Source organism: Neofelis nebulosa, chromosome 3 (genome assembly GCF_028018385.1).
Source record: "Neofelis nebulosa isolate mNeoNeb1 chromosome 3, mNeoNeb1.pri, whole genome shotgun sequence".
Classification (NCBI taxonomy): Eukaryota; Metazoa; Chordata; class Mammalia; order Carnivora; family Felidae; genus Neofelis; species Neofelis nebulosa.
In genome coordinates this window covers 41,003,854-41,112,458 of record NC_080784.1, presented here as the reverse complement: position 1 = coordinate 41,112,458, position 108,605 = coordinate 41,003,854, and the positions used below count along the sequence as shown (strand labels likewise).

The following is a 108,605-nucleotide window of genomic DNA, read 5'->3' as shown; positions in this document are numbered from 1 at the left end:
GTTTTGAAATTATATAGTAATGGTCATATAACTGAATATACTAAGTAACACTAAATTGTATAAAATGAAAAATCTTATGGTATGTGAATTCTATCTCAGTAAAGCTGAGGAAAAAGAACCCCACCTCTCTGACAAGGCTATGTATCCTTTATGACTCTTCACTTGATGTAGGTGGTTATTGTGTGGAGTTGTTGGTTTGGTATTACCCTGTTCATGATGCAATTCTTGTTTGGGGGTTTTCTTAGCTTTTGGACTTTGTGTTGGAGCAAACTATCAGTTTAAACAAATTTGTTTTGAAATATTGACAGTAGAGCTAAAATAAACAGCATGGTGTTGGGGAAGGGACACTGTGCTAAGGCAGAAGACCCGAGTTCTAATCCCAGCTCTGCCTCTGATTCATTGTGTGGCTTCAGACCAACTGATTTCTAAAAAGAGAGGGGCATTTGGTTGGCTCAGTTGGTAGGACATGTGGTTCTTCGATCTAAAGGTTGTGAGTTCAAGCTCCCACCCTGGGAGCCATTTCCTCCACTGTGCCTCTCTTAAGTTCTCTCTGATGCCTTGTAATGCCAGTGCCAGATGCCAAACAGGACCTTGCTGTCAGGGTTCAGTCATTAGCTTGTACTCAGATATAATTCAGTACCCAAAGAACTGCAAAATCCTGAGAACAAGTTACATCCTGGCTAAAGCCTAGATGGGGGGAGTTCACTGCCCATTTAGCTTGCTGCCTTGGCCTTCAGCTAAAATCTAATCATAAGAGGAGGTCAAGAAGGTAAGCCATTCTCAAAGCACAGCCAAGGATTCAGTGCTCTTTCCCTGTTCACCTTATTCCAAGTGTTAAAAAAAAAAAATCATCGGGCGCCTGGGTGGTTCAGTCGGTTGAGCGTCCGACTTCGGCTCAGGTCATGATCTCACAGTTTGTGAGTTCGAGCCCCACATCGGGCTCTGTGCTGACAGCTCAGAGTCTGGAGCCTGCTTCAGATTCTGTGTCTCCCTCTCTCTCTGCCCCTTCCCTGCTCATACTCTGTCTCTCTCTCTCAAAAATGAATAAACATTAAAAAAAAAAAAATCATCAGCACTCTATGGTTTCTAATGGGCTTTCTCAGTTATCTCATGTGGTGTTACAAACACCCCAAGCCTCTGGGGGCACCCAGTGATTATTAACGATTCAGCAGAGACAGAATACAGGCTGTTTCCAAAAGGAGACACATGCGTGCAGATAGGAGTGAGGCGGAAAGCTCATCTGCGGTTTTCTGTAGAAAGTTCCTTGTATCCCCCCCTTTATTTATTTTAAAAATAAACTCCCTCAATTTCAGTAATTACTATTCTATGAGTTTTGATCATTTAAGGGTAATTTTAAATGTGAAATTTTGCTTTTCTACCCCCTTTGTAATATTTTGTGAGGACAAACAAAGAAGGAAATAACTTAGATTCTTTGGAGCTCTACAATGTAGTTTGGGATCAAAACTCCAATATCAGCAGGAGTACTGCATCCAAGTTTAATGTTTTTATTTATACCTTAGGCCCTGGTCAGAGTTCTACCTAGAATTAACTCCTCTGGAGAGAAAATTTGGTTCATTCACTCCTAATTCCATGTGATTGATTGTGTAGTATTTCACATGGATAAGGTACAGTACTCATTTTTAACTTCAGAAGGACCTGGTGCCTGTGAAAAACTGCACAGTTCAGCTGACTTTTTGATTATAGCCATCCTAATGAGTGTGATGTGGGCATTTCATTGTGGTTTTTCTTTTGGGTGGGTTTACTTTACTATATTTTTAGATGTGGCTTCTGAAACTTGGAATTTGAATGTCTTCAACCATTAAAATTGTCTCACAAATCCTCATTTCTTATATACCAAGTAGAAATGATAATAACTTTCTTCCAGGATGGTTCATTTCCCCACTTTTTGTAGTAATATATACATAAAATTTAGCGTTTTAACCATTTTTAAATACGTACTTTTGTTGAATCAAGTATATTCACATTGTTGTTCAACCATCACCACCACCCATCTTCAGAACTTTTTCATCTCAACTGGAACTCTATACATTGAGCACTGATTCTGCATTCATCACCCACCTCTCCCTACACCAACATATTGCTGTTATAAACATGAGCGTACAGATAATTGTTTAGAGTCTGCTTTTATTTCTTCCAGGTATATACCCCAAAATGGAATTCTGGATCGTATGGTAGTTCTATACGTTTAATTTTTTTAGGAACTGCCATAGTGTTTTTCATAGAGCTATTCCACTGTACATTCCCACCAGCAATATACACAAGTGTTACAGTTTCTCCACATCTTTGTCAGCACGTTATTTTCTGGGTTTCGTTGTTTTTATTTTTTTTATTTTTTTAATGTTTATTTTTGAGAGAGAGACAGAGCATGAGCAGGGGTGGTGAAGAGAGAGAGACACACACAGAGTCCTCAGCAGGCTCCAGGCTCTGAGCTATCAATAGCGCAGAGCTCAAACTCAAAAACCGCAAGACCATGACCTGAGCCAAAGTTGGACGCTTAACTGACTGAGCCACCCTGGCACCCCTATTGTTTTTAATAGCCATCCTAATGGATATAAAGAGCTATCTCATGGTTTTCATTTGCATTTCCCTAATGATTAGTGATGTTGAACACCTTTTCATGAACTTATTGGCCATTTGTTTATCTTTGGAGAAATGCCTATTCAAGTTCCTAGCCCATCTTAAAATTGGATTGCTTGTGCTTTCAACAATAGCCAAATTATGGAAAGAGCCCAAATGTCCATCAACTGATGACAAAGAAGATGTGGTTTATGTATATAATGGAATACTACTTGGGAATGAGAAAGAATGAAATCCTGCCATTTACATCAATGTGGATGGAACTGGAGGGTATCATGCTAAGTGAAATAAGAGAAAGACAGATATCATATGTTTTCACTCATATGTGGAACTTGAGAAACTTAACAGAAGACCATGGGGGAAGGGAAGGGGAAAAAAAGTTTCAAACAGAGAGGGAGGCAAACCATAAGAGACTCTTAAATACAGAGAACAAAATGAGGGTTGATGAGGGGGATGGGGGAGGGGAAAATGGATGATGGGCATTGAGGAAGGCACTTGTTGAGATGAGCACTGGGTATTGTATGTAAGTGATGAATAACATGCACCAAACCAAGAGCACACTGTATACACTGAATGTTAGCTAACTTGACAATAAATTCTAAAATAAATAAGTAAAATTGGATTGTTTGTTTTTGTTGTTTTTGAGTTGTAGGGGTTCTTTATATATACTGGTTATCAGTCCGTTATCAGACATATGATTTGCAAATATTTTCTCCCATCCAATGGTGGTCATTTCACTGTTGATCATGTCCTTCAATGTACAAAAGTTTTAAATTTTGATGAAGTCCAATTTATCTTTTTGTTGTCTTTGCTCTTGGTGTCATATCTAAGAAATTATTGCTAAATTTAATGTCATGAAGCTATTTCCCTATATTTTCTTCTAAGAATTTTATAGTTTTAGCTCTTACATTTAGGTCGTAGATCCGTTTTGAGTTAACTTTTTTATATAGTGTAAGTTAGGGTCCAACTTCTAGTTTTTTGCATGTAGCTATCCATTTTCCCAACATCATTTGTTGAAAACATTGTTATTTCATGTTGACAATTATTTGATCATATATGTGAATTTATTTCTGGGCTCTCTATTCCATTGCTTGGTCTATATCTCTGTCTTCATGCCAGTACCACACTGTTTTAATTACCATAGCTTTGTAGTTTTGAAATCCAAAAATGCAAGACCTCCAACTTTGTTCTTTTAATTTTTTTCCCCAAGATTACTCTGGCCATTTGGTGTCCCTTATGATTCCATCTAAGTTTTAGACAGCCTTTTCCATTTCTGCAAAAAATGCCATTGGGATTTTGATAGATATTGAATTGAACCTATAGATAGCCTTGCGTAGCATTGACATCTTAATAATACTGCCTTCCAATCCATTAAATAGGGCTCACTGGGGCTTTGATTTGCATTTTCCTGATGATCAAGGATGTTGGGCATTTTTTTCATGTGCTTACTGGCTATTTGTGTATCTTTCATGGAGAAATATCTATTCAGACCCTTTGCCCCATTTGTTTTCTTTGCCTATTTTATTTTTTTTTATTTAAAAAAAAATTTTTTTTTCAACGTTTTTTATTTATTTTTGGGACAGAGAGAGACAGAGCATGAACGGGGAAGGAGCAGAGAGAGAGGGAGACACAGAATCGGAAACAGGCTCCAGGCTCCGAGCCATCAACCCAGAGCCTGACGCGGGGCTCGAACTCACGGACCGCGAGATCGTGACCTGGCTGAAGTCGGACGCTTAACCGACTGCGCCACCCAGGCACCCCTCTTTGCCTATTTTAAATTTAGGTTGTTTTGTGGTGATGGTGGTGGTGGTAGTGGTTGTTGAGTTGTAGTTCATTATATATTTTGTGTACAAGTCCCTTATCAGATATATTATTTGCAAATATTGTCTCACATTTGATGGGTTGTCTTTTTACTTTCTTTTTTTTTTTTTTTTTTTTTTATTTTAACATTTTTTATTTTTATTTTTGGGACAGAGAGAGACAGAGCATGAACGGGGGAGGGGCAGAGAGAGAGGGAGACACAGAATCGGAAACAGGCTCCAGGCTCCGAGCCATCGGCCCAGAGCCTGACGCGGGGCTCGAACTCACGGACCGCGAGATCGTGACCTGGCTGAAGTCGGCGCTTAACCGACTGCGCCACCCAGGCGCCCCTCTTTTTACTTTCTTGAAAGTGTCTTTTGAAGCATAAAAGCTTTCAATTAAAACAAATTATTTTTTATTTTAGAATGGGAGCATGGAGGGGAGGGTCAGAGGGAGAGAGAAAGAGAATCTTAAGTAGGCTTCATGCTCAGTGTGGAGCCCGATGCTGGGCTTGATCCCACAACCTGGGATCATGATCTGAGCCAAAATCAAGAGTTGGATGTTCAACCGCCTGAGCTACCCAGGCACCCCCCCAAAACTTTAAATTTTGATGAAGTCCAATTTATCTATATTTTTCCTTTTGTTGCTCATGCTTTTGGTGACTAAGAATCCATTATCAAATCCAAGTTCATAAAGACTTATCCCTATGTTTTCTTCTAAAAGTTTTATAATTTTTACTCTAATGTTAAGATCCTTGATCAATTTTTGTTTAATTTTTATATATGGTGTAAAGTAAGGGTCCAACTTCATTCTTTTGCATTTCGCTATTTAGTTGTCTCAGTACCATTTTATTGAAGTGTCTATGCTTCTTTATATTCCTTTGACTCCTCCACTCACTGCAGTCTGATCTTTGCTGCTACCCCTGTACAGAAACTGCTGTCACCACATCACTAATGTCCTCGTAGCTAAACTGAGTAGATAATTTTTGGTCCTTTCCTTCTTGAAATACCTCTTGACTTCTGTGATGTCACACCCTCCTAGATTTCTTCCTACCACTCTGGCTTCTTTTTCCTAGTCTCTCACTATCCCAAGTGTTCCTGAATGTTCTGTTGTCAGCCCTACACACATTATTTGGGTGATCTCGTCCTCTTACATGACTTCACTTGCCATCTCTGTACTGATTTTTTCCAAAACTTAACTCTCCTGACCTTTATATCAATTTTATTTGCAAATCATATATTTGATAAGAGAAGTTTAATCCAGTGTATATAAAGAACCCCTATAACTGAACAATAACAATACAGCCATCCAATTTAAAAATGAGACTTGAATAGATAGACATTTCTCCAAAGAAGAGCATCTCAAACTCAACATTTCCCAAATAACTTTATTCCTCCAAATCTGCTTCTTCAATGTTTCTTACATCTATAAATGGCATACAATCCATTTGATTTCCCAAGGCAGAAATCTGGTTTATATACTATCAAATGCAACCATTTTGTACATCTCAGTGAGTTTTGATACATTTCTGTACTCCTGTCACCACTGCTACAGATGAAATACAAAACATTTCTATCTCCTGTAATTTCCTGTGTCCCTTCATGTTCAATCTTTCCCCCACTACTGGCCCCATGAGAGAATTCTGCTTTCTTCCTAGAAAGATTAGAATTTATTTTCCAGAGTTTCATATAAATGGAACCATAAAATATAGTATATTCCTTTTTTTTAAGATTTTATTTTTTTTTAATTAACATTTATTATTTTTGACAGACAGAGCACAAGTGGGGGTGGGAGCAGAGAGAGAGTGGGAGACACAGAATCTGAAGCCTGCTCCAGGCTCGGAGGTGTCCCCTCAGAGCCTGATGCGGAGGCTCCAACTCACGAACTGTGAGATCATGACCTGAGCCGAAGTTGGCCGCTTAACCCACTGAGCCACACAGGCGCCCCAAGATTTTAAGTAATCTCTACACCCAACATGGAGCTTGAACTCAACAACCCCGAGATCAAGAGCTGTATGCTCTACCGACTGAACCAGCCAGGCACTCCAGTATATACCTTCTTGTGTCTGTCTTTTTTCATTAAGTGTAATGTTCTTGAGATCTATTCCTGTTGTATGTATTGATAGCTTATCCCTTTTTATTGGTGAGTAGTATTCCATTGTTTGTATATACCATAATCTGTTCATCCATTCATCTGCTGATGGACATGGGTGTTTTCCAGTTTGGCGATATCATGAATAAAATTGTTGTAACATTCAAGTACAAGTCTTTGTGTAGACTTTGCATATTTATCCATTTGTCTTGGGTAAATACCTAGGAGTGGTCATATGTAAGTATATGTTTCACTTTACAAGAAACTTCTGAGCTGTTTTCCAAAGCAGTTGTACCATTTTACATTTCTATTAGCAATGGATTCTATTAGCAATCTTTTTTTTTTGCCAACCTTTTTATTATTATCAACCCATTTAATTTTAGCTATTCCAGTGGATGTGAGGTAGTATCTCATTGTAGTTTTAATTTTCATTTCCCTGAAGACAAATGATGCTAAGCACATTTTCATATGTTTATTGCCCATTCATATACCCTCTTTGATGGAGAGTTTAAATCTTTTGCCCATTTTTAATTTTTTAAAGCTTATTTATTTATTTTGAGAGAGAGAGAAAGAGCACAAGCCAGGGAGGGGCAGAGAGAAGGAGAGACAGAATCCCAAGCAGGCTCCACACCATCAGTGCAGAGCCCAATGTTGGGCTCACCTATGACAATGAGGTCATGATCTGATCCAAGATCAAGAGTTGAATGCTTAACCAACTGAATCAACCCAGACACCTCTGCCCATTTTTAAATAGTCATTTGCTTATTACTGAATTGGAATTGGAATTAAGAGCCTGTTATCAAATATGTTTTCCAAATCTTTTCTCACAGTCAGTGGCTTTCCTTTTCTTTTTCTTAAGTGTCTTTGTCTTTTTTTTTTGTAGTGTCTTTAATTTTTAAAAAAATGGTTTATGTGGGGTGCCTGGGTGGCTCAGTCGGTTGAGCATCTGACTTCGGCTCAGGTCGTGATCTCACAGTTTGTGAGTTCGAACCCCACGTCAGGCTCTGGTGCTGACAGCTCAGAGCCTAGAGCCTGCTTCAGATTCTGTGTCCCCCCTTTCTTTCCACCCCACCCCTGCTTGTGCTTTGTCTCTCTCTTTCAAAAATGAATAAACATTAAAAAAATTTTTTTAATCAAAAAATGGTTTATGTACTATTTAAGAAGTCTTTTACCCAACACCTAACTGATTTGCCTTTTAACAAACACTATATGGGAGCGGGGTTGGGTGGATAGGAAAGAAAAGTAAATCCTTGCTTAATCCAAGGTCATAAATATTTTCTCCTATTTTTTTTTCCAGAAGTTTTATAGTTTATATATAGTTTTATAGCCTTTATATTAATCTAGTTTTGTGTGTTTGGGTTTGTTGTTGTCGTTTGTTTTGGTATATGGTATGAGGTAGGGGTCAAGGTTCATTTTTTCCCCATGTGAATCATTTAATTGTGGCATCATTTGTTGAAAAGAATATCCTTTCCCCTATTAAGTTCCTTTGGTACCATGGTGAAAACCCAGTTTTATGTGTTTATTTCTAGGCTGTCTATGCTCTTCTTTGATCTGTATTATCCTTATGCCAAAAACAAACACTATCTTGATTACTATAGTTTTATAATAAGTCTTGAAATCAGATTATGTAATTCCTACAAATTTGTATTCAAAATAATTTTGGCTATTCTAGGTCCTTTGGATTTCCCTATAAATTTTGGAATCATTTGTCAATTTCTACACACATGCAAAACAAAAACAAAAAGAAACAACCCTGCTGGAATTTTGATTGTGATTGATCAGTTTGGGGAGAATTGCATCTTAACAGTAAAGATACTTTCATTTATTTATTTTAAAAAGTTTATTATCTGAGAGATTTTTTTTTTCTTGCACATGTTTCCTTCACATGTAAAATGTGAATGCAAATCACAGGCATCTCTTCTGCAAAGGGGCTTTAAGAGCATTTGTTACATTATCTTCCCAATGCTTCAGTAATGGTAGAAACTCTTAATGAGGTGAAGCATTGGACGTAAGTGTGAGCAAGAAATGAACTTTTGTTGAGATAAGTCCAGGGATTTGGGGGCTGTTCATTATAGCCTAACCGAGAAAGGTCTTAGCCTCAGGACAAACTCTGCCTTTAAGGAGTTTACATTTTGGTGCAAGAGAAACAGATAAATCCACATTATAATGTCAGGTAGAAATGAGCACAACACAGAAAACAAAGCAGATACAGTGACATAGAGGGCTAGAGAATGGTTTAGCTTTAATGGGGAAGGCTTCCTTGAAAATAGAACAGTTGAGCTGAGACCTGAAGTGAGGGAAGGAACCACGAGGTGGGTGCCTGGTGGAAGGGTAGACAGGTAGATAGGTAGACAGTCATGCACTAAGACGGGAACTCCAGACTCTCCTGGGCATGGGAGATTAGGACAAAGCTGAAAGAGCAGTCCTCAAGGTGAGAAGAGAGAAGGGCACATCTACCCAATGGCCCCTGTGGGCCATTCTGGTTCTGTGGGAACCAGAAGCAGCTGCTGGACAGTAGACAACTTGTCAGCAAAGGTCTTGCCAGACTGCTTAGACACCACTGTCCCATGACTTGAGATTTTGAACAGTGGGACAAAGAACAAAGAGGGAGTAACTGAACTTTTTCCTGACATTCAGGCAGGCTTGTTTTCTCTGAGAAAAATAATGTCCCTGACCTTTGTTATTCTCCACCTTAAAATTCATCAACAGCTTGCTACCGTCCTTAGGAAGGAAGCCAAACTCAACTCTGTTGTCTAGCTCTGTCACAGAATTCTGCTTCAGTCACACTAGGTTTCTTTTAGTTCCTGCACTGGGCCCTCCTTTCTCAGAGCCTTTGCAAAAGCTGTTCCTTCTGTTAGGAACATTCTTCATCCCCTGTCCTGGCTAACATCCCTCAAACGCAGTTTAAAGGTCAGTCCTCCTAGGAGTCTTCCCAGACTAGTTTAGGTGCTTCTGTCAAATGTTATCTTAGCATCTTGTTCTTCTACCAACATAGCACTCATCATACTGTATTGTAGCTTTAAAACTTGTCAAGTAAGTCAGACATACAGAGAAGTATAAAAAATAATAGAGCACCCATATATGCCTGTCACCTTAGTTAAGCAAGGGAACATTGCCAGCTGAAGCCCATCGTGATAACATTTTGCTCTCTCCCTACTCCCAACCATTACTTGAATTTAGTGTTTATCTTTCCATATGTCTCTATACTTTTATTACTTAGGCAAACAATCTGAAGAACACATAGTACTTTTTTTTTGGCTTTACACTTTACATATAAATTATTACAAAGGTATTTCTGCAACTCGCATTTACTCCTCAGCCTTATTTTTGTGATTCAACCATGTTGATACTTGTAACTCTAGGTCATTTCTACAGCTGTATATATTATACAATTTGCCCTTTTTCTCCTCTGATTGACATTTATTTATTTAAAAAAAAAACTTTGTGCTTTAAATTTATTTTAACGTTTATTCATTCTTGAGAGACAGAGCGCAAGCTCAGGAAGGGGAGAGAAAGAGAGAGACACAATCTGAAGCAGGCACCGGGCTCTGAGCTGTCAGCACAGAGCCCGATGCGGAGCTGGAACTCACAAACTGTGAGATCATGACCTGAGCTGAAGTCGGCCGCTTAACCGACTGAGCCACCCAGGCGCCACCCCCCGCCCCCCGACTGTTAGACATTTAGAGTGTTTACAGATTTTTGCAATTTCAAACCACTCTGCTACAAGCATTATTGTACCTGTCCCCTTATATGAACGACAGTTTCTCCGGACATATTGCTAGGAGGGCAACTGCGGAGTCATAGTACCTGCGAGCCTCTTTGTATCAGAGACTCTTCAAAGTGGTGGTACCACATAGTGGATTCGAAAGCGCATCTCTCTGCACGGTGAACGCCTTGGGGTCTGGGACTCCGCCTGTCTTACTCACCATGGCATTTCCAGAACTGTGAGCAGCGGACACTAACAGCCGTTTGTGTGGTGAATGACTGGACCCAGGAACTGAGCAGAATGTTGCTCAGGGGGGGTGGCCAGAGACTGGGGAGCAATGGCTCGAAGCCTGCAGGAGGTCTCTCCCCCCGCGACAAAGAACACTGCGCGAAGGGTGCGAATGTGGACTCCTTCTCGGTGAGCGCTTCCCCCAGCCCCCGCAGCGACCGGCCCCGCCCCACGCCGGGACAGGCCTCAGGTCCCTCCCGCGCGGGCCGTCCCGCCCCCAGCTCCGGCTTTGCCCCCGCCCCCGCGGGTGACTCAGGCGGTGACGGCAGCCGGGAAGGAGGCGATGACGGGCGCGCGGCCGTGCGCCGCGGAGGAGCGCAGGTCCCGGGAGCGCGGCAGCTGCGGAGGAGCGGCGGCCGAGGCGGCGGCGGGCGGCATGGACGGGGCGCGGGGCGCTGGCCGGGCGCTGGCTGCGCTGCTGCTGGCCGCGTCGGTGCTGAGCGCCGCGCTGCTGGCCCCCGGAGGCTCCCCGGAGCACGGTGCCGAGGCCGCCCCGCCGCGAGGTGAGTGCGCGCCGCGGCTCCGGCCCGGCCGGCTCGGCGGACCCCGCGCCGCTGCGCCCCCTCCCGCCGCCGGTTCCGCGGGGGGCGCGCCGCAGGCGAGCGCTTGGAAAAAGCAAGTCTCCGGAACTAGTTGTTGTTTCCTCTGCGTTGTAGTGAGCGTCCCCGGACCAGGATTCTCGGTGTAACCGTGTTTGGCCGCTGTCGCAGGCACCGCGCGGGGCGGCGTCGCGGGCACAGGGGAGTAGTGCAGTGTGTGTGTGTGTGTGTGTGTGTGTGTGTGTGTGTGTGTGTGTTGGGGGGGCCCACCCGGAGTAGTGCAGTGTGTGTGTGTGTGTGTGTGTGTGTGTGTGTGTGTGTGTGTGTTGGGGGGGCCCACCCGAAAGGGAAAGACGCGGGAGCGCTGCAGGCCGCGGGGAGAGCCGCGGAGCTGACCAGCCCTGCGCTCCCGCACGCACGCCCCGAGGCTGCGGGGCGCCGAGGTCTCCGGGCGATTTTTGTCTAAATAGTAAAATGTCTGTGATTGGGAGACCTGTTACTCCCCAAATGCAAAGCTAAATAAGAGATGCACTGGCCAAGAAGCTGGTGTATCCGGCATTTAGTCCTCATCTAGCCTATGGTTTGCAGGGACTTCTGCGCAAATGAAGTCCGTTCCCCGAAGAGGACGGAGACCTTGGCGGGTGGCCTCCTGCGCGGTGGGATGGCAGGAGCGCGGGCCGCTGCCCTGCCAGGCCGCTGGAATTGCGGGGCAGAGCACGGCAGCCACAGTCCGCAGCCGGATGGCGAAAAGCCTCCCGCCTTGCTGGGATTAAACTCCCGAGTAAATGTCCGACATAGAGTAAAAACTCATAGCGGCGCGGGGAGGGTGTTGACTGCCGGAGCTGGTTGTCCAAACTCGAAGCCAATCTCGAGGGCCCTTAGGCAGATTTTACAGCTACGGGAATGCCAGGGACAGTTGATGTCGCGGTTTGCAGGAGCCCTGCGGTTTTGCTGGGAAGCCGCGGAACCAGGTCTTTGGCCTGGGAGGGGCTGGACGGGGTATTTTGCTGGGGGTGATTTTACTGTGTGGCTGGGAGTAGAAGCATCAGCTCCTCTAGTGTTTTCCTAATTTGCCCGGTCTGGGGGCGGGGTGGGGAGGATGGTGAAAAATAAAGTCCACGGCTTCCCCTAGACCCCCTGAAAGGAGAATCCCAGGGCCCCAGAAGATGATGGTCCCCAGCCCCTCCCCAGGGGATTCAGGGATTGTGGGGAGCAGTCAACTGCAGCAAACACTATTTGGTCAGGGTTTGGGGAAAGGTCTGCCTGTAACCTGCCTGTCTTCCCCGTCATCCCACCCCCTTTTCTGTATCCGAATAGGGGGGTCTTGGTGTCAGTGTGTGTAGTTCAGACTGCCTTTCCTCCCCAATCAGAATCTTGTAGGACAAAGACAGAATGAATTTTGGAAAAGCATTTTAGCTGATTACATTTTGTATTACTGCTTCCCCCATCCCTGACCTCAAGTCTTCGTACTCCCCTTCTTTGATAATGGAGGAAAGGGACCCTTAGAGATTACATAATCAGTCCATTCATAAGTTGTCAGGGAAAGATCCTGTGCATGGCTTTTTCTTTGTGCTTTAGCACCAGTTAATAACCATAATTATTTTAGGAAAAAGGTGGTTTGTAAATAGTAATTCTATGTAGTGAGGGAGAACATATGAATATTCTTTTTTTTTTTTTTTAAGTTTATTTGTTGATTTTGAGAAGGGAGAGGAGCAGAGAGAATCCCAAACAGGCTCTGCACTCTCAAAGCAGAGTTCCATGTAGGGTCCAAAGTCACAAACGGTTAGATTGTGACCTGAGCTAAAGTCAGTCCAACTGACTGAACCACCCAGGGGCCCCACATATTAATATTCTTAGGTGATCCACTCCAGAGCCTTTATGAAGCTGTGTTGAGAGGACAGCTAGGCTTTTAGTGCCACCTGGAGTCCAGGTTTGGGTTGGACAGCTTCCTACTAAGAACTCCATCTTCATATGATTTGAGGACTCAAGTTTACTTTGAAAGAAAAAAATAAATAGAGTATGTCTTTAAAAATTTGCCCCGCAGGGGTGGCTTAGTCGGTTAAGCATCCGGCTTGGGCTCCGTTCATGATCTTGTGGTTTGTGGGTTTGGCCCCTGCATCCTGCTCTGCACTAACAGTGTAGAGCCTGCTTGGGATTCTCTCTCTCCCTCTCTCTCTGCCCCTCCCCCACTCACACTTCTGCTCTCTCTCAAAATAAATAAATAAACTTAAAAAAAAAAAAGAATTCCTCCCCCCCTACCATGTGAGCAGAGAGCTAGAACCATAAATTAAATATTTAGAAACAAAAGTCTGCTATACAAACAGCACAGTTACTTGGGTACCTATTGAAGGATGACTTTATTTGGTGTATGTCCTCACCAAGACATTGTGGACAGGAGAGGAGGAGAGAATTGTTCTTTTGTATACAAAGCTTCTTATGTGTTGTCCTGGTATTTCTAAGGTCAGCAATATCACAAGTTGGCAGCTTTTTCTTGAAACTGAGCATTTAAGTTCAATTTAGATGTCATATTGGATGGTTTGGGTGTTGCATCCTTATGATGACAATTAAGAACAGTCAGAGTCTGAAATTCATATGGAAAATTGAAGCATAAAACAAGAACCTTACTCTACCCCCTAAGGACTCATAGGAAACTGAATAAAAGCATCAGTTACTCCAACTATGAAGGGATGATGATATGTAAAACAATTATAAAGGAAAAGGTCAGTGGATAGTGACTATAAATTTGAAAATGAGAACTATCAAAATTGAACCAGGGAAGCTAAAGAGAAGTATTTGAAAACATGGTATGATGTGTATGTATGACAGGTATGACAGAGGATTTAATATCTGTGCTATGTAAAGAAATGATACAAATCCCAAGAAGAGTGCCAAGATGGAAGGGGTGTTAAATAATAAAAACCCACCTGAGTAAATATAAAGAGCAAATTGTCTTTATTTAATAATTCATGACTGGGAGGGGGGATGGGCTAAATGGGTAAGGGGCATTAAGGAATCTACTCCTGAAATCATTGTTGCACTATGTGATAACTAATTTGAATGTGAATTTAAATAAATGAATGAATAAATAAATAATTCATGGTATCCTGTCTAACAAATAGAAAGGAGCTCCCTCAAGCTGCAGGAAAGGAAAGGTTTATAAAGGCGGAGAGAGAGAGGAAAAAGGAAATCATTAGCAAAGAATGCATGTTAGGCCAGGATGCTCTCCCAGGGGTAATGCAAAGGGACCCTCCGTGGATTGATTACCCTTGGGTGCTGACCAGGAAATTCCAAGTTGCCTGCCTAAAGGTCACTTTTCTGGGAGAGAGTGAAGCTGCAGGTAGTTCAGGTATTAAGTCTTGGTGGGGTGTAGCATAAGTGACTCCATTTTGGGCTTGCTATCTCTTTTCTAACAATTTCCACTGTTTGATCAGACTCTCAGCTTAACTAAGAGATGTGATCAAAGCATAAGGTGCTAATGCCACGCTCAGCTCTGCAGTTCTCGCAGCTTTTTATGAAGTTTTGTTGCTACTTTCGGTGGTATCCATAGGTCATGACTGTTTTTTTGTTTTTGTTTTAATTTCTGTGATATTCATAGGCCACATCTTCAAGGTTTACGATCTTTAAGTTGGTCATTCTCTTCATTTCTTTTCTGATGTTCTTATATTAAGAAGATCATTTTCTTGCTGCTTAGTGGCTGCAAACATGTATTGAGAGCTTTTAAGAGTATATAACGTGCCAGGGAAATTACTAAGATTATTATAAGCAGGGTAATTCCCAATGTCTGGAGTGCATTTCAGAGCCACTTGGGTCCCCAAGACCCAAACCAGTTGAAATCAAAATGAAATAAGTCAGAGAAAGACCCTGTTGAAGGAGTCACCTTTGTAAGCCAAGTCGCTTGCTGAGTGATCTTATGTAATTGAGTTTCAACTTCCCCAAAAGTATTAATTCAGGTGTAGTAGGTGGTTTTGGCCACAGTACAGACAACTCTTTTCTTGGCTAAAATATAACTAAGGGCTATCCTATTATCAAGCACAACTTTGGCCAAAGAGGCTAAGGATCTTTATTGGGCATCTATTGTCTTGGCAATAAATTCTGCACAAACCTTAACCGTTAAGGAGAGGCTTCTGATCATATTCTCGTTTACACTTACTTCTACCCAGGGAAGTATGACCCTGCCAAAGGAAGTGAGTGTGAGTCATGAATGCCTCCTGGTAATTCCTTTCTAACTTGACAGTGTAAATCCAGGGGTGTGGACCATTGAGGTGTCGTAGTTCATTTGTGGTAAGTTCAGTAAGCTAAACTAAGAGTCGTTGCCCAGCTTTGTAGTCATTCATAATGATAACCACAACAGAAGAAGACAAACTCTGTTGGGGCACATATCACTTCCCACTATGGTGGCGCTGTTAATGGGTTCATTCACAGGGATTGTTCGTATGTGCCTGTTCAAGTCAAAGAGTCAACTAGGTTTCCTCCTTAGCCTAAAATATAAAGTTATTCTAAATTCTTAGAGTTACCCACCTTAGCAATGGCCTGGGAGATACAGATGATGGCATTCTTTCCAGGCCAGTGCCAGAGTAAAAGACAGTAAAGGGAAGACGGGAGGGTTTCATGTTTAGTTAAAGTGTGAAGTCTTGATCTGGCATCTTGGGAGGAAGCAGTCTGCTTTGCTGTCAGCTGCTTCTCTTCCTGTTCAATTTGATTTGGAGGTCTCCAGTGCTTGAGAAGGACCACGTGTCAGGCGGAGCCTACTTCCTCAGTGAGATGCGTATCTAAGGTCTAAGCCCCTGCAGTCTGGCTGCCATCTGGGTGGTGAGGAGGACCTGGTATAGTCCCTTCCAAGGAGGCTCAAGGGCAGTCTTTTTTCTTGGTGATTCCAAATCAGAAGGGTGGGGGAAGATTGCAAACATTAGTTTGGAGGGTTGAGCCAAATTATTAAGGAAGCTAGAAGAATTCAGGATCCAGTCCACTTTATAACAGAACCTCAAAGACAATTAACAATTAAACTCTAATGTAGACAAAGGTGTAAACATAATTTCTTCTCTCCACAATTACCCTATTTATTTATTTATTTTTATTTTATTTTATTTTTTATTTTAACTTGCTTTATTTTTTATATATTTTTAAATTTACATCCAAATTAGTTAGCATATGGATGTAAATTTAAATCATTTCAGGAGTAACAATCATTTCAGGAGTAGATTCCTTAGTGCTCCTGTCCCATTTAGCCCATTCCCCCTCCCACAACCCCTCCAGTGACCCTCAGTTTGTTCTCCATATTTATGAGTCTCTTATGTTTCGTCCCCCTCCCTGTTTTTATATTATTTTTGTTTCCCTTCCCTTATGTTCATCTGTTTTGTCTCTTAAAGTCCTCATATGAGTGAAGTCATATGATCTTTGTCTTTCTCTGACTAATTTCGCTTAGCATAATACCCTCCAGTTCCATCCACGTAGTTGCAAATGGCAAGATTTCATTCTTTTTGATTGCTGAGTAATACTCCATTGTATATATATACCACATCTTTATCCATTCATCCATAGATGGACATTTGGGCTCTTTCCATACTTTGGCTATTGTTGACAGTGCTGCTATAAACATGGGGGTGCATGTGTCCCTTCAAAACAGCACACCTGTATCCTGTGGATAAATGCCTAGTAGTGCAATTGCTGGGTCATAGGGTACTTCTATTTTTAGTTTTTTGAGGAACCTCCATACTGTTTTCCAGAGTGGCTGCACCAGCTTGCATTCCCACCAACAATGCAAAAGAGATCCTCTTTCTCTGCATCCTTGCCAACATCTGTTGTTGCCTGAGTTGTTAATGTTAGCCATTCTGACAAGTGTATGGTGGTATCTCATTGTGGTTTTTTATTTGTATTTCCCTGATGATGAGTGATGTTGAGCATTTTTTCATGTGTTGGTTGGCCATCTGGATGTCTTCTTTGGAGAAGTGTCTATTCATGTTTTGCCCATTTCTTCACTGGATTCTTTGTTTTTTGGGTGTTGAGTTTGATAAGTTCTTTATAGATACTGGATACTAACCCTTTATCTGATATGTCATTTGCAAATATCTTCTCCCATTCTGTCAGTTGCCTTTTAGTTTTGCTAATTGTTTCTTTCACTGTGCAGAAGACTTTTATTTTGTTGAGGTCCCAATAGTTCATGTTTGCTTTTGTTTCCCTTGCCTCCAGAGAGACACGTGTTGAGTAAGAAGCTGCTGCGGCCGAGGTCAAAGAGGTTTTTGCCTGCTTTCTCCTCGAGGATTTTGATGGCTTCCTGTCTTACATTGAGGTCTTTCATCCATTTTGAGTTTATTTTTGTGTATGGTGTAAGAAAGTGGTCTAGATTCATTTTTCTGCATGTTGCTGTCCAGTTTTCCCAGCACCACTTGCTGAAGAGACTGTCTTTATTCCATTGGATATTCTTTCCTGCTTTGTCAAAGATTAGTTGGCCATTCGTTTGTGGGTCCATTTCTGGGTGCTCTATTCTGTTCCACTGATCTGAGTGTCTGTTCTTGTGCCAACCCTCATTTTTTATAATAAAACTAATTTGTTTGCATTAAACTTTGCCTGATTATTTTTCTTTTTTTAGTTTTTCAAAATATTTATTTATTTTTGAGAGAGCGAGACAAAGCATGAGCACGGGAGGGGCAGAGAGAGAGGGAGACACAGAATCTGAAGCAGGCTCCAGGTTCTGAGCTGTTAGCACAGAGCCTGATGACAGGGCTTGAACTCACGAACTGTAAGATCATGACCTGAGCCGAAGTCAGATGCTTAACGGACTTGAGCCACCCAGGCACACCACCTGATTATTTTCTTAAGTGCAGCAAGATAATTGACCATATAGGGGCACTTACATGGCTCAGTCAGGTAAGCGTCTGACTCTTGGTTTTGGCTCAGGTCATGATTTTGAGGCTTACGAGTTTGAGCCCACTGTCTGGCTGTGTGCTGACAGTGTAGAGCCTGCTTGGGATTTTCTCTCTCTGCCTTTTCTGCCCCTCTCCTGCTCTCTCTCTCAAATATAAATAAATAAACTTTAAAAAAAAGTTAGATATAGCATTTTTTCTTTTTTAAAAAAAATATTTATTTAAGTAAGCTCTATGCCCAGTGTGGGGCTTGAACTCATGACCCTGAGATCTATTGCATGCTCTACCAACTGAGTCAGCCAGGTGCTCTCCCCTCTTAAAAAAATTTTTTTTTGGACCATATAAGCTCTTTTTAAAAATATTTTTTTAATGTTTATTTTTGAGGTGGGGGGAGGGGCAGTGAGAGGGGGACAGAGGATCCGAGGTGGGCTCTGGGCCTATAGCAGACAGCCTGATGTGGGGCTTGAACTCATGAACCGCGAGATCATTACCTGAACGGAAGTCCAACGCTTAACTGACTTAGCCACCCAGGTGCCCTCATATAAGTTCTTTTTATTACTACTTTGCTGGAACCTTGTAAGCAAGGTGTTAGGGCAACTTTTCCAAGAGGCTTTATTGGCTCTGCAAAGTCAACCTTAGTTCTTTAAAGCTACTTGGTCATATCTAAGTCTATGCATATCTCTTTCAAATATGACATGCTGGTCAAAGCTTTAATTACATGGCCAGTATTTCCAATGGTATCTGGTTATAAGGATCAGACTCTCGTTGAATCTATGTAAATAACTAACTATATTGCCATGAAAAGAATACTCAAGAACTTTCCAATTCTGGAGGAATCAGGTAGGGAGAAAAAGTCAGTGTTTCATCTTTGTTCACAAAGGTATATCTTATCAAATTGTTGATACTTTAAGAGAAAAAAGAAAAAGGTTTCCTAAAATCTGGAAAAGCAAAATGTTAGAAAACCAGTAGCTTTAAACAAGATGTCATAAAAATTAAAATATCCTCCTTGGTGCATTCAGTCCTATGTTATTCTTTTTTGCTTGAATACTGTTTTTCCACTAATTCTGGAAATTCTTACCCAGTTCAGTTGCATGATCTGAAAGTTATTAGAAACCTGTATTTTACAGCACTTGTCAGATTCTTTTCCATGAATTTCTCTGAAAATGAAACACATTTGCAGGAAGCTTTTGTAGAAGCATTTCAGTAAAACAGTAACTCTGTAAATGACAAAAGATTTTAAAATGTCTATTGTTAGAGAGCTGATGAAAGTTCATTACGATGGAATTGACAAGGAAATTCGGTTATTTTTGTGAATACATTTTAAGATAGTAACTAGAATTATCAATGTTAACATTATATCAATACCTATTAGATCTTCAGGAATTTCATACAGTTTTGGAACACTTGTATTAATAACATATGCACACAAATATAATCTAAGAAGACTTAACATCACCTGTTTGACAATACCTCCCATGTAATTTAACATACCAGATAAGCCTATTTAGTTCACATCTTCCCTTTTATAAAGAGAAAACAAATCCTTTGAGATGTTCCAGGGACCATCTGGAAAACCCAAAGTGGGTTCAAGGTCAAAAAGACTTCATTTAGAATTTGATTTTGTGGAAGTTTGTTAAAAATATCAAAAGGTTTAGGGGTGCCTGGGTGGCTCAGTCAGTTAAGCACCCAACTTCAGCTCAGGTCATGATCTAGTGATTCATGAGTTCCAGCCCCGCAATGGGCTCTGTGCTCATACCTTAGAGCCTGGGGCCTGTTTCTGATTCTGTGTACCTCCCCCCCGCCTTCCCCCACTTGCACTCTGTCTCTCAAAAATAAATAAACATTAAAAAATTTTTTTTGTTTAAATATCAAAAGGCTTGGGGACACCTGTGTGGCTCAGTTGGTTAAGCGTCTGACTCTTGATTTCAGCTCAGGTCATGACCTCACCGTTTGTGAATTCAAGCCTTGCATCGGGCTCTGCACTGACAGTGTGGATCCTGCTTGGGATTCTCCTTCTCCCTCTCTCTCTCTCTCTCTCTGCTCCTTCCCAACTCATGCACTTTGTCTCTCTCTCTGTCTCTCTCACTCAAAATAAATAAATAAACTTAAAAAAATATCAGAAGTTTTAGATATGTCATCAACTGATGGAGGAGTTTCTTAGAGCCAGATCAGTAGCTAAGAGGGATGTGCAGTGATGGGGTTGGGGTTGTGTGGTGTTTTCATGGTGCACCTCATTGTGCAGAATTTTTCTTGTGGTTGGTAGGTGATGTAGTGTCAACCTAACTGGTTCTGTGACCAGCTCATCCTAACACAGGTGTCTTTGGGCTAAGTGGTAAGTGTTCTAACAGCTCTTAAATGCTTGACTTGTGCTCACCAATTTTTGTGACTCTTTTGGCCTGCAAGATTCCCATTAGCAATTAATCTTTATGTCATGTACATATTAACAGAAAGCAGTAGTATCTGAGGAACTGAAAGTGGACATCAGCATACCAAAGATCTGGGGACTGGGGAAAGTGTCCAACCACCAGACCTCAAAGAATGGGGACCGCGGACTGATTCTAAACAAATGGAGAACTGCAGCTGTGGCTGAGTCTGAAAACAGAACCAAAACCTGGGGAGTGGAAGTTTCTGCGAAATGGCTAACAGAAGGCCCTGTGTTTTACTAGCAGCAGTCCCCAAGGATCCTCGAGCTGGGGAAAGGGTTGAACCAGCAAACCCCAACAAATAGGGATTACAGGCTGGGGGCTCCCCATGGTGGGGAACTGTGGGCAGTGGTGCGCAGTTACTGCTGTTAACTGTGCACCACTGCCCACAGTTCCCACATAGATCTTGGGCTAGGATTAAGGGCTGGGGTTTTCCACTCAAAAACTCTGGAATTGCAGACTGAAGAGCCAATTAGATTGAGAGCTTGGTGCAGAGAGAGGAGCACAGAACCAAAAGAGAAGTTACCCATGGCTCTTGGACATGGTGAGGAAGAACGTGAGTTCAGAGTGTATGTGGGGTACCACGCTCGTGTTTCTCAGTTTCCTCGAAGCCGTCGAAGTCTCCTTCAGTCCCCACTGCCACGAAATCTGTTAAATAACAGAAATTCAACTGAGTAAATTTCAAGATCATCTAGCAAATAATGTAGAAAGGAACTTCACTGAGCTGCAGAAAAGGAAAGTTTTTAAAGGTGGAGAGGGAGAGGAGAAAGGAAATTATTCATAAAAATGAATTGTTTTAGGCCAGGTCACCTTCCTAAGGGCAACAGAAGTGGTCTATCAGCAGATTACCTCCTGGTGCTGACTGGGAAGTTCCAGATTGCCTGGTTGAAAGTCTCATTTCTGGCAGAAGCTGAAGCTGCAGTTAGGTTAGTTTAGATATGTCTTGGTGGGGTTTAGCATGAGTGACTCCATCTTGGGCCTGCTGTCTCCTTTCTAATGTGGGTTAAGTGGTTAAATAAATGAACATTCCAACAATTCACGTGAAAGGAAAGTACATAAACATTTGGAAAACATTTCAGAGTTGTTAATCGTTATTTCAAAACTATTTTTAAAATAATAAGAAAATTAGATTTTCTATACATCAGGCTAAAAAGTGAGGGAAAAAATTAAAAGGCTAAAAGTCCCTGGCCCAGCTTCGAGGGAACAGATATGTTTACTCTTAGGAGACTGGTAACAGAGGTCAGGTGCTGGTCAGACTGACTGAAGCTTAAGTCCTGGTGGCTGGTGGGTGTCTTTGGGCAAGTTGCTTGACCTCTGCAGGCCTCAGATTCCTCATCCAGAAAATGGAGACCTCAAAAGCTGTTCACAGGGCTGTTGGGGCCTGGCATACATTGAGTGTGTAGTTATTTGTATCACCTGGGAGCCCACGGTCACCACAGTTGTCATTATAAATCACAACTAGAGGATCCTGGGAAGATGGTGGCGTAGGAGGACGCTGGGCTCACTGCGCGTCCTGCTGATCACTTAGATTCCACATACACCTGCCTAAATAACCCAGAAAACCGCCAGAAGACTAGCAGAATGGAGTCTCCGGAGCTAAGTGCAGACAAGAGGCCCACGGAAGAGGGTAGGAAGGGCGGTGAGGCGGTGCGCGCTCGACGGACCGGCGGGAGGGAGCCGGGGCGGAGGGGCGGCCCGCCGGCCAAGCAGAGCCCCCGAGTCTGGCTTGCAAAAGCGGAGGGTCCGGACGGAGTGTGTTCCGACAGCAAGCGGGACTTGACATCTGCAAGGTTATAAGCTAACAGCTATGCTCGGAGATCGGGAGGGCTGGAGGACAATGGGAGGGAGAGTTGTTGAGACCCGGACGACAGAGCTCTTCCTGGCGGGAACAAAGGCACTCGCCAGCGCCATCTCCCTCGCCCATCCCCCAGCCAAAATCCCAAAGGGAACCAGTTCCTGCCAGGGAACTTGCTTGCTCCGCGAAATCACCCTACGCTGTGCTTCTGCGGAGCCAACCCTCCGGTGGGTCTCTCTCCTGGTGCCACAGGGCCCCTCCCGAAGCGGATCTCCGAAGGAAAAGAGAGCTGAGCCTGCCCCTCCTGCCCCTGGGCACCTTGCCGATCCACCCCAGCTAATACGCCGGATCCCCAGCACCACAAGCCTGGCAGTGTGCAAGTAGCCCAGACAGGCCACGCCACCCCACAGTGAATCCCGCCCCTAGGAGAGGGGAAGAAAAGGCACACACCAGTCTGACTGTGACCCCAGCGGTGGGCTGGGGGCAGACATCAGGTCTGAATGCGGCCCCGCCCACCAACACAAGTTATTCAAGACAGCACAGGGGAAGTGCCCCGCAGTCCCGCACCATTCCAGGGACTATCCAAAATGACGAAACGGAAGAATTCCCCTCAGAAAAACGTCCAGGAAATAACAGCTAACGAACTGATCAAAAATGATTTAAACAATATAACAGAAAGTGAATTTAGAATAATAGTTATAAAATTAATCGCTGGGCTTGAAAACAGTATAAAGGACAGCAGAGAATCTCTTGCTACAGAGATCAAGGGACTAAGGAACAGTCAGGAGGAGCTAAAAAATGCTATCAACGAGTTGCAAAATAAAATGGAGACAACCACGGCTCGGATTGAAGAGGCAGAGGAGAGAATAGGTGAACTAGAAGATAAAATTATGGAAAAAGAAGAAGCTGAGAAAAAGAGAGATAAAAAAAATCCAGGAGTGTGAGGGGAAAATTAGAGAACTAAGTGAGGCACTAAAGAGAAATAATCTACGCATAATTGGTATTCCAGAGGAGGAAGAGAGAGGGAAAGGTGCTGAAGGTGTACTTGAAGAAATAATAGCTGAGAACTTCCTGGATCTGGGGAAGGAAAAAGGCATTGAAATCCAAGAGGCACAGAGAGCTCCCTTCAGACGTAACTTGAATTGATCTTCTGCATGACATATCATAGTGAAAGTGGCAAAATACAAGGATAAAGAGAAAATTCTGAAAGCAGCTAGAGATAAATGTGCTCTAACATATAAAGGGAGACCTATAAGACTCGTGACCGATCTCTCTACTGAAACTTGGTAGGCCAGAAAGGAATGGCAGGAGATCTTCAGTGTGATGAACAAAAAAAATATGCAGCTGAGAATCCTTTATCCAGCAAGTCTGTCATTTAGAATAGAAGGAGAGATAAAGGTCTTCCCAAACAAACAAAAACTGAAGGAATTCATCATCACTAAACCAGCCCTACAAGAGATCCTAAGGGGGATCCTGTGAGACAAAGTACCAGAGACATTGCTATAAGCATGAAACATACGGACATCACAATGACTCTAAACCCATATCTTTCTATAATAACACTGAATGTAAATGGACTAAATGCGCCAACCAAAAGACATAGGGTATCAGAATGGATAAAAAAAACAAGACCCATCTATTTTCTGTCTACAAGAGACTCATTTTAGACCTGAGGACACCTTCAGATTGAGAGTGAGGGGATGGAGAACTATTTATCATGCCACTGGAAATTAAAAGAAAGCTGGAGTAGCCATACTCATATCAGACAAACTAGACTTTAAATTAAAGGCTGTAACAAGAGACGAAGAAGAGCATTATATAATAATCACAGGGTCTATCCATCAGGAAGAGCTAACAATTATAAATGTCTATGCGCCGAAAACCAGAGCCCCCAAATATATAAAACAATTACTCAAAAACATAAGCAACCTTATCGATAAGAATGTGGTCATTGCAGGGGATTTTAACACTCCACTTACAGAAATGGATAGATCATCTAGACACATGGTCAATAAAGAAACAAGGGCCGTGAATGATACATTGGATCAGATGGACTTGACAGATATATTTAGAACTCTGCATCCCAAAGCAACAGAATATACTTTCTTCTCGAGTGCACATGGAACATTCTCCAAGATAGATCACATACTGGGTCACAAAACAGCCCTTCATAAATATGCAAGAATTGAGATCATACCATGCATACTTTCGGACCACAATGCTATGAAGCTTGAAATCAACCACAGGAAAAAGTCTGGAAAACCTCCAAAAGCATGGAGGTTAAAGAACACCCTACTAAAGAATGAATGGGTCAACCAGGCAATTAGAGAAGAGATTTAAAAATATAAGGAAACAAATGAAAATGAAAATGCGACAATCCAAACGCTTTGGGATGCAGCGAAGTCAGTCCTGAGAGGAAAATACATTGCAATCCAGGCCTATCTCAAGAAACAAGAAAAATCCCAAATACAAAATCTAACAGCACACCTAAAGGAAATAGAAGCAGAACAGCAAAGACAGCCTAAATCCAGCAGAAGAAGAGAAATAATAAAGATCAGAGCAGAAATAAACAATATAGAATCTAAAAAAACTGTAGAGCAGATCAACGAAACCAAGAGTTGGTTTTTTGAAAAAATAAACAAAATTGATAAACCTCTAGCCAGGCTTCTCAAAAAGAAAAGGGAGATGACCCAAATAAAATAAAATCTCCCTCAGAGATACAAGCAATTATCAGGGAATACTATGGAAAATTTTATGCCAACAAACTGGACAACCTGGAAGAAATGGACAAATTCCTAAACACCCACACACTTCCAAAAATCAATCAGGAGGAAATAGAAAGCTTGAACAGACCCATAACCAGCGAATAAATTGAATCAGTCATCAAAAATCTCCCAACAAATAAGAGTCCAGGACCAGATGGCTTCCCAGGGGAGTTCTACCAGACGTTTAAAGCAGAGATAATACCTATCCTTCTCAAGCTATTCCAAAAAATAGAAAGGGAAGGAAAACTTCCAGACTCATTTTATGAAGCCAGTATTACTTTGATTCCTAAACCAGACAGAGACCCAGTCAAAAAAGAGAACTACAGGCCAATATCCCTGATGAATATGGATGCAAAAATTCTCAATAAGATACTAGCAAATCGAATTCAACAGCATATAAAAAGAATTATTCACCATGATCAAGTGGGATTCACTCCTGGGATGCAGGGCTGGTTCAACATTCGCAAATCAATGTAATACATCACATTAATAAAAGAAAAGATAAGAACCATATGATCCTGTCAATCGATGCAGAAAAGGCCTTTGACAAAATTCAGCAACCTTTCTTAATAAACACCCTCAAGAAAGTCGGGATAGAAGGAACATACTTAAACATCATAAAAGCCATTTATGAAAAGCCCACAGCTAACATCATCCTCAATGGGGAAAAACTGAGAGCTTTTTCCCTGAGATCAGGAACACGACAGGGATGTCCACTCTCACCGCTGTTGTTAAACATAGTGTTGGAAGTTCTAGCATCAGCAATCAGACAACAAAAGGAAATCAAAGGCATCAAAATTGGCAAAGATGAAGTTAAGCTTTCACTTTTTGCAGATGACATGATATTATACATGGAAAATCTGATAGACTCCACCAAAAGTCTGCTAGAACTGATACATGAATTTAGCAAAGTCGCAGGATAGAAAATCAATGTACAGAAATCAGTTGCATTCTTATACACTAACAATGAAGCAACAGAAAGACAAATGAAGAAACTGATCCCATTCACAATTGCACCAAAAAGCATAAAATACCTAGGAATAAATCTAACCAAAGATGTAAAAGATCTGTATGCTGAAAACTATAGAAAGCTTATGAAGGAAATTGAAGAAGATATAAAGAAATGGAAAAACTTCCATACTCATGGATTGGAAGAATAAATATTGTCAAAATGTCAATACTACCCAAAGCTATCTACACATTCAATGCAATCCCAATCAAAATTGCACCAGCATTCTTCTCGAAACTAGAACAAGCAATCCTAAAATTCATATGGAACCACAAAAGGCCCCGAATAGCCAAAGTAATTTTGAAGAAGAAGACCAAAGCAGGAGGCGTCACAATCCCAGACTTTAGCCTCTACTACAAAGCTGTAATTATCAATACAGCATGGTATTGGCACAAAAACAGACACATAGACCAATGGAATAGAATAGAAACCCCAGAACTAGTCCCACAAACGTATGGCCAACTAATCTTTGACAAAGCAGGAAAGAATATCCAATGGAAAAAAGACAGTCTCTTTAACAAATGGTGCTGGGAGAACTGGACAGCAACGTACAGAAGATTGAAACTAGACCACTTTCTCACACCATTCACAAAAATAAACTCAAAATGGATAAAGGACCTGAATATGAGACAGGAAACCATCAAAACACTAGAGGATAAAGCAGGAAAAGACCTCTCTGACCTCAGCCGTAGCAATTTCTTACTTGACACATCCCCAAAGGCAAGGGAATTAAAAGCAAAAATGAACTACTGGGACCTTATGAAGATAAAAAGCTTCTGCACAGCAAAGGAAACAACCAACAAAAGTAAAAGGCAACCAACGGAATGGGAAAAGATATTTGCAAATGACATATCAGACAAAGGGCTAGTATCCAAAATCTATAAAGAGCTCACCAAACTCCACACCCGAAAAACAAATAACCCAGTGAAGAAATGGGCAGAAAACATGAATAGACATTTCTCTAAAGAAGACATCCGGATGGCCAACAGGCACATGAAAAGTTGCTCAATGTCGCTCCTCATCAGGGAAATACAAATCAAAACCACACTCAGATATCACCTCACGCCAGTCAGAGTGGCCAAAATGAAGAAATCAGGAGACTATAGATGCTGGAGAGGATGTGGAGAAACGGGAACCCTCTTGCACTGTTGGTGGGAATGCAAATTGGTGCAGCCACTCTGGAAAGCAGTGTGGAGGTTCCTCAGAAAATTAAAAATAGACCTACCCTATGACCCAGCAATAGCACTGCTAGGAATTTACCCAAGGGATACAGGAGTACTGATGCATAGGGGCACTTGTACCCCAATGTTTATAGCAGCACTCTCAACAATAGCCAAATTATGGAAAGACCTAAATGTGGGGCGCCTGGGTGGCGCAGTCGGTTAAGCGTCCGACTTCAGCCAGGTCACGATCTCGCGGTCCGTGAGTTCGAGCCCCGCGTCAGGCTCTGGGCTGATGGCTCAGAGCCTGGAGCCTGTTTCCGATTCTGTGTCTCCCTCTCTCTCTGCCCCTCCCCCGTTCATGCTCTGTCTCTCTCTGTCCCAAAAATAAATAAAAAACGTTGAAAAAAAAATTTTAAAAAAGAGCCTAAATGTCCATCAACTGATGAATGGATAAAGAAATTGTGGTTTATATACACAATGGAATACTACGTGGCAATGAGAAAGAATGAAATATGGCCTTTTGTAGCAACATGGATGGAACTGGAGAGTGTTATGCTAAGTGAAATAAGCCATACAGAGAAAGACAGATACCATATGTTTTCACTCTTATGTGGATGCTGAGAAACTTAACAGAAACCCATGGGGGAGGGGAAGGAAAAAAAAAAGAGGTTAGAGTGGAAGAGAGCCAAAGCATAAGAGACTCTTAAAAACTGAGAACAAACTGAGGGTTGATGCGGGGTGGAAGGGAGGGGAGGGTAGGTGATGGGTATTGAGGAGGGCACCTTTTGGGATCAGCACTGCGTGTTGTATGGAAACCAATTTGACAATAAACTTCATATATTGAAAAAAAAAATCACAACTAAAATGGAGAGGATTTTGGCAATGCAGAGCAAAAGCTATTTAAAAAGCTGTAAAATTTCGCTCCTGGAAGTTAAGGAATTATGTCAAAAGGAGAACAGGTTAATTTTCAGATGTATGTAGCATCATTTCTTACAACAGGAAAAAAGAGGAAATGGGAAGAAATCGGAAATGAAGTTACATGAAAAAAGAAGAAACAACCAAAAAATATTCATATGTTCGTAACCCTAATGAAGCTCTGTGTTGGTTAGATGTGGCCTGGACATTGTAATTATCATGTGTTGAATACCTGCTTTGTTTCAGATTCTGTGGCAACACATTACATATATTATTAACTTTAGCCTTCCCAGCAGTACTGTGAAGGACATGCTGTTACAAGTGTGGTTTTTATCAAGAAATGTATTTCTTTTTGTATGTATTTGGTTTTCATCTTGCACAGGGGCTTCTAAAACACTTGCAATTTCCTCAGTGGAGAGAGCTGCCAAAGTGTCCCTTGTTATGTTAATTAGGTGACCTTTGGCCTCTACCGAAGGGTGGGACTGGTGACCTGGAGAACCCACCCTGTGATTTGAATGTTGGAACTCTCAGTCCCACAGCCAGCATCTGGGGAAGGGAGAGGGGCTGGAGGTTGAATCAGTCATAAACGACCAATGGTTTAATCAATTGCCTTGGTAATGAAGTCTCCATAGAAACTCAAAGGATGGGGTTCAGAGAGCTTCTGGGTTGGTGAACACTTGGAGATTTGGGGAGAGTGGCAGCCTGGGAGAGGACATGGGAGCTCCACACCCTTTCCCTGTGTCTTGCCTTGTGCATCTCTGCCATCTGGCTGTTCCTCAGTTATACCCTCTTATAATACACCAGTAATCTAGTAGTAAAATGTTTCTCTGAGTTCTGTGAGCTGCTCTAGTAAATTAATGGAACGTGAGAAGGGGGTCTTGGGAACCTCCAATCCATAGCTGGTCGGTCCGAGGCACAGGTGGTACCTTGTGCCGGTGACTGACATCTGAAGGCAGAGTCAGTCTTGTGGGACTGAGCCCCTATCTGTGGCATCTGACACTGTCTCCAGGTACATAGTGTCAGACTTGAGTTGAATTGTAGGACACCCAGCTGGTGTCTGAGAATTGCTTGGTAGTGTGGGAACCTTTACCCAATAATGGAAATTGAGTGTAGAACCTTTGGACTCTTAATTTATTGATGAGGAAGCTGAGAAATGGTGTGATTCAAATTCCAGTTGGTCTAACTTGGAGTCCAGACACTTAACCCACCATGTTACACCCTTGGTCCCAAACACTGCTTCCACTAGAAGACACTCTTCAGAAGGGAAGGACAGAAAAAGTGAGTATAACTTTCTTTAGTGTAGAGGGGGGACAACTTTCAATAGATTATTAAGAGTGATATATTGTGGGTTTTGTATTTACCAAGAGCTAACTAAATAAGGGTACATTAGGGTAAACCTTAAAATGAGGGATTTAGGGGCATCTGGGTGGCTCAGTTAGTTAAGTGTCTGACTCTGACTGTTGATTTCACCTCAGGTCATGATCTCATGGTTCTTGAGCCCATGTTGGGCTCTGTGCTGACAGAGTGGAGCCTGCTTGGGATTCTCTCTCCCCCTCTCTCTGCCCCTCCCCTGCTTGTGTGTGCACACACTCTCTCTAAATAAATATCTTTTAAAAGTAATAAAATGAGGGATTTAGGCTGGCTACAGTGAAAAATTTCCTGAATTAACCATTCACATGAGTTCCTTGGGAGCTCTAAAATAAGCTTTCGTATTACAAAATAAAAGAGGCTAGATTATTATCTTTCTCATTGTGTTATTAAATAGTTTCTCTCTCTCTCTCTCTCTCTCTCTCTCTCTCTTTGGCCTAGAAGCTAGAGGGCAAATTAATTTCTCTTTTGTACCATATAATAGTATAAATGAGGAGGTTGGTCTAAATGAAACATTTTGCTTTCACTTTAACCAATAATAGTTCTCTTTGTTTGCCTACCATATTGGCAGGTGTAAATGTAGAATGTGCATCGTCTTTAGATTGTCCTAAGAGCATCTAGTAAAGTGGTAAGCTCTAAGCTTAGGGACTCTGGAGTGGTGGGACTTCTCCCTTCAGACTGAGGCTCATCTTGTCTTCTGCTGGAAGCCAGAAGGAGATTCAGAAGTCCAAACCAAAGTGATAGAAGGCAGAGCATCTCAAACTTTAAAGGGCATGCAAATCCCCACAGAGCCTTGCTCACCCGGTGTCCTGACTTCTCCCGAGCTGCACTCGTAGGGGGGTGGGATTAACATGATTGAAGAAAGTTTGGACTTTGGAATCACACAAATTGATTGGGTTCACACAGTGATTTTGCAGAACCCTGGCCATGCACAATTATCTAATGCTTGTGAGCCTCCATTTTTTCATGTGCTAAATGGAGAAAATACCCAGATTGTGAGGTTGACATATTGTCAAATGGAAGATATGTGAAACTAGTAAATTCAGGGCCTGCCACACCTTAGCGCATGATGAATGTAAGGTCCTACTTAGTCCAGGTACACACAGGACGTGAATGATGTTAACCAAATTCTGTTTTATAGTAGAGGCACATGTACAAAAGGGCAACTCTTGTGTGTGTGTGTGTGTGTGTGTGTGTGTGTGTGTGAGCGAGCGCACGCACGTGCGCACGTGTTCAGGCATGCATGTGTGTGCAAGCACAGTTATGTGTTCACAGAGTAAGGAATGAGACACCCTAGAACCTTAGAGGGCAGGCATTTGAGAAGCACTCGTGTGAAGTTTACACAGGTGCACTTTGTCTCTTATGTAGTCTTTCAGATGCTTTGTTTTTCTGCTTTTTAAAACTTTTTTTCTAATTCTTAGCAGACTTAGATAAAAAAAGGCATGTAGAGCTGAAGATGGACCAAGCGTTGCTGCTCATCCATAACGAACTACATGGAACAAACCTGACTGTCTACTGGAATTCTGAACGCTGTTATCATGTAGGTATTATGTTCATGTTCACAGTTTTGTTTGCTTTGGGCTGTTTGATATGATCCTCAGTGCTCTCACAGTTGTTTTCTTGTTAACTTCAGTTCTATAGGTAAGGAAACAAACAGACTGTATACCGGAAGATGTATAATCAGGGAGAATGCCTAGCAGTGAACAATGCCAGTCTCTTAACTTTCCCCCCACGCATCTTTTGAAAACTCAGTTCTCAGTGATGAGAAAAAGGGATAGACCATATTTTATTTTACTCCTCTAACACATAACCCTCTTGTTGGACCAGAGAAGAAAGGAGTGGGACACCTGGGTATTCTCCAGGGGCAAAGGTCGTGAGGACAATGGGGAAGCTCAGGTTGAGGCATGGCAGTTATTCCAGGGATCTGCCCTCCTGATGATAAAGGATTCATTTTTATTAAGTTCTTTATTTTAATTCCAGTACAGTTAACGTACAGTATTATATTAGTTTCAAGTGTACAATATAGTGATTTAACAGTTCTGTACATTGCTTGGTGCTTATCAAGACCTGTGTATTCTTTTTAAAAAAAACTTTTTTAATGTTTATTTATTTTTGAGAGAGAGAGAAGAGAGAAGAGAGAAGTTTTGAGAGACTAGCAGGGGAAGGGCAGACAGAGAAAGAGACAGAGAATCTGAAGCAGGCTCTGTGCTGTCAGTTGAAAGCCTGACATGGGGCTCGAACCCGTGAACCGAGAGATCGTGACCTGAGCTGAAGTTGGACACTCAACTGACTGACCCACCCAGGCGCCCCAAGATCAGTGTACTCTTATCCCTTCACCTATTTCACCCATCTCCCACCTACCTCCCCTCTGAAAACCATCAGTTTGTTCTCTGTGGTTAAGAGTCTGTTTCTTGGTTTGTCAATCTCTCCTTTTTTTTTTTTTTTCAATTGTTGATAAAGGATTTATTTTATCTCAAGGTACAATTACTAGACCTTGCTGCTTTTTAAGTACAAGACTGTTCTTACAGGTAAAATAAAATCATCTTCATTTCCAAATTGAGCACTTCAGTGTACCACCTTCAGAGGAGGAATTTTAATGTATAGATTTTCCTCCCATGGATTGCATCCCCCTGTAAATTGAAAATACTTTAAGACAAAAATGCATTGAATACACGTAACTTACTGAACATCATAGTGTAGTCCAGCCTTCCTTACACATGCTCAGAGCACTTACACTAGCCCACAGCTTCTCAGTCACTGACCCCCAGGGTTGCATGGCTGACTGGACTTTACTTTGCTGCTGCTGACTTCCATCATGACAGAGGGTCCTACTGCATAGTGCTAGCCCAGGAAAAGATGAAAATTCAAAATTCCAAGTACAGTTTCTACTGAATGCATATTGCTTTCATACTATGATAAAGTTGAATAACCATAAATCAAACTACAGTAAGTCAGAGACTGTTTAGGGACCTGTTTGCCATAAATAGCTTTTAACAAACAAACAAACAAACAAACAAACAAATCCCCAGTGTGCATACCAGCTGAAGAGGTGATGGATGGTCCCCCCTCTGTTTGATTAAACTCACTGAGAGCTCTACAAAGTCATATGAAGCAAAGAAAATGTATAGTGTTAAAAAAATATATAGCAAAGACAAAGGAAAGCTTTATCAGTCTATGTGAAGGACCTAAAAGAAACTTGAAAAAAATATCAATAATAGCTGAATTTCAAAGCCACAAGAATCATAGATAATTCAGAGAATGAGCAAAATGTCTTCTAAACAGACAATAAAGGCCTAAAATTTACAGAAAAACAATGTGAGGGGGAAAAAAGAGTGCATTGCCAGGGTATTAGCCATAGGACAACTAAAGCATCTTTAGAATAAAAACAGTAGAATAATTGATACAAAACAGTGATGCTGGTGACAGTAAAGAATCAAAAAACAGAATTAGCTACCTGAGACCAGCTCGGGGAAAAAAACTGCTAATTTATTTACAAGAGCGTGGAGATAATTTTGTTTTAGGAAAATGTGTAAAGGGGTGGTAGAGTTTTCATTGAAACACAGTTGTAGAAAATGTCCCATAATTCCAGAGAAGACTTTATAGTCTGGAAATTGGAAAGACACTTTATGAGCCTGTAATGGTTAACCAGAAAATAGAATTGAGACAAAACCTGTTTTAAATTTGGAACGTTAATGATAATTTTTAAATCTTTAAGCAAATATAGGAATACATATTCAAAGGAATGCAAATTTTAATAATTTGTACCATAAGCCAGATAATAAATACCCGGGAATGGTGGGCTTACCAGTTGAAGATATGTCCTCAAGATAAGTTATCTGGCTAAATGAGAATTTCCTTTCCTTAAAGTAGAAACACTTAAGAGACATACACATTAAAAAACACATAAACATTAAAAAAAAGTGTCGACTAGATTTCATAGCTTCAAGACAGCTAAAGATCCCATGTGTCAGCAAGTGATTTGTGTGTGTGTGTGTGCTTTAAAAGAGAACAAAAATGGGAAGAAGGTTAGTATTGTAATGTTAAATATGAGTAATTATTATAGCTGACTTAAAGTAAGGTGTAAATGACAAAAAAAGAAAACAAAAATTGTTTTTTAGCATCATAAACAGTATTCCTCAGTAGATCTGGAGGTGGTGAGAAGGGAGAAGCAGTGAGTGGGAGACAGAAATCCTGGGCTTTCATTGCAGTGAAGGAATCCAAAGTGGTGATCTGTTACTTTTGACTGTTAATTATTTTCAGATGTAAATTAGTATAAGCAAAGCCATTTAGTTTTCTTTTTTTCCCTTAGGTAGATATGTTCTAAGTATGGTAAATATAATAATGTTACTGTATCTTTAAAATATTAAAAAAGAAGAATATACAGGGGCGTCTGAGTGGCTCAGTTGGTTCAGCAACTGACTTCAGCTCAGGTCATAATCTCATGGCTTGTGAGTTCAAGCCCTGAATTGGGCTCTGTGGTGACAGCTCAGAGCCTAGAGCCTGCTTCGGATTTTGTGTCTCCCTCTCTCTCTCTCTGCCCCTCCCCTGCTCACACTCTGTGTCTCTCTCTCTCTCAAAAAATAAATAAACATTAAAAAAAAAAAAAAGGAACAACATCAGAATCACAGGGGTCCCAGAAGATGAAGAGAGAGAAAATGGGGTAGAAGGGTTATGTGAGCAAATCATAGCAGAAAACGTTCCTAACTTGGGGAAAGATACAGGCATCAAAATCCAGGAAGCACAGAGGACTCCCATTAGATTTAACAAAAATCAACCATTGACAAGGCATATCATAGTCAAATTCACAAAATACTCAGGCAAGTAGAGAATCATGAAAGCAGCAAGGGAAAAAAAAGTCCTTAACCTACAAGGAAACACAGAAGCAGACCTATTTGCAGCAGACCGGGTTTGCAGCAGATCTATCTACAGAAAATTGGCAGGCCAGAAAGGAGTGGCAGGATATATTCAATGTGCTGAATTAGAAAAATATGCAAACAAGAATTCTTTATCCAGCAAGGCTGTCATTAAAAATAGAAGGAGAGATTAAAAGTTTCCCAGAGAAACACAAATTAAAGGAGTTTGTCACCACTAAACCAGCCCTGCAAGAAATTTTAAGGGGGACTCTCTGAGGGGAGAAAAGACAAAAAAAAAAAAGACCAAAATCAACAAAGACTAGAAAGGACCAGAGAACACCACCAGAAACTCCCAACTCTACAAGAAACATAATGGCAATAAATTCATATCTTTCAGTAGTCACTTTAAATGTCAGTGGACCAAATGCTCCAATCAAAAGACATAGGGTAATAGAATGGATAAGAAAACAAGATCCATCTATATGCTGTTTACAAGAGACCCACTTTAGACCTAAAGACACCTTCAGATTGAAAGTAAAGGGATGGAGAACCATCTATCATGTTAATGGTCAACAAAAGAAAGCAGGAATAGCCATACTTACATCAGACAATCTAGACTTCAAAATAAAGACTGTAACAAGAGATGTAGAAGGACATTATATCATAATTAAGGGGTCTATCCATCAGGAAGACTTAACAATTGTAAACATTTATGTGCCAAATGTGGAATCACCCAAATATATAAATCAATTAATCACAGACATAAAGAAACTCATTGATAATAATACCATAATAGTAGGGGACTTCAACACCCTACTCACAGCAATGGACAGATCATCTAAACAGAAAATCAACAAGGAAACAATGTCTTTGAATGACACACTGGACCACATGGACTTAACAGATATATTCAGAACATTTCATCCTAAAGCAGCGGAATACACATTCTTCTCCAGTGCACATGGAATGTTTTCCAGAATAGGTAATTACTGGGACGTAAATCATCCCTCAACAAGTACAAAAAATTGAGATCATACTGTGCATATTTTCAGACCACAACGTTATGAAACTTGAAATCAACCACAAGAAAAAATTTGGAAAGGTAACACATACTTGGAGACTAAAGAAAGTCTTACTAAAGAATGGATGGGCTAACCAAGATGTTAAAGAGGAAATTAAAAAGTACTTGGAAGCCAATGGAAATGATAACACCACAGCCTAAAACCTCTGGGATGCAGCAAAGACGGTCATAAGAGGAAAGTATATAGCAATCCAGGCCTTCCTAAAGAAGGAAGATAGGTCTCAGATACATCAACCTAACCTTACACCTTAAAGAGCTGGAAAAAGAACAGCAAATAAAACCCCAAACCAGCAGCAAACAGGAAATAATAAAGATTAGAGCAGAAATCAATGCTATTGAAACCAAAAAAAAAAAAAACAAAAAAAAAACAGTAGAACAGATCAATAAAACCAGAAGCTGGTTCTTTGCAAGAATTAACAAAATTGATAAACCACTAGCCAGTTTGATCAAAAAGAAAAAGGAAAGGACCCAAATACATAAAATCAAGAATGAAAGAAGAGAGATCACAACCAACACAGCAGAAATACAAACAATAATGAGAGAATATTATGAACAATTACACACCAATAAAATGGGCAATCTGGAAGAAATGGACAAATTCCTAGAAACATATAAACTACCAAAACTGAAACAGGAAGAAATAGAAAATTTGAACAGACCCATAGCCAGTAAAGAAATTGAATTAGGAATCAAAAATCTCCCAAAAAACAAGAGTCCAGGGCCAGATGGTTTTCCAGGGGAATTCTACCAAACATTTAAGGAAGAGTTAACACCTATTCTCTTGGAGCTTTTCCAAAAAAATAGAAGTGGAAGGAAAACTTCCAAACTCTTTCTATGAAGCCAGCATTACCTTGATTCCAAAACCAAAGACCCCACTAAAAAGGAGAACTGTAGACCAGTTTCCCTGATGAACATGGATGCAAAAATCCTCAACAAGATATTAGCCAACCAGACCCAACAATACATTAAAAAAATTATTCCCCATGACCAAGTGGGATTTATACCTGGAACGCAGGGCTGGTTCAATATCTGCAAAACAATCAATGTGAATCACATTGATTGATTTTCACATCAATAAAAGAAAGGACAAGAGCCACACGATCCTCTCAATAGATGCAGAAAAAGCATTTGACAAAATACAGCATCCTTTCTTGATAAAAACCCTCAAGAAAGTGGGAATAGAAGGATCATACCTCGAGATCATAAAAGCCATATATGAAAGATCCAATGCTAATATCATCCTCAATGGGGAAAAAAATGAGAGCTTTCCCTCTAAGGTCTGGAACAAGGCAGGGATGTCCACTTTCGCCACTGTTATTCAACATAGGATTGGAAGTCTTAGCCTTAGCAATCAGACAACACAAAGAAATAAAAGGCATCCAGATCAGCGAGGAGGAGGTCAAACTTTCAGTCTTTGCAGATGACATGATACTTTATATGGAAAACCCAAAAGATTCTGCCAAAAAACTGCTAGAACTGATCCATGAATTCAGCAAAGTTGCAGGATATAAAATCAATGCACAGAAATCAATTGCATTCTTATACATCAACAGTGAAGCAACAGAAAGAGAAATCAAGGAATCGATCCCATTTACAGTAGCACCAAAAACCATAAAATACCTAGGAATAAATCTAACCAAAGAGGTGAAAAATCTATACACTGAAAACTATAGAAAGCTTATGAAAGAAATTGAAGACACAAAAAAATGGAAAAAGATTCCATGCTCCTGGATAGGAAGAACAAATATTGTTCAAATGTCAATACTACCCAAAGCACTCTACATATTCAATGCAATAGCTATCAAAATAACACCAGCATTCTTCACAGAGCTAGAACAAACAATCCCAAAATTTGTATGAAACCAGAAAAAACCCCGAATAGCCAAAGCAGTCTTGAAAAAGAAAACCAAATCAGGAGGCATCACAATCCCGGACTTCAAGCTGTGTTTGTTACAAAGCTGTAATCATCAAGACAGTATGGTACTGGCACAAAAACAGACACTCAGGTCAATGGAACAGAATAGAGCACTCAGAAATGGACCCACAAACGAATGGCCAACTAATCTTTGACAAAGCAGGAAAGAATATCCAATGGAATAAAGACAGTCTCTTCAGCAAGTGGTGCTGGGAAAACTGGACAGCAACATGCAGAAGAATGAACCTGGACCACTTTCTTACACCATACACAAAAATGAACTCAAAATGGATGAAAGACCTCAATGTAAGACAGGAAGCCATCAAAATCCTCGAGGAGAAAGCAGGCAAAAACCTCTTTGACCTCAGCTGCAGCAACTTCTTACTCAACACGTGTCTCTCTGGAGGCAAGGGAAACAAAAGCAAAAATGAACTATTGGGACCTCATCAAAATAAAAAGCTTCTGCACACTGAAGGAAATAATCAGCAAAACTAAAAGGCAACTGACAGAATGGGAGAAGCTATTTGCAAATGACATATCAGATAAAGGGTTAATATACAAAATTTATAAAGAACTTATCAAACTCCCCACCCAAAAAACAGAATCCAGTGAAGAAATGGGCAAAAGACATGAATAGACACTTCTCCAAAGAAGACATCCAGATGGCCAACCGACACATGAGAAAACGCTCAACATCACTCATCAGGGAAAGACAAATCAAACCCACAATGAGATACCACCTCACTCCTGTCAAAAGGGTTGACATTATCAACTTAGGCAATGATAGATGTTGGGAAGGATGCAGAGAAAGAGGATCTGTTTTGTACTGCTGGTGGGAATGCAAACTTGTGCAGCCACTCTGGAAAACAGTATGGTGGTTCCTCAAAAAATTAAAAATAGAACTACCTACAACCCAGCAATTGCACTACTAGGTATTTATCCAAGGGATACAGGTATGCTGTTTCAAAGGGGCACATGCAACCCAATGTTTATAGCAGCACTATCAACAATAGCCAAAGTATGGAAAGAGCCCAAATTCCCATCGATGGATTAATGGATAAAGAAGAAGTGGCCATATGTATACAATGGAGTATTACTCAGCAATCAAAAAGAATGAAATCTTGCCATTTGCAACTACCTGGATGGAACTAGTGGTTATTATGCTAAGTAAAATTAGTCAGAGAAAGACAAATATCATATGACTTCACTCATATGAGGACTTTAAGAGACAAAACAGATGAACATAAGGGAAGAGAAGCAAAAATAATATAAAACAGGAAGGGGGACAAAACATAAGAGACTCTTAAATATGGGAACAAACAGAGGGTTACTGGAGGGGGTGTGTGAGGGGGGATGGGCTAAATGGGTAAGGGGCATTAAGAAATAAACTCCTGAGGGGCGCCTGGGTGGCGCAGTCGGTTAAGCGTCCGACTTCAGCCAGGTCACGATCTCGCGGTCCGTGAGTTCGAGCCCCGCGTCAGGCTCTGGGCTGATGGCTCGGAGCCTGGAGCCTGTTTCCGATTCTGTGTCTCCCTCTCTCTCTGCCCCTCCCCCGTTCATGCTCTGTCTCTCTCTGTCCCAAAAATAAATAAAAAACGTTGAAAAAAAAAAAAATTTTAAAAAAGAAATAAACTCCTGAAATCATTGTTGCACACTATATGCTGACTAACTTGGTCGTAAATTAAAAAAATAAATAAAATGGTAAAAAAACATAAAAGAATATTGAATTATTTAATAACTTAAATGTAATCTTAATGCTGTGATGTCATAAATATTTGGTACATGAACAAAAAGAAAGATTTTTAAATCTTGGTAAGGCTAATGAGGAACTAATATATTGTAATTTTTCTTATTTGACTACTGTTTGGGCACATATGAAAAGAACCATTAAAATGATTATTTTTTATCCAATAATGTAATTTTTGGAAATTTATTTTAGGGAAAGAATTTAAAGGAATAAGAATATCATGTGTAGGAATGCCTGGGTGACTCAGTTGGTTAAGTGTCCAACTCTTGATGTCCACCCAGGTCATGATCTCATGGTTCATAAGATGGAGCCCTGAGTCAGGCTTCACGCTGACAATGCAGAGCTTGTTTGGGATTCTCTCTGCCCCTCACCTGCATGTGCATGTGCATGCACACGCTCTCTCTCTCTCAAAATAAATTAATTAAAAAAAAAAAAAGCACAGGGACGCCTGGGTGGCTTAGTCAGTTGAGCATCCGACTTCAGCTGAGGTCATGATCTCACCATTCATGAGTTTGAGCCCCATGTTGGGCTCTGTGCTGACAGCTCAGAGCCTGGAGCCTGCTTCAGATTCTGTGTCTCCTCCTCTCTCTGCCCCTCCCCTGCTCATGCTCTGCCTCTCTCTGTCTCTCAATAATAAATAAATGTTAAAAATTTAAAAAAAAGCACATCATGTACAGATCTTTGGAAGCGATATGTTATATAAATTATGTATAACATAAATTAAAAATGTAATTACATATACTATATGTTTACCTTTTTTTAAAAAATATTTATGTATTTATTTTGGGAGAGAAAGAGCATGAGCGGGGAAGGTATGGGCAGAGAGAGAATCCCAAGCAGCTCCATGTTGTAAGCTCAGAACCCAACATGGGGCTTGATCTCATGAAGCCTGTGAGATCATGACCTGAGCCGAAATCAGGAGTTGGTTGCTTAACTCAATGAGTTACCCAGATGCCCCTATATTTATCTTTCAGAACATAATTTATATAAATTACACATAAGAAGATTAAAAAAGTTTTGAAAGCAGCCTAAATGCATTTTTAGTATGTAATGGACTATAAAGCAATCATTAAAAAATTTAAATATGCAAATTAGGTAGAATGATGGAAATTTACTCATTAAACAATATGTAACACAATGGAATGCAAGGCAATATATGCTCTATTTATTAATTGTGTGAAAAATTTACCCATGAGTAAAGATTGTATGGCAACACATAGTTATATAGCAAATTTTATCTAAATTATTGGAATTTAAAAGGTTTTTTGTAAGTATGAAGGAAAATGGGTGCCTGGGTGGCTTAGTCACTTAAAGCATCCAACTCTTGGTTTCGACTCAGGTCATGACCTCGTGGTTTTGTGGTTTTGTGCCCCACATCGGGCTGACAGCATGGAACCTGGTTGGGATTATCTGTCTCCCTGTCTCTCTGCCCCTCCCCCTCTTGTGCTGTCTCTGTGTCTCTCAAAAATAAATAAACATAAAAAAAATTACAAGTATGAAGGAAAAGTCACCTCAGGATTTCAGATGGGTGGGTGTTCATGTGCTCCAACAGCCACCTGACTTTCAAACACCTCTCACAGTGGCTTGTGTTTCTGTTTTACAGTGCTCATTTCAGGTTCTAGTAAATGTTTCCTGGAGTGGAAAACCTGGGAAGCCTAGCATTGCGGCGGTTGCTGTGAGCACCCAGCATGGATCTATCCTGCAACTTAATGACACTGTGGAAGAGAAGGAAGTTTGTAGGTTCGTATCTGCTTTAATGTGATCTGCTGACACCTGCATTTTCTATTTTTTCATCCCTATTTGCTTTTCAGCTTTTCCTTCCTTCAAAATACAGTATTTTTAAATATCTTTCCTGGTCTGTCACTCTGCCTTGATGACATTACCATAATCCACTCCTTATTTCCTAATCTAACCATTTTTCTTAAATTTACCAAATTTTTGTAGGCTGGAATATAAATTTGGAGAATTTGGAAACTATTCACTCTTGGTAAAGCACGTCCATAATGGAGTCAATGAAATTGCTTGTGACGTAGTTGTCAATAAGAATCCAATTGACAGTAACCTTCGTACGTATATGCTGTTTGTTAATTTTCTTAAATTTGTATTTCAAAGATTTTAGTTTTTGAGTACTGCTTGTGACACTTTGTGTACTTTAAAACCTGAATTATAGGTTATCTGCCTTATTTAGTTATTTATAATGTATTTATTGTATTTATTTATATTTATTGTACAGTTGTATTATAAGTACATTATATTTATTGTATACTTATGATGTATTTATTGTATCGTTAGTGTATGCTAAGAAAATTATGTGATATTTAAGAAAATTATATGACCAACATATTCTCATAGGTGTTATTTAGTTTAATTATGAAGCATAAATAACCAAAAAAAAGTTAATGCAATGGGAACAAACTGGAAATAGGGGAAATGACTGTCAAGTATCTTCCTTGTTTTAGGATATAGGGCACAGTATTCTCTGTATGTGTCTTACATGGACCATCCAGAAGTCCCTTAGATTAAGGAGGGACTGTTCATTCTGTAATAACTCCACTGAAGAAAATCTGTCAGTCTGAGCCCCCATTAGATAATATAATAACCCCCAGGAGCATTAATAAGTACTTGTCTACAGTGAAGCTTTTGAAGACCATAGGGTCAGGTCAAAAGAATGTAAGAGCCCCCCAAAAAGAATGAAAGGACCAACATGGGACAGTTGAAGCATTAAAAAGAATAAGGAATGTCATTGATGGAAACACATTGTATGTACAAAAACCAAAGTTTGTTATGAAAGAAAAAGAACAAAGCTGAGGGCGCCTGGGTGGCTCAGTCGGTTACGTATCCTACTCTTGGTTTCAGCTCAGGTCATGATCTAATCGTTCATGAGATTAAGCCCCAAGTTGGGTGGCTATGTGCTGACAGCATGGAACCTGCTTGGGATTCTCTCTCTCTCTCTCTCTCTCTCTCTCTCTCTCTCTCCCCACCCCCCCTCCCCTACGCACTCTCTCTCTCTCAAAATAAATAAGTAAATTTAAAAACAACAACAACCAAAAAACAAAGCCCCTCCCCTACACAAAAACAATACTTTGGTTGCCTTGGGAGATAACAAGGACCACCTGATGTTAACTGGAGTGACTTAAAATTATCAATTGAAAGGAAGGAACTAAGCATTTATCCTGCCTTTCCCGTTTTTGTTTGTTTGTTTTGTTTTGTTTTTGTTTTATTTTTATTTTAGAGCAGGGGAATGGGGACAGAATTATAAGCAAGCTTCTTGCTCAGCACAGAGCCTGATGCATGGCTCAATCCCACGACCCTGGGATCATGACCCAAGCCAAAATCAAGTCAGATGCTCAACCGACTGAGCCACCAAGGCATCCCATGCCTTTCCTGTTTTAACTGCATTTTAGAATAACTATGTAGTCTGAGATGATGGGGGTAAATTCTTTAGGGAATAATTCCAGCTAATACATGTGACAGAATGGCAGAATATATGGTAATCCTTAATGAAGGAATTGATGCACACAAAAGTCATGAGTGGATGAAACCATCACATGAAAAGGGAGCTTGAGGCTTCCCCCAGCTTACACGTGCATTGGGCACGTGGGCAGTTGCAGCAGGTGCTCCTGATATGGTGCAGTGGGAAAGACACAGCTCCATCTGTGAAGCAATCTTGCCAAAAAAAGTTGAACTTTTTTTTTAGTCAAGACTTTACAGCTAATTTCCCCTTTATAGAACCTTTGGAGGATAGAAGAACAAGTCCAGTGACACCATGAGGAAATATACTGACAGATCTAGAACAGGAGACATACTAATAGACGACTTATTTCAAACAGGTCAATGGCTACTTATGATTAGATGTGACTGAAGAGCCATAACAAGCAAATACAAAATGGGAACCATGTTTGGGTCCTGATCTGAACACAGTAACTACAAAAAACCTTTTTGAGATAACTAGAGAAATTGGAATATGGTTGCAGTGTTAGCCAGAGAATTGTTAATGACGTTGTGATTATATAACAAAGGGTCCATTTTTAAGAAACTTTTAATTTTGAAATAATTTTAGAAACATTGCAAAAAGGAGTTCCCATTTACTTTTCTCCTAGCTTCTCCTAAACTATGTAATCATAGTACAGTTATCCCATATATACGATCGAAACAAGGATGTTAACATCGGTATAGTGCTATTAACTGATGTATAGGCTTTTCAGATTTCTCCAGTTGTCCCTTCTAAGGCTCCCCCCTTTTGGTCCAGGATGTAGTGCAGGATCCCACAGCCCATTTAGTTGTTGGGTCTCTGCAGCCTTTTTTTTCTTTCATGATCTTGACACTTTTGAAGAGGACTGGTCAGTTATTTTGTTATTTGCACTTGCTTGCAAAGTGCAACATGTTTTCTCTTAACTAGGTAGAGGGTGTGCATTTTTGGTAGATTACTACAGAAGCCTTCTCAGTGCGCCCATGTCAGGAGTTGCATGATGCTGACATGTCTTTTATGAGGTCTGTGCTTTAGAGATACGTATGGAAGATGGATGGAGGAGATGACATGATGTCTGGGATTTGCTTAAAAATACTACAGGCAAGGGGTGCTTCTGGGTGGCTCAGTTGGTTAAGTGTCTGGCTCTTGATTTTGGCTCAGGTCATGATCTCACGGTTCGTGGGATCAAGCCCCACATCGGGCTCTGAGCTGACAGTGCGGAGCCTGCTTGGGATTCTCTCTCCCCACCTCTTTGCCCCTCCCCCACTCATGCTCTCTCTCTCAAAATAAATAAATAAATAAAAAGCAGAGGGAGAGTAGCAGTAGATGAAGCAAGAGTGACAGTATGTTGATAATACTAGATAATACTATGCATCTAGGGATGCGTATATGTGGGCGTATTATACAAATCTCTGTTCTTTTGTAGATGTTTTATATTTTTCATAATGAAAATTAGCATTCCCCTAATGACGAGTGTTCTCAATTGTTTATAGGAATATAGGAAAGTTAGCATGAGAATATAGGCTTTTCCCTCACTTGTTTCCATTTTTGTTTGCTTTTTTTGACTTACAGATGAAATGTAGTGACGTGACAGCTTCGATGCTTATGATGCCATTTTGGTGATACCGTGTTTTCTTTGATTTTTCTAGCTGTGTGTGTCGCTTTCCTTATTGGTGTGGCAATCATCATTGCAGTCTCATTTCTCAGGTTTTTACTGAGGTAAGCAGATGTTAGGGGAGGACACAGTTGGGGGGAGTAGAATATAGAAAAAGGATATCCAGGATAGTCTGACTCTTTAAATGACTGTTATTCTTTGATTAAATGAATGCTTATTGTGTCCTCCATGGCCAGTCCAGTCCTGGGTATTAGGGACCACTGTAGACTAAGCGATGGTCCCTGACTTCAGGGAAATGATAACTAGTTTGAATGGATCTTTGCCTTCAATCCTCCCAAATGGCTAAAAAAATAGAAGAAAATGCTTGAGAAGGCATTATTTCCAGAAAGAATCTCGCAGCTTGCTTTTGTAGTGAGTGGGAGAAGCCTGGGCTGATTTCAGGAGGTGGCTGCCCCATTGTGTTCTTCGTCCCCCTCTCTGGCCGCCTCTGGGCCAGCATCCCAACTCCTGCCAGCTGGGCATCTAGCACAGAGATGGAAGATGGGGGGCTGGACCTTTACACCTCAGCAGCATGGACTTGCTTTGCCCTGGTTAGGACGGGCAGGCAGCTTAGCCAGGGGATTCCTTCTCCCCTGTCTGTCTGGTTAACAGTGAGTCGGGTGAGAGTGAATTAGTAGACTGGAAAAATAAAAAAACAAGAAAGTAAAATAGATCCAGGCCTGTGGTGCCTGGGTGGTTCAGTGGGTTTAGAGTCCAACCTTGGTTCAGGTCATGATCTTGCGGTTTGTGAGTTTGAGCCCCACGTCAGGCTCTGTGCTGACAGCTCGGAGCCTGGAGCTACTTTGGGCTCTGTGTCTCTCTCTCTCTCTCTCTGCCCCTTCCCTGCTCACGCTGTGTCTCTCTCTCTCTCAAAAATAAATATTAAAAATAGATCTAGGCCTGGCAGATCACCGTTCAAAGGAAAGTTCTTTCATGTTTTTAAAGAAATAAGATTGATTGGAATGCTCCGTCTGTTAGAATCTCATAAATCACAAGGTGTTATGGGTGAGCCATATCTAAACTAGAAAAAAAAAACCTAGTCCAAGTCTGCCTGCCAGCTTGGGGAAACCCAGCAGCTTTGGGGAGTCTATGGAGTCTGGCCCTCTTCCCTTTGTGCATCCCAGAAATATAAGGGTCTGGAAGGGTAAAAGGACTACTTCTTGCTCAGAAGCATATTTTTCACTTAACTGCTTTTTAGGGGCAGAGTGTAATTTTATCGGAGGGGTTTCATTTCTTTGAATTAAGCCATTGTCTTGTCAATCTTTTGATAAGATAAGATGCAGATACTGTTCCAGTTTATTACAGTGTATTCATTTGGTGCTTTCAATATGAATGGCTCTATGACATCACTTTTTAAGGTAATTGGTCTCTGATCTTGAGCTCTTGCACAGGGAAGAAATCGCACCTCACTCCACTGTGGAATTGAAATTGCATGTGATTCTGCCTCTGCAGCCTTGTAGGCAGAATGCTCTGCTGGCAAGCAAGAGTCCCTCGTCCCTTGCTTATTACTTTCCAGTGTACCCGTGGGAGTCCCAGAATGCTTAGGTTTGTCTGAACCAGAAGAATCTGAGGCAGTAGTAAGAATACAGGGTCTCTCGCCTTTCACTGGGAAGACAAGAAAATACAAGAAAATTAAGGGCGTTTTAAAAATTCTAATTTTTAAATATCTTAAGTTCTCCTTTCGGCCTTCCTTAGATGTCTCTGTTTTAATATTTTTCATGTGGTGGTGATGTTACCAATGCTGAATGAGGTAGAAAGAAGAGTATGTTGTAGGGAAAAAAGAGAAGAAATAAGAATATGTGCATTAAATATATGGTTCATGTTTATAAACTGATCTGAACAAATAAACTGGAGAAAAAAACTTATGAGACAAATTGAACCAGCTGTTTGGTGATACTAGGAATTATTGATAATATTTTAAAATGTAATCATGGAACTGTAGTTCTGTTTTTAAAAAAAGAGTCTTTTATTTATTAGAGATCCATACTAAAATGATAAAATGATACCTGTCTGGGATTCTTTAAAATAATCAATCTAAGGCAGGAAAGGGGGTGGTGGGTGGGAGTGTGGATGAAGGAAGATCGACCACACATAATGATACTGTAAAATGTTTATTTCTTTGACTTGTATAGAATATGAACTTCAAATTAATTTTCTTTGAATATGCTATCCAATCGTTTTGAAAAATTTGCCAAAGGGAATAAATTAACAGACTTTTTTATTTATTTACAGTTTGGATGACTTTCATAATTGGATTTCTAAAGCAATAAATTCACGGGAAACTGATCGCCTGATCAATTCTGTGAGTTATTAGAATGCATCATGTGTGGTCTGGGTGGTTTTCTAGATTTGGAATTTATAATTCTGTGTTTAATAATACTTATTGTCTGGCTTAATTAATGTTATTTATATTGTAGAGGGCCAGGTCATGTGTTCTGTATTCTTTTTTTTTTTTTTTTTTTTTAATTTTTTTTTTTTCAACGTTTATTTTATTTTTTGGGACAGAGAGAGACAGAGCATGAACGGGGGAGGGACAGAGAGAGAGGGAGACACAGAATCGGAAACAGGCTCCAGGCTCTGAGCCATCAGCCCAGAGCCTGACGCGGGGCTCGAACTCACAGACCGTGAGATCGTGACCTGGCTGAAGTCGGACGCTTAACCGACTGCGCCACCCAGGCGCCCCAATGTTCTGTATTCTTAATAAAGAGCAAGCAGCCTTCTCTTCGGCTCTGGTGAAGGGCAGGATCCCCTTCTCTTTTCTAGTGAGTTGGAACTTTGGGCTGCATTGTATGCATGATGTGGAGACATTTTTCCCTCTGCAGGCAGCACTGTTGAGTCAATACAGTTAGGTAGAGGGTGTCAAAAATAAGAGACATCCATATGAAATCTATAAATCAGTGGCCTCCTATGATGGTTAAACATATTGTGTTAAATTCATTATGGGCACACTCCTGTCCATTTATGGACATACTTATTTGTAGCCTTGTACCAGATGCACTCATGGACTGGTTTTTTGTGGTCATTGATCAACATGGCAGCTGCAGGCTCAGCAGACGGCATAAAAACCAAATAACGTGGAAAACTAAACCTCTGGGTGGAATCTTACAAAAGCAGATTAAAGGATTGTTCAGGACGAGTTTTAGCTCTCTATTCTGTTAATTTCTTCCCTAAAAAACAGATTACTGAAATTTACTTGCCAGCATTATGAACCGGCATGTCTTTCTCCCCATTTTTCTGAAGGAGCTGGGGTCTCCAAGCAGGGCAGACTCACTCGGTGGCGATACTGAACCAGGAGGATGGTGTCCACCTGCCTCGCCTCCGCGCCTCCGCTGTGTAGACACATTCAGGGGGTATGTGGGGCTCCCTTGGGACACGGTGGGCACAGGTATTCCAGGATCACATGTTTGCACATAAACACACTTCTAACTTAAGGTGTTTTTACATATCATTTACCTTGTAGGGTAGGCAGGACTTCTTGCTGTAAAAATAAATCAGTGGTCTCTCCCTTCTCAAAAACTGTCACGATAGCAAATATAATAGTTGCAAGAGAGGAGTCGAGGGGTGCAGCCCAGAACGTTTCCACTGGTATGTAGATTCTCCTGAGTTAAGGTCATTCACCTGTGGGCAGGCAGCTGCACATGGGGCCTCTATGACCATCTGCACCCCTGTGTCCCGTGAGCAGCTTGCCAAATGGGAAGCTGTGCCGGTCTGGAAGTGAAGCACCAGCCGTTGCTGGTGTCTGTCCTGGCCCTTCCCCACTGCTAGCAGAACAGCTAGAATATCAGGCCCTTTTGGTAGCAAATCCACAGAGTCATACAACAAGTTGTTTTTCTTTTAGAGTTCAGGTAGAAGAGTGAGGGCCAGGACCCAACTCTGAAAATAAAGCGTAAAACTGTATAGCTTGAGCCATTTGCAATGACCTGGATGGGGCCAGAGAGTATGATGTTAAGTGAAATAAGCCAGTCAGAGAAACACAAATACCATATGATTTCACCCATATGTGGAATTTAAGAAGCAATACTAATGAGCAAAGGGATAAAAAAAGAGAGAGAGTGAGGCAAATGGAGAAACAGACTCTTAACTATAGAGGACAAACTGATGGTTACCTGAGGGGAGGAGGGTGGGGAATGGAAGAAATAGGTGATGGGGATCGAGGAGTGCACTTGTGATGAGCACCAGGTGTTCTATGGAAGTGTTGAATCACTGTATTGTACACCTGAAACTAATATTACACTGTATGATAACTGGAATAAAAGTAAAACCTTAAAAAGAAAAACCTATATAGCTGAAAATAAACATCTAGGTGTCAGGCCTTCCATTTCTGCCCACGGAGGGCTTTTAAACTCCAGTGATAACCTTATAATTCTGTCCCAGCCTCCCCAGATGCTGAGTGCTCCTGGGGTGTATATTTGAAGCCAGGCAATAATGAGAGTAATGAACATTGGTAACAATTTTTGAATTCTTGCCCTGTGCCAGGCACCTCCTTGTCATAATTTATTCAGTCTCTCCACCACCCTATGAGGTATAAACTTTTAATATGCCTGTTGTACTGATGAAGAGTTAGGTAATTTGCCCGAGGTCGCCTGGGGACAGCCAGGCAATAACCTCACTGACACACTAAAGTCTTCATTCTTCAGTATCCTGCAGAATTAGCATCAAACAGTCAAGTATTCAGAGTCTATTTTATCATATTCCTCTTTCTTTTTTTAATTCTCATTTTGCTGCTTTTAGAAATGAGATGTTCTCAGGTAGACTAACATTTATTAAGTGCCTAAAATATGCCAAGCACTGGTTGGGCACCAGGATATACATTATTCTCCTCAGTAGTCCCAGTGGCCCCTGTGGGTGTGTTTCCCCTCTTACAGAGAAGCACACTGAGGTAACTGATAAGAGTCTTGCCCTCGTAAGAGAGGAGGGCCCATGATTTGAGCCCTCAGCTCTAACAACTGTATGCCTTCTATTACAGTTCTTTAACCTGAGACTTCTTTTTTTTTTTTTTTTTAATGTTTATTTATTTTTGAGACAGAGACAGAGCATGAATGGGGGAGGGTCAGAGAGAGGGAGACACAGAATCTGAAACAGGCTCCGGGCTCTGAGCTGTCAGCACAGAGCCCAATGCGGGGCTCGAACTCACGGACCGCAAGATCGTGACCTGAGCCGAAGTCGGCGCTCAACCGACTGAGCCACCCAGGCGCCCCTAACCTGAGACTTCTAAGTGATTAGTGTGAAACTGAGTGATGGGAAATGTTTGCTTTGTTTTCAAGTTACACAGTTTAGCGTCAGTGTAACTTTCTTTTAAGAAATCACATTGGAGGGGCGCCTGGGTGGCTCAGTTGGCTAAGCATCCGACTCTTGGTTTCAGCTCAGGTCATGATCTCAGGGTTCATTAGATCAAACCCCATATTAGGCTCTGTGCTTACAGTATGGAGCTGCTTGGGATTCTCTCTCTCTTCCTCTCTGCCCCTCCCCGACTCATGCTGTCTTTTGTCTCTCTAAAATTAAGAAAAAAAAATCATGTTGGAAATGTTGGCAACAGAAGGGCTTTGTGTTAGGGCCTTAATTACAGTGATTAGAAAGAATGGCTTCCTGCTCTGTAAGTGTCCTCTGTGTTGTGACTGCCCCTTGTGAGTATAAATGTGTCTCTTACAGTTGGGCCATTCCTTGTCATGTGTGCAAGCTCTGAAAGTGTGCCCTTTGCTGCTTTACAGGATAGCTCTCATCCTTATGGTCTTCGTTAATTATGGAGGAGGAAAATATTGGTACTTCAAACACTCAAGTTGGAATGGTAAGATATTTCCTTAGGGTAGCATTGCTTGTGTAGAACCCCTCAAAGAAGCGTGGGTAAGAGAACCTCTCGGCATCCCCTCAGGAGCTCAGAGATGATGCCCCACCAGCCTCCTTTGAGTGCTGAGCTCCTGCCCCCATAGGATGATCTTTGGATGATTCCATTAACTCTTTGTGTTTTGTTCTTGCTTTTGTGTGCTGGCCTTGCAGTGGTTCACTGTGGTAACATGTAGACATCTGAGCTCTGCTGCAGGACCATGGGCCTCTGCAGAAGCTGTTAAGAATTTAGTTGTAGGGGCGCCTGGGTGGTGCAGTCGGTTGAGCGCCGACTTCAGCCAGGTCACGATCTCGCGGTCCGTGAGTTCGAGCCCCGCATCAGGCTCTGGGCTGATGGCTCGGAGCCTGGAGCCTGTTTCCGATTCTGTGTCTCCCTCTCTCTCTGCCCCTCCCCCGTTCATGCTCTGTCTCTCTCTGTCCCAAAAATAAATAAAAAACGTTGAAAAAAAAAATTAAAAAAAAAAAAATTTAGTTGTAAACGATTTTTGTCATATTGTAGATATGTCTTTTTTAAAAAAATATTCTTAAAAAAATTTGTTTTAATGTTTATTTATTTTTGAGAGAGAGAGAGAGAGAGAGAGCACAAGCAGGGGAGGGGCAGAGGGAGAGGAAGACATAGAATCCAAAGCAGGTTCCAGGCTCTGAGCTGTCAGTACAGAGCCTGATGTGGGGCTCGAACTCATGAACTATGAGATCATTACCTGAGCCGAAGTTGGACACTTAACCGACTGAGCCACCCAAGCGCCCAGATATGCTTTTTATTCCAGCCACATGGGAGTTCTGTCTTCTACGACTCATGGTCCTCCTCAGGGGTGCCATTGAACTCAGGTTGGTCCTGAGTGGTGGTTAGTAATGGCTGTGAATCTGGCTTAGTAGTTGGTTTAAGAATGGATTTTGAGTAACACTGCTCGAAGATAACAGACTTGTCTACACACTGCTACTTTGGCTCTCCCATGCCCAGTTATGTTCTTAGGAAATGTCTCAGGCCTAGTGACCAGTTGCAGAGTCTCCAGGGAGTCTCTGTGCGTGTTACTTCCCAGTGTTTTCCTGTGAACTCTTTGCGTGAGTTTACTTTCCATATATATTAGTATATAATGGTGCCAATCTAGATTTAGGATGTATTTACATTCTAGAGTCCTTTTCCTTACTCTTGTTCTTGTGTTATTCTCCAGGACTGACGGTGGCCGACCTCGTATTCCCATGGTGAGTTGCAGTCTCCCACCAGCTCTTCCATAAGTCATCCAGGTTTTTGTTTTTTCAGCAGATGCTGGAGCCTTTCTCTGAGACCAGCCTTGAGTTCTGGGCCACAGGCCTATGTTACTCACAGTTGTCTGCCCTCATGAGGTCCTTCTGTAAATTGTGTTACTGGATAGTTCCTATACTTGGCACAGGGCTTGCATAAGGCCTGCTTATAAAAGATGAGTGATTTCAGAGGGAACATTTTGTTACTGTAGATATGGTATTCGAGATCCTGGAATCTTGTAGGAAATCATAAATTCTGAATATGTAGTTAAATCCCATTCATCCTGAAAATAAATATAAAAATCAGTTCCTGAAAGAAATGTAGTGTATTGGCATCAGGAAATTCTGATAAGGTATGTAACAGGGTAATGATAGTAATAAATTAAAATGTAAAATAATCCTGGAGTGAGTGACCCACTCCATCACTGATCATCTGTGGTTTGTTCACCTTGTTAAGGGACCTTGACTTCCTGTACAATGTGGAATTTGTGTCTTTGCTCGTGACTCTTGGAGCAACTTTGTTCCATCTTTAGGAGGTAGTACTGGCTGTTGGTTTAGGTCTTTGATCCCTTGGGTTCCATCACTAATATGCATTCAGGGTTTTTTGCAGGAGAGCTAAGGTTCTTTTTTTGAGATGGGTTTGGGGAGGAGGAAGTTTTATATGTCTGAAGACTAGGTAATTACTTATGTATATTCTTTACAAGGTTCCCTATAGGAAATGGGTTTCTGTTCCTGTTACTAGACACTTTTATCCAATTAGGTGACCCCAAGAAAGGAAGCTGGGGGAACCAAAGAGCAAACTCTCATCTTCTGTTAACCCCACACCCAGTAATTAGAAAGACTGCTCTTCTGGCTTTTTTTTTTTTAAAGGATTAGTATAGTAAAAAGGAAGGAAAAGAGGTGGGTGGCTCAGACAAAATTAGAAAAAAAAAAAACTTCCTTTTTTTTTTTCCAGGCAAAAGAGTGAATTTAGAAATGATTGAAATGCATTGTTTCTCAAGGACTTTGAGGGTGTGCTAGTGAATATCAGGTTCTGCAGATTGTAGCATCTTCTTCATCATTGTTGTCTTTGACAACTAAAAGGAAGTCTTGTCCTTGGAAACTGCACTCAGCCCTGAAGAATTTTCCTTCTAGGATAGGACTTGAAGGTGCACAAACCTTATAGGCCAACAGGGTTACCTTCTGATTCCTCCTCCAATGTTACTTCAATAATTAGCCACTTTAGAAAATCAGGTGTTGCTTCTTGTATGTAGTAGATTATGAAATAGTGATGACATATAGATAAAAAAGTAAAACCACCCTAGAAATGGCCACCTTTTAATAGCTGTCTTTTTTTTTAGGTTTGTATTTATTATGGGATCTTCGATTTTTCTGTCAATGACTTCCATATTGCAGCGAGGATGTTCAAAACTCAAATTGATGGGGAAAATTGGATGGAGGAGTTTCTTGTTAATCTGTATAGGAATGTTCATTGTGAACCCCAATTACTGCCTTGGTCCATGTAAGTATTTTTTCCCCTGTTTTTGTATATATTTGGGTTGAAATAGGAAAACTATGTATGAGAATTAAAAAGAAATATAATTCCTTCATCTCAGGTTCCTGCAAAAAGAACAGTTATTAGAAAAGTGTAAACATGCTTGTATAACATCGGGTATTATTATTATTATCTTGGGACTTCAGACCTGGGAGGAGCTTCCAAGACTACTCAAATCCTTCTGCTGTCCAAAGGAAGACTCTGAGTCCCAGAGAGATTAAAGTGCTTTCTGTGGATCTTCCAAGTGCAGGGACAGAGTAGAGCCAGATCAGGTCACCTGGTTCTCAGACCCTGCCCTCCTGCCTCTTTGGATTCATCAGCTTTCATAATAAGGCTGTTGTGTGGTAGTTCAACAATCCACCTTGGTTATCACCTGTATGCCTGCTGGGTTGCTGGGAAGGAATATCTTTGTTGTTGTTTAGCAGTGTGAGCGACGCAGGAAGCTTGAGGGAAGGACACACACCCTGTGCCTGGGACCAGCGTCAGAGTCAGGGAAATTGGTGGTTGCTGTACTCAAGGGGCTTGCAGTGTCATTAGTAAAACAGGACACAGTTACCTGGACAAGAGTCATGTGGTCCCTTCAGCTTAGAAGCACATTAGGAGGAGGTAGAGGTCACTTCCATTTGGGGTTATAAGGAAAGGTGTCACATAATAGTTGATTCAGTGGATCTTCAAAAAGTGAACCACTGCTCCCAGGAGGATACATTGTAGGGCTCATCACATGGTCACACTCTTCCAGTGAGTAGTCACGTAGCCTGTAGGACAGGGAGAATCTATTTGTGGCCTGTGCTGGCTCTGCAAGTTGATGGTGGATGTGACAGCTGGTTGAACCCATGCCTGGTGTGACAAAGGGCCAGGGGAGGAACCCCAGGGCCCAGGTAGTCCTTGCTTTGTCCCACACCCAAGGAAGGCACGTATTCTTGTCCCCATGTCCCAGCTGGCCACTTCCAGCTGTGAGGTTGAGCTGAATCCCATATGTATTACTATCTCCAAGAGCTTCAAAGTGTACTTAAGTACAATAGAGTACTTTCCCCCTTAGAAAAAAATAATGTTGTCTTGGGCAGGAAGAGGAATTCTGGCTAACACTTTACTTAACTTGTGCCTTCTATAGTGTCTTGGGATAAGGTGCGAATCCCTGGTGTGCTCCAGCGGCTGGGGGTGACCTACTTTGTGGTTGCCGTGTTAGAGCTCATCTTTGCCAAACCTGTGCCTGAAAGCTGTGCCTCGGTGAGAAAACCTACTTTTAAACATGATGGGGCTGGGGGTGCAGAAATCACTGTATGATTTTCAGAACCTTCTTTAGTGCTGAGCACAGTACTGTATGTCAGTAGACTCAGAGTCAGTAGACTCTGTTAGTCAAATGCATTATTTTTTTCCTTCAATTAGTTATTTTTATTTAGTCTTTACATCAATCGTTTTTCTTTATTATGGGGAAAAAACACATAACATGAGATCTCCCCTCCTAATAAATTTTTAAGTGTCCAGTGATCAGATGCATTTTGATGGCATTAAATAATATCACCATCATCCAGTTTGCTAGTTTAGTCTTTTGGGGCATTACTGCCAATTTTTTAATTCCTTGCAGTATAAGATATATAGAAACTCATGAAACATTTCAGTGTCTGTATACATGCTGTGAAGATTCAACTTGGAGGAAAAATGCCAAGGTAGGGTGGAGGAGAATGACAGTATTGTCTTTGGCTAGTTAGTATTTATTTGTAGGAAGTATGTGAGAGTTTCATTTCTTTCATGATTGCTTTCTTTCTTTTTTTTTTTAATGTTTATTTTTGAGAGAGAGGCAGAAGACAGAGTGCGAGTGGAGGAAGGGCAGACACAGGGAGACCTAGAATCCAAAGCAGGCTCCAGCTCTGAGCTGTCAGCACAGAGCTTGATGTGGGGCTTGAACCTCGAACCGCAAGATCATGACCTGAGCTGAAGTTGGACGCTTAACCAACTGAGCCACCCAGGCGCCCCTTGTGATTGCTTTCTGTCTTAATATAAATTGCTCAGTGAGTTTACCCAGGTGGAGCTCTTTTTTTCCCTGGTAGAGGTAAAAATTTAGGAAGAAGTGTTAAAGTTCTTCCACTTGGGATCCTACTTAATTTATAAAGTTGTGTTTGCTTTCTAGCTCCTTTCTGTATATGTAACTAGCATATTCATCACTGAACCCCACACTCACTTGGCCTTCCCTGTCATGATTGTTCAGTTATATGTCCTTGGAGGGGATTGGATCATTGTTCCTTCACCTGTTCTGCCCACTCTGTTGTTGTATGTGTCCCCTCTGCTATGGCTTTTCTTGAGGTGAAGCGAGAGTAGACATGAACATGGGCTTGGTTAGCCATGTGTGGGACCTAAGGTCTGTGGAGGCTCCTCCACAGCCACCATGATAGAGTAAGGGGTGGGGTGTGACACCAAGAATAGGTGGGCCAGGGGCGCCTGGGTGGCTCCATTGGTTGGGCATCCAACTCTTGGTTTTGGCTCTGGTCATGATCTCATGGGTTTCGTGGGTTTGAGCCCCACATGGGATTCGTGGGATTCTCTCTCCCTCTTTCTCTATCTCTCTGTTCCTCCCCCACTCATGCTGTCTGTCTCTCAAAAATAAATAAACTTAAAAAAAAAAAAAAGGATAGGTGGGCTATACTTCTTTCAACCAGGAAACCAGGACAGCTTCAAAAGTTTAAATTTCATTTTCCTTTTTAAAAATGTATTTTTAATTGCTTTTTTAATGACACCTTTATTGAGATATGTTTCACATACTGTAAAAGTCACAAGTTTGAAATGTGCAATTCAGTGACATGTAGTATATTCACAGAGTTGTGCAGTCATCCCACTATCCAGTTCTAGAACATTTTCGTTATCCCACAAGAAACCCTGTACTCACTACCAGCCACTTGCCGTTTCTCCACAACTCCCCCAGCCCTAGGCAACTCCTCATCTATTTTCTGTTTCTGTAGATTTACCTGTTATGGACATTTCATATAAGTGGAATTTTATAATATGTGCCTTTTTTGTTTGGTGGCTTTCACTTAGCATATTTTTCAAGGTTTATCCATGTTGTGCCATGTTTTAGTTCTTCATTCGTTTTTACTGCTGAATAATACTCCGTTTTATGAATGTCCCACCTTTTGGATACATTCATCAATTGATGGGCATATGACTTATTCCCATTCTTTGCCTAGTATGAGTAAAGATTCCATGTGTATTTGTGTACAAGTTTTTGTGTGAACATCTGTTCTCAATTCTCTTGGGTATAGGAGTGGAATTACCCAGTGCTGTCTTTTTAACTAATGTTTTATTATGGTATTTCATGGAGAGGGGCAGCTAGACCATAGGATACATATGAAATAAACATGCATCTAGTTTTGTATTACTACCATCAAGGCCAGAGAGGAATCACACAGAATTTCCCCAATACATATATGCATCTTTTTTTTTCCTATTGTACTTGCATGTAGTTCATATATGTGTTTTTATGCCCCTCACTCAGGAGAGAAGCTGCTTTTCCCTTCGAGACATCATCTTCAGCTGGCCCCAGTGGCTCTTCATTCTGATGCTGGAAAGCATTTGGCTGGGCTTGACATTCTTCTTGCCTGTTCCTGGATGTCCTACGTAAGTGAGCCCATGTACGTAATCCCTTTTTGCATGTCATTTTCTGCCAGGTCAGAGCTTCTGGGGTGATAGCTTGCAAATTTCCCAAGAGGAATTCTCTTTCACTCTTTTGTTCTTTGAGGCATAGTGCGTGTTGGGAGAGGAGTTGGGTGGATGTCCAGAGGAATGTCTCCGTGAGGCTTTTTCAGGGTCAGTTTGAACGCAGGCTAGCCTCCCACCTTAGCACGCAGGGAGCAGTCAAGTCAAAAAAGCATTGCTGTAAGGTAACATGGCTCCGAGGGGTTGCATTGTGTGAAGCCACTTGTTGGGCTGCAACAATTGCCAGTATATACCCTGAGCCCCTCTGAAGTCTTGTCAGTGAAGTACATGTTCTCTTTTCCAGTGGTTATCTCGGACCTGGTGGCATTGGAGATTTGGGGAAGTATCCAAATTGTACTGGAGGAGCTGCTGGCTACATTGACCGCTTACTTCTGGGCGATGACCACATTTACCAGCATCCTTCTTCGGCCGTGAGTGAGCCTAGCTTGCACTTAGAACTAGACATTTGGGGGGTCTGAAGTGAGGGAAAATGGAAGGGGCTGGCCAACTGGAAACTGTCTGTTTAGCAGACTGTGATGGGAACTAATTTTTAGGTGAACAGTTTGCTGATTTAGGAAATTTAATGTTCATTAAATGTGTGTATTCATTAATTTGGATTTGAAAGTGTGAATGCACTGTGTCAAGCATGCAGCAGCGTGCTTTTTCCTGTAGCTCGGTTGGGCTTCCTGGCAGCCGAATCTGAGTCTGAGATTCGTATACAGGGAACCCATCAGGCCTTTACTTTTGGGATTGACACCTGCTAGGGATCAAAGGGATTAGGAACTTGAAGAAGGGGCAGTTGGACTGCCTCATAGTCATACCGCCTTAATCTCCTGGGGGGGCTGTGCTGGTGCTTTACAGTTGTTCTGGAGTGAGAGATCGGGCCCTTGTTAACCCTGGTTGGATACAGACTGCCCCCAACAAGGGAGTGTGGCTCCTGGAGAGGCAGCTCTCTTCAGTCAGGGACAGATCCAGAAAAGGGACTTGGCTGAGAGCTTTCTGGCCATTAATATTTCTACCAGCTCAGGAAACAAATGCTTTAGTCCTGAGAGAGGTGGGGCAGGGGGATGTCTATGTGATGCACTGTGGCATCCACTACACTGTATATTTCCAAATTTCTTCAATTTCCATAATAATATTTGTTTTATAATAAAAAATGCATATACACACACACATATTTAAATGTTTATTTTGAGAAAGAGAGAGAGAGAGAGAGAGAGAGAGAGAGAGAGAACATGAGCAGGGGAGGGGCAGAGAGAGGGAGAGAGAGAATCCCAAGTAGGTTCCGCACTGTCAGCACAGAGCCTGACACGGGGCTCGAACTCACAAACCATGAGATCACGACCTGAGCCAAAATCAAGAGTCAGATGCTTAACTGAATGAGCCACCCAGGTGCCCTAGTACAGGTATGTTTTTAAATGTTAATTTGCCATAAGAGAAGTTAGGAAAGAACATCTTTTTGATGTTACAGTAGGGTTGACCAGGTTGAATAAGCCTAACAGTTATGAAGGTATTATGCACAGTTTTGGAACTGGGCGGGGAAGCATTGTGTCCCAGGGCACTTGAGGTTCAAGTGGCTGCTCTGGACCACAGCTTGTCCCTGGGCTCTGTGTTCCTTCTGGTGTCACACACCCCACACTTTGTCACCCAGAAGTATTCTGCCTGTAATCCCCACAAATTGGCAGTGAATTTCTGCAGCAAAAACAAAAAACATTGAATTCTGGAGTGTACTCAAGTTTGTATTTAGTCTTTGAGTTGTTTGTGTGCGTTTCATGGTCAGTGGGTTCTGCCTTCTTTTTCTGCTTTGTTAAGGTGCTTTATCACACCGAGGTGGCCTACGATCCAGAGGGAATCTTAGGGACCATCAACTCCATTGTAATGGCATTTTTAGGAGTTCAGGTATTTGTTTATTTTATATAGCTTATGATTATTGATTCATCACTAATTCAAAAACTGTTTCATTAAGTAACTGGAAACATATCTTCTGTGGTATAATACATTCTGTTTATATATGACAAATGGTCAAAACTAGAATTTGCTAAAATTTAGCACATTGAAATAATTCCGTGTAATTCCTATATGCTTCCCCAGATTCTCATTATTTATGTGGCTTATCTTAGCAATAGAAGCACAGCAGTTTGTGGGTAAAAAGGTTTTCCTGCTGGAGTGTACTGGCACTTGGCACATTTCTTTCATGTATACTTTGTATGGTTTCAGGTTATGCATATTTTATGCCAGAGTCAATATAGGTGGTTCTTGGTGTATCTTATGTGCAATTTTGTTAAAATTCTGAACAGCCTAGACTTTTATCCCCTAATGTTCTCCTTATTGATGTTTGAAACTATTGTTTGAGCAGAACTAACTGGAAGAGGAAGAAGCCTGTAAAGCAGCACTAATGGAATGTTCCGTGACAATGAAAATGTTTTTTATGTCCATATGGCTTTTACCTTGAAATGTGGTATACGAGCATGACTGAGGAACTGAATTTTTAATTAAATTAAATTAAGTTTTATTATTAAATTTTTAAAATGTTTACTTACTTTGACAGAGAGAGAGAGAGAGAAAGCATGAGCAGGGGAGGGGCAGAGAGACAGGGAGAGAGGGAGAATCCCAGCAGGCTCTGTGCTGTTAGCTGTCAGCATGGAGCCTGATGCGGGGCTCAAACTCATGAACCATGAGTGAGATTATGACCTGAGCCAAAATCAAGAGTCGGATTCTTAACTGACTGAACCACCCAGACATCCCATGTTTTATTCTTTTTTAAAATGTTTATTTATTTTGAGAGAGAGAGAGAGGAAGGGAGCGAGCACACATGAGTGGGGGAGGAACAGAGAGAGGGAGGGAGAGAGAGAATCCCAAGCAGGCTCCGTGTTACCAGCACAGAGCCTGATGTGGGGCTTGATTCCACGAACTGCGAGATCATGACCTGATGAGCCGAAATCAAGAATACGATGCTCAACCGACGGAGCCACCTAGGCACCCCTAAATTTCATTTAATTTTAAATAATTTAAATTTAATTTCAAATAGGCTCATGAGGCTAGTGGCTCCCATATTGGATGGTGCAGGTCTAAAGCATATACATTTTGGTGATTTCATATTTAGAAACACTGCTTTATACTTCTCTCTGTCGCACTTTATGGTTCACAGTGGGTACTTTTACATACGTTCATTTAATCCCTGCGTTTGCTCTTGAGGTAAGTCTATGCCTGTGGGAGCAGCCTTGGATAGGGTTCAGAGCGCACACCTGGGTCCACACCACCTGGGTCTGAACCGCATTCCACCACTTTCTAGCTGGGTAGCCTCCAGCACATCCATCCTTCTGTGCTCCAGCAGCATCTACCTCATGACGGTGTTGAGAGGATTAAATAAGCTAATTTATGTACAATTCTAAGAACTGGCATATAGAAAACATTCATAAATTTTAGCTTAATTACAGATTATTATGAATATTTTCTTATCCTTTTATGCTTTCAGAAGTTATTTCCTAATTTCAGGGAGTTTTTATGCAAAGTCCAGATTGTACTGTTTCTAAAGTGTTTCTCTGCCTCTAGTTCCACCCTGCCCCCTTCTGTACTGCTGCCAGAATGGGCCATCTGGCAGGCTGTCAGAGCTTGTCCCTTGTTACTAGTTTTTTGGGGGTGGGAGGGGGGTAGGGGAGTGACTTTCCTCAGCTCCCTCTCACCTATGGGAGAAAGCCTGTGCCTCACAGAGAGACCCACAAGCCCACCTGCCTACCATCTTCCCGCCCATCCCAACCCTCTAGCCTTTGACAATTACCTGCAGCTCAGGGACACATGCTCTTTCAGCCATTTGACATGCTTCTGTGCATGCTGTTCCATTCTGCCCAGATGCCCTTCCTGCTCTGCAGTCGTAGCCTCAACCTGTGGCACTTCCTCTCTGGCATTTCCTCCACTCCCGAGTTGTCCCCTGTGCCTTGGTGTCTAGTTGTCTAGGGCAGGGGTGACGTTCCATCCCTCTTGGTAATCCCAGCATCTAGCAGTGTGCTTGGCAGACAAGTGATTAGGACAGTGGATGAACATGAAATACAAATACACCTTAAGCAGGTCTCTTGGTCATCTGTGTTTTCCTCTCCAGGCAGGAAAAATACTCTTGTATTACAAGGACCAGACCAAAGACATACTGATCAGATTCACTGCTTGGTGTTGTTTTCTAGTAAGTAACCTATGTTCCTCATTGAAATTCCTTCCACACGTATATTTCAAAGAAATAAAATGTTTAGCAGCAACAGATAGCAGCTATCACCACATCACAGTAGCTGCGTTCTTCACTAGAGTAATGGAGAGAAACAAATCTTTATACCTAAACTCTCAGGTTAATTTTCTTAGCCTAATGTCTTTATAAATAAGAGTGTTTGCTGTCAACCAGCTGGCCAGGAATGCCTGAGGAAGTGGTGTGGGTTCTGGTGGGGAGCCAGACCAGAAAGACCAGGCAGACAGCACATTTCCAAAGGTCTGCTTCCAGATCTCCAGGTGGCAGAGTTGAAAGTTTGGCTGTTTGTTTTATCCCTCATGTTTCCTCTCTAATTTATCAATTACTTTACCTTCAACTCAGAAGAATGCTTTGGAGATGTTTTTAAGAATATTTTTTTGAGAATATCTTTAGCTATGCATCTTGAAAATATTTTTCCAGTTAAAAGAATAAAATATAAAACACAATTTTCAGCCCTCCTTAAGCAATTAATGTATTTTCCAGTTTTGAAACACAGTGGTTTTTTGGAGATAATATAAAAAACTAACGTTCTCCCTCCCCCCCCCCCCCCCATTTCAGGGGCTTATTTCTATTGCTTTGACGAAAATTTCTGAAAATGAAGGCTTTATTCCAATAAACAAAAATCTGTGGTAGGTACAGAAAACCATGTCATTTTCATGTGGGTTGGTCCTGCTGATACTGGATGCGTTCCTCGGGAGCCTGAAACACCCCGTTCACCTCATAGGTCCATTTCCTATGTCACCACACTGAGCTCCTTTGCCTTCTTCATCCTGCTTATCCTGTACCCTATTGTGGACGTGAAGGGACTGTGGACAGGGACCCCGTTCTTCTACCCAGGTAAGTCACCCAGAGTCGATGATGGCGACCAAGTGGGTCAGCCCAGAGATGCTGAGCACGCCCAGTGCTACGTCCCTGGGCCCCCGGCCTCAGTGGCAGATTTCCAAGATGCAGGCTGAGGGAGAAAGCAGCCGGGGCCACACTGTCCCAGGCCACGTGCAGGACGTCCTTGGCCTGTACTGATGCCGTCCACGCATTTTATCTGTTTATATTGTGGGGGCATAACCAAGCTCCACTTGTTTCTTCAGGAAATGCTGAGTTACGGAGCATCAGAAACCATCCAGGGCATATTAGCCAGCTTCTGATGCTTCAGCAATGGGGCCATGCTTGCCTTCTGAGTGTAAATATACTACCTTACAGATTACGCATAAGAAATATCAAGAGATAAACAGAATGGTTTCCATGCAGTTCTACTTGAAGACTCACTTTAGCCCTTTGATTCTTGTAATAGCTACATTTTTCTAACCCTAGAAAATAGAAGTTCATAATTTTGGCTCTCCTGGCAGATTTAGTATTCACGGGTTACACTGTCATAAATATTTTCTATTTTTGATCGAGCTTACATGTAATAGTATCTAAGATACACATCATGTATTTTTGGCAGTAGCCAATCATGTAGGTGCAAGCTTTTTGGTTTTTTTCACTGAACCCAAGTCAAATTTCCAGAATTAAGTAGATGATCAGATGTGGCTCAGGAAAGCCTTACCTTGTGCATCTCTCCTCCAGGAATGAATTCTATTCTGGTGTACGTTGGCCACGAGGTGTTTGAGAACTACTTCCCCTTCCAGTGGAAGCTGGGGGACAACCAGTCACACAAAGAGCATCTAACTCAGAACATAGTTGCCTCTGCACTTTGGGTGCTCATTGCCTACATTCTCTATAAAAAGAAGGTTTTTTGGAAAATCTGACAGCTCCCACCCAGATGTGTTGCTGGCAGACTCTAGTGGGCCTGGGGGATGTGTTGAAGCAGCCTTTATTAGAGGGAACCATTAATTAAAAATCGATAGGATGTGTGTTTCCAGATGATGGGGAAGAACCCGATGTACTCTGGCTGGTTTACTGTGACACAGCTGTTCATCAGAACCCTGCCTGGATATTTGGGACTTCTGTATTTGCAATGGAGTTGTCTTTTTTTCTCCATCTTCTATGTAAATGTATTTAGAACCTCATTCTGAGGATTTCTCATATAACTTTCTAACAGGGAATTACCGTGGGCATTTTGCATCTGTGACGGATAAAACAACGTAAAGTCTAATTTGTATATTTGTATTGACCTTGTTTTCCTGCAAACGGCCTTTCCACATGCACCCGTGCCAACCAAGAATACCATCATTTCTGTTGCGGCTGACTGTGAGGCTTATCGAATGTGAGGTGTAGTAATGTAGCCTAATATTTTCTGGTTAAGTGCACTTTAATATTTCAAGAGAGAGTAATTTCCTTTTCAGCTCTGCAAGGCATTGCTGGTCCAAAAAAATGCCTTTCTATCAGAAGCCATTCTCTCCTGTTCCCCACTTGAAAAAGAAGTTAAAATATAAATGTGTTATTCCCAGTCACTCTTGCTCCTAGTTCCCTACTTACGTACCTGTTTGTCTGTCTGTCTACCCATCTATCTGTCTTTCTGTGTGTCAGATGGTAGCTGGCACCCAGGGTACAGTCGTGGCAGAGAGAAAACACACTGTCTTGCTTGTGGTGCCAGTTCCACCATCCTTGCCATGTGAGATGCCAGCAAGTCTTGTGGCCTCTCAGGGCCTCGGTTTCCTCATTTGTGAAATGAGGGAGAAAGTGATGACCTCTCTGGTCCCTTCCAGCTCTTAGGCTCAGTGAGGCAGGATACATCGATGTTTTTTCTGAAATCCTTAGGAAAATAATTTTATTATTACAGAAAACTTCAAAATAAGTGATAATGAAAAGGTTAAAAAAACTCTCATTGGAGTAAATCTTTTCAGAATGACCCTCCACAGTGGAGGCAAGCAACTTTCCCGCTTGGAATCCTAACACCGAAGACATGGTTTCTCAGGAGTGAAGACAGGAGAGCACGCAAAGGGAAACAGCACGTTTCATATGATGCATCATCATGCTTCTGACTTTTCTGGGAGAGTTCCGTATAGAAGGAAAGGTGGAACAGGTTGTACTTTGCGTGGTGACCCGGGGCCACCTCCACGGGGCTGTGGCTGTTGCCACTGACAGACGGCTGTCTGGCTGGTGTTCCAGCTTGGACCTCTACCCTGGACCCTCAACTCCACTGTAACGGCCCGCTGGACCCTCCGCCTGGACGCTCGCCAGCACCCATCCTCCCTTCTTCCCGCCTCTCTTCCCACATTCAGACTTTTCATCTGGATTCTCCTAGCTCGTGGATGGGTCTCTTTGTCTCTAGGTATGAAACTCCGTCACATTTCACCCCCCTTTACCTCCTTTATCTCCGTTTTCCATATTTAGCCATTCCCCTCTCTTGTCACTTCCATCCCATCTTCCATCCGAAAAGCCTGCATTCTCACTGTGGCTGCCTTGTTACTCTAATCCGGGCTCTTGTAATCATTTGTTTTTAAACCTCTTTTTATATATTTTGAGAAAGGGAGAGACAGCATGTGAGCGGGGGAGGGGCAGAGAGAGAGGGAGACACAGAATCTGAAGCAGGCTCCAGGCTCTGAGCTGTCAGCACAGAGCCCCATGTGGGGCTCAAACCCATGAACCGCAAGATCATGACCTGAGCTGAAGTTGGACATTTAACCGATTGAGCCACCCAGTTGCCCCTATAATTATTTTTAAACGGGCCTCCTCCTTCAGCCCTTCCCTCTGTAAAGTCGCTATCCATTGCCTCTAAATTAAGCTTTATAAAGCAGAGCTTGAGTAAGATCACCTCTGCAACAGCTTTGCCTGGCATTATGTATAGAACCACCCTCAGGGGAGCCCACACAGCTTCCAGACACATCTTCCAGCCACCTGTCCTATGCTGGGCCCACCCTCCTCCTCCCGCCTCAGCACTTAGCACCTCCCGCTTCTGACTTTGGAGTCTTCTGGTTTATTTTTTTCCCCTTAATTTGCTCCCGTGTACACCTGACCTGTAGACCCCCTACTTCTAAGGCAACTTCTCTAATCTCATATTTTCATCCAAAAGTAGTATTTTCTTCCTCTCATAATACTCTACTGGGATCAATCCCATGGCATTTTATCGCTTTGTGCCTCGTATGATGGTTCCTTGTGTACATGTCTAGTTTCCCGCACTAGACTGTGAGCTTAAGGGCAAGAATTATGCCTTGTTCATCTGCGTATTCCTCCTGGTGCAAACACAGTGCCTCGTACTTAGGCGCTAAATAAACATTTATTAAAGCAAAGCAACGGTGGTGTTTTTTTTGACAGTATTTTAAATGCTGATAAAATGAGTGTGTGTGGTGTGCCCCATGAAAATGTTCATGGAGCTAATGCGTACAGGGACAGATACTGAGGAAAGCTGCCGCTCCCCTTCTCTTGCAGTGAGCCACCACACATGGTCACGGTGTGTCATCATCCCAAATCGCAGCAAGCAGAGCTAGTTGGGCCTCTCCAGATGAGTTATCCAGAAGCATTTCTTGAATGGGGGAGTATTTCAGGCGGTATGGAACCGGAAGGACCAGGTAGTCCTGATTCAGCCTGCTTGCAAGGAAAACTTAACTCACGGAAGGCCTGAGGTGGGCTGGCTCCTGCACACCTCCCGGAGCTCAGCCAGCTCACTTCACTGTGAGGGAAGTCACAGCATGACTCCTAAGATACCTGACGCCTTGCTATTGTCAAGCCAAGGTGGTTTTCCCTCTGGTAAGGCATTAACATTATGACTGAAGGGGGTTCCTGGAGAAATGGTAAACTCTGTATTTGCCTCAGTTATTTGTCAATGGGCTGCAGGTTATGATGAAATTTAATTTTACCTGTCATTTCCTTCTTGCCTTTGTTCCCCACATCACTATGGAGGGGTGATGTTGAGGCTCCAGGAAACTGAGTCGATAGGTTTCTGGAGGTGGCTGTTGATAAAATTGCCTTTTAAATCTTGTAATTTACCAAGCAAGATATTTGTAAATTGGGACTCATGTCCTGTAAGACTGTGATCCCTATCAGTTGGCCATTTGTTTTCTTTCCTCTCCTTTGTCCTGGGGCAGCCAGAAGTGCCTGAGGAGTTATCACACACATCCCACCTGGCAGGGGAGACGGGGCAGTGTGCTAGCCTGCACTTTGTCCTTAGCCCACCCCTTGCTCCCTCATTATCTAATTGTGTATGTCAAAACACTGCCGTTGGCAAAAGATGCCATTATCTTGCTGGCTTTCCTTTGCCTGCAAAGAATTCCATCCAAAGTGCGGGCTGTGAGGACAGCTGGCCTCACTCCCAGCTAGTGGTGAGCACACGGCTTCCCAGTGTCCCATTACCATTTTGGGTTCTGGTGGAATTCTGTCCTATTGGAGCTTTCTGTATAGAAATCAGTTCTGTGGGTTTGTTATGCCCAGAATTCGTGATCCCCAAATACCGCCAGGGAGCCGAGTTTGATGTAAAAGCAAAAGAGCCTTTATTCGAGCTAGCTCGAGCTCAATCCCCTACCTGCACCGACTCAGCAGTGAGATACCAGGGAGAGAGCGCAAGTTTCAAAAGGACAAAGGTTTTATTGGGGCCTAGGGGCAGTTGGTGAGGTAATGGCTATGGCCTCAGCCGATTGGCTGGGGAAGGGTCCGAGTCCTGTTAGGCAGGTGAGGCGGGGGTTACTCAAGGGGAGGAGGTGTGGTCAAGGTGAAGGACACAGAACAAGATGGAGTCGGCCGGCGTAGGCCCGCCCTTTCAGGTTTCCCACCTTTTATGGCTGTTCTTATATTTGCTGTGGTTTGTAGCCATGCCCTTCTACTTCGATACAGGAGGTAGTTTTCCTTCTGATATTTAATTGAACTGCAAAGGTGGTTCAGCTTGTGAACTGGTCCCTCCGTCTAGCCAAATCCGGCCTGCGTCAGCTCTGCGCAGGGACAGTTTGTATCAGTTTAACATATCCCAGGTGATGCCCGTCCCAGGTCAAAGAGAAAGCCAGCTAATGAGCTGAGGGCAGACTAATACTACTGCAGTAGGGGCTGGTGTGAACTGAAATCGTTTCCTGGAAAAAAAGGCTGGAGACTTTAAAGGCTGGGTGTGCGGGAAAGCCACTGAGGGCGTGATGGGGTCGGTGTGACTGTCTGGATTTGAGTTGGTGCTTCTTGTGATGGGAGGTGGTGGTGCCAAGTGCGAAGTGCCCACCTAAGTGAGGCCCTTTTTCTCCTGGATAATTACATTTCAGAGACAGCTCTGGGTGGTAGTTTTACATCTCAAAGGGCAGCGGAAGGATTTATAATTGCCAGCTTTCTAAAAATAACTGCCCTGGGGGGGGGGGTTGTTCAGAGACCTATCTGCTCACCGTATTTTGGCTGGAACATGTTTTGGCTGCAGCTTTCTCAGGCAGGCATTTTAAGGGGGCCTACGTCACCCTGGGTCCATGGACTTATGGACCAGCTGCTAGAAGCTGTCCTGGAGTTGGGTTTGGATGGGTCCTCATGTGCCAGAGGTCTGCAGCCTCCTCCTGGCCCCTGCCTTGTCTGCAAACTTGATCTGAGTTTCCGTTTTACTCTATGGCGTTTCCCCTGCAATTCTTCACACAGGAGGGGCACCACTGAATTATAAAAGATGATTGGTTCTTTTTTATACCTACACATTTGGGTATCAGAAAGTCTTGTTTTCATGTATACTGCCCCCAAACACTGATCTGAGTAAGGATTATAAAACCAAAAGGTAAGAGTGTTTAATTTGAAAGCTGTTTTGGGTCCAACACACTCCTCGATAAAAACAGGATGGTTTATATATTTGTAATCAACATATTAAATTGGCAAAAACTTTTAAAACGAGCTGGGGGAATATTTTCTGAAAGCAGATGTCTATTAAACCACTTTACTGATTTTAATACAGTTGACCTGTAGCAGGATTCTTGCACAGGGAGTCGTGACACAGAGGTTTTTCTTTCCAGGAAGCAACTTTATTCCTGCCAGCACCATTCAGTTGGGTTCCTACCCAAAGAACTGAGTCCCGAACACCACATGGCATAGTTTTTATGTATTTTTTACTTCTTTGTCTCCCATATTTGGTAACACAAAAACATGTAGTCTGATTAAGTGGTCTCATGTTACAAGGTCCTGAGGGATGTGGTCAAGTAATAGAATAGCAAGGTTGTCTTGAGGTGTTTTTTTTTTTTTTCTTCTTTAGGGAGGGGACCCTACCACAGACCCCTGAACAACAAAGGTTTGAAAAGCACGGGTCCATTTATACATGGACTTTTTACAGCACAGTACTGTAAATGTATTTTTTTATGATTTCCTTAACATTTTCTTTAGCCTCTTTTAAGTTTATCTTAGCGAGAGAGAGCGCATGCAAGCAAGGGTGAACAGGGGAAGGGCAGAGAGAGAGGGAAAGAATCCCAAGCAGGCTCCCAGATGCAGGGCTTGAACTCGCGAACCATGAGATTATGACCTGGGCTGAAATCAAGAGTCGGACGCTTAACAGACTGAGCCACCCAGGCGCCCCTCTAGCATACTTTAAGAATATAGTATGTAGTACATATAATATACAAAATACGTGCTAACGGTTTATGTTATCAGTAAGGCTTCTAGTCGACAGTAGGCTATTAGATAAGTTTTGGAGGAGTCAAAAGTTGTATGTGGATTTCGACTGTGCAGTGAGTGGGGGGCATGCCAGCACCCTCAGGGGCCCCCTACATCGATCAAGGGTCAACTGTGTATCTAAAATTTTTAATGCACATAACTGAATAACTTCTTAGCCTTTCATTCTTAGCCCCTAGAAACAATATTTGTCTGATGTTTACCTGACATACTTCAGGACAGCAAAAAAAGGAGATAAACCTGAGAGCTAACACTTGCCGAGCACTTGGGACAGTTGTTCATCCACAGATTTCACAAGAGGTAACACTTCTTCACAGCTGTGAGGGGAGTGCCTGAGGCACAGAGTTAGCCTGTCCCAGAGTGGGGGGTGGGGGGGTTGGGGAAGGGCAGGAAAGGGCTGGGAGTCAGGGGCTAGGTGGAAGGGAGGAGGTGCCTCGCCCCCCCACTGGCTGCTCCTTCACTGGAAGTTTACTCAGGTTCATTTTGGCACAAAAGTTTTCGGTATTAAACCTTCCTGAATGAAAAGGTCTGAAAAGTATTTTCATATGTAATACCTACCAAAGCCTAACTACGGAAAAGAAAACCTTGAGGTCATGAATACTATCCCTTTAAGTAAAGTACGCTCTTGTTCAGAATCTCACAAGAACTGAAATAAATTTTTAAAAGCCCCAAATTTAGAATGACTTTTATTTACAAAACAGGTTCTTTTGTTTTACAAAACTTACAAAAATGACTTAAAAATAGAAATAGCTTCTTAGGCTCTTGGGAACTACTTTTAAGCAACAAGGAGTCAGAACTCAGATGGTTTTCTTCTAAGAGTTGTAACAGCAACATTTATGAATGCTTTATCGCTTCACAAAAAAATCACACGGCTCTGCGCTGCCTTCCTCTGGTGGAAAGGGCTCTGGTCAGGCCAGAGTCTGAAGGAGCAAGATCTTCTCGTTGATGCAGAACCTGTGTAGCACCACCATCAAGTTCTCACCACAGCGGGACACCTGACGCTCCATGGCCAGGCGGAAGTCCTCCTTCACGCCCTTGGTGATGCCCCGAGTGACTGTGTGGTGCCTGAAGGCAGCGACAGGGAAACAGGTGGACACCACAGTTAGTGCCGGCATCACCGGTCAGTGTTTCTGGGGCAGGAGTAAAACCTGACTGAAATCTACGTGTAAGTAAAACATTTAAAAAAGGAAGAAAAGCCCTAACCAAACAACCCCCCCTGCCCATTCCTTCTCAGAAACTTAAAACTAGACAGACATTTCCCCATTCCATTAAAGTCTCTTTTAAACACCCAAACATCCAGTAAAGTGCCACCCGCTTTGCTTCTGAACTCTTGCAGGTCTGATGCTAACACATCCCTGTGCTGACTTGTGCACAGTTCTGTTACTCTGGGCCGCCTGGGCTGCCTGGGTCCAGTCCACGTGGCCACACAGCTCCTGTCCGGACAGGCCAGCCGAGTGCAGAGGCAGCAGCAGGGAGGAGGGAGAGCAGAATGAGCCAGTCACCACACTGAGCTCGGGCCTGGGGCGCTGTGATAAGGCTCAGAGAGGCCAGGGGCTTGTACACAGCCACTGTGGTTCCAAGCGGGTCTCTCTCCCGATGATGCCAGAACAGGACAGCTCCGCTAAGTGCTGAGCCCACCCAGACTCGGGTCTGTGTGAGAAGCAGTGGGAGGAGCTGGAGGTCCCAAGACAAGAGTCTGGCAGTGGTGGGAAGAGAGAAGCAAAACCGCCAAAGAACAGCCAGTGGCCTGCAAAAGCCTACTGGGGACCAGATGCGGTCCACGCGCTCAGGAGGCGTGCACCTTTGTGGAAGGCTCAGTGGGAGCGCACGCAAAGTGTCTAGCTACGCCCGAAAGTTGTGCTGCAGAGAAGGAGCTCACAAAGGAAATCCCACAAAATCCCAGAAAACTTAAGGCACCAAAATGAAGAAAGGAAAAGAAAACTCTAGCAAAACTCAATGGGTTCAGTTAAGAGGAGAGGAGTTTTAACTACCAGGTGAGTAATGTAGTAGGTGTAGACCAATAGAAGGCACCTCCATTCCCCGTGTCTCTACTGCCTCACTTCCCTCAGACACACACTAACAGGGATTTTAACTTAGCTTTTTATATACTGGCCAAAATAAAACTGTTGAAACCACTCTAAAATGTTCCTGATTTTTTAAAACTTGTATTATCATATAAAATAAAATACAACAGAAGTCAAAAAGTTACAATGCAACAGAAGTAAAAACAAAACTAGGCTCTGTCAGGCTAGCAAAGATATTACAGGACACTCTACAATGCCCGGCATTTTAAAGAACTATACAGTAAAACAGCAGCAGTGCCATGGAGAAAACACAGGGTCCTTTGTGGACATTTTCAGTGAAGTTGGCTGGTTCACTCAGTATTAAGGGCACAGTGTCAGTGAGGCTGAGGCCATGAGTCACACTGGGAATAGACATGGACCCATTTCAGCAGCCCTGAGATCCTCTTTTCTGCGTCTCAGACTGCAACCCCAAATGGGAGCCAACCCACTGACCACCCGGAAGTTACTGGTATTTGCAGACAGCAAACTAACAGGCTTTGAAAGCTCAAAGCAAATTCTTCCCTTAACACCAGTAAAAATATAATAAAATGTGTATCCTGCTGATGGCTCAATGGCATTGTTTCTACATATAAAGCAGTGCAACTCAATTATATTTCTATCAGAGTCTCTATTCCTCTGGTAAGTTTGGATGAAGATGAGAATTAGTTAGCTTTTGTAGTTTAAGGGCCGGATAAATCAGCTAATAAAGGCAGCATTCCGAATATTTTCAATTTAGAAAGGGAAGGTCTGAAAATCAGTATCAGTGGCAGGGAAATAGTGTGCTAAGGCCCAGTTAGACCAGAACATCAACACTGGTCACTAAGATGAAAAATCCACAAATAAAAATTTATTTAAAATAAGCTTCAGCATCCTTACATATTTATGAATGAATGCCTTATGTTTTATCAAAAGAGATAACACAGTCTAGTGCCTAACCTAATGTGCACTTTAACACAGTTTTTTAATATAACTTCCATTTTTTTCCAGATCCATAATGATTTTTAAATTGAACACAAAAACACTGGCAACTTATGGAAAAAAATAAGAAATGTTACAATATTACAACCAGATGGTTTGCCAAGGAATGCAGAACAAATTAAAAAAATAAATAAAGCATGAAAAAGAGCACTGAGGCACAGAGAGCTGAAAACCATGGGCAGTACAACATGTGGACAAAACGCACACTATGAGCAGGTGTTTTCCACTTGGTACCTGTCAGCAGTCTGTATGCTGGGCTGAAGCACAGGTAAGAATTCCTGCTGCAGTAACCCCATGGGAGGGCTAGAAGGCCTTTAAAAAACAGCAAACAGCAGCATTCAAACACCCACACCGACTCACCCTGCACTGCAAAAACAACACGCCAGAGAAAATGCACAAGACTGGAACAGACTATGCAGAAACCCTTGAACTTCCAGAGGGCCCCTGGCAACAGTGGTGTCTTGGGAGAGGACGGGAGAAGCTAGCAGCCTTCTCCCTGCACCTGCTGCTGGGGCATGTCCAGAGCATCTTGTTCCGGGGCCCCGAGCTCAGCCCACTCAACATCTGGTGTAAAAGCCACCGAGGAAGAGGATGGCGGGATGCAACTGAACAGCAGTGGGGCTAACACGTGAGAAGACACATTTCAAATCCAGCCTCCTTCACTCTCCACTCTGCTCAGGCCCCCGCCAATCCCATTGATAAACCTGGGGATTGCTGGTAACCATCGTTGCCAGGACTGAAGCCTCCAACTGAAGAGGCACTTCCAAGAGGCCTAGAGGGGCTGGCAACGTGTTTGATAAAGAAAGGTTGAGCCTGAATTTCAAAAAGTATTGAGAAAAGGAATAGATGGGGGCAAAAAAAAGTCTGGGACCCATGGCTTTGCAGAATTTCATAACAAAGATTTAGTGCACAGGACACTGTTTTTCCATTTTCATCTAGTCTAATGCCAACTAAGAGACTGCAAATATCAGCATAGAAATAGTTCTCTATTTTAAAATATGTAACGACAGAATGTCTATGTAATGAATAAAGGGCTTATTCCTTCTGTTGGTCAGGCCCCGGGTGCCCTCAGCATCAGTACTGTCCCCACTTGGCATCTGAGCAGGCCAGGATGGACTCACAACCTTACCCAAGGGGAGGGCTGTATACTGCTCTCAACACCTCTACTACTCAGCTGGAGGCACCCCACAAAGATCTGTGATGGCTTCAGAGAATTTGTTTGGAACCCAAAGGGAAAAGGAATATAGATAGTTTTACTCAAGATTCAAATCCTAGCCCCCATAGACGAGCTCTCTGGCTTTCACAGCATCCTTCTCCTGATGTAGTTTATGGGTAATTTGAAACGCAGGTTTCAAATGAACTTTGAGATTCACACAGCAAAGACTGGGCAAATTCCTACAAGAAATACGGCTAAGTAACAATCCCTATTCCTGCTTCCACGATGATAGAACAGCAGGCTTACCAAGAGGCTTAATGGTCTTCAACAGGGAGTTAGAAGAAATTGAAGTTTATAGTGACCAAGGTGGGGGAGCACAAAATTATCTCTCAAAGCCTAGACACGCATGCTGCGCATCCCTACCTTACTCTAAACAACCCTTTACAATGAGATCATCTGGGCGCTGAAAAGCCCCTGCTTTCATTCCTTGTCCTAGGGGTTTCTGCAGGTAACCAGGTCACTGTTCAGCACCATACAAACTGCCTACAGAAGAAAGGTTCAGTATAATGAAATTTGAGATCCAACTGTTGATTTTTTAACAGCCCGTTCCCTCACATCTCCACAAATGGTTAAGCATTATCTGAAGTGAGAGATCACCTGTAAGTATAACCCTAAGTAAATGGAGTTGATGCTACTAAGGCTGTCTCCAGATTACGGTGATTTGGATGGTGAGTGTTACTGTGAATTAACTAAAAACCTATTAATAATAGATATGTTTTGTATATCCAGCCTCAAAACCTAGGAATCTTTTAAGCCCACAAAAGGGGTTACCTAAGCTCCCATATCAAAAAAGTCATCTTTATTCTCAAACACTGTTAAAAGTATTTTAATGATGCAATTATTTTCCCCATAATTCTTAGTTGTAGTCTTGCAGAAGAGAATGGAGAGAGGAAGAGGAGCATGTCCAGACCGGCTCACCTAAGCATCCTACTGTATAAAGGTCTTGTGTTTTTAAAAAAGAGCATTTTGTTCTGTTTAGATATTTAGAATATTTATTAATAATATTTACAAGATGAAGGACAAAAACCCCATTTAATCTCCTCTCATTCTTTAGAATGGATTCCACAAGACCCTTTTCTCAACAGGAGTAATGTTTGCTATGCCCCAAATTACTGAGGTGATACATATCCAGAATGAGCATCTCATACTTCCCTCTCAACATCTCTAAGGCTCTACAAAGATAGAACAAGATGTGAATTTTTGCTCTCAATAACTGAAAACTTGTTCATGTCACAATTGAGAGAAAAAGGAAAATGTTTTCAGCCTTAGTAACACTCCCTTCTCACTCAGGGCTCAGTCTCTTGCAGTGACTCTGACAATGACTCACAGCCATGCTGAGTATGCAGGACGCAAAGGAGGAAGTATGAAAATAAAACTACACGTGGCATTTACAGCACAGAGGATATATTATCCAAACTACAATGAGTATTGAAGGATAGAAGCAAGATTTATGAGCTATTTAAAAATCATAAATGGTCACTAACTTTATCTAGGGGTGGGAGGGCATGCCTGAGACCAGGCACCCCACCATTATTTCTTGGGGCAGGTGTGTTTTGCGTGGGGGCACTAGACCCAGCTACTGTCCTTTGTGCTATGTAAGCAATTACTGCTTAGAAAGGCTTCAAATAAACACTGAAATCCAAGTATAGTTTCTAAATAAAGTCTGTAGTTTTCCCTAATCCAATACAACTTTAATTACACATGACTCTTCTTAATTAAAAACATTCTATGTCTAACCAGAAATTTATAGGGTTACCCTGTCAATTTTGGAAAGGAAAAGATAATCATGAATGAGACTTCTGTTTAGTGAAAAGGTTTCAAAAGTGACAGAGGTACCCCAATTTGAACAACGTTTTACTGGAAATGTACTTAAGGAAACACCAAGTTTCAGAAGGTACCCAGAATCAACTCTACTCTCAAAAACAGAGACCAGGTTTGGATTCCTTTCTATTACATTTCTGAAAGACACAGGAACTTATAAATACTTCCTACAAGCATACAAAAGGTGAGCACTTAGCACAGAAGAGCAAGACAGCATGCTTACTTGATCAGCATTCCTTGATTGGGTAGTAATTCCAGATGGATTTTCCCACCTTCTTGAGTTCTTAAGTAGGCGAATTCCTCCAGCATATCGATATCTGCAGGCCAGATTCAGGTTAACCACATGTAGAAACAAGGTGCCCTGCTCTCTGAGATGTGGAACAGGCTTGCAGTGACTGCGTAACTTGCCCATGGCCAACCCGCTAACTAGAGTCAGTACTGGAACCCGGGTCTGTCTTGTTGCCAAATTAGTGATTCTTATACCAACCAAACCACCTCATTAAGATAAATTTATTTCTCATACAGATGCTAATAAAGACATTCTGTATGGTCATAACAGCAAAATCTGTTTTTTTTTTTGTTTTTTTTTTTTTAAGTAGGCTTCACGCTCAGCACGGAGCCCCACGTAGGGCTTGAACTCACAATCCTGAGATCAAGACCTGGGCTGAAATCAACAGTGGGACGCTTAACTAACTGAGCCACCCAGGCACCCCAGCAAAATCTTTTGTTTTCTTAGTAAGAAATGAAAGTGGCAGTGGTGTTGTATCCCTGAAAATAGTTAAGAAATCCTGCTCTAGGCGCTTGGACAAAGACAGCACATTCCTTACACCATAGGTGGTCTTTCCCTAGGAAGAGTATGAAATACAACACTTCCTCCCTATTGTCAAAACAACTGCTGGGCTACACGCATGTTTGGTGGGGACTCAGTGGCAGTGTAACAGCTGTGACATGGTGCTCTAACAGCTGACCCCCGGGGGACAGTCAGGGCCCTAAGAGAGGCCCAAGGAGGCCCTCTGCCAATAGATGAAGGCCAATGAACTGTTATATTCTATGGCCTCACAGCCAATCTGGGCCTGTCAGGAACCTGAAGGCTATTAATTTAGGCATCTTGGGTATCTTCCCAGAAGTCGCTGCAAGTGGAAAATGTATTTGGGATACTAATATTCCTGATTCATTGCATCACCTCTGTGAAGCCTTTTATGACTCTCATGAGTGAAGCCTTTTATGACTCTCATGAGACCAACTGCCACAGTCCCATTTTTAATCACCATTCTGTCTTTCTTTCCCCCAGAGAAAACCATTATTTCTACCTAGAATGGTTGATTTTTTTGTACCATGTGTTAATTCTATTAAAAAAAAGTCAGAATTTCTTATGCTTAAATAAGAAAAAGGATACTTGTAACATAATTGAAAAAATTCTCATATTGGAAATTTCCTTGTTGGCAAATCTTATTGACAGCTTTCAAGAAGAGATTCTCTCCCCGTGGCCACTCTTGCTGAAGCAAGACGATCACATGCCCCAGTGCCATGTCGTCCCTGCTGTCTGTGAAAGCTCGCAGCTGCAAGACAAGGATTTGTGCAGACACAGAAGGAAAAGGAAATCATGGGGTGATCTTAAATATGTCAAATATCACTTCCTTAAAAAATGCTGCTATATGGGGCACCTGGGTGGGTCAGTTGGTAGAGTGTCTGACTTTGGCTCAGGTCATGATCTTGTAGTTCGTGGGTTTGAGGCCCGCGCTGGGTTCTGTGCTCAAAGGCTGCAGCCTGCTTTGGATTCTGTGTCTCCCTCTCTCTCTGCCCTCCCCTGCTTGCACTCTGTCTCTCTCTCAAAATAAAGATTAAAAAAAAATGCTGCTGTATGAAAATGTGTGATATCAAGAACAAAACAGAATACCCGCTTGCTATGCAAACATCACAACTGCCTTCTGATGGGGGTGGGTCCTAACCAAAGAAACCTCGGTTCCCTCTGTGCTGTGAACAAGGTCTCTGGCAGCGCACTCCGTGAGCATTGTGATGGGAGCTGGATGTGCATGGTGGGCTGGAAGCTTTGACTTTGGGAAAAGGGCAACAGAAGTTGAGTCGTTCTGTATATCAGAGAGAGGAATTTGGGGATTTCTTTTAAGGGGACGGTTGTGGGCCAGGGTGGGCAAGAAGCCTTGTAGGAGAGGAGGGTGTGAGGAGAACATGGACTGGGGAGAAGAAAGGCACTGAGCAACAAAGAAGGAAGCAGGTGTGTGAACTGGAGAAACGGCAAAAGAACTTTTTGTTCTAAATGAGCAGCGAGGCTTCAAATCACACTTCAAATGGTTTCTGTCTCCCCAGGTGATTCTGACCATGAGTTAAATCCGGGAATTATGGCCCTAAAGCAGAGACCCAATACTGCTGTTCTCCTGCTCACAAGCCTTGGTGAAATGCAGGCCGAGGCTCCACTCCACCTGCAGCCACAGGCCTCGTGTTCTTCTGACAATCTTTAAACTGGCCCAGTGGTCATCTGGTGGTGGTCATCCTAATGCCTGGAATGCTTTTACCCCCCACATCTTTAGGATAATAAACTCACATCCCTCTACGAACCCAATGGCATTTGTATTCTCTTCTTCTAGCCAATACATTCTGACATACGTTAATGCATAAAGCATTTACTGAACATCACTATGGGCAAGGATATTTGCATAACTGTCCCACTATTCTTTGTAAACTGCTCAAGGATGGGGGTCATCTCCTACTCATGAGTGCCTAGTACAGTTCACAACTAGTATTTGTCAATTCCTAGCTCATGTAATCTCCCCACTACACCAGGTCACTCTAGATCATCACAGCAATGTTCCAAATTAAATTTCTTTCATGCCAATCAACTTTCAGCTTACCTTAAAACAAGCTAACATTAAATGCAGGCAGTACGGCATGATGGCCTTACTGGTACAAGGCAGAAGCTTCAGGTCTGAACCTAATAAAAAGTCCACAATATGTTTGTTATTATTGAAGAAAACAGCTTTGAAAAGCAAATGTTTAAGACTTTTTCCAGAAAAAAAAAGATAAGCAACAGTCATATGACTTCAAATATAGTTAAACCATGATTATATGTAGTGATGATGAAATTGGTTTTTTGAAGGGTCTCCGGATTTCACTTATCAATCTTCTTTCCTAACCCTGCTTAAATACTTTTTAAAAACCATTTCAAATGTATAGAAAATTACATAAAGAATATTACAAATACCACTGTGATCAACACTCAGCTCTATAAAATGTTAACATTTTGCTTTAAAGATTTTATATAAAATATCACAAATTCAGTTGAAGCCTCCTGTGTACCTTTTTAGACCATGTCCTCTTCCATCACCCTAATGTAACTATTATCCTGAATGTGATGTTTTTCATTTCTATGCAACAACAAAGAAGAAAGTTTTGCAAGTGTTCAGTTTACTATATAAATGGCATCATATTATATGCATCCTTCTGAAAACGGTTTTTGGTACTAATACCTATAGTTCTAGCTGACAGTTTTTACTCTTTATGTATTATTCTGCTATTTACATATGCCACAAGTCATTTATCCATTCTTTTATGGGGGACACTGAGCTATCCAATTTTTCACTATTACAAACAATGCTGAAATAAACATTCTTATATACATTTTCTTGTGCACTTGTGGAAAAAAAACTTCAGGCAATAATTTTCCAACTTAATCCTTTCCTTTATGGTGTATGCTCTTTATATCCTAAATCCTTCTCTACCCTGAGGACAAAAGTAGCAAGAAATAATGGAGATGTTATGCACACATATTTACACATGTTTATGTATCTAAAACAAAAGGTTCATTGAACAAAGGGTTCAATTTAGCCTTTGTACAGGAGATGCACTCATTTTAATGATACTATTAGACTCTACGTCATTAAAAAAGAAAACATTTGTTTGAAATTCATGACCCAGTGGGTAAGGACCCAAGTTGGAAAGGCACTGATTTAAGAAATTTAACTAGAAGAGGTATACAACTAGGTAATGAGATGTTCAATTGCAACAGCTAAATTGGTCTCCAAAGTGTTGGTGTGAGTTTATATACCTTCCAGAAGCAGACAGGCAATGTGTGTCTTCATATCCTGGTAACCAGGGTTACTACTTTCTAATCCCTGCATTCTGATGTGTGTGAAATGGTAGCTTACTGTTTTAACTTCAGATTAAATATTGCTAATAGGTTAAAAGTTTTCTTTTTTTTTTTTTTAAAGTTGAACCTATGAACCCACAAGATCATGACCCAAGCCAAAATCAAGGGTCGGATGCTTAACTGACTGAGCCACCAAGGGGCTCTGAGCGTTTTTTCAAATAGTTTGTGGCCATTTGGATTTCTGCTTCTGTGAATCTGTTCGTATTCTTTGCCTGTTTTTCTGTGAAGGGTTGGTTGGTTGTTTCTCACTGGTTTGAAGGAGCTGTTTCAAAATTCTGGATGCTCACTTTTTGTTGATTCTGTGTGCTGGACAATTTTCTTACAGTCCATGGCTTAGCCTTTCACTTTGATGACACTATCTTTCATTGGTATTTTAATTTTACTGGGACTAAATTTATGTTGTATGCTTTCTGTAGCCTAAATCCTTCTCCACCTAGAAGGCACAAAGAATCTTTTCTGTATTTTCTTCTAAAAGTTTGGAAGTTTTAGTTTCCATTTTTAAATCTTAAAATTTAAAGAATTTTTGTGTAGTGTGAAGGAGGGATCACATTTCTGTTGTTTTTACATTTGGATCAATTATCCCAGCACCACTGATTAGATAAATTCACTCTTCCTCCACTTAATTGCAATACCACGTGCTTCTCGGTTCTCTATTCCATCAGTCAATCTCTATGCCAATACTACACTATCTTTATTACTATAGCTTTAAAATAAGTCTTGATGTCAGCTAGGTCCAGTCTTACCCACTAGACCTGCTTCTGTTTCACAGAGATACTTAATTTTCAAGGGGTCTGGGCTATTTCTTTCTTTCTTTTTTTTTAAGTCTCCCAAGTACCTTAGAGAGCTTCAATAATGATCAAAACTGTCATGCTTTTGTCTTCTAGGAAATTTTTAGTGTCTTAATAAATCTACCTACTAGTCGCAAAGACCTTTTCTTATAAAAAATGTTATCGTTTTAACTTTTCCATTTAGTCTCAGCCCCATCTCAGCTTTCCTTTCTCCAAAGAATTACTCTGGTGTCTTCACTAAAAATCACCTGACCATATTTGTGTGGGTCTCTCTGGGTTCTCCATTCTTCTGCCCATACTGTTTGGATAACTGTAGCTTTACTTAAAAGTCTTGCTATCAGGGGGAGCCTGGGTGGCTCAGTCAGTTGAGTGGCTGACTTTAGCTCAGGTCATGATCTCACAGCTCATGAATTTGAGCCCCACATTGGGCTCTGTGCTGACAGCTCAGAGCCTGGGGCCTGCTTTGCATTCCGTGTCTCCCTCTCTCTGCCCCTCTCTTGCTCGCACTCTTTCTCTCTCTCAAAAATAAATAAACGTTAAAAAAAAAAAAGTCTTGCTATCAGGTAGGGTAAGTTGCCCAGTTTTGTTAGTCTTTTTCAAAACTGTTTTGGCTATTCTAGGTTGCACTTCTATATAGATTTTAGAATCAAGCTTGTCTGGGGGCACCTAGGTGGCTCAGTCAGTTGAGCATCTAGCTCTTGGTTTTGGCTCAGGTCATGATCTCATGGTTCTTAAGTTCAAGCCCCGTGTCAGGCTCTGTGCTAACAGTGCAGAGCCTACTTGGAATTCTCTCTCTCTCTGCCCCTCCCCTTCTCTCAAAATAAAGAAAAAAAAAAAAAAAAAGTCTGATGGTATTTTAATTGGGATTGCATTGAATCTGTACACACATTTGAGGAGGACCAGAACCCTAAAACATTGGAGTCTTCTGATCTATGAACATGATTTTGCATACTTTTCAATACATTTATCCCTAAGTATTTTATGTTTTTTGATATTATTCTATTTGGAGATTCCTTAGACTTTTCTTTTCTTTCTTTTTTTTTTTTTTTGTTTTAACTTTAGCTATTTTGAGAGAGTGAGAGAGAGAAAGAGAGAGGGAGAGGGAGAGAGAGAGAGAGGGAGAGAGAGAGAGGGAGAGAGAGAGAGAGAGAGAGAGAGAGAGAGAGGGAGAGAGAGAGAGAGATCACACACGTGAGTAGGAGAGTGGCAGAGAGGGAGAGACAGAATCCCAAGCAGGCTCTGCGCTATTAGTGCAGGGCCTGATTCAGGGCTCAGTCTCACCAACTTAAGATCACGACCTGAGCCGAAATCTAGAGTCAGACACTTAACTGACTGAGCCACCCAGGCACCCTCCTTAGGTTTTTCTAACATAGCCACATACGTTGCTGCAAATAAAGGCAGTCATATCTGTGAATGAAGATAACTATTTTTCAACCTTTATACCTTTCCTTTTCTGCCTATTGTACTGGCTAGAATCTCTAGTATGTTTAATTGAAGTGGTAAGAGGAGATAGATACTCTTATTAAATTGTTGCTGATCTTGGGGAAAGCATTTGATATTTTATAGTTAAGTACGATGTTGAGGAACATGTTTCTAGTTTGCTAAGATTTTTTAATAATTATGAATAAATGCAAACATAACTGCATAAATGCATATAGATGCATTTCTATTTGCATCTATTAAGAAAATTATGATTTTTCTCCTTTAATATATTAAAGTGGTAATATTACAGGGACTGATTTTCCTATGTTAAACCACTTTTGCATTCCCAGTATACTTGGATATGTATTACCCTTCTTATATACTGCTGTATTCTATTTGCTAAGACTTTGAGGATTTTAGAATCTATGTTTATGATGGATACTGGCCTTTAATGTTCTCTTCTGGTAATGCTCTTACACGATTTTGCTGTTAGGGTTATGTTGGCCTTAAAAACTGAATTGGGAAGTGTTCTCTTTTACTCTATTTTCTCAAAGAGTATGTGTAAGATTGGTGTTACTTCTTCCTAAGTGCTTGACAGAATTCATCAGTAAAGCCAATTCATCAGTGAAGCCATTCAGATCTGCAGTCTTGTGGGAAGGTTTTTGATAACAAATATAATTTCTTTGATAGATGTAGGAACATTTATATTTTCTATTTGATCTGTGTCAGTTTTGATTAGTTGTGTTTTTCAAGGAATTTTTCCATTTCATTAAGTTGTTGAATTTATTGGCATAAAGTCATTAATAATTTATTCTCCTAGTGTCCTTTTGATTTCAGTAGGATCTGTAGTGACATTCCTGCTATTGGTAATTTGTGCTTTCTTCCTGATCAATCTTGTTAGGAGTTTATCAATTTTATTTTTTTTTCAAAAAACCCAACTTTTAGCTTCATTAATTTCCTCTATTTCATTTTCTATTACATTGATTTCTACCACTAAAATTATTTCCTGTCTTCTATTTTCTTTGGGTTTAACTTGCTTATCTTTTTCTAACTTCTTTTTTTTATTTAAGTTTATTTATTTTTGAGAGAGAGAGAGAGAGAGAGAATGAGAGAGAATGAGAACACAAGTGGGGGAGGGGCAGAGAGAGAGAATCCCAAGCAGGCTCTGTTCTGTCAGTGCAGAACCTGATGCGGGGCTCTAACTCACAAACGGTAAGATTATGACCTGAGCCTAAATCAAGAGTTGGACGCTTAACTGTCTGAGCCACCCAAGCGCCCCTCTTTTTCTAATTTCTAAGTATTACAACTAAATTTATATAGTTTTACAATCAATGTGCTACTTGAGGTGAAGCTCAAAATAGCCTACAAGCGATATGCCAGGAAACACTTCTTAACGAATCATCTGCAAATTTTCCGAGAATTGATAAAGATAGGAAAAGGAATTATCAGATATTCTTCAGAGACAACAAACTCAGGAAGTGAAGAGAATTTTGGAAGAAAGATTTGCAGCTGCTTATGAAATCAGTGCCAAGGACAAGCTTGGCAAGGGATTAACTTTTTATATAGTCTGTCAAACCCTGCAGATCATGTATCATCTCATCAGGAATTGTAAAGAATTTTCCAGCCTTGGGTAAAGCCATTTTTACAAAATAAGAATAAAACTTGTCACTGTACCTTTTCTAAATTTGGGCTTTATTTTTGAGGGTTCTTCCTGTGATTTGCCTCCATCTTGAATGGGGAGTACCATGTAGCACATCAAATCAAGGACTTTTTCACATGTCATCTAAAGAAGATCAGATGAAAAGGTACTAATCTGAAATTTTCTCACCGGAAGTAAATCAACATAACAACTAACACACTTATAGCATACAACAGGGCAACGTGTGTACATGTAGGTCTACGGTGCGGCCTCAAATTTTTAAATTTTTTTTTAAAGTTTTATTTTTATTTCTGAGAGAGAGAAAGAGCACAAGTGGGGCAGGGTCAGAGACAGAGACAGAGACAGAATCTGAAGCAGGCTCCAGGCTCTGAGCTGTCAGCACAGAGCCTGATGCAGAGTTCGAACTCACAAACCACAAGATCATGACCTGAGCTGAAGTCAGACGCTTAACTGACTGAGCAACCCAGGCACCCCTCAAGACTATTTATGGGACCATCACTGTTTTCTCAACAGCAAACGTAGAAAAAGTAAGATTAAATATAGGTACTAGACTTTTGAGGGAATAACTCCTTCTTTGCTGGTAAAACAAAAGAACAAAAATTAAAAATTAGTCAAGTATTACCTAAACTACCTATGTGTTTAACAGCACAGTGGCATCCAAAGGAAGAATATCCCAGTCTTAAAGACATTTACTACCTCAATGAAGAGAAAAGTCAACAAAATGGGACACAGAGTAGTGGATTAAATGGTATGATCTAGAGCATAATTTAAAATGAAGGAGAAATATATACAAGCTAAACTAGCTGGAAACAGTTTATGTAGGAAGGTTACCTTCACCAAGTCTTAAAGGGGGGCAATGATTTGAAATGTGGAAAAGAGAAAAAAGCAGTTTCAGAGGAGAGAAAGATGTGGGGAAGGGCTGGGTATTGTTTAAGTAAAAGGAGGGTGTGGTTTAGGAAATACACAAAACTGGTCAGAAGCTGCACTGGTGCTGAGGGAAGCCTCAAGTGCCACACTGAGCAGGCTGGTCTCCATCCACAGACAGTAAGCCATCACCTACGGTCTACCTGTCCAATTCTAATGTTAACAACTAGATTCCATTTAGGGAGCATATTCTATGTGTCAGGCACAACCTCTCATTATCCTCATTCTACAGATGAGGAAGTGCAGTGTTAAACCCATGCCTCTTAACCTTTTTCATGTCTTGGCACATTCAGAAAATATCTGTAAGGCTGCTCAGAGCTGGCAGTACTAACCTGGAGGCTCCAGCTGCCTTAAGCCACTAACTAAAAGGGTCAGTATCTTGGCACATCCAGAACTCACCCATGGCCACAAGGGTGTGAAGCTCTAGCTTCAAGAGCTCAACAGCTCGGTAGTTAAAAACTTGAACACTGGAATTAGAAAGCTTGGTGAGGTAACTTGGCCCAGGTTACAGAGCTGGCAAGTGGGAAGGCCAGGATGTGTACTCCAGAGACATATGCTACCATCCTTCAATGCCCACCTCCAGCCAATCTTTTTTGTAAATCCCTCCTTGACTACATGGACCCTGGTGAAAACTCCCTTCCCTGAATGCCTACTGTGCATATGTCAGGGGCACACCACTTAATATCTGACTTTTAACTGTCTTATATAAACACTTGCACTTTTCTCTGTAACTCAAATTATATGTCCTGAATGCAGGGATCCCACATTCCCCACACTCTGCTTATATTTTCCACCCCAGCACGTGGCTCAACTCCGGGCACTTTGGAAGTCAATATTTCAAGTAAGTGGAATGATGACAGCAATAGGAAGCAATGACCGTAACTTAGAGATAAAAAAAAATTACAGGCAAAAAACTCAGTTCAGAGCCATTGATTAGGATGGTAGCAAAGGAAATAAAAGGCACTACACCAAAGACATTAGCTTCATACTGGAAGAATCAAAAAGATTAGCTAGAGTGAGAGGCAACCACTTGATTTGAGAGTTTCGCATCTACGGGCCAGAGAACGAGGGAAACTCACATCTGGATGTGATGGGTCTGAGCTGAAGACAGACAGCTGAAGGCAGCTGGGATTCAGGAATAAGTTATAAACCAAAGAGGTAGGCCTAACTGCGATCAGCTTTAATGGAAGTCCTCAAAGAGAATGAATTTGCCTACCTTACTTAAATCTACCCGTTTTATATTCCCTAATACAATGCTGAACAGCAGTGCCTTGTGTAACTGTCTAATTCTGTATAATATATGAATATCTATGTGAGTAAATAATATGTTTTATTTTAAATTCTTAGAAGGAATTTACTAAAACTTACAATTAGGTACCTAATAATTACATAAATGATGGCAGAAAAGTATTTTCAATTTTCAATGCACATACTTTACATACTAATTGTTTCTTCCTACATGATGAATTATAAATTGTGTTTCAAAGTTTAAGTTTAAAAACCTAATTTGGGGTTACTAATCACAAAGTAATCAACTTAACATATAGAGAGATGAGAAGAAATCAGAGTTTGTGTGTTAAGTTGTGGTCCTGAATTTATACAGTACCCATGTTTATATAAAGAATGTGCTTATCACTCAATTCAAACATTTATTAAGTATCAAAGCTGTGCAAACCACTGTGGCAGGTGTTATGAGGGACTTAAATGTAAAGAACAGGGTCCCCACCCTGTGGTAGCAGGGGCTCACAATCATAAAGGAAACAGACCTGGAATACCCCATGAGGTATAATCATCATGTAAAAAGCAAATCTGAGGCTCAGATAAGCTATGGAAATCCTCCCTTTCCCACTTAGTATATGCCTCTTCTGTCCAAGTACAATAGGACTGATTCTGCTCTAAAGGGAATCCAGATAAGAAAGTAAAGAAAAAAAAAATCATCCTCCAATAAAATGGAATCTGAAAAGTACTGAAGTCTATTTCAGGAAAGCTGTAAGTAAACAGAAAACGGAGTAAAACAAAATCATCAAGATTTTCATCAGCAGATTAGTTGATTAAAATCTAGGCAGAAAGACCCTTTTTCAAATAAACATGCGCTGTATTAAAAGCCCACTATAGGAAAAAGAGGAAGCCCCAGGGAAGCTTAGTGAATGAGGGTCCCCGTGCAAGGCACACACTACTCACTCTGTACTCTCCTAGAGCGAAGTGGCAAGTTGCTAGCTGGATGAGTGCTCGCTGATGCTCCAGGGTCCCCTGTCCCGTGATCTGTGGCTGAGGAAGTGATCCCTGGAGAGCTGCTAAATGATGCAGGCTGGCTATTGCTTTTTTATATTGACCCTAAAAAAGACATAACAGCAAGGAGGTGAAAAACACTGCCATTTAAATAAATCTCCAGAGTTAATTAAGCAAGCAGCAAGCAACTCCAAATAAGGTAGCTCTGCTTGATCATCAGAGAAGGAAAGAGGAGACTTAGCAATAATCAAACCAACTTACTTAAAGAAAGATGGGGGGTTCTCAATGGAGGTACTTTACACATACAAAGAGTTTTCTCTCTGGTCTTAATTCCTTTTTTTTTTTTTTATGTTTATTTATTTTGAGAGAGCGAGATAGTGCGTGAGCAGGGGAGGGGCAGAGAGAGGGAGACACAGAATCTGAAGCAGACTCCAGGTTCCGAGCTGCCAGCACAGAGCCCGACGCGGGGCTTGAATTCACAAACCATGAGATCATGACCCGAGCCAAAGTCGGACCCTTAACCAACCGAGCCACCCAGGTGCCTCCCCACCGCCCACTGCTTTCAGTTTATTTAATGATTTTTTAGTACCCTCTACACTCAAAGTGGGGATTGAACTCATGACTCCAAGATCCAGAATCACATGCTCTACTGACTGGGTCAGCCAGGCACCCTTGGTCTTAATTCTTAATACTAAATAAAATAACACCAACTTTTGGATAACGTACATTTTGGATATACCATTTCTTATAAATATTTTACTACTAATACCATCTCTCCTTTACGTAGGATGGAAGCAGCACCCTGTCCATTTCAACAATGGAGGCTGGGAGCTCTGTACCCCCATAGGGAATTTGCTCTCTCCCTTCCAGGCATAAGGAGAGCCAGGCAGAAGGCCTCCATCACAGTGCAGACAAGGAGGGGTGGGAAGTATTCATTTTTTATTGAAAAGTAAAAATCTTACTTTTACAGAGGGGTGTGGCTGGACATCACAAAAGTAACACAGAAGATGCAGCCTTGTCATTTTGGGGTTATTTTGAAATGAAAGACACAACATGTCTTCAGAGCATGACTAGTCCACAGAAGAAACACGCACACCTTGCATGCTACAGTCGGTTCACAGTAATAGTCATTCTACACAAACACAGGAACTTAAATCATACATTACATTACCTGATAGATGATCATATCAGTGAGGAAGATTCTTAACCAAAGCCAAGTATCTGTCTTCCATGCCAAACAAATTCTTGTAAATTCTGAGAATTCAGAAGCAAATTTACCAAAAACATGTTAACAGAGAAGCAGAAAACAAAACAAACCCAGCAAAACAACAGAGAAAAACTACCAAAAAATGGATAGCAACTATAGACTTCGATTTCTAAAACAATGGTCTAGAATTTCGGGTGCCTGAGTGGCTCAGTCAGTTGAGCTTCTGACTTCCCCTCAAGTCATGATCTTACAGCTGGTGAGTTCAAGCTGCTCCTCGGGCTCTGTGCTGACAGCTCAGAGCCTGGAGCCTGCTTCAGATTCTGTGTCCCACTCTCTCTTTGTCCCTCCCCCAATCACGTTCTGTCTCTCTCTCAAAAATAAACAAACAAACAAAAAAACAATGGTCTATAATTTCAATTAGACAGTGAAGTTAGAATATAATACACAAGCAGTATTTTCACTAGGCACCAACAATTATTAAGCACATACAATGTCCCAAGAGCTGTTCAAAATACAGTTCACATATTATCTCATTTATCTTGTAAATAACTTTGCTCACCTCAGAAAAAGGTATTGTTTTATTTTCACCCAGTTAAGATAACAAAGATATAACACTAAGAGTTCTACTCATTTTTAAAAAGTCAATTTACAAATAAAGAAAAATCCCCTCCAAAGGTCAAGGTCACATACATGTCTATAATTCTAGAGGCAACCGAAGAAACCAAGTGATGCTATATTTACTCAGAAAAAATGAAAATGACATGACACATCTGATCATGGGTTCTGTACAGGTATGTGATGCAAGTGGGCCAAGGGATGAAGGTCCACTGGCCAGAAGGAAAGTAAAGAGCCTTGGTTCCAAATTACAGTAAAAATACATTGGTTAGCAAAGTGCTACTGATTTCTAAGTAATGTTGAAATACTTTTTAAAAAACATGTCTATTTGTTTGACACAGAGAAAAAGAGCACATGCACATATTGGGGAGGGACAGGGAGACAGTGAGAGAATTCCAAGCAGACTCCACACTGTCAGTGCAGAGCCCAGTTTGGGGCTTGAACTCAGGAACCATGAGATCATGACCTGGGAATAAATCAAAGAGTCCAGGGCTTAACTGACTGAGAGCCATCCAACTGCTCCTGAAATACTTAATCACTGTAAAACTTCCCCTAGTTTTAGGTCTATTCTCAAAGGAAAACAAGCTTTCTGTAGTGTGAGTTTTTCAGGTAATAGAGTTAATGCAGATAAAAATAGTATTACCTTTTGTATGCTTGGCTACACTACATAAGGAAGATACAAGGCAGTAGGTCAGAAGAACCAAAAGCACAAAACAAACAAACCCAGCAAGAAAAAGAGGCCAGCAATACAAATGTTAAAAGACCTAAAGCTCTCCCTGACACTCCACCCCAACCCTAATTATAATTATACTCAGAGTAGGGGCACCTGGGTGGCTCAGTCAGTTAAGCCTCTGGCTCTTGATTTTGGTTCAGGTCATGATCTCACGGTTCCGGAGTTCGAGCCCCTCACAGGGCTCTACCCTAACTGCACGGAACCTGCTTGGGATTCCTCTCTCTCTCTCTCTCTCTGTGCCCCTCCCCTGCGTGTTCACAGGCTCTCTTTCTCTCTCAAAATAAGTAAACTTTAAAAAAAAACCACTCATAGTAAAAGCTAAGAGGTAAATGGTTATTTGATCAATAACTGATTAGATGTCCTACTCAAAAAGAATCCTATAAAACATGTCAACTACTGTAATCAATTTAGTTAGCCATGTCTTATTTCAAGCAGAATAGTGTTTTTATTAGCACACTAACCTTATATAAAAATTAAACAGCACCAATACAACAGCATGTTCTTACCCTTGTCAAGGAATTCTAGGGAGTAGAGCAACTCCCAGCTCTCCCTGGCCAGCTTAAAGCTTTCTAGCACTTCAATGGAGTTAGCAAGCTCTGCTTTATTGACTACAATGTGACGATTCCTTCCTTTTGCCGAACAGTCTTCATCATCCGAACTCTGTTTAGAGAAGGTGAAGAATAGGACTAACTTACAGTTATGTATGCGTGACCCTTCAACAGCATGGGTTTGAATGACACAGATCCATTTATACACAGATTTTTTTACAGTACAGCAGTGTAAATGTTTTTTCTCCTCATGATTTCCTTAATAACATTTTTTTCTCCAGCTTACTTTATTGTAAGAATACAGTATATAATACATAACACATAACAAATACAGAATAACCAACTACTTATGTTGTTGGTAAGGCTTCTGGTCAATAGTAGGCTGTTAGTAGTTAAGTTTTGGGGGGAGTCAAAAGTTATACACAGATCTGTGACTGTGTAGGGCGCATAGGGCTGGCGCCCCTAACCCCCTTGTTCAAGGGTCAGCTGCACTGGTGTGTTATTATATTTGTTGCCACCAATTCTGATTACCATATGGACTTTATCAAAGGATACTATCCTGAGTATAATTTTTGAATTTAACAATTTAGCTTTAAAAATTAATGTAAATTTTCCATCTTTTCACTCTTACACATTCAATTTTTGCCTTAAAAATTAAGCTTATTTTTTTTTAATTTTTTTTTACATTTTTATTTATTTTTGAGAGACAGAGACAGAGCGCAAGTGGGGGAGGGGCAGAGAGAGAATGAGACACAGAATCCAAAGCAGGCCCCCGGCGCTGAGCTGTCAGCACAGAGCCCGATGCCGGGCTTGAACCCACGAACCGTGAGATCATGACCTGAGCTGAAGTCAGACACCCAACCGACTGAGCCACTCAGGTGCCCCTAAGCTTATGTTTTTCTCATGATAAATTCTAAGCTTATGTTGTTTTCAAGTAAAGCTCCAATAGTTTAAAAACATTATCAGTGTTATAAAAGCCCCAAATCAGACTTTTATATTCAGAGATAAAGCTTAAGTAGCATCTGTTTTATAGTTTACTTTCCCCCCCAATATGTGACATCATTCAATTTGCTTCCAAATAAGTTTGTCATGTCGTGGAATAAAATTAAAGCCCAAATGCCCTAAGAATTGAGAGAAATGAGTTACTTATTTTTTTGTTCCCTAGATATATCTTCTCCTGTGGCCAACCCTCTCTTTGGCTCTGCTCCCCCAATGCAAGGTGTCGGCCAGGAATTACTTATGCTTAACAATAATACTTATCTATTAATGCCTTCTGTATTTTACAAAAGAGTTCTACGTTTCTTGTTCTTCATCCCAAGAAATATTTAGCCAAAGAAAAGAGAGGTCTCAGAGAATTGCTTGTTGTAAGTGTTGTAAGTGTTGTAAGTGCCAGTGAGCATGGTTAGACATTTTGCCAAAAAATAGTAAAGGTAAAACAGCTCCATTTAATTTTATTTTGCTGAGAATTTCTTGACTCTTATTCTATCTAGGTTATTTTGCCAACTTAATGACCCAAATTAAATTCTCCCTGCAAATTTTTACATCACTAAGATCATTTAAAAATATGTACAAATATTTTAGCTAAAAACTCAATTCCTCAAGCTAATCTCAGAAAAAACAAGTCCTTCCCTCCCACCTTTCTCCCCCTCAGACTTAGTATCCTCCTGCCACTCCTGATGCTTGGGGACCCTCCCTACCCACTCTATTTAGCTGCCACATTCTTTTTTTTTTTTTTTTTTTTTTTTTCAACGTTTTTTATTTATTTTTGGGACAGAGAGAGACAGAGCATGAACGGGGGAGGGGCAGAGAGAGAGGGAGACACAGAATTGGAAACAGGCTCCAGGCTCCGAGCCATCAGCCCAGAGCCTGACGCGGGGCTCGAACTCACGGACCGCGAGATCGTGACCTGGCTGAAGTCGGACGCTTAACCGACTGCGCCACCCAGGCGCCCCTAGCTGCCACATTCTTATCCTCCCTCAGTAATGACACATACCCCATCCCTTTCACAATCAAAACCTGCTAGGCATCTTATTTTTTCAGGGTCCAGCTCCTTGCCACATGTTGCCAATCTAATAAGATACACTGATATGAATGGGGTAGCCACTGGTGTTGCAACTTAGAGAAAACATTCCTGCCTCAAAATGAGATTGGGAGTTTATGGAAGGGACCTCAGATGTGGTAGGAATAGTATGGAGTTCTAAACAGTTTCTAGAATTTAGAGAAATTACTTTCGAAATGCAAAGGTAGCCTCTGAAGTTCCGAGGGAATGCTGTAAGCAAGAATCCTGACTACAGGGGTGCCTGGGTGGCGCAGTCGGTTGAGCGTCCGACTTCAGCCAGGTCACGATCTCGCGGTCCGTGAGTTCGAGCCCCGCGTCGGGCTCTGGGCTGATGGCTCGGAGCCTGGAGCCTGTTTCCGATTCTGTGTCTCCCTCTCTCTCTGCCCCTCCCCCGTTCATGCTCTGTCTCTCTCTGTCCCAAAAATAAATAAAAAACGTTGAAAAAAAAAATTAAAAAAAAATAAAATAAAATAAAAAAAAAAAGAATCCTGACTACAGGGAACACACACAAATGTGTGCGGGTGGAGAACTTATTGCCCGTGGGAGAGGACAGCCCCCAGCTCCAGCCACCTGACATGTCACGTGAGCCAAGGAATTCAGCTGGGTGGAGAATGCACACCCATCTCAGGTGGGCAGCCTCTGCCCTGCTCCAAATATGTGCCAGCGTTAGGGGCCAGTGTATCAGATACTGTTGTGAGAAATCTCCCAATTTTTTGACAGTTATTAAAAGAAACAAAACACTACAACAAGATGAGCTGATAAGCTGAACTTTGGGCCATCAGATATGTCCTCTGCTGTGATGGCACACACAGACCTGGCAGGGAAGGAGGGGGGTTGGGGGGCTGCAGACTGTGGCACAGAATGAAAACCAGGAAGAAATCAGTTAGGAGAGTAAAAACAAAAATAGATGGAAACACAGATTGGCTGGAGAGCCAGAGTATGAGAGCAGAGCCTGCCAGGTGACACATGACAGGTGAAGAACAGGAGGAACCAGAGGGCCAGAGGGTTTAAGGAGGCTGCAGAGGGACAAAAGTCTGGGCTTACAGCTAAGAGACTAGCACACAGCCTGCCAGAGAGAAGTACTCCAACCCTAGAGCACAGCCCAGGGGCAGAGGTCCAGGGGTAGGAAGGGGCTCAGAGCACTGGAGGATGCAAAGGCCTGATCAGTAACTGCCTTAAAGCCAAAGTGAAGAGTTTGGCTTTTATTCTGAGCATGATGGGAAGCCACTAGAGGTGGTAAAGAAAAGGAGTGATGTCTGCTTCATGTCTTTAAAACGTCACTAAGCCTGCTGGGTAGAGAAGAGAGATGGCAGGGAGCAAGAGGGCAAGCAGGAAGAGGATGATCCCGATGATATACGAAAGACTGGGATGCCTTGGACAGGGAGGAAGTGGTGGAGATGGAGAAACAGACTGAGAGCCATGTTATTTATACTGATTTATATGGGACATGTCATTGCTTTTAGCTAAAACCAGTATTATTACAATCTATTATTACATGGCAGGTATCTGTGGTCTTAACGTGACACACCCAGATAAACCACGCACTCATGGAAACCAAAAGGGAGAGTGAACGAGTTATCCCTCCTGGGAATGTCAGCAAAGAAGGATAGAGTAGGTACCTAGCAGCCTTAGGAATCTTTTTAAAGCATGACTCAGAGGGCATCCAGGAAAGTCTGATTGGCACAGAGTTCTCAAAATGGGGTTCAGGGTTGGATTTCAACCCTGAAATCTCTCAACCTCTGAAATTATTTGTAGAACAGTAAATGTGTGCATTTTTCTGTGGGAGGAAACAAATGAATTTATCATAAGGTTTAATAACCTTAAAAACCTTCAGAAGGCTTGGTCTTCCCTGCTCCATTCTATCTCATACAATCTATAAAAACATCAGATTAAACTGACATTTTTTTAAAAATTAAAAAAAAATTTCTTGAGAGAGAGAGAGTGTCAGAGTGTGAGCAGAGAAGGGGTGGAGAGAAAGGGAGACACAGAATCCAAAGCAAGCTCTAGGCTCTGTCAGCGCAGAGCCCAACGTGGGGCTCGAACTCACAAACTGTGAAATTGTGACCTAAACTAAAGTCAGACGCTCAACTAACTGAGCCACCCAGGCACCCAGATTAAACTGATCTTAAGGCACATTATCTCCTCATGCCCCGGTCTAGTAAATGTTACTTAGGGGCTGAAGAAGTAGTGAGGGGACTGAAAGGAGGAGAGGGGACAGGAAGTAGGTGAAACTCTGGGCTCCCCTGAGGTATTCACCTGGAGCAGGGATTAGCAAACTGTGACCTGCAGGTCAAATGCTCCTTTAGTAAATAAAGTTTTATTAGAACACGGCCACTTCATTTGTTTACTATTGTCTATCGCTGTTTTTTTGTATTGTAACAGCAGAGCTGAGTAGCTAGCTGCAGCAGAGACCGCTGAGCCTCTAAAGCCTAACCTACTTATTACCTGGCCCTTTACAGAGAAAGTTCGCTGACTCCTGACCTAAAGCATCTCCACTGGGCCTCCACTAAAGCTTTTCTTGAAAGGATTCCTCTGCATTAAAATTAAATTTAGAAATCACTGTCCCGTCCAGGCCTGCTGCCTGGCCTAATCAGAAGACCAGTGGTTCTTCACATTCTCTGGCCTCTTACATCTTGTGCAAACTGTCTACTCTTCACAAATTTCACCCCCCAATTGCAAATGACAAAATGCTATACATCCTTCAAGGCTGATTTCAAATGCTGACCTCCTTCATGAAACCTTTCTGACATGTCCCCTTGGGTTGTGATTACTTCCTAGCTGGAACACCTCAGCACTTTCCATTCTGAGGCCAGGACTCAGCATAGCACTCTGTCTAGACGTTCAATGCAGTTCATTTGCCTTTGCTTTTTACATTTGATGTCATGCTGTCAAAAGAGGTAGAATTAACTTATACCAGGGTTTCTCAACATTTGCCTTTTGGACTGGACAACTCTTTGTCGTGGGCCTGTCCTGGTCACTCTGGCATGGTTAGCGGCATCTCTGGCCTCTACATGGTAGATATTAATAGCAATTCCTCCACACCAAGCCGTGGAAATAAAAAAATGTCCCCAGACACTGCCATATGTCCGGGGGGGAGGGGGAGGGCGGCAAAATCACTTTAGTTGAGAACCGCTGATTTATACGGTAATTATGACGAAAAGCCCCAACAACTTTATCAATTCAGCTCCAAAGCTATATTTTACAAAGACTCATTTCCAGCAAACCATAAACATATAATCTGTTAATAATCATATCTGAAAGGATTACCATGGTTTTTTCTCTTCCCTCAGCTAGTTTCCTCTTTTTATGTATATGTTTGTTACGATCAATTTCTACATCACCATACACATTTGATACATCCTCAAGAAGAACCAGTGGAACTTGGCTTGGGGCATTAGGACCTATGGATGGGGGGAAACACCAACACTTAAAAATGCGGCAAGGAAAAGAAAACAATATCAGGTAGAAGTTTACTCAGCTGTAAATACAGGTCATTAAAAAGTATGTTCAGTGTGATCTCAGTTAGGTAGACAAACAAGTGTGCAAGAATAAGAAAAAAGACTATACAGATATACACCAAATAGTTAATAAAGGTTCTCTCTCAATGACAGATTATAAATCAAAGTTCCTTCTTTGTTATTTGTTCTTACTTATCTAGAAATTTTTTATAGCTATCATGAATCATAAAATTAGCAAAAAACACTAAGAGTGTATTATATGTACAATACATTATAGCTACAAATTCCAAACAATATCTAAATATATGAAAGGCTATAAGGCAATACACAAAAATGAGAGTAGTTATATTGGATGGGTAGGTGATTTCATGCTCTTATTTTTCTATTTTTCATGTTTTATATGAATTTATATGCAAATATATTACTTAAAAAATCTCTGTCTACTGCAAAGTCTTTGTGAAATCTACTTTAACACTTTGCTACATCTGCTGCTTTTTAAAAACAGAGGCACTGAATATCTGTATTTAGTTTCACGGTACTACTATATCCTTTAATATAGAAACTGTAAATGAAAACATACTTACATAAAAACTACCAACAACTAAAAGAAAGCCCTGGTGTTACCCCGCAGTTATTTGCATCTAAGAACAATGTTAAGGTTAACATTTTCATCTTTCATCATCCTAGCCAAAGTCAGTATTTTGGGAGACTCTAAAATTCTTAAACCAACCTTGGAACAGAGATGGTTGTATGCTGTTGACATACTGGAATGCATTCTTAAAGAAGACCAACATAGTGGAATAAACCACTTGGTTTTTATATTTTGCATGAGCTTCATTATCAAAGTTGGTCATGTATCTGCAGAGATCCTTCATTCTATGCAAAATATCACCATAGCTTCTGAAAGATGAAGGATGACAAAAATTAATTACTCTGGGCTTGACAGCAAAAGGTCTAGAGAAAAGCCCTAACAGAAGCATTACATTTGCCAAATGTAGCAGCAGGCATTTGAAATTCCCCTTCTGAATTAGAGCAATAATCAGATCACTATTTCAGGACACAGACACAACAAAATAGCTATTGTTTCCTCTGAATGCGAAGGAATGCTTCAACCTCAACATCTTCTTAAGAGTTCACACTTTCATTGCGAATCTTTTAATAAAGTGAAAAACCACCCTCTTTTGCATAAATACCATGGTTACAGAATTTGCCCAAACAAAAGTATACCTATGCATTATACGCTTTTTAAGAATGTGATTTTGGGGCGCCTGGGTGGCGCAGTCGGTTGAGCGTCCGACTTCAGCCAGGTCACGATCTCGCAGTCCGTGAGTTCGAGCCCCGCGTCAGGTTCTGGGCTGATGGCTCGGAGCCTGGAGCCTGTTTCCGATTCTGTGTCTCCCTCTCTCTCTGCCCCTCCCCCGTTCATGCTCTGTCTCTCTCTGTCCCAAAAATAAATAAAAAACGTTGAAAAAAAAATTTAAAAAAAAAAAAAAAAAAAAAAAAGAATGTGATTTTGTTTTTAAGATCTTGAGAACATGGTATCAGAAGACTTGCTAAGCAATTCTAGAAATGAATAATGTTTTACCGTCTTCCTTTATCCATCTGCCATTCACATCTCATTCCAACAACATTTAAAATCTTAAACAACCTCTCCCAAGGGTCCACAATCTGGGATGATTTTTCAGTCAGCCCTTCTATTATGTACTTCTGAGAGCTCCGTTTGCTAGGTGACATTAAATCAGATGATTCTTGGGCACCTGAGAAATGAGAAGAGTAGTCTACAATTAATTTTACTACTTACTATGTATGTGATACCTGACAGAGAAAGAAAAAGAATCCCCATTCAAAGGACAAGAGCACAGAATACAAACACATTATGTGCTTTGTTTAAAGACCCACAACTGGCCACGGGTATAGCAGAAAATGACTTTTGAGCTGTGGTACACGTATGAAGCTTGGTGCACTCACATCATAGTTCAGCAAGTTGACTGTTTCAGTCAAATGGTAAAACTGGTTCCAGAAAAGTTTTATCTCTTACCTGTAGTATTTTTTTTCCAGGAACCATCTTTTAGAAACACTATCAAACTGGTGTGTATCCAGAGAATAATCAGAATGATGAGGGATTTCTGAGTTTGCAATTTACTAAAGTCTGTATAAATAAAACTGCAGGATATTTTCACTTACCTTGGTGCTGACTCTCTATTTGAGTAGACCTAGTGACGTAATTGATATAAAATTCAGCTGCTTTGTTCAAGTACTTATATAATAAATTGGCAGGCAATCGAACATCATGGTTGTTAATTATTAGTGGAAGAACATCACAAACTGTTGAAGGAGAAAAATAAGAAAAAACGATGAAGTTGTCTGTCTACCCTACAATTGTGAGAAAAACAGAATTTGTTTTAGACTTCACTTAATGTAATTACCTAAAATATATAGGGGAACAACCCCCTTATGGCACATTTATTTAAAATTTACAGTGCACAGGGCACTAGTGGCTGGAGCTAGCAAGGAAACACACAGGCAGATTCTACATTATGGGTACTGGTCTAGTTCTTGAACTAGTGACAATTCAGATGTTTATTATTATGCTTCATACTTGAATATATGGTTGTACATATTCTTTTGGAGGTATCAAATATGACAATAAAAATTTAGAAGTTGTTTAAAATGCTTTCTGGACTAAAAAAATAAACCAGGATTTAAATTTCATAATATGAAAAGTTCTTTTGCTTTCCAGAAATGACCTTATCCCTAAAATGATACTTACTCCAGCATATTCTACTCACTGCAAAGAATTAGTACAAAATACAATTTTTCTTACCAAATAATTTTCTAAAGCAGTTAACAGGAGATTCTTGTTCTTCAATAGTTTCAGCCTCTAATAGTGCTTCCCCAAGGCCAACCTGTTTCAAAATACAATTAGTCATTTAAATGCGTTACAGTTTAAGATGTCAGAATTACATAAAGAAATGGCTTTTAAAATTTACCACAGTCTGTATATGCAAACTTCCCCAGGAAACAAATATTCTCATTTTAAAGACTAGAAAACAAAAGGATACATCAGCAACACAGCCCAGAAGGAAACCCTAAATTCACCTGATCAACAACTACTCTGTCTTGGTTATGCTCCTCTGAACTAGTAAAATTAAAATGAAAATTAAATATCTACAGAAACTTAAAGGAAGGGTTGGAACTGATTAGAATAATAGATTTTGTACCAAACATAGAAACTATTCTCTGCATCAAAATGTATTATGTTGGCAAACCTTATCACTTTCAAGAGTTGTCACAAATAGGCAATCATACAGCCTAGGCTAGGCTAGACACATCTGTTTGACTTTTTTTTTTAATTTTTGACAGAGATAAAGAAACAGTGTGAGCAGGGGAGGGCCGCAGACAGGGAAAGAGACAGAAAGCCAAGCAGACTCCACATCATCAGCACAGAGCCTGATGCAGGGCTTAAACCCACAAGAACCACGAGATCATGACCCCAGCCACAATTAAGAGTCAGATGCCTAACGGAATGAGCACCCAGGTGTCCCACAACTGTCTGACATTTAAGGCCACCTTTCCATTACTTTCTACTATATATTTCCTAGCATAGTAGAAAGTTAGCTTATCGAAACCCATCAAGGTGTCTGTGTTATCTCCTTGGGGTCACTTGGGGATGCTTGGGGTAGGGGTAGAACAATGTAAAAGATAATATAATACAAACAGTTAAAAGTTGAGTAATGATTAAAGAATGTATTGGGTTGAATAGCATCCTCCCAAAATTCATGTCCACCTCCACTCAGCATGTGACCTTACATATATTTTATGCTATAAAAAAAAAATAAGGTCTTTGTAGATGCAATTAGTTAAGATGAAGGCATACTAGGTTAGGACAGGCCATAAATCCAATGACTATAATCTTTACAAGGTCATGTGAAGACACAGGAACACAGGGAAGACACACAGAGAAGGAGGCCATATGACAACAGAGGCAGACACTGAAATGATGTAGCTGCAAGCCAAGAAATGACAGACTGCTGGTGACCACCAGAAGCTAGGAAGAGTAGGAAGCATTCTTCCCTAGAGCCTTTATAGGGAGCATGGCCCTGCCCACACCTTGCTTTTTTCAACTTTCAGCTTCCAGAACTGTGAGAGAATAAATTTCTGTTGTCTTAAGCCACTCAGTTTTCTGGTACTTTGTTATAGCAGCCCTAGGCAATTGATATAGGGAGGTACAGAAAAGGTTAACTGGGGCCAAAGCTTGAAAAATGGTGTGGGAAAGAATAAGCAACAGAGCTGGAATTAAGAGTTAGTGATTTGAATCCTGACTCTTCCATTTGATGGCTATGGAAATTACTAACATATTTAAGATTCAGTTTCTTCATCTGTACAGTCGGATACTATCTACCTCAAAGGGTCTGGGAAGTACAGGAGATACTGAACACTTACCAATGCCTGCCAATAGCATTCAATAATTATTACAGATATAAGTAATTGAGGGAAAAGTACATGAAAAACATGCCTGTTAAGACTACAGACTATGGCTCTCATTTAAATTCAAACATGCTCCTGACTACAATGGAGTAGGATTTTTAAAATAATTTTACTGTACTTTACAGACTGCAAATAAACAGCACTGTCAAAGCTGGCTGTTTCCTTACACCGACAGGACAACTTCTACTGGAAATTTATAAAGTTTGATAACAGTGACATACTTTTAGCTTTACTGACAAAAATTTCTTATATTCAATCTTACCTAGTGCTCTTCAGAATTTCTGCTCTAAAATAATACACACTATTGCTTTTAACCCAACTGATGAATGTGTTGATCAATTTTATTTTCTCTTAAGAAAAAGGAAATGATCAAATCATACCCCATGCTGTACCACTGTTTCAGGGAAGCGTCTCAAAAGCAGAAGCAACATTTCTGATCGTTCCAATGTGTTGAAGCATTGTTCCGTTACCTTTAGTAACATTTCGCACTGGACTCGACCAGGGAGAGTTTCAAACAAACCTGTACATAACACATTTTACTTTAAAAAATTTCTTTCAGAAAGAAAATCTTGAAACTAATATGGAAGTAAGGCATTTTCATGTACAGAACAATAAATACTACATTTAGAATAACTGAGTTTCACCTACAACCTAGAAGGCTTTTGGGTTCGATGGTAATGGACACAGATGTTTGCTGAATGACCCTAAAACCCTTGGAGGCCTTATTGGATCCAGGAGACAAGAATGGCTTATGTGAAGGGTCACAATAGTGCTTGCTGTTGGCTGAGATAAAGAGGATGCACTTGTTTATGCTGAAATGACCTTAACTACCTACTTTCTATTTTATCCAGAATTTGAAATCTTTGGCTATAGCAATCAACACAAAGTGAGGGTTAACAAGAAAGGTCATAAATTGCTAAAAGTTTCTCTCCCATTTTGTGGAGATATGCTTAATCTATAGATGCTTTCTGATCACTGCAAAACCTGTTAAAAATATATTCAATTCCCTGGGCTAACTGATAAATTTGCACCCTTTAAGGAAGCTTATGGGTTTCTAAGCAAATGCTCAAGAGACCAAGTGACACCATTTGTACAAACTTCAGTTGTCAAGAGCAAAATATACATGTGGGTACCAATACTACAGATGTGAGTTACCATATATAACTTAGTAGTCCAGAAATGGTAATTTATACACCCAATAAGTTATCACTCCATTCTTACTTCTTAAAAATTGGGTTTGTTTATCCTGTGAATCATTCCTTAATGCTGATGTAATAATGCTGATTTCTCTCCACACCACCGGCTGATCTGGGAAATTCACAAACCTATTTTTAAAATGAATGCATTAAATTAAAATGTCAGATTCTATATAGTATTCAAAAAAGAAAATAAGATTAGCATATAGAGAAAAACACATTTTTCTTTATTCCAAGTAAATATGTAGATGTAACAAAACAAAGCAAAATAAAGATATAAAATAAAAACTAAGGAAAATGAAGTTAATCACAACAGTCTTTAGAGTTTTTGTAAGTGAAAAGACAAACGACCATAATATATAAAGCATTTGTAAACATCAACAAGAAAAAGGGACTAAAAAAAAAACCCCAAAACCAAAAACAAGCAACTACCCAAAAGTGGGCAAAGGCAAATCACAGAAAGAATGCAAAGAGAACACTTAAAAAGATACTCAGTCTTATTAGTAATACAATGAACACAATTTTTTTAAAAAAGCAACATACCACTTTCCATCACAATGGCAAAAATTAAAATCTGAAAGACTGATACATACAATGTTGGCAAATGTGTGGGAAAATGGGCACTCTTATACATTGTTGGTAGAAATGTAAAGTGGAACAGTATTTTTTGGAGAGTGATTTGGTAGTGTATCAACATATAAAATACTATACCCTTGACTGTGAAAATCAATGTTTAAGAATCTACTCTATAGAAAAACACCACAATATGGGTACAAAATTCCTTACTGACACTGAATACAATCTCAAATAATTGGAAAGTATCTAAATGTCCACCAATGTTACGAAACCTTATGCAAATATGAAAAAGAGCTCTACATCCTGAGAAAGCATCCCTCCATTAAAGTGGGTGAAGAAAGCAAGCTGCAGCATGATATAAGTAGTATGATCTCACTTTTGTAACCCTTCCCCACAAATACTTTTATGTCTTCTGTACTGTGTATGCATGTATACAGAGACGCCCAAACTTAACTCAGGTTGAGTTGTAGGGACTTTCACTTGTCATTCTCTATACTTCAGTATTGTCTGAACTTCTGCAAAGAGCATGTATTATTTCCAAAATAAAATGAATTATGGAAAGAAAAGTTTTAACAAGAATAAAACAGAAGACTTCTCTGCAGAAAGCATGTCAGCAGTTAATTGAAGGCCTAGACTCACGACTATGTAAGCTTTAGATACCAGAGACGTAGATGAACTTGAAGATCTTCCCCCAACTCCCACTTTCACACACAAACAAAACCTCCGTGAAAGATCCAGGGCAGTGCAAGCTTGAAGTCCAGCATCCCCACTCACATGTCGTACAGCAGTCTCCCGGCGGTGGCAGTCCTCTCTGCATTCCGCTCGATGGTGTACATCTCATACTGCAACACAGATCAGACTCAGAGGTCACAACCTCCGCCCGGGGCCGGTCCTGGCTCACCGCGCGCAGCGCTAGTTGGCCTTCACTTGGGCACTCCCAACTCGGGAGGGCCTGATAGTAAAGCATCACGTGGTGACGCAGGGCCACGGCGCTTAGGAGTGCGACCCTAGGGCCCTTCGGCTCCCAAGATTGGGGAATAATGTCTCAAAAGTAGCAGGCACTAAACAAATGGCTGCCATGATGATGAACGAGGGAGCGAAAGGCCTCTCCCAAGGCCGAGGCCACCGTTCGGGCCACCGAGCAGCATAGCACCCCCACACTTCCAGTCACTCCGACCTCGAGCGGGGTCCCCGGTGTCTCCAGGTGCTGGCCTCGAAGGGGAGGAGGCGTGTGAGGGCGTCGGAGAGCAGGGCGAGGGAGGTGGAGAGAAGTGGGACGAGAGGGAGCGGGGCGGTCCGGCCCCCGAGGCGGGCGGGAGCAGCTCGCGGCCAGGGCAGCCCCGGCGCGGCGAAGCACTCACACCCTCACGGATGCTGCCGCACGCACGGGCCTGACCTCACCTGGATGTTAAAGTCGGCGGGGTAGAGGCTGCGGGCTGTGATCAGCCAAGCCTTGGCTGCCCACAGGTCCTGCTGCACCAGTTCCCGGGCTCGCTGCACCAGGAACTCGCAGTCCCCCTGGGCCGACATGACCCAGGAGACGTCAGGCAGCCGGCCGCTCAGGCCGTACCTTCCGGCTCTGGAGACGCCGCCGCCTCCGCCGCCGCCGCCGCCGCCGTCGCAGGGGAGGCTTCTGCGCATGTCGGGGTTGGCGCATCCGGAATAATTTCCCGGGTTTTGCGAGCACCCTCTTCCGGTCCGCTCTCATTGACCTTCTAGCCCCTTCGTTCTTTGAGGACCCAGTGTTTTGGTACCGACCTTTCCAGGTCACCTCCAAAATGTGGAGAAGTGGATTTCCACGCTTGCGGGCTCTAGCGCGACTCTTGTTAACAGGGGGCATGCGCTAGAGCCTCTAGTTGCTGAGTTAAGGCACGGTGTTCTTCCGTTCCTCTCCCGGAGACCTGCGGGTGGGCGGTATCTGGGTGTCTCGAGGTCTGGCACCCGAACCTGGCTGACAAACTTCTATATACAAGAAGTTTGAGAGGAACAGGCAGAGGGGGGCCTAGAAGGCGGCGGGAAAGAGCGCGCGGGGAGCTCCCTTGGCCAGGGCAGAGTTGAGGAACCTGCCCCTGGCTCATTGCCCGGCTTTAAGTTTACCAGAAAAAGTCTGAGGCCAGACTAGCGTCCAAGGTCAGAGAGGCATGGTAATGCCTAGAGATCGCTCTGGTGCATTTTATCTTTTCAAAGTATGTCCACATTACATCGTTATGCCTTTATTTGCTGATTTCTGAAACAAGCATTGAGCTCTTGCAGTAATTAGTACTTGGAAAGTGCTTTGCTGCATGCGGTGGGAGCTACAAAGATGATTCTTGTCCCAGCAGAAGTTTTACAATGATGTTGGCATGTGACCTACAGAAAAATAGGCCGTTTTAATGATCTCTTTCCACCCAATCACTGTCATTTTCACCAAAATTCCAGATTTGTTTTCCATTTGAGAGAAGGAAAGCGAAATAATCTCCCTGCTCTGGAGAAGGGAGGCTGCATTTCAGAGCTGGAGAAGCACTATTTACCTGCCTAATAGGAAGAATGTACCAAAATGTGGATTCATTAGTTTTCAGTCCAAGTTCTATATACAGAAAGTTTTAGCAAGTTCTGTTTACATCTGGTATCTTCAATTTATTCAATTTAAAGCCAAGAAATTAAGGGTTCAAAGCTGATTTGTTTTAAAAATAGAAGTTACTATGTTTCTATACATGAAAATTTATATTTTTAATAAACATGGGTATATACATTACTATTCATGGTTATATGTAAGGTTTAATATATGCCAACTAATTGTGATAATTTATGAATAAACGATCTTAAAGTTAATGATGAGCTAATTTTAGAGATAAGTATAGAAAGGGCAGACACAAAGCAGCAGTATAAAGCCCCAGTGCTTTCAAATCTATTAATGTCCAGACTCTTTTATTTTGCTATTTTGCTTATGATACCATTCTAAAAATAACACTTTTAAATATCTTCCCCTTTCTCAAAATTCTGAAAATTTGATTTTGTTTCATTAGTATCCCCAATGATGTCTTTAGCTAAGAGTCCCTGCATTAACATCAGTCGTTCTGTGATCTATTGATTGAATGCTTCAGGAAACATTCAGGTTCCAAAGGTGCTATTTAATGTGCCCTTATTATGGACAACCAGAGCCTAATTGTGCCATCACTTTGTAGGCCAGAATTGCTCAGTGACAGAATGTTTTTGGCTTTGTAGAAAAGAAAATACAAAATTGAACAAATAGCTCAGTGTCATTTTTACGTTATAATGTATAGGTTATAAAAATGGGTTGCTAACTTAAATTTTTTTCATTATTTAATTGATTTTAATACATAAAGTGTTATGCAAGGATTTACGAGTGGCAAAATGACTAATTTGGGTTTTTTTCTATTTATTTATTTTAAATTAAATCCAAATTAGTTAACATATAGTGTAATGATAATTTCAGGAATAGAATTTTTGTGATTCATCCTCTACATATAACACCCAGTGCTCATCCCAACAAGTGTTCCCCTTAATGCTCCTTACCCCTTTAGCCCTTCCCCTCATGCAGCATCCCACCAGCAACCCTCTGGTTGTTCTCTGTATTTAAGAGTCTCTTATTCTTTGTCTCCCTCTCTATTTTTATATTATTTTTGCTTCCCTTCCTTTATGTTCATCTGTTTTATATCTTAAATTGTACTTAAGAGTGAAATCATATGATATTTGTCTTTCTCTGACTGACTTATTTCACTTAGCATAATATACTCTAGTTCCATCCAGTTGTTGCAAATGGCAAGATTTCATATTTCATTGTGTGTGTGTGTGTATATATATACCATATCTTCTTTATCCACTCATCAGTTAATGGACATTTGGGCTCTTTCCATACTTTGGCTATTGTTGATAGTGCTGCTATAAACATTGGGGTGCATGTGACCCTTCGAATCAGCACTCCTCTATCCTTTGGATAAGTACCTAGTAATGTAATTGGTGGGTCGTAGAGTAGTTCTATTTTTAATTTTTTAAGGAACCTCCACACTGTTTTCCAGAGTGGCTGTGCCAGTTTGGGTTCCCACCAACAGTGCAAAAGAGTTCCTCTTTCTCTGCATCCTCGCCAACATATGTTGTTGCCTGAGTTGTTAATTTTAGCCATTCTGACAGGTGTGAGGTGGTATCTCATTGTGGTTTTGATTTGTATTTCCCTGATGATGAGTGATGTTGAACATCTTTTCATGTGTCCATTAGCCATCCAGATGTCTTCTTTGGAAAAGTGTCTATTTATGTCTTTTGCCCACCTTGTCACTGGATTATTTGTTTTATGGATGTTGAGATTGATAAGTTCTTTACAGATTTTGGATACTAACCCTTTATCTGATAGGTCATTTGCAAATATCTTCTCCCATTACATTGGTTGCCTTTTAGTTTTGCTGATTGTTCCCTTGGCTGTGCAAAAGCTTTTAATCTTAATGAGGTTCCAATGGTTCATTTTTGCTTTTGTTTCCCTTGCCTCCAGAGACATGTCAAATAAGAAGTTGCTGTGGCTGAGGTCAAAGAGGTTGTTGCCTGTTTTCTCCTATAGGATTTTGATGGCCTCCTGTCTTAAAGTTAGGTCTTTTATCCATTTTGAGTTTATTTTTGTGTGTGGTGTAAGAAAGTGGTCCAGGTTCATTCTTCTGCATGTCACTGTCCAGTTTTCCCAGCACCATTTGCTGAAGAGACTTTTTTCCATTGGATATTCTTTCCTGCTTTGTCAAAGATTAGTTGGCCATATGTTTGTAGGTCCATTTCTGGGTTCTCTATTCTGTTCCATTGATCTATGTGTCCATTTTTATCCCAGTACCATACTGTCTTGATGATTACAGCTTTGTAATACAGCTTGAAGTCCAAAATTGTGATGCCTACAGCTTTAGTTTTTGTTTTTCAGGATTGCTTTGGCCATTTGTGGTCTTTTATAGTTTCATACAAATTTTAGGATTGTTTGTTGTAGCTCTGTGAAGAATGCTGGTGTTATTTTGATAGGGATTGCCTTAAATATGTAGATTGCTTTGGGTAGTATTGACATTTTTTTAATTTTTAAAAGTTTATTTTGAGAGAGGGAGAGAGAAAGAGAGAGTAGGGGAGGGGCAGAGAGAGAGGGAGAGGGAGAACCCCAAGCAGACTCCCCACTGTCAGCACAGAGCCAATGTGGAGCTTGAGCTCATGAGCTGTGAGACCATGACCTGAGCCAAAACCAAGAGTCAGATGCTTAACCGACTTAGTCACCCAGGTGCCCCTGGGTAGTATCAACATTTTAACAATATTTGTTTTTCCAATCCATGAACGTGGAATTTTTTTCCATTTTTTTGTGTGTGTCTTCTTCAATTTCTTTCATCAGCTTTCTATCATTTTTAGTGTAGAGATTTTTCACCTCTTTGGTTAGGTTTATTCCTATGTATTTTATGGGTTTTGGTACAATTATAAATGGGATTGATTCCTTGATTTCTCTTTCTCCTGCTTCATTATTGGGGTATAGAAATGCAGCTGATTTCTGTACATTGATTTTATATCCTGCGAGTTTGTTGAATTCATGTATCAGTTCAGTTTTTTGGCGGAGTCTTTTAAGTATTATGTCATCTACGAAGAATGAAAGTTTGACTTCCTCCTTGTTGATTTGGATGCCTTTTATTTATTCCTTTGTGTTGTCTAATTGCTGAGGCCAGGACTTGCAACACTATGTTGAATAACACTTGTGAGAATGGACATCCCTGTTGTGTTCCTGACCTTAGGGGGAAAGCTCTCAGTTTTTCCTCATTGAAGATGACATTAGCTGTGAGTCTTTCATATATGGCCTTTATGATCTTGAGATATGATCCTTCTCTCCCTACTTTCTTGAAGGTGTTTATCAAGAAAGGATGCTGTATTTTGTCAAATGCTTTTTCAGCATCTATTGAGAGGATTATATGTTCTTATCCTTTCTTTTATTAATGTGATGTGTCACATTGATTTGTGGATATTGAACCAGCCCTGCATCCCAGGAATAAATCCCACTTGATTGTGGGGAATAATTCTTTTAATGTAGTTGGATCCAGTTGGCTAGTATCTTGTTGAGAATTTTTGCATTCATGTTCATCAGGGAAATTGGTCTGTAGTTCTCCTTTTTAGTGGGGTCTTTGTCCGGTTTTGGAATCAAGGTAATGCTGGCCTTGTAGAATGAGTTTGGAAGTTTTCCTTCCATTTCTATTTTTTGGAACAGCTTCAAAAGAATAGGTGTTAACTGTTTTTAAATGTATGGTAGAATTCCCCTGGAAGGCCATCCAGCCCTGGACTCTTTGTTGGGAGACTTTTGATTACTGATTCAATTTCTTTACTGGTTATGAAAATTCTATTCAAATTTTCTATTTCTTCCCATTTCAGTTTTGATAGTTTATATGTTTCTAGGAATTTGTCCATTTCTTCCAGATTGCCCAATTTGTTGGCATATAATTGTTCATAATATTCTTTTATTATTGTTTGTATTTCTGCAGTGTTGATTGTGATCTCTCCTCTTTCATTATTTTATTTATTTGGGTCCTTTCCTTTTTCTTTTTGATCATTCTGGCTAGGGGTTTATCAGTTTTGTTAATTCTTTCAAAGAACCAGCTTCTGGTGTCACTGATCTGTTCTACTGTTTTTTTAATTTCGGTATCATTGATTTTTGCTCTAATCTCTATTATTTCCCTTATTCTGCTGGTTTGGGGCTTTATTTGCTGTTCTTTTTCCAGCTTTTAGGTGTAAAGTTAGGTTGTGTATTTGAGACCTTTTTTCCTTCTTTAGGAAGGCCTCGATTGCTATATACTTCCCTCTTATGGCCACCTTTTGCTGCATCCCAGAGGTTTTGGGCTGTGGTGTTATCATTTCATTAGCTTCCGTGTACTTTTTAATTTCCTCTTTAATTTCTTGGTTAACCCATTCATTCTTTAGTAGGATATTCTTTAATCTCCAAGTATTCATGGTCTTTCCAATTTTTTCCTTGTGTTTTATTTCAAGTTTCATAGCGTTGTGGTCTGAAAATATGCACGGTATGATCTTGATCTTTTTGTACTTGTTAAGGGCTGATTTGTGACTCGCTATGTGATCTATTTTGGGGAATGTTACATGTGCACTGGAGAAGAATGTGATTCTGCTGCTTTAGGATGAAATGTTCTGAATGTATCTGTTAAGTCCATCTGGTTCAATGAGTCATTCAAAGTCATTGTTTCCTTGTTGATTTTCTGCTTAGATGATCTGTCCATTGTTGTAAGTGGGGTGTTGAAGTCCCCTACTATTATGGTATTATTTTCAATGAGTTTCTTTATGTTTGTGATTAATTGATTTATATATTTGGGTTATTTCACATTGGGGGCATAAATGTTTACAATTGTTAGATCTTCTTGGTGGATAGACCCCTTAATTATGATATAATGCCCTTCTTCATCTCTTGTTACAGTCTTTATTTTATAGTCTAGTTTGTCTGATATAAGTATGGCCACACCAGCTTTCTTTTGACAACCATTAGGATGATAGATGGATCTCCACTATCTATGGATTGACCCTTACTTTCAATCTGCAGGTGTGTTTAAGTCTAAAATGAGTCTCTGATAAGCAGCATATAGATGGCTCTTGTTTTCTTATCTGTTCTGATACCCTATATCTTTTGATTGGAGCATTTAGTCCATTGACATTTGGAATGAGTACTGAAATTTAGTGCCATTGTGTTGCCTGTAGAGTTGGAGTTTCTGGTGGTATTCTCTGGTCCTTTCTAGTCTTTGTTGCTTTTGCGCTCTCTCTCTCTCTCTCTCTCTCTGTGTGTGTGTGTGTGTGTCTTTTTTCCACTCAAAGGGTCCCCTTAAAATTTCTTGTGGGGCTGGTTTAGTGGTCATGAACTCCTTTAGTTTTTGTTTGTCTGGGAAACTCTTTATTTCTCCTTGTATTTTGAGTGACAGCCTTGCTGGATAATGAATTCTGTTTACATGTTTTTCCAATTCAACACATTGAATACATCCTGCCACTCCTTTCTGGCCTTCCAAGTGTCTGTGGATAGTTCTGTTGGAGAATAATATACAAACATGCCAATTGATGCTGTACCAAATTCTAGGGTTTAGTATCAATTTGGGCTCTTAACCATCCCAACTCCCATTCTTTCACCAGCTATTCTAAGCCTTTGCCATTTTTCCCGACTGTATGTATTCTCTTCATCTTGAACAGATGATTTTGCCTTTAACTGAGAAGATTGAGGCCAACAGGCCTTACTTAACCTCCTTCAGTTTTGGACACCATGGCCCTATTTATCTTTCAAGACCAAACATCTGTTGGTGTACATATTCTTAAACCACTTTGGTGATTTCCAAGTGTACTGATATCTGGCTGATAGCCAAGGCTCTGCCTTATCTTTTGCTACCACCCCCAACCCAGAACTTCTTTCAGTTCTTCCTTGTG

The 108,605-nt window shown here is 41.3% G+C and overlaps 2 protein-coding genes and 1 long non-coding RNA gene across 9 annotated transcripts; 2 read left to right on the top strand and 1 right to left on the bottom strand.

The window, feature by feature from the left end:
- Positions 1–10,741: 10,741 nt before the first annotated feature.
- HGSNAT (heparan-alpha-glucosaminide N-acetyltransferase) lies at positions 10,742–64,743 on the top strand. Of its 4 annotated transcripts, none has more exons than XM_058720476.1 (18): positions 10,742–10,986; positions 30,745–30,860; positions 40,520–40,656; positions 40,861–40,982; positions 44,035–44,104; positions 46,272–46,341; positions 47,280–47,389; positions 49,748–49,824; positions 51,053–51,083; positions 52,463–52,623; positions 53,768–53,883; positions 56,144–56,265; positions 56,648–56,774; positions 58,156–58,242; positions 60,440–60,517; positions 61,133–61,203; positions 61,299–61,411; positions 62,138–64,743. In XM_058720476.1, exons 1-18 carry the CDS (start codon positions 10,767–10,769, stop codon positions 62,317–62,319), a joined length of 2,010 nt encoding a protein of 669 aa, XP_058576459.1. In that variant the 5' UTR covers positions 10,742–10,766; the 3' UTR covers positions 62,320–64,743. The 4 variants fall into 4 exon arrangements, with proteins under 4 accessions (XP_058576459.1, XP_058576458.1, XP_058576460.1 ...); XM_058720475.1 differs by having other exon boundaries at positions 30,742–30,860; XM_058720477.1 differs by lacking the exons at positions 44,035–44,104; positions 46,272–46,341; positions 47,280–47,389; positions 49,748–49,824 and having other exon boundaries at positions 10,746–10,986; positions 30,742–30,860.
- A 3,985-nt stretch (positions 64,744–68,728) lies between these two features.
- Positions 68,729–101,815, bottom strand: INTS10 (integrator complex subunit 10). 4 transcript variants are annotated; one of them, XM_058720471.1, is made up of 18 exons: positions 101,604–101,815; positions 100,977–101,044; positions 99,652–99,755; positions 98,811–98,950; positions 96,767–96,848; positions 96,127–96,267; positions 95,528–95,699; positions 94,673–94,842; positions 93,752–93,885; positions 88,384–88,537; positions 86,494–86,576; positions 85,275–85,427; positions 82,184–82,292; positions 77,005–77,084; positions 75,534–75,696; positions 74,361–74,454; positions 71,335–71,412; positions 68,729–69,124 (listed from the first exon to the last, which is right to left on the bottom strand). In XM_058720471.1, the coding sequence occupies exons 1-18, from the start codon at positions 101,730–101,732 to the stop codon at positions 68,968–68,970; spliced, it is 2,211 nt and encodes a 736-aa protein (XP_058576454.1). In that variant the 5' UTR covers positions 101,733–101,815; the 3' UTR covers positions 68,729–68,967. The 4 variants fall into 4 exon arrangements, with proteins under 4 accessions (XP_058576454.1, XP_058576456.1, XP_058576457.1 ...); XM_058720473.1 differs by lacking the exon at positions 101,604–101,815 and adding an exon at positions 101,380–101,597; XM_058720474.1 differs by lacking the exon at positions 101,604–101,815 and adding an exon at positions 101,380–101,597 and having other exon boundaries at positions 99,652–99,738.
- LOC131506661 (uncharacterized) lies at positions 75,648–76,710 on the top strand. The gene is made up of 2 exons (XR_009259086.1): positions 75,648–75,745; positions 76,463–76,710. It is a non-coding gene; the product is annotated as an uncharacterized LOC131506661 (long non-coding RNA).
- Positions 101,816–108,605: the final 6,790 nt, after the last annotated feature.

What these genes read in the sequence shown, in the direction of transcription:
- INTS10 (XM_058720471.1), bottom strand. Translation starts at nt 101,732, where the DNA reads ATGTCGGCCCAGGGGGACTGCGAGTTCCTGGTGCAGCGAGCCCGGGAA. An exon ending in CAGATGGATAAAGGAAGACG is followed by an intron (nt 94,843 to 95,527) that starts GTAAAACATTAT and finishes TTCATCTTTCAG; the next exon opens with AAGCTATGGTGATATTTTGC. An exon ending in ACAACCATCTCTGTTCCAAG is followed by an intron (nt 93,886 to 94,672) that starts GTTGGTTTAAGA and finishes CCCCATCCATAG; the next exon opens with GTCCTAATGCCCCAAGCCAA.
- HGSNAT (XM_058720475.1), top strand. Translation starts at nt 10,767, where the DNA reads ATGACGGGCGCGCGGCCGTGCGCCGCGGAGGAGCGCAGGTCCCGGGAG. An exon ending in TCCAATTGACAGTAACCTTC is followed by an intron (nt 40,983 to 44,034) that starts GTACGTATATGC and finishes TGATTTTTCTAG; the next exon opens with CTGTGTGTGTCGCTTTCCTT. An exon ending in CAAACACTCAAGTTGGAATG is followed by an intron (nt 49,825 to 51,052) that starts GTAAGATATTTC and finishes GTTATTCTCCAG; the next exon opens with GACTGACGGTGGCCGACCTC.